This window comes from Podarcis raffonei, chromosome 13 (genome assembly GCF_027172205.1).
Source record: "Podarcis raffonei isolate rPodRaf1 chromosome 13, rPodRaf1.pri, whole genome shotgun sequence".
In the NCBI taxonomy this organism is placed as follows: Eukaryota; Metazoa; Chordata; class Lepidosauria; order Squamata; family Lacertidae; genus Podarcis; species Podarcis raffonei.
Genome location: NC_070614.1, coordinates 42,556,383 through 42,670,775, shown reverse-complemented (window position 1 = coordinate 42,670,775; position 114,393 = coordinate 42,556,383). Strand labels below are relative to the sequence as shown.

Genomic DNA, 114,393 nt, shown 5'->3' with positions numbered 1-114,393 from the left:
GCAGCATTCATGTATCCTGGGTGGAATACAAACCCACCCCCCACCCCACAAAAAACTTCACATAGAAATACTGTTACATTTTTAAATAGTATTATTTCAAGGGAAGGTTGCAGATTGTCTTCCATATCTGATTCTACATATATTTGTAAAGAGAAAACTTTGATGCTAGTATGTCACAGCCTAGATTCCTGATGATGAGAGGATGGCACAAGGCACATTTGCAGACTTCCATACCGTTCTTGGTTTTGTCACAATGAATAGGCACCAGAACATCAGTAGAAAGGATGGCCAGAATAGAAGCACTTGGCAATTTTCTCCTTATGCCTATCAGCCTGTTGAGCTTTATCACAAATTTCCAACAAGTGACCCACAATGTTGAGTATGCTTAATGCATTGTCTCCTGCTTCTAAGGCATATTTTCTAAGCCTGTGACACACTTGCAAATTCAAATGTGGAGTGGCTATAAGTTTATGTTCAGATATAATCACATTTTTCCAAATCTAACCCAAATCTCTTTTACACCTATTATTTTAACATTTTCGAAATATTATTTAGCTCATATATGGCTCTGCTCCGGTCATGAATAAAAAAACTGAAGGGATTTTCTTCTACCAAATGTTCCCAAATGTGAACCACCTATACAAAGGGATTCTCCAATTACTCTTGCATTTTGCATGGACATGGATTGGGATGCTTTCTCAGGATGATGACAATATAGAGAAGTTTAAAGAGGACATGTTCCCAGTGTTTTCCAAAAGGGGCATCTGCTTTGACTTCATAGAGAAATTCCCCAAACAAACTTCTTCCAGTGATTTTGGTGACATGGTGGAGGAGTGCTTTAAATTGATCAAAGTTGTTATGGAAAGCACTGCCAAAGTTGTGGTTGTATATGGAGAAATTCAGAGTATAATGGTAATGAGAGCAATGGACCAGCTTTTATGCTTTGCAAATATATCAATGAATATCCAGACAAAAGTCTGGATTATGACAGCTCAGATGGATTTCACATCATTTCCATTCCAAAGAAGTTCAGACATAAATTTCCTCCATGGTGCTATATCTCTTGCAATTCACTCAAAGGAGGTGTCAGGATTCCATAAATTTATTCAGCATAGGAACCCTTACTCAGAAAACAATGATGGTTTCATAAAGGACTTCTGGGAAGAATCATTCAGCTGTACATACCCCAATTCTTTTGTAGACAAGATGAACAAGATAGTCTGCACTGGGGAGGAGAAGCTAGAGACCCTTCCCGCATCTGTTTTTGAAATGTCTATGACAGGAAATAGCTACAGCATCTACAATGCAGTCTATGCAGTGGCACATGCATTCAGTACAAGGCATTCATCCCAGGTCAAACACAGAGCAATGGCAGATGGAGTAAGATTGGACCAACAACCATGGCAGGTAATGTCCTGCTCATGATTTTAAAGATTGAGTTATACTGCCATATTTGTAGATGCAAAAACTTCCCATTGCATGCATCTCCATCCAAGACCTCTAGCAATTATTTGCTGATTTTATGGCAAGCAGAGATAGGTGAGACTTAGAAAGCTCTTTTCAGTTTAACTCAAAATTTCTCTGTGGTAGAACAAGGGAGGAAAGACCTGCTGTATGAGCTAGGGAAAAGTATCATTTCCTTTGAGTGAGTTGAGTGAACACAATGAGGGGGCAAACACAGAAGGTTGAACAAGAATGCCACATCTTATGAAGAACCAGCTTCTTGCCCCTCCTTTGATGATTTTATTTTATTTTATTATTTTGCACCATTGCCTTCTGTGCCACCTAACATTTCCCTTCCACCAACCATGCTTTAGCAGATTATTGATCTTCCCATCAGCTGTTTGTGACATCAGCAGCAGGTTCTTTTGCTACAGCCATTCCAGATTAACCTAGCAATGGTATCTATGTGCATGTGTTTAAACTATCTCTTCAAGTCTAAAAACCAGGAGGAAAACTCAGTTTAGTGAGACCCTTTTCATTTTGGTGATTATGGGGTAAGTGGGTAGGTGTGGATTCTTCAATTTTTTTCTAGGGAAGGAATTACTGGAAACACAGAGGAGAAAACACATTTTCATAGGTGCCACAGCATGCCTCCTGCACTGTGCTGTATTTGGAACAAGGGAGCGGGTGGCACTGTGGTCTAAACCACTAAGCCTCTTGGGTTTGCCAATTGTAAGGTTGACAGTTCGAATTCATGCAACGTTTGAGTTCCCATTGTTCGGTCCCAGCTTCTGCCAGCCTAGCAGTTCAAAAGCATACCAATGCAAGTATGTAAATAGGTACTGCTGTGGCAGGAAGGTAAACAGCCTTTCCATGTGCTGTAGGACGGTGTCCCGATGCACCAGAAGTGGTTTAGTCATGTGCCCACATGACCCAAAAAGCTGTGTGTGGACAAATCCTGTCTCCCTCAGCCTGAAGCGAGATGAGTGTCGCACCCCATAGTCCCCTTTAACTGGACTTAACCATCCAGGGGTCCTTTACCTTTACTTGGAACAAGCATATGTCATAATCAAGCACTATCTGAGGGGCATTGTGGGAAATAAATACATCTCCTGGCATTTTAGTTCGTTTACTATCATTTTTATCAGGATTAGCCAACATACATCCTTTCAAGACAACATAATCCAAAATCTTCATGTCTGATAGATTATAACCTTGATGTGTATTTGCATCCTTTGCACCTTTTAAGTACAGCCTCCTATTTTTTCATCCTTATAAATTAGCTCCATCATGTTCTCAGAAGTATTTCTTTTAACAACAGTGTGGAGGAAACAGTTTCCTTTGATCAAAATGGAGAATTGCTTGCTGGATTTGACATTATAAACTGGATCACATTTCCAAACCACTCCTTCCTCAGGGTCAAAGTTGGAAAGATTGAGCCCATGGTTCATCAGGACAATGTCTTCATCATTGATGAGGATGTCATCGTATGGCCCGACCAGTTTAAACAGGTAGTGACTGTGGACATTTTGGGATCTATTGAATAATTTCCTCAATGTTCAAAATGTCACATTGTCTCCAGATTTTGTAGTGGATGTTAGAATGCTGAAGACAAATGTACAGAAATCAAGCAACACTGTCGTAATGCGTATTTTGTCTCATGTTTTCTTAATGTGGGCAAAGGACTCCATTTATAGGGAAGTTTCCCACATAAACACGACATGCACTCAAGAATTCATTATATTTCCTTATGACAGTATCAGCCCATTCCTTCACTGCAGAGAAATAATAATGAAATAAAAGCTCCACAACTTATTTTTGGATTTTTAAAAAAACTACTTTATCATTTACTAACAGATGTGCCCCATTTCCTTATGCAATGATCACTGCAGTTCAGGTTATAGAAGAGCTAAAAAAGAAGGGAAGGCATTTTGCTGCTATGATTGCTTTCCATGTCCAGAAGGGAAGATTTCAAACCAGAAAGGTAAGAAATGTCATATTTAGATGTATTCTATTTAACAGTTGCCACCTATTTAACAGATGGATAATATTTATTTTATAAATAGATTGGCTACGTAAAATTATTGAGTGTTAAAATGTCATGGGTAAAGAACAGCAGATTTGCAGCGATATGATTGGAAAAGTGGAAGATAAGGGTTATAGAAAGGAATTTATAAGTAATTCAGACCAGGGGTTGCTGAAAAAAGTTTAAAACAGGGATGCAGAAAAGGGAGGCATGGGGAAGTCGCTGAAATTGGGTATATGAAAAAAATTAGGAAATTATACATGTTTATATGTTTGTTTTTTAGTGTTTGTTGTTTGTACTGTCTTATATTATATGTTGAAAAACCAATAAAAAAAATTATAAAAATATATATATATATAAATAGATCGGCTACAATCCAGCCTGCTTCCACCAGCGTTTTAAATGCTTAAACTAATTGCTCTAACATTCAAAATGGTGAAATGTTAGCATCCACAAAGCATATGTAAAGGGTTAATGGCAAGGACTGTTGAAATCTGTGATGCCATACACTCTGTGGCAGTTATGGCAGTTAGCTGAATGGTCTTAACAGTTAGAGCTGCTGCTGTCTGCCTAAGAGTTAGTCAGTCTGTAACAGTTTAATTTATTTAAAAGCTGCTAGTAATTTAACTATCACCTACCTGCATCAAATATGATAATCTGCAACAGCATGTATACTAAATCAAATTATTCTTTAAACTTCAAACAGAGAGTATCCTGTGTAGTTTATATAGGAGGGAAAAGAGAGCTAATAAAAGGGTCAAACGATCCAGGGCTGTCTTCCACATACTTCACATGGGGTAACTTGGGTGGCTGAACAGAATATCAGACAAATTCATAGGGCCTAAGAATATTAGTGGGTTGGATCAGTTGAAACAAAAAGTCTATGCAAGCCCCAGCCCCAAACGCACAAATCAATAGACACAGAGGCCTCTGACACCTTCAGCCACTAGCAGGATGGTTTTGATTTGTTTATATTTCTGGATTTGTTTGGAACCCATGAGAAAGCAGGCCCTTGAGGCCTTGAACTCAGATTATGCAGGAAGTAGAATTTCTTATTATCCTTACTGCAAAATTAACTTTTAATATTTCAAGTTCACTACCCTCATTCAGGAACAGAATGCCATACTTAAATATCATATTATATCTATTTTCCATATATGATTTCAGACATGGATGATTGCTTTCAATGCTCAGAAGATCATTATCCAAACATTGACCAGGATGGATGCCTCCCAAAATACATAAGCTTCCCTACATACAATGAGCCTCTGGGGGTTATTTTGACCACATTTGCAGTTTTATTTTCTTTAATCACAACTTTGGTTCTTGGAATATTCCTCAAGCACCAGGACACTCCCATAGTCAAAGCCAATAATCGGAACCTCACCTATGTTCTCCTGTCCTCTCTCCTCCTCTCCTTTCTTTGTGTTTTGCTATTCATTGGCAAACCAGATGAAGTGACATGTCTCCTACGACAAACTACTTTTGGTGCAATCTTCTCAGTGGCAGTTTCCTGTGTATTAGCCAAAACCACAATAGTAGTTCTAGCTTTCATGGCTATCAAGCCAGGCTCTAGGATGAGGAGATGGGTGGGAAAACAACTGGCAACCTTTATTGTTCTTTCCAGCTTCCTTCTTCAGACTGTTTTTATTACTGTGTGGCTGGCAACCTGTCCTCCATTCCCAGATGTTGACATGCACTCAATCAATGAAGAAATTGTACTAGAATGCAATGAAGGGTCAAATACCATGTTTTACTCTGTTTTGAGCTTCATGGGTTTCCTGGCCTTTGCCAGCTTAACTTTGGCTTTCCTAGCTAGGAAGTTGCCCGATAGTTTTAATGAAGCCAAGTTTATCACTTTCAGCATGTTGGTCTTTTGCAGTGTGTGGTTGTCTTTTGTCCCAACTTACTTGAGCACAAAAGGGAAACACATGGTGGCTGTGGAGATCTTCTCCATCTTGGCCTCTAGTGGTGGCTTACTGTCCTGCATCTTTTTCCCAAAATGCTTTGTCATTTTGCTGAGGCCAGAATTGAACAGCAGGGGACAACTAATACTAAGAAATAAAGAATAATCAAGTACCTCATCAAGTCAATCCTCACAGATCTGTAATTAAATCATATTAATTTCAATTGCATCAAAATAATTGATGATTGACAGATACATTACAATTCACAAATGTTGTGTTTTGAGTTGCAACAAGAGTGATATAAATATGGAGTTCTCAACACACTGGGTGATAACCATTGTTATTCATACGCATTGTACATCCATATAAATATAGTCCATAACTCATTGATTTTAATGGAAAGAAAATTAAAAAAATTATTCCAGAGACTTAGAGACCAACTAAGTTTGTTGTTGGTATGAGCTTTTGTGTGCATGCACACTTCTTCAGATACATGCACACGAAAGCTAATACCAATAATAAACTTAGTTGATCTCTAAGCTGGTACTGGAAGGAATTGTTTTATTTTGTTTCGACTACGGCAGACGAACACGGCTACCTACCTGTAACTGATTTTATTGGGCTTGCTCTGAGTATGACCTGGATTAGACATCACCCTTTAAGAATAATATGAGAGTAATTTATAATTATTATTGCTTTGAAGTTTTCTAAAATTTTCTAAAATTCAATAGTACACTAAAAAGAAGAAAAGAAGAGGCCTAGCATCTATCGCTCCCACTTAAGAAATGGCTTTGGCTGAGATATGATAAACATGTTTTCTTTAAAATATTGCACAGCATCTTTGATTCAAAGCAAGTGATTACCTCACATGTAATTACCAGATTATTCAGAATTACATCTTCTCCACTTCCCCAGGGACCTCCTCTGCCCACATGCAGAATGATGAAACTAAGACTGGAGGCTCTTATTAATAACTATGAACTACACTTGGTTGGGTCAATATACATACAGAGACTCATCTGTCTGGCTTTGAATCAGCTTATTGAGTCACCATTCAAGTTAGGCTTTCCTGCTTAGTATTGCTGGAAAGCGATACTAAGCAGAAGCGATAACAGAAGAGATGAACTTGTGCCTAAATGACCAATCACTTGCAAGATGGTAGTGTTTAGGTTGCTGGTGCTCTTACTGCCACTGCAGGGGATGTGCAAGTTTCTTCCTCTTCCTCAATGTTCCCTCAGGGAACCTGCCCCTATTCTTCACAAATATTATCAGTCAGGAGACCTCATCATTGCTGGCATTATTTCTCAGATCTACATATTTTCAGATACCCTATCCTTTGAGAAACACCCATCTCAGGAATTTTCAGATTACCATATGTAAGTAGTTGCATGTTTCTTTAGAAACATATTAGATGCTGATGAACTTCACAGCGAACCCAGCCCTGGGTGTTGGACTTAACTGCAGTGGACTGACAAATAATTGGAACTTCATTTCTTTACATCTACCCCATTTGACCTTGTGTTTACACAGGTAGTGATCTGATATCTAAACCCATATTCTGCAGGATATGTAGACTCAAAACTGCAGTATACAGTGTATCCATTTCGCTTTAGGAGATTTGGCAGAATTCCTGGAACAGATTAAAATAGGGATATTGTAAACACTTCATTGAATTTCAAGACAATGTTCACACCCACATATAGAAGTTGGTATTTATTTATTTTTTCATGTCCTATTTCTTTGTTGTGAATGCAGTGAGAAATATTGCAAAGTACTTTTATTTGCTGCAAAATCAAGGAATGCACTGACTAAATGGCATTGCTTAATCAAATCTTTGGGGGGAAAGTGGGGGAATAAATCCAATTGCATCTTGTTTGATTTACTGCATTAAACAGGACAGAGGAGCCAAAACTTTTAAGTTGTTTCTGTTAGAGAATGTGAGTAACCTGCTAAACCATGGGCCAAGTTCAACCATTATTTTCTTACCTGTCCCCCTTCACTAAAGCGTAATTAGTTGTAGCAGTGGATAAAAAGGCACATTCACTGCGGGGTAGAGTAATCCGTTGAAGATTGAACAAATATCATTTTTTTTCTTCTCGAGACAATGCAGGCTTGGTCACACTATACAGGTCAGTTGAAGAATGGGGAGAGGGTCTGTGCACATCTGCATGTGTGTGCATGATGTTTATGGTGTGTGTGCATGTGCACACCTGCATGTGTAGGGTGCCCACATGTTCTTTATTAATGAGCCACATACTGTTTTATGGCAAAACACACTGCTGATGCACAATGGAGTGATGCAGCCCTAAGTCTGAAAAGGGGTTAGCCACCCCTGTATCTGGTCTGCTCACTTTTGCATGCGTTCACTCCTAAATCTCTTTTCTCCTGTTTTGGCATTAATCTGCTCCTTTGTTTTTCAAAAACAACAAACATCCCACAAAGAAAAATAAATTTAAGATTCTTTTGATTTACCCACTTCAAATATTGGTTTTCTTTTTAAACTTTATTGAAGAATTTTAAAACATTTACCAAGCCTAAAATATTGGCTTCCAGGACTAATGCTTGTACAGATGTCGAGTAATGCATGCAGAGATCCACATGGCATCAAAACAGGCTTGAAACTTATTTTACATTACAAATTAAGACCACATCTTGAAACTAAAGATACTTAAAACTAGAGCTTGAAGATAATTTCTCCATCTTGGCTGCTATGAAACTAGGTATTTTTTATCCATTGGAAGAAAAACTCAAAGAAAAATGCTACATTGGTATTTCCTTATTAGGGTGTGTATTCTGTGTGAATGAAGAACATGCAGACTACAAATAACTTTTGACCAGCAAATATTAAACATACAAAACACCTCATCCAGATTTCCTAGAGGTCAGAATAAATGAAAACCCCTTATTGAATTATGTCTTTTCTACATGTATTAAAACTACTGATTCACATACTGTTTCATGATCTAGTCTTTTACACCTGGGAAATGTGAGATTACAAACTATTTTTGAATTGGATAATGAACTGAAAAGAAGTCAATGTTATGATCTGAAGCAGATGAACTGTAATGTGGCATGTAACTCTCAATACAGGGTGCTGACTCACGTTTACCAACACATCCTGGCCTTGGCATTTGCTGTAAAGGAGATCAATGAAACTCCCCACATCTTGCCCAACATCACCCTGGGCTTCCAAATTTATAACAGTCATTTCAGTGCAAGCTGGACCTATGAAGCCTCAATGGAGCTTCTCTCAAGAAGGGCCAAGGCCATCCCTAACTATAAATGGGATGCTGAGAGCACTCCAATAGCAGTCATTGGGGGACCTAATTCTAATGTCTGTCTTCATATGACGATCATCCTGTGTACCTACAAGATACCACAAGTAAGATGCAAATTCATTCACATCTGAATTTCAACTAATTCACACAATACATGAAATGCAGCCATTCTTTGAAATTCCCCCTTCTCCAGATTTTGCAAAGCAGTTCTCCAATAAAATAATGTGTCCAAAAATGCACAGATTACGGTAAAGTGCATTTAAAAAATGCACATTAGTAAAAATATCCTTAAAATCCATTGTATTAGTGATAATGCTTTGCAAAAATGTGCATATTGGGCAAAATTTGCACACATGTTTTGTGTTTTAGGAGAAATTTTCATGAGGCTTAAAAAGAAATCTAATTGATGTGGTTAAATAAGAAACTTAAGAGAAATATTGACAGATCCTCCCATTCCTAACACACTGATGGGTCAGATTTAGCCAAAGCCCAAATCCTGAATTGGACAAATTTGGGTGGAACTAGATGACTTAGGTAGAAACAGTCCCAGATTGGGTCTGGCCTGCTGGAGTGATCTGGGGCTGTTGGGGCACGGTCTTGGTAGGAAGAATGAGATTTGTCTTCACATGGCTGTAGCAAGCAGTGCATTGAAGCACACAGTAAAACTGAGCAATTATATACCCTAGGCTGAGCATCTGGTGAGTTGAGGTTTCAATCCTGCTAGTTGCAGGGACCTGCTTCCTCAGCGTGTTCTTTGCATGAAACGCACAGGGAAAGTAGACTCCAGTAGTTGAACACATAATTCAATCCTGCAGGATCTACTTAACCATTATGCTCCCAGCCAGAAACGAACAGAAGAAAGAAAACAAAACTACACACAAGTAATTGTTTTATATTGAAAACCATTCTTCTCTTCTCATCTTTTTATATATATAAAAAAACCTTAGCTCATATATGGCTCTTCCCCAGTCATGAATAAAGAGTCTCAAGGAGTTTTCTTCTACCAAATGTTCCCAAATGGGGACCATCAATATAGAGGAATTATCCAGTTACTGCTGCATTTCCAGTGGACATGGATTGGAGTGGTTTCTCAAGATGGGGATAATACAGAAGGTTTTATAGACAATGTACTTCCAATGTTTTCCCAGAGTGGCATCTGCTTTGACTTCATAGAAACATTCCCAAAGCTAACATCTTCCAGTGGTACCACTGACATGGTGCAGGAGGGCTTTCACTGTGTTAGTGTTATTATGGGAAGCACTACGAATGTTGTGGTTGTACATGGAGAAATTCAGACAATGATAGTATTGAAAATGGTGCCCCAGATTGTAAAATTTGAGCATATACCAATGAGGACCAAGGGTAAAGTCTGGTTCATGACAGCCCAGATGGATATCACATCATTTCCATTCCAAAGAAATTGGGACATAAGTTTCCTTCATGGTTCTCTCTCCCTTGGAATTCACTCAGTGGATCTGTTAGCTTTCCAGAAGTTCCTTCAGATCAAGAACCCAAGCACAGAAAAAGAAGATGGTTTTATCAAGGACTTCTGGGAAGAGTCATTTAACTGTTCATTCCCCAGTTCAGTGGCAGATAATATAGGTGGGCAAACTTGCACTGGAGAGGAGAAGATGGAGGCACTTCCCATGTCTGTTTTTGAAATGAGAATGACTGCCCACAGCTATACCATCTACAATGCAGTCTATGCGGTGGCACATGCTTTGCACATCAGACATTCGTCCCAATTCAAGCACAGGGGAATGGCAGAGGGTGTAAGAAGGGAGCTTGCAAATCCACAACCTTGGCAGGTAATGTCCTGAAGATACCTCCATATGTTTTGGTGGGGAAATCTGGGCGAGCTTTCTCAACCTTCCATGAGATTAACAAGAAATTTCTTTTTGGAGAAAAGCTTTACAATACATCTAGCATTTGTCCCCCCCCCCTGCAGTACCCCATCCCAGAGACTGACAAATCTCCCCATAGTTTATTAAAGAACTTCTTACCATCCCTTCACCTGTGTACCTGTGCACTTTTGGGGGGATGGAGTTTCATAACTTGGTGCTGCTCTGATATTTTGTCCAGTATTTAATTCAACCATTCGTTGAGGGGAAGGGGAGAGGCGAATGGCACCATTTATTTCATCAAGACATTGATTTGTTTTAAATTAATCTGTTCTTTGTTTGAGAAGGGCATGCCTGACACATTAGCTCGCCCAAAGCTTTCAAGAGATCATAATCCCGTCCCTTGAATGTATTTTCACTATGTTGTGTGATAACATAGTTTGAGCATTTATATGTATCTTCCATCCTATTTTCATTATTTAGCTCCATCAGATTCTCAGAAGTATTTTATTTAACAACAGTGCAGGAGAAAATGTGCGTTTTGACACAAATGGTGAATTAATTGCTGGCTTTGACATTATAAACTGGCTCATGTTTCCAAATCAGTCCTTTCGTAGAGTCAAAATTGGGAAGATAGACTCTCTGGGTATCCAGGAAAAACCGTTCACCATTCATGAGGATGCCATTGTATGGCCCAACCAATTTAACCAGGTGGGTTCTCTGAATCTTTCAGGGTTCATTCCATCACTTGTCCCATGGTTGTTTCTCAGTATTCTGTAAATTTATTTAGCCCAATTCAAACTATGGCTTTCAATCTGAACATTTATGTTGTAGTTCCATAATAATGTGCCACTTAATGTTCATTCTTGGGGTGGCAGGGAAGACCTTGGCAATTCCACCCACCATTCAATTACATGCATTCTAACGATAGGCAATTTTGGCTTCACACACTAACCCCAAAATGTAACCCTCTCATAATTTGAGTGTGGACTTCATACATATCAATGAAACAGGTGAAGACACATTTCTTCCAGGACGCTTTGACTTTTGTAATGAATTTGAGTCGCACAGTTTTGTGTTATTTATAAGATTATTTAGGTTCAACATATCTTGCCTCTTTCCATACATAACCTTTTGAGTATTAAGATTCCCTCTTGGTACTTCTGCCACCCTCAGAAACATGAGGGATGGCAGTCTGGGAAAGGGAATTATCTGTGGCAGTTCCCAAAACATGTCCCTTTCCCCAAAGTGTCACGTCAAACATCCTCATTTATAGTTAGTATGGATTGGTGAAGATGCACCTCTTTACCCTGCGCACAGTTAACAATTTTGGGGTCAGACCACCTCTATTGTTTGATGCACATTCCTTTGGTTTGTTTTAAAATATGTCATTGATTTTAATGCTCACTGTTTTGGCGGCATTTGCTCTAAAAAGTGTTATATAAATAAATAATAGCATACCATAATATGAACCAAGGACTCAAGTTCTAAAAGCCCACTGCATTTGCAATACTTTCTAGTGTTCGTGATATTACCTAAAACATTATATTTTAATATTTATGGACAGACTCGGCCCATTTCTATATGTAATGATCATTGCGGTTCAGGTTATAGTCGGACCAAGAAGGAAGGGAAGCCATTTTGTTGCTATGACTGCATTCCATGTCCAGAAGGAAAGATTTCCAACCAGGAAGGTAAGAAAGGTTAAAAAATGTTTTCTATAGATGTATGTATACCACCTATTTCATAGATAATTTTGACCTGGTTATGTATATCAGTAGGTTTGTTTTTTAACAGTGATTTCCTTGATGTTTAAAATATTGCCCCAATTCATGGGCAATTGATTTGAAATCCATTATAAGTGAACTACAAGCCTATTTTTAATACAGTGTTGCATCACTATTTAGCTATGTTTAGAGAGAACCATTTGAATAAATGGGAAATCACATAAACAAGTACCACTGATTTCAGTGGATCTTCAGTAAGCATTTCTAAATCTGAATCAGATCCATTGGCACTTGAAGCTGATCAGCTTCACCATGCACATAGATTCACCTTTAAAATGAGCTGAGTAACAGCTGCAGAATCAGAAAGTGTGGAACCACCCGTTCTGGTCAGCTGATATTCTATTGAATTATCAAAATGAACTATTGAATAATCAAAATACTGAAGTAGTTTACAAAGTGCACAACTATTTGCATTATTCCAAAGAAATGACATTGAGTCAGAAGTGATCAAATGTGGGTGGGCGGAGAGAGGTGTGGCCTTGTCTTTGTGAGCCAACAGAGCCCACCACCTCTGACTCTCTTAAGAGTGTGTAATTAATATCTTTCTTTCTTTCTTTCTTTCTTTCTTGCTTTCTTGCTTTCTTGCTTTCTTGCTTGCTTTCTTGCTTCTTTCTTTCTTCAGACATGGATGACTGTTTTCAATGCACAGAAGATCAGTATCCAAACATTGGACAGGATATATGTCTTCCAAAAGATATAAGCTTCCTGTCTTACGATGAACCTCTGGGGATCAGTTTGGTCACGTTAGCTCTTTTATTGACTTTCACTACAACTTTGGTGCTTAGGATCTTCATCAAGCACAAAGAGACTCCCATAGTCAAAGCCAACAATCAGACCCTCACCTATGTTCTCCTTATAGCCCTCTTTCTCTCCTTCCTTTGTCCTTTGCTATTCATTGGCCAGCCCACAAAAATAACCTGTCTCCTTCGACAAACTGCTTTTGGAGTCATCTTCTCAGTAGCAGTGTCTTGCATATTAGCAAAAACAACTATAGTGGTTCTAGCTTTCATGGCTACCAAGCCAGACTCCAGAATGAGGAGATGGGTGGGGGAAAATCTGGCCATCTCCATTGTTCTTTTCAGTTTCCTCATTCAAATGATGATTTGTAGTGCCTGGATGATAGTCGCTCCCCCACTCCCTGATTTAGACAAGCACTCAGTGACTAAAGAAATTGTACTGCAATGTAATGAAGGATCAGTCACCATGTTCTACTGTGTCCTAGGCTTCATGGGAATGCTAGCCATTGTCAGTTTCACTGTGGCTTTCCTAGCTAGGAAGTTACCAGACAGTTTTAATGAAGCCAAGTTTATCACTTTCAGCATGTTGGTCTTTTGCAGTGTGTGGCTGTCCTTTGTTCCTACCTACCTGAGTACCAAGGGAAAGTACATGGTGGCCGTGGAGATCTTTTCTATTTTGGCCTCTAGTTTTGGATTACTTGGCTGCATCTTTTCCCCCAAATGTTATATCATTTTGGTGAGGCCAGAGTTAAACAGCAGGGGACAGCTTAGCATAAGAAAGAATTAAAGCATGAACAAGTCTATTAGATGTAGCAAATCATAACTGGACTACATCTCCTTGTATTCATTTTGCTTCTTCTCAGAATGCCTCAACCCAACAAAGCAAACAGAGAAGCCCATGTAGCTGTTCTCCCTGGACTTTCCCCTGACAAAGTACTCTGATTAAGGGAAGCAGTGGATCATGTATCCTAGATTCATAGACTGGGGAGGGACCGTAATTCCACGATGCTGACTACACATTTTGGAAACTACATTGGTTACAAGGTCTTCTATAATGAGCTTCTAATTTCTTCCTTCCCCAATACAACAGTGGTCCCTTATTATCAAGTCAAAGGGTAATAAAAAAAACAGTTCTGAATATGTGACAAACACATTTTCTTCAACAATTCCAGAGGGAATTCTTAGCACTTTATGAGTAATTACATTGCTTCTTGATTATTAACAGGGCTATAATTTGAGCTGCTGCTTCTCAAAAAACAATGGGGACTTACAGTGACCACTGACTTGTGATCCACAAGTCTGGTTTTGGATACTCCAACATTGCATCATCTCGGGAAAATAAACTACCATTTAAACAAGACATTTTTTATCTTGGAGAAGATAAAACATAGTTTTTGCATAGAACAACCAGTTGCCTTTGTATTGAGCATGGTGGTTTTAGTGTTCTTGCTGCTGGAACTGATTTCTTACATTGTATGTCAGGCTCAAATAGCAAAATGCAAGCTCCAAAGTCCACACCGTCCACTTCACATGTATCATCAGCCAGGAGAGTTCCTCATTGGTGGCATAGTTTCCCATGGTGGCTTCATCTCCTCTCCAGCAACATTCACTGAGGAACCCCCACCAGCGCTGCCTGAAGAACTTGTGTAAGAACTAAGCCACTTATTTATTATAGCACAGGAATGATCAAACTTAGTTTCAGCCTCAGAATAATGACTGAGGCTGCAAACTTATACCCATTTACCTAGGGATAACCACTTTTGATTTCAGTGGGACATATGCTGGTGTATAATCCATAAGAATCTTGTGTGAATTAAAAGAATACTGTAGAAGCTCCCATTTCTCAATAGGGAAATAAATATAAATGTATTGAAATGTGTATATATTTGTATGTCTGAGATAGCCCTTTTGAACAGCCGTTTTCGATAGACTTTATCTGAACAGGAGTGTAAGTGAGAATCAATTAAAAAAAACTGTTCTGAACCAAAATGCCCATATCATTTCATTTTCTGATCTTAGTCTAATATTTGTTTCACAATGATAGTATATATTATGAAGTATAGAAATCTGTGAATTACAACCACTCTCACTGCCTCATGAACAAGGAAGCTGTCATTGCATGACAGAACTGAGAAAAACTGTAAATGTCAGCGAAAGACTTCAGATGTTTCAGGGAAAGACCCCAGGGGTTCCAATGTTCCAATGGGCACCACATTAGCAACCCCTGGTCTAGATACCATTGGCCTTTACAGATTGGAGAACTGGGGCAAAACTAACAAAATGAATTTCAGTCGGGACAAATGGCGGGTTCTGCACTTAGGCAGGAAATATCAGCTGCACAAATCTAAGATATGGAAAACCTGGCATGCCAGTAGCACATGTAAAAAGGATCAAAGAGTCTGCATCAACAGAAGTATAGTGAGCCAATCAAAAGAAGTAATAGAGGAGTGCTATTCTGCCATGCTCAGACCACACCTGGTGTACTTTGTTCAGTTGTGTTCAGCACTACTTAAGAAGGATATTGACAAGCTTCAACGTGTGCTGAGGAAGGTGACACATATGATTAGGTGTCTGGAAACCAAACCTTGTGAGGGAACGTTGAGGGGGTTGGGTATTTTTAGCTATGAAAATAGAAGACTGAGGGGAAGTAGGATAGCTATTCTCAAGTATCTCAAAGCCTGTCACCAGGAAAATGGAGCAAGCTTGTTTCCTAAAAATCTAGAAGAACTTGCTGATTATAATAACTGTTCAGCAATGGGATTGACTGATAGTTAACTCCACTGAACGGAAAATGATTAACTACTGTGTTGATATGTAAAAGGATATATCAGTTCCTTCTATTGCCATTTGCAACTCTCATTCTAGGGTGGTGCCTAAGGTTTACCAGCACATCATGGCCTTGGCATTTGCAGTCAAGGAGATCAACAAAGACCCTCACATCTTACCCAATATCACCTTGGGTTTCCACTTGTATGACAGCAATAACAATGCAAGAAACACATATTTTGCCACACTGCTGCTTTTATCCAGGGTGGAGAAATTTCTTCCTAACTATATATGTGATGTTGAAAGTAATCTGGCAGGGGTCATTGGGGGACTTGATTCTGAAATCTCCTTTTATGTGGCAACTGTTTTGGATATCTATAAGATTCCACAGGTAGGACACCTGAGTACAATACCTCTATTAGCTTGTATAGAGAAAGAGGCTGAATTCACAGCACCTGTTCAGGGTGTATTACTAGTTCAGAGTGAGGATGGAATTTGGAGCAGAACCAGTTCCTTGGAAAATACAGAAGGTACAGAATTAAAATAAAATAAAATTACCTGAATAAGGGGAAAGAAACACTGCGATACAAGAAAAAATATGTCACACCCCCAATCTCTTACACACACCTCAAGCACACTGATATCCCAAAGGCCACTGAATGTTTAGGGGGAAAGGGCTTTCAAATTAAACATACTCTGGAGGTATGGCAAATTGCAGATACAGTCCAATTCTGCAGAAGAACAGTAATAGTACTAAGCAGCTGGTTCCAATGTGAAATAAATGTTCATAAGTGAAGTCTGAGAAGCCTTGGGGGGGGGGAGGCAGAAATGGAAGTTGTGGCAGTTGGCAGTTGGCAGTTGGCAGATGCACGATGTGCATCATGAAGACAAAAGAAGCTTCAGAGAAGGAATGTGTATCCGACCCATGTTGCAATTCTGACATGGCTACGGTAAATAATGCCTCAAGTAGGAGTGGAGAATCCTCTATTAGGGAGGTGTGTCCCTCCAATCAGTTTTATACATTGTACAAGACCCTGCAAGTATGCATAAGTTTTTGTTTTGTTTGTTTTTTAAAAAAAATAGGAACAATGCCCCCCTCATCAGCAGAACAAATATTTAACAAGCAGGAATGGGAGATGATCCCATTTTTAGGCCATTTGCATGTGTACCTTTGTATAAATGAGAGAGGGCAGGCAACCCCTGATGGGTGGCAAAATGCAAAGGGCATGTCTGACTAACAGGATTCATAACATGATGTATATTAATATTTTGAAAGAACAATGCAAATATTACTTTGTCTCTTCTCTTCCTCCATTTACTTTTTAGCTCATTTATGGCTCTGCTCCGGTGATGAATGATAAAAGCCCAGGGCTTCCCTTCTACCAGATGGCACCCTCGGAAGCCCTTCAGTATGAGGGAATTCTCTCTTTGCTTCTGCATTTCAGGTGGATGTGGATTGGAGTCATTGCAACAGACAATGACAATGGAGAAAGATTTGTGCAAACCATTTCCCCAATGTTTACCAAGAATGGCATCTGCTTTGCATTCCTAGAAAGAATCCCCAATTTTAGTTTTATTTCTGAAATTACTGACATGCTACAACAGGGTGCAACAATAAGCCAGAAAATTTTTATCAGCAAAGCTAACGTAGTGCTTGCCTCTGGAGAATCTTACTCCATGGCAACTTTTAGATGGCTTCCAAACCTATCAGAACACGATGACATAAAAAATAATGTAAAAAGTAAAGTATGGATAATATCAGCCCAGGTTGAGTTTGCTTCATTTGTCTTTCAAAGGAACTGGGATTCAAGAGTATTCAATGGTGCTATATCCTTTGAAATTCACTTCAGAAACCCACCAGGATTTCATCAGTATGTTGTGCACAGAAACCCTTCCAGCACAGATGGAGACGGCTTTATCAGGGAATTCTGGCAACAGGCCTTTGAATGTGTACTCCCAGATATCACTGCAGACAAGACAGAGGGGAATATTTGCTCCGGAGAAGAGAAACTGGGGGACCTTCCTGGATCACTTTTTGAAGTGAGCATGACAGGCCACAGTTATAGCATCCACAGTGCTGCCTACTCCGTGGCCCATGCTTTACATGCCATGTCTTCCAGACTCAGGCACAGAGGAATAGCATTCAGAGTGAGAGGGAAGAATCTGAATCAACAGTCTTGGCAGGTAAAGGCTGAACATTCTCAATTGGCAAAGCCCTGTTACTTCCTGACACTTTTTGCGTTCCCAAAATGCTATCAGCTTGATCTTTCCTCTCAGAGTTCAAACATTTGTGGTAGTGTATTAGGAAGAAGACAGCATCTTAAAAAGTAGAGACATCACCTTGCCAACAAAGGTCCGTATAGTAAAAGCTATGGTTTTCCCAGTAGTGATGTATGGAAGTGAAAGCTGGACCATAAAAAAGGCTGATCACCGAAGAATTGATGCTTTTGAAGTATGGTGAATTTGAATTATGGTGAATTTGAATTATGGTGAATTATGGTGCTGGAGGAGACTCTTGAGAGTCCCATGGACTGCAAGAAGATCAAACGTATCCATTCTGAAGGAAATCAGCCCTGAGTTCTCACTGGAAGGACAGATCGTGAAGCTGAGGCTCCAGTACTTTGGCCACCTCATGAGAAGAGAAGACTCCCTGGAAAAGACCCTGATGTTCGGAAAGATGGAGGGCACAAGGAGAAGGGGACGACAGAGGACGAGATGGTTGGTTGGTGTTTACGAAGCTACCAGCATGAGTGTGACCAAACTGCGGGAGGCAGTGGAAGACAGAAGTGCCTGGCGTGCTCTGGTCCATGGGGTCACGAAGAGTCAGACACGACTAAACGACTAAACAACAACAAATTAGGAAGAAGAACCCAGAACTGAATTTATAACTCTGCAGGCAGAACAGGAGGTGGCACGAATATGATATCCTACATGATTCCCCACATATTGTGCTGCTTGCAAATGGCGGTAGATCCTATAGGAAAGGGAAGTGATGGCTGTGTCCTTCTCTGAGCAGCTATTGCCCTGCATTTGAGGAGAAAACATTTTTATGAGGGAAGCTTTGCAGCCTACTGAGATGCCACTGCATTCACAGATAGGAAGCAGTGGAATGGTTTAGAGAGATGTTCAGCATTCCCTCTATCCCATATTAACCAAATCTTTCCTTAGAGCAGGGGGTCGCACACTACTGGCGTGTCTTCTGAGATGTTCAGGGAGAAAGGGAGGGAGGGAGGGAAACCTCTCTACTCATACATATTTAACTCATGGGCTAAATGAAGGGTTGTAAGAATGAGAAAGAGGCATGTGTGTGAAAGAAAACCGATTGGCTCTCTCCTTACTTGCTGTAGGTTCTACTTGCTGTAGGTTCTGCCCACGGGGGGGGGGGGGATGCTCCACCCTGCATTAGACTGCAGTCTTTTCCAAACCCCTGTCTTTTCTGTTTTCAATCTAGCTCCATAACTTTCTGAGAAATATCTCATTTAACAATACTGCAGGAGATGTGGTCTTCATCAACCAGAATGGAGAGGCAACATCTAGCTTGGATATTGTCAATTGGATCATATGCACCAACCAAAGTTTGCACCGAGTGAGAGTTGGGAGGATAGATCCACAGGCTCCTCCTGGCCAATCATTTCTCCTTGATGAAGATGCCATCACATGGCACAGTTGGTTTAACCAGGTAGGGTTGCATTGTTTGCTAATTCAAAATAGATTCAGTATTGAATAAGCAATCATTATCCACCTGCAGGTGTACTCACTGTTCTTTGAGCCGCAAGTTGAGGAGTGGTGTATGACTAAACTATTGAGGTACCAGACTAAGAGCCAGAGATTTACTGCTAGAAGCCACATAAGGATTAAAGGCAAATATTTTATTAAGGAGGTTACAAAACAGAAGATACAATGTAAATATGCCTTAGGGGGGTCCAAATTCAGACAAAAATAACAACAGCTAAATTGTGTCAGCCTAATCCCAACCATTCACAGACCACACTACAAGCTGCATCCACGCAAATGTGGTTATTGCACCACAGAATCCTCCATCTGAATGTGGGTCATTAGGTCCAGATCAAATATCAGTTTTTCTATGGAAAGGCCTGGAGACAGGAGGGCAGGTTTTCTTTCAGTCAAATAGAGCCTCTGGGTACATTTCCCCAGCACAAGAGGGGATACATGCTTAGAGACCATGAAGCTACAAAGTGGATTTCTTCACAGTCATTGTGTTCTTGAAGCAACCTTACATCTAACATTGCAGACAAGTGGTGAGTTGGACTGATGAAATGGATTATTATTTTCCGTTGGAAGACTTCAACCACAATCCTAAGTAAAAAAGGAAACTATTGTAAATTAAACAAAAGCAATTGGGATTTCTTTACACTTATTAAATACTGATTTAATAAGTATTGAAAGATGATGTAAGAATTGAATCGCCCCAGAGTTTTGTCTTTCTTGCTAGAAAGGTGGGGAAATGAGGTGGTTGGGGAAAGGAGGCATAATAATACTAAAGGAAGAAATCAAGGACAGCAGCAGATGCAGGAGACCACTAGTCAGTGGAAGAGATGGAAGCAGGAGAAGTGGTGAAGATTGAGAGAGTGAAGGAAGGACAGAAGAAGAAAGGTGTGAAGAGCAAGAGACAGAGCATTAGGAATGTATGCATCAAACTTTTAAAAAGAGTGATCTCAAAATATTTTTTTGAGGTATATTTTGTTTATAGCATGCTGAGAAAAGTTTTGCAGCATTCCAGGGAGTGTCATAGGTCTTGGATAGCTTCATTCTAATTCATGTATTTGTCCAGAATATTTTTGTATTGGAATTCACAAAGATTGCATAATCATCATCATCATCATCATCCACAACCTGAGTAGGTTTTCCCAGCCACTCTGGATGTCTTATTCTGAACTCTTCCCTAGGCAGCATCTGATGGGTCCAAGTATAGGTGTATCCACCGGCACCAAAATCAGTTCTAGAGCTGTCTACCTAGTGGACAGCATACTCAACATTAACAAAATTAACAGGGAAACTAGAGTAATTTCAAAGTGTACTTTAATGGACAGGGCAATCTTTGCAGAACAGATGGGGTACTGCACATACCAGAGCAATATCAAGGGCATATCACAAAACTTCAAACATTACTACTACTAATACAAAAAGAAGCAATTGCTCTCTGTATAGTGGTTACATATTACTGAAGTGCTGTGTCAGATTAGTAACAGAGAAAGGCCTGAGAACATAAAGGATTCCAAACTCATTAGACTCTTTATGAACCTTCTGTTCTTTCATTTATGGATTAGACTCAGCCTCTTTCAGTCTGTACTGAGCGTTGTCTTCCAGGATCCAGCAAGAAAGTGAAGGAGGGACAGCCACCTTGCTGCTACGATTGCATCCCATGTGCAGAGGGGAAGATTGCAAACCAGGATGGTAGGAGAAATAAATAGATTAAATAGATCCAAACTTAGTACTCAGATTAAATAGAACAATAAACATTTCAGTAAGCTGATATGATATGAGCTAAAGGTCTTTTCCTTAATATTATTTCCCCAGATATGAATGACTGTAATAAATGCCCAGACAAAGACTATCCAAGCAAGAACCAAGATGCATGTCTACCCAAGGATATCAGCTTTTTGTCTTATGAAGAACCTTTGGGCATCAGTTTAGCCTGCTGCTCTCTTTCCCTTTCCTTGATCACAGCTCTGGTACTAGGTATATTTATGAAACACCATGACACACCCATTGTCATTGCAAACAACCGAAACCTCACCTACACTCTCCTCATCTCTCTCCTGCTCTGCTTCCTGTGTGCATTGCTCTTCATTGGCCAACCTGAGAAGGTGACGTGCCTCCTCCGACAAACAGCTTTTGGCATCATCTTCTCAACTGCTGTTTCTTGTGTCCTGGCAAAAACCTTCACTGTGGTTTTGGCCTTCATGGCTACAAAACCAGAATCCAGGATGAGGAAATGGGTAGGGAAAGGACTAGGCCACTCCATTCTCCTTTCCTGCTCCATAGTCCAAGCAGGAATATGTACTGTGTGGCTGGCAACCTCTCCCCCATACCCAGATGTGGACATGCACTCAATGACAGAAGAAATTATACTAGAATGTAATGAAGGGTCTGTAACAATGTTTTATTGTGTCCTCATGTATATGAGCTGCCTGGCAACTGTAAGTTTTGTTGTGGCTTTCCTCGCCAGGAAGTTACCGGACAGTTTCAACGAAGCCAAGTTTATCACCTTCAGCATGTTGGTCTTCTGCAGTGTTTGGCTGTCCTTTATTCCCTCCTACCTGAGCACCAAGGGGAAATATACTGTAGCTGTGGAGATCTTCTCCATCTTAGGCTCCGGTGTTGGGTTGCTGGTTTGCATCTTCTTCCCCAAATGTTACATAATCATTCTGAGGCCAGAGCTGAACAATAGGGAACAGCTAATAAGGAAGAAAAATTAAAGAAATAATACACCTGTCCTTTTCTGTATTTTGTGCTTTTCTCTGTGTGTACAGTAGAATATTTGCAAACACGTTTTTGACTGCTGTCCCATTTCCATATGTAATGATCACTGCAGTTCAGGTTATAGAAGATTTAAAAAAAGAAGGGAAGGCATTTTGCTGCTATGGTTGCTTTCCATGTCCACAAGGGAAGATCTCAAACACGAAAGGTGAGGAATGTCATATGTAGATGTGTTCTATTTAACAGTTGCTGCCTATTTAATAGATGGATACCATTTATTTTATAAATAGATCGACTGCGATCCAACTGGCTCCCATCAGTGTTTTAAATGCTTAAACTAATTGCTCTAACATTCAAAATGGTGAAATGTTAGCATCCACAAAGCATATTGTCAGGGAATCAGGAGCAGGAGCACTGGGGAGAGAGGATTGGGAGAGCGAAGGGGAAGAATCCGAGGGCAGCGTAGGGGAGTATGACAGTGGCCCGAGAGATTCCATGAGTTTCTCCAGCGAATCAGAAGATTCCCAGAAGGGGGCGCCGATGGTCAGGGCAAGGGGGGTCCCAGGGGGGACGCACCAGAAACAAGGAGCCAGAGGGGAACCCCAAAGCAGCAGTGGAGGATCGGGACCAGTTTCCCCACCAGAGCATAGTGGGGGGGAGGAGTCACATGTGTCAGGGCCAGCGTCTCCTCCAGAGAGGGAGTCAGGGCTGACCACGCCTCCATCGGAGAGTGGGGGAACGGAAGGGAGGTCAGTTGCAGCTAGCCCCCCCGAAGGGGGAAGCAGTGGCAGCAGCAGTGAAACGGTCAGGAGGAAAGCTGCTGGCTGGGCGCGCGCGCCAAGTTCAAATGTGCAGGCGCGCGGAACAGCAGGAGACCCGGATGGGGAACCAGCTCCTAAAGCCCGCCGGAGGGAGGGAGAAGGCTCAGGGGAATCAGCGGGAGAAGAGGCTAGAAAGGGCGGAACCCCGGCGGGCAGGCGGACCCAGAGGAGGAAGGAGCAGCGGAGAAGGTGGAGCAAGGCTAGGATCTTAAATTGGTGTCAGGGGGGAGGAGACTCAGACGGAGCATCAGTGGTCTGACACTTTAGACGTGGGGCTGCGCGCTGCGGCTCTGGAAGTGAAACTGAACTTCAATAAAGACTTTTATACTTAACAACGAAGCAGCGTTGGTCCTTTGTGAGCTGGGACCTAGGGCAGCCCTGACACATATGTAAAGTGTTAATGGCAAGAACTGTAGAACTCTGTGATGTCATACACTCTGTGGCAGTTATGGCAGTTAGCTGAATGGTCTTAACAGTTAGAGCAGCAGTTTTGTTGTGTGCTGCTGCTGTCTGCCTAAGCGTTAGTCAGTCTGTAACAGTTTAATCTATGTAAGACGTACAGTGGAACTTCGGGTTGCAAATGTTATCTGTGCCGGAGGCACGTTCACAACGCACAGCATTCACAACCTGCAGCGCTGCGTCTGTGCACGCGTAGGTCATGATTCGACACTTCTGCACATGCGCAAGTGCCGAAACCCAGAAGTAACCCATTCCGGTACTTCTAGGTTCTGTATGGTGCGCAACTCAAAAACGCATAACCTGAAGCGTGTGTAACCCAAGTTACCACTGTATTAGCAATTTAAGTATCACCTACCTGCATTGAACATAATAATCTCCAAATTCAAGAATACTGAATCAAAGTAATTGGTTCTTTAAAGTTCAAGCAGAGAGTGTCTTATGGAGTTTTTATAGGAGGGAAAAGAGAACTAATAAAAAGGTCAAATGATCCAAGGCTGTCTTCCACATACTTCACATGAGGTAACTTGGGTGGCTGAACAGAATATCAGACAAATTCATAGAGGATAAGAATATTAGTTGGTTGGATCAGCTGAAACACAAAGACTGTGCAGGCCCACCCCCGAACACACAAATCAATAGACACATAGGCCTCTGACACCTTCAGCTGCTAGCAGGATGGTTTTGATTTGTTTATATTTCTGGATTTGCTTGGAACCCATGAGAAAGCAGGCCCTTGATGCTATTGAGCTCAGATTATGCAGGAGGTAGAATTTCCTATTATTTTTCAAGCAAAATTAACATTCAATATTTCAAGTTCACTAGCCTGATTCAAGAACAGAATGCCATACTTAAGTAACATTTTATGTTTATTTTTCATATTTGATTTCAGACATGGATGACTGTTTTAAATGTTCAGAAGATCATTATCCAAACATTGGCCAAGATAGAGGCCTCCATAAATACATAAACTTCCTGTCTTATGATGAGCCTCTGGGGATTATTTTGACCACATTTGCAGTTTTTTCTCTCTTTAATTACAACTTTGGTTCCTGGAATATTCCTCAAGCACCAGGACACTCCTATAGTCAAAGCCAATCATCGGAACCTCACCTATGTTCTCCTGTCCTCTCTCCTCCTCTCCTTTCTTTGTGCTTTGCTATTCATTGGCAAACCAGACGAAGTGACATGTCTCCTACGACAAACTACTTTTGGTGCAATCTTCTCAGTGGCAGTTTCCTCTGTATTAGCCAAAACCACAATAGTAGTTCTAGCTTTCATGGCTATCAAGCCAGGCTCTAGGATGAGGAGATGGGTGGGAAAACAACTGGCAACCTTTATTGTTCTTTCCAGCTTCCTTCTTCAGACTGTTTTTATTACTGTGTGGCTGGCAACCTGTCCTCCATTCCCAGATGTTGACATGCACTCGATCACTGAAGAAATTGTGCTAGAATGCAATGAAATATCATGTTTTGCTCTGTTTTGAGCTTCGTGGGTTTCCTGTCCATTGCCAGCTTAACTTTGGCTTTCCTAGCTAGGAAGTTGCCTGATACTTTGGATGAGATATGATAATCATGTTTTCCTTAAAATATTACACAGAATCTGTAATTCAAAGCAAGTGATTACCTCACCTGTAATTACAAGATTATTCAGAATTACATCTTCTCCCCTTCCCTCGGGACCTCCTCTGCCCACATGCAGAATGATGAAACTAAGACTGGAGGCTCTTATTAATAAGTATGAAGTGAACATGGTTGGGTCTATACATATACAGAGGCTCGTCAATATGGCTTTGAATCAGCTAAGTGGGTCACCATTCAAGTTAGTCTCTACTGCTCACAGTCACTTGAATGACAGTAACAGAAGAGGTGAAGTTGTGCATAAATGAATAATTTCTTGCAAGATGGTAGTGTTTAGGTTGCTGGTGCTCTTACTGCCACTGCAGGGGATGTGCAAGTATCTTTCTCTTCCTCAGTGTTCCATTAGAGAACCTGTCTCTATTCTTCACAAATATTATCAGTCAGGAGACCTCATCATTGCTGGCATTATTTCTCAGATCTACATATTTTCAGATACCTTATCCTTTGAAAAACACCCATCTCAGGAATTTTCAGATGACCATATGTAAGTAGGTGAACGTTTCATCCAAATTTACTAGAAGTCAGAATAAATAAAAGCACCTTATTGAATTTTGTCTTCTGTAGTTGTATTTAAAAAATTGATTTACCCATTTCAAACACTCATTTCTTTTATTCCAAATTTTATTGAAGAATTTTAAAACATTTACCAAGCATAAAATATTGGCTTCCAGGACAACTGCTTGTACAGATGTCAAGTCTTGCCTGTAGAGATCCACATGGCATCAAAACAGGCTTGAAACATATTTTACATTATAAATTAAGCTCACATCCACGGGGTATAGATAAAATTGGAGCATTAAGATATTTTCTCCATAGTGGCTGCTGTGACCCTATGTATTTTTTTAATCCTTCTAAGAAAAACCCAAACAAAAGTGCTACATTGGTATTTGCTTATTAGGCTGTGTATCCTGTGTGAATGAAGAACATGCAAACTACAAGTAACTTTTGACCAGCAGATATTAAACATACAAACCCTCATCCAGATTCCCTAGAGGCCAAAATAAATAAAAACACCTTATTGAATTATGTATTCTGTAGATATACCAAGAGACTCTCTAAGAAGTCCTGGAATTTGAGATGCTTTTAAGAGACGTCATAGATTTGTGAGCCAGTTTACTTTTACAAGTCTGTGAGATGTGAGCTTACAACCTGTTTTTGTACAATATCTGAACTGATACTGAACTAAAAAGCAGTCTATGTTATGATCTGAAGCAGATGAACCTTGATGCAGCATGTAACTCTCAATACAGGGTGCTGACTCACCTCTACCAGCACATCCTGGCCTTGGCATTTGCTGTAAAGGAGATCAATGAAACTCCCCAGATCTTGCCCAACGTCACCCTGGGCTTCCACATTTATAACAGCCATTTCAGTGCAAGCTGGACCTATGAAGCCTCAATGGAGCTTCTCTCAAGAAGGGCCAAGGCCATCCCTAACTATAAATGTGATGCTGAGAGCACTCCAATAGCAGTCATTGGGGGACCTAACTCTAATGTCTGTCTTCACATGACACCCATCCTGTCTACCTACAAGATACCGCAAGTAAGATCTAAATACATTCACACCTCAATTTCACTGAATTCACACTTTCAGAACCAATACATGAAATGCAGCCATTCTTTGAAATTCCCCCTTTTCCAGATTTTGCAAAGCAGTTCTCCAGTCAAATAATGTGTCCAAAAATGCATAGATTAAGGTAAAGTGTGCATTAAAAATGTATGTTAGTAAAAATATACTTAAAATGCATTATATCAGCAAATATTGCTTTGCAAAGATGTGCATATTAGGCAAAATTTGCATAAAGTTTTGTATTTTAGGAGAAAATTTCATGAGGCTTAAAAAGAAATCTAATTGATGTGGTTAAATAAGAAACTTAAGAGAAATATTGACAGATCCTCCCATTCCTAACACACTGATGGGTCAGATTTAGCCAAAGCCCAAATCCTGAATTGGACAAATTTGGGTGGAACTAGATGACTTAGGTAGAAACAGTCCCAGATTGGGTCTGGCCTGCTGGAGTGATCTGGGGCTGTTGGGGCGCGGTAGGAAGAATGAGATTTGTCTTCACATGGCTGTAGCAAGCAGTGCATTGAAGCACACAGTAAAACTGAGATACGCTAGACTGAGCATCTGGTGAGTTGAGGTTTCAGTCCTGCTAGCTGCAGGGGCCTACTTCCTCAGCATGTTCTTTGCATGAAATGCACAGGGAAAGTAGACTCCAGTAGTTGAACACATAATTCAATCCTGCAATCTGCACGATCTACTTAACCGTTATGGTCCCGGCCAGAAATGAACAGAAGAAAGAAAACAAAACTACACACAAGTAATTGTTTTATATTGAAAACCATTCTTCTCTTCTCATCTTTTTTTATATATAAAAAAACCTTAGCTCATATATGGCTCTTCCCCAGTCATGAATAAAGAGTCTCAAGGAGTTTTCTTCTACCAAATGTTCCCAAATGGGGACCGTCAATATAGAGGAATTATCCAGTTACTGCTGCATTTCCAGTGGACATGGATTGGAGTGGTTTCTCAAGTTAGGGAAAATACAGAAGGTTTTATAGAGAATGTACTTCCAGTGTTTTCCCAGAGTGGCATCTGCTTTGACTTCATAGAAACATTCCCAAAGCTAACATCTTCCAGTGGAATCACTGACATGGTGGGGGAGGGCTTTCACGCTATCAGTGTTATTATGGGGAGCACTACGAATGTTGTGGTTGTACATGGAGAAATTCATTCCATGATGGCATTGAAAATGGTGCCCCAGGTTTTAAACTTTGAGCATATACCAATGAGGACCAAGAGTAAAATCTGGTTCCTGACAGCCCAGATGGATATCACATCATTTCCATTTCAAAGATATTGGGACATAAGTTTCCTTCATGGTTCTCTTTCCCTTGCCATTCACTCAGTGGATCTGTTAGCTTTCCAGAAGTTCCTTCAGATCAAGAACCCAAGCACAGAAAAAGAAGATGGTTTTATCAAGGACTTCTGGGAAGAGTCATTTAACTGTTCATTCCCCAGTTCAGTGGCAGATAATATAGGTGGGCAAATTTGCACAGGGGAGGAGAAGATGGAGACACTCCCCGTGTCTGTTTTTGAAATGAGAATGACTGCCCATAGCTACACCATCTACAATGCAGTCTATGCGGTGGCACATGCTTTGCACATCAGACATTCATCCCAATTCAAGCACAGAGGAATGGCAGAGGGTTTAAGATGGGAGCTTCCAAATCCACAACCATGGCAGGTAATGTCTTGGTCAGATGAAAGCTGAAGGTACCTACGTATCTTTTGGTGCAAAAATGATGGTCGAGCTTTATCAGCCTTCCATGAAATTAACAAGAAAGTTAATCTCATAGAATAACTTTACCATACTTCAAGCCTTTTATTTTGCCTCCACAGCAGAGATTAACAGAACTCTCAGTTTGTAAAATAATTTCTTTCCATCCCTTCACAATCAAGGTAGCAGGTGCAGCGTTTTTAAAGGAAAACAAAATAAATGACCAAGTTGGGGCTAGGGTATCAAAGATTTCTTCAGAGTGTCTCACATTGCATAGAATGCTGCTTTATACCATGTAGAGAACACTGGCAGCAACTCCCCAGTGTTTCAGGCAAAAGCCTTTCCCAGCCCTACATGGAGCTGTTGGGGATTGAACCTGGAACCTTCTGCATTTAAAGCATGAGTCACCATTGAGCCAAAGCCCTTCCCCAGGTGCCTTACTGGAGAAGCAGAAGAGGATATCACTGCCACTTTCCTTGCAGTTTTGAAAATATCAGAAGCAGCAACAGGGCTGCCAACCATATTGTTGGCAGTCGTGATATCTCACTCCGCAGTAGATACATCCATACCACAGACTTAAACCATGGGGATTGTGGTCTTTTAAAGATAGTAGAGGTCTCTTGATGGAAAAGTCTTAACCTCTCTTGATAAGCCTACAATGTGGAAAGTTCTTTAGTGTAACACAAAACAGTGAAAGTTAAAGTAGTGGTGCAGATGTGGCCAATATTCCATGGTGTGGGATTTTAAGTGACCTTTAGCTGTTTCTAACAGTAGCTTGCACAAAGATTTCATGGGATCATAATCCTGAGCCTTGGATGTATTTTCACCGTGTTGTATGATAACATAATAAGAGCATTTATATAAACCTTTCTTATTTTTATTATTTAGCTCCATCACATTCTCAGAAGTATTTCGTTTAACAACAGTGCAGGAGAAAAGGTGCGTTTTGACGCAAATGGTGAATTAATTGCTGGCTTTGACATTATAAACTGGCTCATGTTTCCAAATCAGACCTTTCTTAGAGTCAAAATTGGGAAGATAGACTCTCTGGGTACCCAGGAAAAATTGTTCACCATTCATGAGGATGCCATTGTATGGCCCAACCAATTTAACCAGGTGGGTTCTCTGCACTTTTCAGGGTTTATTCCATCACCTGCCCAATGGTCAGGAAGAAGATAGTTACTCAAATGGCTGTTTCTCAGTATTCTGTAAATATAGTGAGACTTGTTCAATCTGAACTTTCATGTGCCACTTAATGTTCCTTCTACAATTACAAGGAATCATTCATTCAGAGCGGTAGCACCAACACTCTAGAACCCACTCCTGATTAATATTAAGCATGCTCCTTCACCTTTTTTTTGTTTTTTGCTAAAACCCCTTTTCATTCGTTAAGCATGTGGTAGCAGGATAGGTAAGTATCAATATCTCTCCACATTGAACACTACTGTCAGCTGATTGAAGCGGGTGGTGCTGTGGTCTAAACCACTGAAACTCTTGGGCTTGCCGATCAAAACATCAGCGGTTCAAATCTGTGCAACGGGTGAGCTCCCATTGCTCTGTCCCAGCTTCTGCCAACCTAGCAGTTTGAAAGCATACCAGTGCAAGTAGATAAATAGTTACCACTGTGGTGGGAAGGTAAACAGCATTTTTGTGCGTTCTGGCTTCCGTCACGGTGTTACGTTGCACCAGAAGCGGTTTAGTCATGTAGGCCACATAATAATAATAATAATAATAATAATAATAATAATAATAATACGTTAAATACATACACATTGCCCGGAAAGCTGTCTGTGGACAAGCGGCGGCTCCCTCGGCCTGAAGAGAGATGAGCACCACACCCCATAGTCACCTTTGACTGGATTTAACCATCCAGAGGTCATTTACCTTTACCTTTTTATCTACACAGATACATACAGAGAGGGGGAGAGAGAGGTGGAGGGGGAGAGAGAGGCGGGGGGGGAGAGAGAGAGAACTCGCTACTTACATTCAACTTGTGGGTACAGTGGTACCTTGGCTTACAGACGCTTCAAGTTACAGACGCTTCAGTTTACAGACTCCGCTAACCCAGAAATAGTAACTCGGGTTAAGAACTTTGCTTCAGGATGAGAACAGAAATCGTGCTCCGGTGGTGCAGCGGCAGCAGGAGGCCCCATTAGCTAAAGTGGTACCTCAGCTTAAGAACAGTTTCAGGTTAAAAACGGACATCCAGAACGAATTAAGTTCTTAACCTGAGGTACCACTGTACTGCATTCGTAATACTCTCTAGTGTTCATGATATTACCTAAAACATTCTATTCTGATATTTATGGACAGACCCGGCCCATTTCTATATGCAATGATCATTGCAGTTCAGGTTACAGTCGAACCAAGAAGGAAGGGAAGCCATTTTGTTGCTATGATTGCTTTACATGTCCAGAAGGAAAGATTTCCAACCAGGAAGGTAAGAAAGGTTTTAAAATGTTATATATAGATTTATGTATACCACCTATTTCAAAGATGATTTTGACCCTCCCTAGGGTATATAAATGTTCAAGAGGGCCACTCTGGGCTACTAATGAATTTTGTGTTTTATTTAATCTGTATATGCTCTCAGCTCAGCTAAAGCCTTACCAAGCAAACAGAGCCCTTTCTGTCATCGAAACACGCTTTCCGATCTGCTTAAACCATGAGCCAGAACTTTCTTGTCAAAATCTCTCCTCTATTTCACTGATCACCTTCATCACAACAGCTGCAGTAACAGCTGCAGTTCAGAAAGTGTAGAAACACCAATTCTAGTCTCATACCCTCCAACATTTCTCTGATCAAAATAGGGATGTCCTATACCATAACAGTAATAATAATAACTTTACTATTTATACCCCATCCATCTGACTGGGTTGCCACCCTGGGTGGCTTCTAATATATATAAAGCATGATAAAACATTAGACATTAAAAAAAACCCTTCCCTATACAGAAGGCTTGGGGGGGGTCAGATAAATCCACACCCTACAACATTTCTCTGATGAAAATAGGGACATCCCACCATACCCTCCAACATTTCTCCTATGAAAATCGGGACATCCTAAGGGAAAGTGGGGATCAAATCAGAAACCAGGATGGTGTTAGGGATGTGTAAATTGATCTCTCTACACACAGAGAAGCCTTGACACTGCGATGGTTTTATGGTCCTTATTTATTGCTGTTTATACAACCCGGGTGGGAGCCCGCGTAAATCAGTCTTCCTTGGAGCTGTCAGTTGGGAGCACTGACTTCCTCTTCCGTCTAAAACACAGAAGGCGTGGGATCTTTATGACATTTTCCCTGCGTTCCCAAAGTCTCCCAAGATGCCTTGAGCGCAGAGATTCATGCATCTGCTCCGCCTCTGACCCTGAACTTAACCCTTGCAACGCCTGTAAATCTGCCTGTTCTCTCTCCTGTGTCTCTTCTTCCTGCTTTCCCTCCCAGACCAAGTCCTCCTCCCCCTGCGTGGGCTGGGAATACCAATAACCCCTGCTCACTCCATTGCCTCCTTCTGCTTCAGAAACTCCATCTTCAATCCCATCCTCCTGCCTCTCATACAGCTCAGTCTCACGGGTGTAGCTTGTGTCAGAGTGCTCTGAGGGCACCCTGACAGATGGCTTCTGTAAAGCGGGGACATCCATGGAAAATAGGAACACTTGGAGGGACTGTAGCCTGCTGAAATTTAGTTGTATTCCACCAAAATACTGAAGTAGTTTATGAAGTGTGCAGCTATTTGCATTATTTCCACAAATATGACACTGAATCAGAGATGGTCAGATGTGAGGGGAGCAATGTGGCCTAGTCTACATGAGCCAACAGACACTTGCCTTTTGGGAAGAAAGGACAGAACAAGAGAGGCAATCAAAGACCACATCAGGGCCTAGTTCAGTTGGCTAAAGACAGGGCTAACTGAAGAAACAAACATCTGGTGCCTGCTGCTGGCTGGTTCAAGAGGCTGGTTGTTTTGCTTTGTGATCTGCTGTGTTTTCTAAATGTTGTTGACTGCTTTGAAGAGTTGAGTAAAGAAGTGGGATATAAAACAAAAGGCTGTGGAAGCCTTTCCCCCTAACACCAATGAACTCCAAAAGTCTGCAGTAAACATATTCTTTGTTGTTGTTTTATTTTTAGACATGGATGACTGTTTTCAATGTCCAGAAGATCAGTACCCAAACCTTGGCCAGGTTATATGTCTTCCAAAAGACATAAGCTTCCTGTTTTACGATGAACCTCTGGGGATCAGTTTGGTCACGCTTGCTCTTTTATTGACTTTCACTACAGCTTTGGTGCTTAGGATCTTCATCAAGCACAAAGAGACTACCCTAGTCAAAGCCAACAATCGGACCCTCACCTATGTTCTCCTCCTAGCCCTCATTCTCTCCTTCCTTTGTCCTTTGCTATTCATTGGCCAGCCCACAAAAATAACCTGTCTCCTTCGACAAACTGCTTTTGGAGTCATCTTCTCAGTAGCAGTGTCTTGCATCTTAGCAAAAACAACTATAGTGGTTCTAGCTTTCATGGCTACCAAGCCAGGCTCCAGAATGAGGAGATGGGTGGGGAAACAACAGGCTACCTCCATTGTTCTTTTCTGCTCCCTGATTCAAGCCATTATTTGTAGTGTGTGGCTGGCAACGTCTCCCCCATTCCCAGATTTGGATATGCACTCTGTGACTAAAGAAATTGTTCTGGAATGTAATGAAGGGTCAGTCACCATGTTCTACAGTGTCTTGGGCTTCATGGGCTTGCTAGCCATTGTCAGCTTCAGTGTAGCCTTCCTAGCCAGGAAGTTACCAGACAGTTTTAATGAAGCCAAGTTCATCACCTTCAGCATGTTGGTTTTTTGCATTGTGTGGCTGTCCTTTGTTCCAACCTACCTGAGTACCAAGGGAAAGTACATGGTGGCTGTGGAGATCTTTTCTATTTTGGCCTCTAGTTTTGGGTTACTGGGCTGCATCTTCTTCCCCAAATGTTATATCATTTTGCTGAGGCCAGAGTTAAACAGCAGGGGACAGCTTATTATAAGAAAGAGTTAAAGCATAAATAAGTCTATTTGATGTAGCAAATCATAACTGGACTAAATCTCCTTGAGTTCATTTTTCTTCATCTCAGATGATGCCTCAAGCCAACAAAACTGTTCTCCAAAGCCAGCAGAACAGCCCTGACAAATTACAGTGGTACCTCGGTTGTCGAATGTAATCCGTTCTGGAAGACCTTTGACTTCCAATACACTAGACAACCGAGGTGCGGCTTCCAATTGCTTACAAGAGCTTCTAGCACTCAGCGGAAGCCACATCAGACGTTAGACTTCTGAGGTACATTCAATAATGGAAAAAATTACTTCTGGGTTTTCGGCATTCGAGAACTGAAACAGTCAACAACAGAGGCATTTGGGAACCAAGGTACCACAGTACCTCATGTATCCTAGACTGAGAGAGCTGACTACATATTTTGGAAACTCCATTATTTACAAGGTCTTCTATTTCTTACTTCTAACTTCACCAATACACTACTGGTCCATTTTTATCTAATGAAAGGAAATTTAAAATTGCACTTCTGAGTATGTGACAAATACATTTTCTTCAGCAATTCCAGAGGGAATTCTTAGCACTGGATGAATAATTACATTGCTCCTTGATGATTAACAGGGCTATAATTTGAGTCTGATTTTGGATACTCCCAGATTGCGTCATTTTGGGAAAATAAACTACCATTTAAACAAGACAATTTTAACTAAGAAAAGAGAAAATGTGGTTTCTGCATAGAACAGTTGCCTTTGTATTGAGAATGGTGGTTTTAGTGGTCTTGCTTCTGGAACTGTTTTCATACAAAGTATGTCAGGCTCACATAGCAAAATGCAGGCTTCAAGATCCACACCGTCCACTTCACATGTATCATCAGCCAGGAGATTTCCTCATTGGTGGCATTGTTTCCCATGGTGGTTTCATCTCCTCTCCAGCAAAATTCACTGAGGAACCCCCACCAGCACTGCCTGAAGAGCTTGTGTGAGAACTAAGTCAGTCATTCATTGCAGGACAGGAATGATCAAACCAAGAGCTTCAGCCTCAGAATAATGACTGAGGCTGCAAACTTCAACCCATTTACCTTGAGATAACCACTTTTGATTTCAGTGGGACATATGCTGATGCAAAAATCCATAGGAATCTCTTGTGAATTAAGAGAATCCTGTTGAAGCTCCCATTTCTCAATAGGGAAATGAATATAAATGTATTGAAATGTATACGTGTGTGTGTGTGTGTGTGTGTGTGTGTGTGAGAGAGAGAGAGAGAGAGAGAGAGAGAGAGAGAGAGAGAGAGAGAACCCTTTTGAAAAGCCAGTTTTGATAGACATTATCTGAACAGGAGTGTTAGTGAGAATGAATTAAAAGAACCTGTTCTGAACCTGAATGCTCATATCATTTCATTTTCTGATCTTAGGCTAAAGTTTGTTTCACAATGCTTCCCTTCAATGGTATATATTATGAAGCATAGAATTCTGTGAATTACTACAACCATCACTGCTTCATGAATAGGAAAGGGGTCATTGCAGGAGAGAGCCGTGGCGGCAGTGGGAGGCCCCATTAGCTAAAGTGGTACCTCAGATTAAGAACAGTTTCAGGTTAAGAACAGACCTCCAGGACAAATTAAGTTATTAACCTGAGGTACCACTGTATCTCAAGGGCTGTCACCAGGAAGATTAACTATTGTGCTGATATGTAAAATTATATATCAGTTCCTTCTGATATTGTTTACAACTCTCATTCTAGGGTGGTGCCTAAGGTATGTAAAATGATATACCAGTATATGTTCCTTCTGATGCCATTTGCAACTCTCATTCTAGGGTGGTGCCTAAGATTTACCAGCACATTGTGGCCTTGGCATTTGCAGTCAAGGAGATCAATGAAGACCCTCACATCCTACCCAATATCACCTTGGGCTTTCACTTATATGACAGCTATAACAATGCAAGGAGCACATATCTCGCCACATTGCTGCTTTTATCCAGGGTGGAGAAATTTGTTCCTAACTATATATGTGATGTTGAAAATAATCTGGCTGGGGTCATTGGAGGACTGGATTCTGAAATCTCTTTTTATGTGGCAACTGTTTTGGATATCTATAAGAGCCCGCAGGTAGGACACCCGTGTACAATACCTCTATTAGCTTGCATAGAGATAGAGCCTGAATTAACAGCACAAGTTCAGGGAGCATCACGAGTTCAGGCTGAGGATGAAATTGGGGCAGAACCATGTACACCACTTTGAAATCCTTGAAAAATAAAGGTGGAACAGAATTAAAATAAAATAAAATAAAATGACCTTAATAAGGGGAAAGAAAGGCTGCAATACCAAAAAAAACTGTCACACCCCCAATCTCTTAAACACACCTCAAGGACACTGATATCCCAAAGGCCAGTGAATGTTTAAGGGGAAAGGGTTTTCAAATTAAACATACTCTGGAGGTATGACAAATTGCAAATACAGTTCAATTCTGCAGGAGAACAGTAATAGTACTGAGCAGCTGGTTCCAATGTGAAATAAATGTTCATAAGTGAAGTCTGAAAAGCCTTGAAAAGGAAAAGGCAGAAATGGAAGTTGTGGCAGTTGGGGTATGTGCATCGTGAAGACAAAAGCAGCTTCAGAGAAGGAATGTGTATCCGACCCATGTTGCAATTCTGACATGGCTCCATAAATAATGCCTCAAGTAGGGGTGGAGAATCCTCTATTTAGGGCATGGTGTGTCCCTCCAATTAGTTTTATACATCGTACAAGAACCTGCAAGTATGCATAAATTTTTGTTGTTGTTTTTTAAAATAGCAACAATGCCCCCCCCTGTCAACAGAACAAATATTTAACAAGGAGGAATGGGAGATGGTCCCAGTTTAGGCCATTTGCATGTGTGTCTTTAGTATAAATGAGAAAGGAATGCAACACCTGGTGGGTGGCAAAAGGCATATCTGACTAACAGGATATTACTTTGCCTCTTCTCTTCCTCCATTCCCTCTTCAGCTCATTTATGGCTCTGCTCCAGTGATGAATGATAAAAGCCCAGGGCTACCCTTCTACCAGATGGCAGCCCCAGAAGCCCTTCAGTATGAGGGAATTCTCTCTTTGCTTCTGCATTTCAGGTGGACGTGGATTGGAGTCATTGCAATAGACAATAACGATGGAGAAAGATTTGTGCAAACCATCTCTCCAATGTTTACCAAGAGTGGTGTCTGTTTTGCATTCATAGAAAGAATCCCCAATTTTAGTTTTATTTCTGAAATGTATGGCATGCTACAACAAGCAGCCCATATACAAGATCAAATTTTTAGCAGCAAAGCTAACGTAGTGGTTGCCTCTGGAGAATCTTATTCCATGGCAACTTTTAGATGGCTTTCATACCTATCAGAACATGATGACATGACAAAGAAAGTAAAAAGTAAAGTATGGATAACAACAGCCCAGGTTGAGTTTGCTTCATTTGTCTTTCAAAGGAACTGGGATTCAAGAGTATTCAATGGTGCTATAGCCTTTGAAATTCACTTCCGAAACCCACCAGGATTTCATCAGTATGTTGTGCACAGAAACCCTTCCAGCACAGATGGGGATGGTTTTATCAGGGACTTCTGGCAACAAGCCTTTGAATGTGTACTCCCAGATATCACTGCAGACAAGGCAGAGGGGAATATTTGCACAGGAGAAGAGAAGCTGGAGATCCTTCCTGGATCATTTTTTGAAGTGAGCATGACAGGCCACAGTTATAGCATCCACAGCGCTGTGTACGCCATGGCCCATGCTTTACATGCCATGTCCACTTCCAGATTCAGACACAGAGGAATGGCGTACAGAGGGAGAGGGAAGAATCTGAATCAACAGTCTTGGCAGGTAAAGGCTGAATATTCTCAACTGGCAAAGCCCTGTTACTTCCTGACACTTTTTGCGTTCCCAAAAGCCTATCAACTTCTTCTTTCCTCTCAGAGTTCAAACGTTTGAGTGGGTGTATTAGGAAGAAGAACACAGAACTGAATTTATAATTCTGCAGACAGAGTAGGAGATGGCACTGATATGATAGTATCCTAGATAGTTCCCCACATATTGTGCTGCTGCAAATGACAGTAGGCCCTATAGAAAAGGGAAATGATAGTGGTGTCCTTCCTTGAGTAGGTACTGCCCTGTGTTTGAGCAGAAAGCATTTGTATGAGGGAAGCTTTGCAGTCCAATGATATCCCATTCCATTCAAAGATTAGTTTCAGATCATCTCCGTTGCCAAATGTTTCAGCTCCGAAACGTCGAAAACCCAGAAATAAGTGTTCCAGTTTTCAAACTGGTATTGAAAGAGGCAATCGGAAGCCACGCCTTGGAAATCGAATGTTTTAGAAGTCAAAAGTCCTTCCAGAATAGATTAAATTTGAATTCCAAGGTTTGACTGTACTGTCCTATGTTTGAAGAAAAAGCATTTGTATGAGGGAAGCTTTACAGCCCAGTGAGGTGCCGCTGCATTCATGTATAGGAAACTATGGTAACGGTTGAGAGAGATGATCAGCATTCCCTCTATCCCATATCAACCAAATCCTTCCTTAGAACAGGTGTTCGCACGCCACTGCCGTGTCTTCTGAGATGTTCAGGGAGACAAGGGAGGGGAGGGGAGGGGAGAGACAGAGAGAGAGACCTCACTACATACACATATTAGACTTATGGGCTAAATAAAGGGTTGTTAGAAAGATTGAGAGAGAGGCATGTGTGTGAAAGAAAACTGATAGGCTCTCTCCATGCTTGGACCTGAATCCACTGACAGTTCATTGAATCATCCCCCACCACTTGCTGTAGGTTCTGCTCCTAGGGAAAAAATGCTGCAGTCTTTTCCAAAACCCCTGTCTTTTCTGTTTTCAATCTAGCTCCATCACTTTCTGAGAAGCATCTCATTTAACAATACAGCAGGAGATGTGGTCTTCATCAACCAGAATGGAGAGGCAGCATCTAGCTTGGATATTGTCAATTGGATTATATTCTCCAACCAAAGTTTGCACCGAGTGAGAGTTGGGAGGATAGATCCACAGGCTCCTTCAGACCAATCATTATTCCTTGATGAAGATGCCATCACATGGCACAGTTGGTTTAACCAGGTAGGGTTTCATTGTTTGCTAATTCAAAAGAGATTCAGTATTGAATAAGCAATCATTATCCACCTGCAAGTCTACTCACTGTCTTTTGAGTCGTAAATTGATGAGTGGTGTATGACCAAAGCATCCCAGGTACCAGATTAAGAGCCAAAAGTTTGCTGCTAGAAGACCAATATTTTATTAAGGAGGTTACAAAACAGAACCCTTTTACTAAAAAGTAAAGTTAAGCATGGCTAACAGCGTAAATATGCCTTAGGGGGTTGCTAGTTCAGATGAAAATAACAAAAGCTAGGTTGTCTCAGCCTAATCCCAACCATTCACAGACCACACTACAAGCTGCATCCATGCAAATGTGGGTTTTGCATCACGCAATCCTTCATCTGAATGTGCGTCATTAGGTCCAGATCAAATATCAGTTTTTCTATGAAAGGGCCTGGAGACAGGAGGGCAGGTTTTCTTTCAGTCAAATGGAGCCTCTGGGTACATTTCCCCAGCACAAGAGGGGATGCATGCTCAGAGACCACGAAGCTACAAAGTGGATTTCTTCACGATCATTGTGACCTTGAAGCAACAATATATCAAACAATGTAGACAAGTGTTATGTTGGACTAATCAAATGGATTATTTTTTCCACTGGAAAACTTCAACCAGAATCCTAAGTAGAAAAAGAAACTATTGTAAAATAAACCAAAGAATTGGGATTTCTTTACACTTATTAAATACTGATTTCTGACAGAGTGAAACATGATGTATAATTTGATAAGCTCCAGGATTTGGTCTTTCTTGCTAGAAAGGTGGGGAAAGGAGGCATAATAATACCAGAGGAAGAAACAGCAACAGGTGCAGGAGAACACTCAGGGTGTTCTCCAGCACCTCAGGGTGCAGGTGGAAGAGTGAAGGACTGACATGAGAAGAAAGGTATGAAGAGCAAGGGAGCATTAGGAATGGAAGCAGCAATCTTTAAAAAGGAGTGATCTCAAAATTAGTTTTAAAATGTATTATCAGGGACTGGTTAGAGGAGGAATGGTGGAGACCACTTCCCCAGCCTGACCTTCCAGAGAAGAAGAAGACAGTTCAGAATTACAACAGGGGTTTAATGGAGGTCACAGCTCAGAGGAAGATGGGGGGTGGAGTTGGGAAATATTGGGGGAAGAGGAGGAGGCAGAGCTGGAGCAGCTGGCTGACACTTTATCACTAGAAAGCATTCCAGACCCACCATCTCCCAGATCCTGGCAAGCCTTAAGAGAGTGAGAGCAAAGGTCTTGAAGACAGATGCCACTAAGTGGCAACCATAGGCAGGATGCTGTTGACGAATGAGGATGTGGGAGGGAAGGGGGCTGGAGATTTACTGAGGACAATGACATTATTCCAAGAGGCTTCATTCCCAAGCCTCTCTCTGTAAATATTGAATAGCAATATTCAATATTCTCATCCAATCCTGGCAACCTGCAGTGGGAGTTGGTTCCCCTGCTGCCTGCCAGGTATATTTTGTTCTTAACATACTGAGAATTGTTTTGCAACATTCCAGGGAGTGTCATAGGTTTTGGATAGCTTCATTCCAATTCACGCAATTGTCCAGAATATTTTTGTATTGGAATTCACAAAGATTGCGTTCCTCAAAAATAATTTATTTATTCATTCATTCCCCGCCCATCTGTCTGGGTTTCCCCAGCCACTTTGGGCGGCTTCCAACAAAATCTTAAAAGATAATAGTCTGTTAAACATTAAAAGCATTCAATAACAACAACAACAACCCCCAATCTGGGTGGGTTTCCCCAGCCATTCTGCTTTCCTCAAAAAAAAAAATAATGATAATAATAATAATAATAATATCCCCTATCTGGGTAGGTTTTCCCAACCACTCAGGGTGGAATATTCAGAACTTTTCCCCAGGCAGCATCTGATGGGTCCAAGTATAGGTGTAGCCACAGGCACAAAAATCAGTTGTATACCTGTATATAGAGCTGTATACCTAGTGGACAGCATACTCAAAAGTAAGAATTATAACAAAATTAACAGGGAAACTAGAGTGACTTCAAAGTGTACTTTAATGGACAGGGCAATCTTTGCAGAACAAATGGGCTACTGCACATCCCAGAACAATATTAAGGAAATATCACATAACTCCAAACATTACTACTACTACGAATATGAAAAAAAGTAGTTGCTCTCTGAATGGCCATTACATATTACTGAAATTCTGTGTCAGTTTAGTAACATAGGGAAAGGCCACAAAACATAAAGGATTCCAGAGTCATTAGTCTCTTGATGAACCTTCTGCTCTTTCATTTATGGATTAGATTCAGCCTCTTTCTGTCTGTACTGAGAGTTGTCTTCCAGGATCCAGCAAGAAAGTGAAGGAGGGAAAGCCCCCTTGCTGCTACAATTGCATCCCATGTCCAGAGGGGAAGATTGCAAACCAGGATGGTAGGAGAAATAAATAGATTCAATAGATCCAGACTCAGTATTTAGGATTGAATGGTGCTGTAAGGAAGGCTGAGTTTAAGTTTCAAAAGAGGAGATGATCTGCTGTGTGTGTGATCCTACCTCTTTGTAATCATAGCCCTTCAGATAGTCTAAATATGCTAATCAAATGAGCATGACTATGCATTGAGAGTAGTTGCGTGGTATGTGCTTCGAATCATATCTAGAGAGGGCCTTGCCACTCCTTCATAGCTGTCAACCGTCCCTTATTTGGCGGGAAACTCCCTTATCCCAGTGCCGTGTCCCGCTGCTGTCCCGGATTGATAATGTCCCTTAAATTTCCTGGGTTTCAAGGGAAGCAGCTCCTCTCCCTCCCTCCCTCCCTCCCTGCCAGTCAGGGAGGAGGGAGGCTCCAGCTGTGTTGTTTGGCTGCATTGCTCACCTCAACTCGACTCGCCTGAATTACCCAGAAGAGGTTGTTGGCCTCCGCTCCGGGCACCAGCTCAGAGGAGAAGGAGCGAGGCTGGCGCCACAACTGCTTGGGCCCCGAAGGGCTGTGCCAGCCCACCAGCACAGCAGCTAGGGCGGCTGCCAAGAGCCCGGCAGCTAAGCGCAGCATTTTCCACCAGCTCGCTGTCATCCATGCGAGCACAAACCTCCGCCAGTCCCTGCTGAGGCAAAGCGCGGCTGGGAAAGCCGTCCGCTTCCGCCTCAGCCCACTTGAAGGGTAGGGCGGCTGCCCACCCCCCGCCATGTTTGGTTAGGCCCTCCCTTCCTCGGCTCCATTGGAGAACCGCCTCCACCATCAGAGCTCGCGAGGTGAAGCAACAAGCGCCCAGCCAGGCCGTGCAGAAGCTGCTTAGGCTGCGCTTTGCCTGCAAGCCATAGTGGACCGGTCCAAAGGGCTGCGTGCGGCATGAATGGATGGGCGTGCCTCCCTCACAGGTGCCATCTTTCCCAAGCCAAGTGTCTCCCGTACCTGACATCAGGAGTCAACCCTCGCTTGGGGGACCTGCTGCTGCTGCTTAAGCAGCAACATACAGCAGGGGCGTAGCGAGGATTTGGGGAGGGGGCAGGACACCCACCTGCCATCATTCTGTGAAATGCCTCAGCAACAGTTGTTTAAAATTACTTCCTTTTGACCCTCAGTGCTCAGACAAATCTGTCAAAATCTTTCTACAATTTCTTTTAGTTAAATATTTGTATCTATTTACTTGATTTAGGGTTAGGCAGCTGCGAAGCCCCTGAGCTATAGCATACCTCTGAAAAACAAGCAAAAAAAAACACATTTTCCGTTGTAGAAACAGTTTGCTTGCTTTTTTTATTATCTCGCTGTACACTGCTTTGATGGCTTCAGGCTGTGAATCAGTTTAAATTAAAGGAATAGCAGTAAATGTTGCAAGAGGAGAAGGCTTGAGGATATGGTGCTGTCAGAGGCTCAGGAGCAGAAGAGCAGGGGAGAGAGCAAATAGAGAGCGGAGGAGAGGAATCAGAGGGGAGCGTAGGGGAATATGACAGTGGCCCGAGAGATTCCATGAGCTTCTCCAGCGAATCAGAAGATTCCCAGGAGGGGGCGCCTATGGTAAGGGCGAGGCGAGTCCCAGGGGGGACGATCCATAAACAAGGAACCAGAGGGGAGTCCCAAAGGAGTAGCGGAGGATTAGGACCAGTTCCCCCACCAGAGCACAGTGGGGGGGAAGAGTCACATGAGTCAGGACCAGCTTCTCCTCCATCGGGGAGTGGGGAAACGGAGGGAAGGCCAGGTCCAGCTAGCCTCCCCGAAAGAGGGAGCAGTGACACAAGTGTAACGGTCAGAAGGAAAGTGGGAGGCTGCGCGCGCGCGCCAAGTTCAAATGTGGAGGAGCGCGGGACAGCAGAAAACCCGGATTGGGAGCCAGGTCCTAAAGCCCGAAGGAGGGGGGGAGAAGAGTCGGCGGACTCAGCATCAGAAGAATCTAGGAGGGCTGAGACTCCGACTAGCAGGAGGACCCAGAGAAAGAAGGAACAGAGGAAGAGGTGGAGTAAGGCTAGAATCTTAAGCTGGTGTCAGGGGGGAGGAGATTCAGATGGGACTTCTACGGTCTAAGGCATAGACGTAGCGTTGCGCGCTGCGCGTCTGGAAATGGAACTGAACTTCAATAAAGACTTTTTAACTTGAGGAAGAAGCAGCGTTGGTCTTGTGTGAGCTGGGACCTTGGGCAGCGCTGACAGGTGCCAAAGCGGCTGGAATCTGGAAAGCTTCTTGAAGGGTACCTGGTATTTTAATTTGAATAGCAGACTTCATCACAAACTAGTTTTGAAATCTCTGTGAGCTTCAAGACCAGGGAGGTGGGCGAAGTTCTCATTGCTCCTAGATTGTAGCTGGTAACTTCAATTTGAGTTGCTGGATAGACCAGTCACAAAACTCTTGACAGCACAATCTGGTCTATCACAAGTCCATCATAGTTAAGATTTATTTGGCAGAAAGACTCAATAAGCTCAATAAAGCCTACTTCCATGTAACTGGGTATAGGATTGCAGCTTCTAAGTTGAAGCCTCCAGAAGGGTACCATTGAGGTTCCCAGCCTGTGTGTGAGCAGGCGCACAAATGTGAATAATAATAATAATAATAATAATAATAATAATAATAATAATTTATTTATTTATACCCTACTCATCTGGCTGGGTTTCCCCAGCCACTCTGGGCAGCTCCCAACAGAATATTAAAACATGATAAAACATCAGACATTAAAAACTTCCCTAAACAGGGTTGCCTTCAGATCTCTTCTAAAAGTCAGGTAGTTGTTTATTTCTTTGACATCTGATGGGAGGGCATTCTACAGAGTGAGCGCCACTACCAAGAAGGCCCTCTGCCTGGTTCCCTGTAACCTCACTTTAATAATAATCATCATCATAATAATAATAAATAGTTTATTATTTATACCACACCCATCTGACTGGGTTTCCCCAGCCACTCTGGGTGGCTTCCAACTGAATATTAAAAACACAATACAGCATTAAACATTAAAAACTTCCCTAAACAGGGCTGTCTTTTAAAAGTAAGACTTGGGGGGCAGGGGGCCAAACTGGGTCTTTGCCCCAGGTGAAAAAAAGGCTAGTTTCACTCCTGGGTTGGAGTAGGTGGCCCTTGAGGTCACTTCCCAACGCTGCAAATTCTATGATTCTAAGTTCAGTTGACCTTTTCCCTTCCAACATAGGCAACTCCTAGGGACACTGGCCCCCTTCCAGGGCCGGATTCAGGTTTGATGAGGCCCTAAGCTACAGAAGGTAATGGGGCCCTTTCTATGTCCAGCTGTCCTTTGTCAACAACAAATTGTTGCTGTTTTTTTGTGTTGAATATATGCTATATGGTAATTTATGGACCTAATAGGTATCTAAAGATATTTGCACACAACAAAATATGTTTTTTATCAAAGTAATTGTTGCTCCCTTATTTTGGCTGTTGATCCCTTATTTTCGAGACTGCTGGTCCCTTATTTTCAAATCTGTAAGTTAACAGCTATGCACTCCTTCTGACTTGCACAGGCTGCACCCAGGCTAGTGTGAATAAACATTCAGATGTCAATGGCTCTGGCTGACCACATAGCTCTGAACCACATAGCTCTTCAACAATACCACATTACAGAGTATCAGGCAGTATTCCACATATGTTTTAATATGAGCAGAGCTCTTTTCTTCTCAGACAGAAAGTCAACATCAGACCCAACAAGGTGATATGAGCTAAAGGTCATTTCCTTATTTTTTCCAGATATGAATGACTGTAATAAATGCCCCGACAAAGACTATCCAAGCAAGAACCGGGATGCATGTCTACCCAAGGATATAAGCTTCTTGTCTTACGAAGAACCTTTGGGCATCAGTTTAGCCTGCTGCTCTCTTTCCCTTTCCTTGATCACAGCTCTGGTACTAGGTACATTTATAAAACACCATGACACACCCATTGTCATTGCAAACAACCGAAACCTCACCTACACTCTCCTCATCTCTCTCCTGCTCTGTTTCCTGTGTGCATTGCTCTTCATTGGCCGACCTGAGAAGGTGACCTGCCTCCTCCGACAAACAGCTTTTGGCATCATCTTCTCAACTGCTGTTTCTTGTGTCCTGGCAAAAACCTTCACGGTGGTTTTGGCCTTCATGGCTACAAAACCAGAGTCCAGGATGAGGAAATGGGTGGGGAAAGGACTAGGCCACTCCATTCTCCTTTCCTGCTCCATTGTTCAAGCAGGAATATGTACTGTGTGGCTGGCAACCTCTCCCCCCTACCCAGATGTGGACATGCACTCAATGACAGAAGAAATTATACTAGAATGTAATGAAGGGTCTGTGACCATGTTTTACTGTGTTCTCATCTACATGAGTTGCCTGGCAACTGTCAGTTTTGCTGTGGCTTTCCTTGCCAGGAAGTTACCGGACAGTTTCAATGAAGCCAAGTTTATCACTTTCAGCATGTTGGTCTTCTGCAGTGTTTGGCTGTCCTTTATTCCCTCCTACCTGAGCACCAAGGGGAAATATATGGTGGCAGTGGAGGTCTTCTCTATCTTAGCCTCCGGTATTGGGCTTCTGGTTTGCATCTTTTCCCCAAAATGTTATATAATCATTCTGAGACCTGAGCTGAACAATAGGGAACAGCTAATAAGGAAGAAAAATTAAAGAAATAATAACTGTCCTTTGCTATATCCTGTGCTTTTTTCTTTGTGAGCAGTAGAATATTTGCAAACATGTGTTCAGCAGCTGCCTTATATATTTTTTTTCTAGACCTGGTGATTCATGATAGTCTTGTGTAGTTTTTTATAGGAGGGAAAATAGATAAGGTTACCAGATATCCCCGTTTCCCAGGGACAGTCCCCGGATTTACAAATCAGTCCCCATACAAAATCCATTGAAGTTGAAAAGTGTCCCCGGATTAATCTGGAAAAAATCTGGTAACCTTAAAGAAATAATAAAAGGGTCAAACGATCCAGGGCTCTCTTCTACATACTTCACATGAGGTAACTTGGGTGGCTGAACAGAATATCAAATAAATTAATAGGGGATGTGAATATCAGTAGTTTGGATCAGCTGAAACAAAAAAACTGTGCAAGCTCCAACCCCAAAAAAAGAAATGAATAGACACAGAGGCCTCTGACACCTTCAGCCACTAGCAGGCTGGTTTCAATTTGTTTATTTTTCTGGATTTGCTTGGAACCCATGAGTAAGCAGGCTCTTGATGCCATTGAGCTCAGATTATGCAAGAGCTTGTATTTCCTATTATTCTTACTGCAAAATCCACTTTTGATATTTCAAGTTCACTACCCTCATTCAGGAACAGAAAGCCATACTTAAATACCATTTTATCTTTATTTTGCATATTTGATTTCAGACATGGATGATTGTTTTCAATGTTCAGAAGATCAGTATCCAAACATTGGCCAGGATATATGTCTTCCAAAAGAAATAAGCTTCCTGACTTACAATGAGCCTCTGGGGATCAGTTTGGTCACACTTGCTCTTTTATTGACCTTCACTACAACTTTGGTGCTTAGAATCTTCATCAAGCACAAAGAAACTCCCATACTCAAAGCCAACAATCGGACCCTCACCTATGTTCTCCTCCTAGCCCTCATTCTCTCCTTCCTCTGTCCTTTGCTATTCATTGGCCAGCCCACAAAAATAACCTGTCTCCTTCGACAAACTGCTTTTGGAATGATATTCTCAGAGGCAGTGTCTTGCATCTTAGCAAAAACAACTATAGTGGTTCTAGCTTTCATGGCTACCAAGCCAGGCTCCAGAATGAGGAGATGGGTGGTGAAACATGTAGCCATCTCCATTGTTCTTTTCAGTTTCCTCATTCAAATGATGATTTGTAGTGCCTTGCTGATAGTTGCTCCCCCACTCCCTGATTTAGACAAGCACTCAATGACTAAAGAAATTGTACTGGAATGTAACGAAGGATCAGTCACCATGTTCTACTGTGTCCTAGGCTTCATGGGAATGCTGGCCATGGTCAGTTTCACTGTGGCTTTCCTAGCTATGAAGTTACCAGACAGTTTTTAATGAAGCCAAGTTCATCACCTTCAGCAGGTTGGTCTTTTGCAGTGTGTGGCTGTCCTTTGTTCCTACCTACCTGAGTACCAAGGGAGAGTACATGGTGGCTGCGGAGATCTTTTCTATTGTGGCCTTTAGTTTTGGGTTACTAGGCTGTATCTTCTTCCCCAAATGTTATATCATTTTGGTGAGGCCAGAGTTAAACAGCAGGGGACAGCTTATCATAAGAAAGAAAGAAAGCATGACCAAGTGTATTTGATGTGGCATATAATAGATGGACTAAATCTCCTTATATTCATTTTGCCACAACCCAACAAAACAGTCCCCCATAGCTCATAGAGCAGACCATGTAGCTCTTCTCCCTGGACTTCCCTCTTACACAGTACTGTTATTAAGGGAAGCAGTGGCTCATGTAACCTAGACTCATAGAGCTGGAAGGGACCCCAATTCCAAGATGCGGACTACATATTTTGGAAACCCAATTGGTTACAAGGTCTTCTTTAATGAGCTTCTAACTTCTAACTTCATCAATACACCACTGGTCTTTTATTATCTAATGAAAGGGTAATAAAAATAACAGTTCTGAATAGGTGACAAACACATTTTCTTCAGCAATTCCAGAGGGAATTCTTAGCATTGGGTGAATAACTACATTCCTGCTTGATAATTAAGAGGGCTATAATTTGAGTCTGATTTTGGATACTCCCAGATTGTGTCGTTTTGGGAAAATAAACTACCATTTAAACAAGACAATTTTAACTCAGAAAAGAGAAAACGTAGTTTCTGCATACAGCAAACAGTTGCCTTTGTGTTCAGAATGGAGGTTTTAATGTTCTTGTTGCTGGAACTGATTTCTTACATTGTATGTCAGGCTCACATAGCAAAATGCAGGCTCCAAGGTCCACACCATCCACTTCACATGTATCATCAGCCAGGAGACTTCCTCATTGGTGGCATTGTTTTCCATAGTGGCTTCATCTCGTCTGCAGCAACATTCACTGAGGAACCCCCACCAGCGCTGCCTGAAGAGCTTGTGTAAGAACTAAGCCACTCATTTATTACAGAACAGGAATGATCAAACCTACAGATGCAGCCTCAGAATAATGATGGTATATATTATGAAACATAGAATTTTGTGAATTACAAAATGAATTTCAGTAGGGGCAAGTGTCAGGTTCTGCACTTAGGCAGAAATTACCTGCTACACAAATCTATGATAGGGAACATCAGCTTGCCAGTAGCACACTTGAAAATGATCAAGGAGTCTGAATCCACAGAAGTATAGTGCCCCAATCAAAAGAAGTAATAGAGCAGCTCTATTCTGCCATGCTCAGACCACACCTAGAATACTGTGTTCAGTTGTGTACAGCACTATTTAAGGAGGATATTGACAAGCTGCAACATGTGCAGAAGAGGGTGACACATATGATCAAGGGTCTGGAAGTCAAACTTTATGAGGTAAAGTTGAGGGGGTTGAGTATGTTTAGCTATGAAAATAGAAGACTGAGTGGATGTAGGATAGCCATTTTTAAATATCTCAACAGCTGTCACCAGGAAGATGGAGCAAGCTTGTTTTCTCTTGCTCCAGAGGTAAGGACCCGAACCAATGGATTCAAGTTGCAAGAGAGGAGATTGTGTCTAAACATCAGGAAGAACTTGCTAATTATAAGTACTGTTCACCAATGGAATAGACAGGGAGTTAACTCCACTGAAGTCTATATGATTAACTACTTTGTTGATATGTAAAACGATATACCGGTATATGTTCCTTCTGAAACTGTTTGCAACTCTCATTCTAGGGTGGTGCCTAAGCTTTACCAGCACATTGTGGCCTTGGCATTTGCAGTCAAGGAGATCAATGAAGACCCTCACATCTTACCCAATATCACCTTGGGCTTTCACTTATATGACAGCTATAAGAATGCAAGGAGCACATATCTCGCCACACTGCTGCTTTTATCCAGGGTGGAGAAATTTGTTCCTAACTATATATGTGATGTTGAAAATAATCTGGCAGGGGTCATTGGGGGACTTGATTCTGAAATCTCCTTTTATGTGGCAACTGTTTTGGATATCTATAAGATTCCGCAGGTAGGACACCTATGTACTATACCTCTGTTAGCTTGAGTTTTAGGTAGGTAGCCGTGTTGCTCTGATGCAGTAGAAATATATAAAATAAAAAAATTGTCCACTAGCACCTTAGAGACCAACTAAGTTTGTTCTTGGTATGAGCTTTCATGTGCATGCACACTTTCACAGCACCTGTTCAGGATGTATTACCAGTTCTGGGTTGGGATGAAATTGGAGCAGAACCAGTTCTTTGGAATGTAAAGGTGGTACAGAATTAAAATAAAATAAAATTACCTGAATTAGGGGGAAGAAAGCCTGCAATACCAGAAAAAATATGTCACACACCCAATCTCTTACACACACATTAAGTATCTGAAGAAGTGTACATGCACACAAAAGCTCATGCCAATAACAAACTTAGTTGGTCTCTAAGGTGCTACTGGAAGGCATTTTTTTATTTTGTTTCGACTATGGTAGAACAGCACGGCTACCTGCCTGTAACACATATTAAGGAGATCCCAAAGGAAATTTGTGGGAGAGTGGGCTTCTCCCTCACCAGCCATGGCGCCACACACAATATGTGTATGTTTAGAGGGAAAGCACTTTCAAATTAAACACACTTTGAAGGTATGACAAATTGCAGATATAATCCAGTTATGCAGGAAAACAGTAATAGTACTGAGCAGCTGGTTTCAAAGTGAAATAAATGTTCATAAATGATGTCTGAGAAGTCTTGAAAAAGAAGAGGGAGAAATGGCAGTTCTGCTGTATCTTGGGGTATATGCATCATGAATACGAAAGAAGTTCCAGAGAAGGAATGTGTATGCGAGCCAAGTTGCAATTCTGACATGGCTACAGTAAATAATGTCTTACGCACTGTTAGGCAATCCTCTGTTTAGGGCATTATGTGTCCCTCCAATCAGTTTCATCCATCGTACAAGACCCTGCCAAATTTTGCAAGTATGCGTAAGTTAAAAAAATATAAGATAATATAAGAACAATGCCCCTGTCTGGTCAACATACCAAATGTGTAACAAGCAGGAATAGGAGATGATCACAATTTCCATACCATCTGCATGTGTGTCTTTAGTATAAGTGAGAAAGGAATGCAACACCTGGTGGGTGGCAAAAGGCATATCTGACTAACAGGATTCACCACATAATGTATTTTAATAGTTTGAAAGAACTCTGCAAATATTACTTTGTCTCTTCTCTTCCTCCATTTACTTTTTAGCTCATTTATGGCTCTGCTCCAGTGATGAATGATAAAAGCCCAGGGCTTCTCTTCTACCAGATGGCAGCTACAGAAGCCCTTCAGTATGAGGGAATTCTCTCTTTGCTTCTGCATTTCAGGTGGACGTGGATTGGAATTATTGCAACAGACAATGACAATGGAGAAAGATTTGTGCAAACCATTTCCCCAATGTTTACCAAGAGTGGTGTCTGCTTTGCATTCCTAGAAAGAATCCCCAGTTTTAGTTTTATTTCTGAAATTCCTGGAATGCTAACACAGGGGGCAACAATAAACGAGAAAATTTTTAGCAGCAAAGCTAACGTAGTGGTTGCCTCTGGAGAATCTTACTCCATGACAACTTTTAGGTTGCTTTCATACTTTTCAGAAAATGATGACATGACAAAGAAAGTAAAAAGTAAAGTATGGATAATAACAGCCCAGGTTGAGTTTGCTTCATTTGTCTTTCAAAGGTATTGGGATGCAGGAATATTCAATGGTGCTATATCCTTTGAAATTCACTTCAGAAACCCACCAGGATTTCATCAGTATGTTGTGCACAGAAACCCTTCCAGCACAGATGGGGACAGTTTTATCAGGGACTTCTGGCAACAGGCCTTTGAATGTGTACTCCCAGATATCACTTCAGACAAGGTGGAGGGGAATATTTGCACCAGAGAAGAGAAGCTGGAAAGCCTTCCCGGATCACTTTTTGAAATGAGCATGACAGGTCACAGTTATAGCATCCACAGTGCTGTCTACGCCATGGCCCATGCCTTACATGCCATGTCCACTCTCAGATTCAGACATAGAAGAATGCCATACAAAGAGAGAGGGAAGAATCTGAATCAACAGATTTGGCAGGTAAAGGCTGAACATCCTCAACTGTGAAAGTCCTCTTCCTTCCTGACACTTTTTGGGTTCCCAAAAGCCTATTGACTTGTTCTTTCCTCTCAGAGTTCAAACATTTGAGCGGGTGTGTTAGGAAGAAGAACAAAGAACTGAATTTATAATTCTACAGACAGAGTAGGAGGTGGCACTGATATGATGGTATCCAAGATGATTCGCCACCTATTGTGCTGCTTGCAAATGACAGTAGGCCCTATAGGAAAGGGAAATGATGGTCGTGTTCATCCTTGAGCAGGTACTGCCTTGTGTTTGAAGAGAAAGCATTTGTATGAGGGAAGCTTTACAGCCCAGTGAAGTGCCACTGCATTCATATATAGGAAGCTGTGGTAATGGTTGAGAGATGTTCAGCATTCCCTCTATCCCATATCAACCAAATCCTTCCTTAGAGCACATGTTCGCACACCACTGCTGTGTCTTCCAAGATGTTCAGTGACAGTGAGGAGTAAGAGAGAGAGAGAAACCTCGCTACTCACATATTTAACTTGCGGGCATTCAGAGAGAGACGGGTTGTAAGGAGGTTTCAGAGAGAGGCATGCGTGTGAAAGAAAACTGGTTGACTCTCTCCATGCTTGGGCCTGAATCCACTGACAGTTGCTGTCACTGACCATTTGCTGTAGGTTCTGCTCATAGGGAAAAAATACTCCTCCCTGCCTTAGACTGATGTCTTTTCCAAACCCCTGTCTTTTCTGTTTTCAATCTAGCTCCATCACTTTCTGAGAAGCATCTCATTTAACAATACTGCAGGAGATGTGGTCTTCATCAACCAGAATGGAGAGGCAGCATCTAGCTTGGATATTGTCAATTGGATTATATTCGCCAACCAAAGTTTGCACAGAGTGAGAGTTGGGAGGATAGATCCGCAGGCTCCTTCAGACCAATCATTACTCCTTGATGAAGATGCCATCACATGGCACAGTTGGTTTAACCAGGTAGGGTTGCATTGTTTGCTAATTCAAAAGAGATTCAGTATTGAATAAGCAATCATTATCCACCTGCAGGTCTACTCACTGTCTTTTGAGTTGTAAATTGATGAGTGGTGTATAACCAAAGCTTCCAGGTACCAAAAGGTCCCTGCTAGAAGACCAATATTTTATTAAGGAGGTTACAAAACAGAAGAACCCTTTTACTACAAAATAACGTTAAGCATGGCTAACAGTGTAAATATGACTTAGGGGGATCCTAGCTCAGACGAAAATAACAAAAGCTAGGTTGCCTCAGCCTGATCCCAACCATTCACAGACCCACTACAAGCTGCATCCATGCAAATGTGGGTTTTGCATCACGCAATCCTTCATCTGAATGTGGTCATTAGGTCCAGATCAAATATCAGTTTTTGTTTGAAAGGGCCTGGAGACAGTAGGGCAGGTTTTCTTTCAGTCAAATGGAGCCTCTGGGTACATTCCCCCAGCACAAGAGGGGATACATGCTCAGAGACCACGAAGCTACAAAGTGGATTTCTTCATGATCATTGTGACCTTGAAGCAACAATATATCAAACAATGCATACAAGTAGTAAGTTTGACTAATTAAATGGATTATTTTTTCCACTGGGGGACTTCAACTAGAATCCTAAGTAGAAAAGAAGAAAACTATTGTAAAATAAACCAAAGCAATTTGGATTTCTTTACACTTATTAAATACTGATTTCTGACAGAGTGAAGGATGAGGTATGAATTGATAGGCCCCAGGACATTGTCTTTCTTGCTAGAAAGGTGGGGAAAGGAGGCATAATAATACCAGAGGAAGAAACTGAAAACAGACAGCAGCAGGTGCAGGAGAACACACAACTTCTCAGGGTGCTTGTGAAAGAGATGAAAGAAGGAGACATGAGTGAAGGAGGGACATGAGAAGAAAGGTGTGAAGAGCAAGAGACCATTAGGAATGCAAGCATCAATCTTTAAAAAGGATTGACCTCAAAATTAGTTTTAAAATCAGGGACTGGGTAGAGGAGGAATGGTGGAGACCACTTCCCCAGCCTGACCCTTCCAGAGAAGAAGACAGTTCAGAATTACAACAGGGGTTTAATGGAGGTCACAGCTCAGAGGAAGATGGGGGGTGGAGTTGGGAAATATTGGGGGAAGAGGAGGAGGCAGAGCTGGAGCCGCTGGCTGACACTTTATCACTAGAAAGCATTCCAGACCCACCATCTCCCAGATCCCGGCAAGCCTTAAAAGTATGAGAGCAAAGGGCTTGAAGACAGATGGCCCTAAGCGGCAACCATAGTCGGGGTGCTGTTGACAAAGGAGGATGTGGGAGAGAAGCGGCTGGAGATTTACTGAGGACAACGCCATTATCCCAAGAGGCTGCATTCCCAAGCCTCTCTCTGTAAATATTGAATAAAAAGTAGGTGGTAGGGACTTTTCCTTTTCTTATCCATTGCTGGCAACCTGCAGTGGGAGTTGGTTCCTCTGCCACCTGACAGGTATATTTTGTTCTTAACATGCTGAGAATTGTGTTGTAGCAGGGGTCGCAGTAGGCCGGAATGAATATAAGGTTAAAGCCTTTGCCGATGATCTGGTTTTAACGGTGGAAGAACCTTTGGAAAGTGTTAAAAACATACTTATAGAGGTGGAAAGATTTGGTCAAGTGGCAGGATTTATATTGAATAAGAAAAAGACTAAAATAATTGCTAAGAACATGGATCAAGATACGATAGGAACAATGCAACAACAAATAGGTATAGAAGTGATGAAGAAGGTGAAGTATTTGGGTATTTGGATAACCCCTAAGAATATTGATTTGTATCAGAATAATTATATACCAGTGTGGAATGGAATAAAGAAAGATCTGGAGGTGTGGGGACGAATGAAGTTATCGCTGTGGGGAAGGATCTCAACGATAAAGATGAGCGTACTGCCAAAATTCCAATAATCAAAGGGACTGTGACTTTTAAAGAATGGCAAAGAGTAATTTCAAGGTATATCTGGCAGGGTAAGAAGCCAAGAATTCAATTTAAGTTATTAACAGATGCTAAAGAAAGAGGAGGCTTCGCCCTGCCAGACCTGAAATTATATTATGAAGCTTCATGTCTCTGTTGGTTAAAGGAATGGGTAAAATTAGAAAATACAGAGTTGTTAGATATAGAAGGATTTGACAACAGATTTGGGTGGCACGCATATTTATGGTCTGAAAAGAAGAAAATCCACAAAGGTTTTGAGAACCACATTTTCCGAAGATCGTTGATAGAAATATGGGATAGGTATAAAAGCCTACTTGAACCAAAAAATCCGCACTGGTTGTCTCCATTAGAGGTTATGAGTGTTAAAAAAATCAATATGAGAAGGAATTGGATTACATATGGAAATTTGATTGTTAAGCAAGGGGGGAAATGGAAAATGAAACCCTATGAAGAAGTAAAAGAGTATGTATATGATTGGTTGCATTACTTTCAAATAAATGAAATGTTTAAAAAGGACCTTAAGGAATATGGATTTGTAGAGAAAGATTCAAAATTTCAAATAGAAATAATAAATAATGAATATAAAATTTTATCTAAAATGTATAAGATATTGTTGGAATGGCATACAAAGGATGAAGAAGTTAAATCTGTTATGATACAATGGGCCAGAGATTTTGGATATAATATACAATTTAATGATTGGATCAAACTATGGAACGAAAATATTAAATCTACTGCATGTACTGCATTAAAGGAAAATGTTATGAAAATGATTTACAGATGGTATATTACACCGGTAAAACTTGCAAAAATGTATAAAACATGCAAGAAATGTTGGAAATGTAAAGAAAGGGGTGGTACTTTTTATCATATGTGGTGGGAATGTAAGAAAGTGAAGAGCTTCTGGGAATTGATATATAATGAACTGAAAAAAAATGTTGAAATATACATTTGTTAAGAAACCAGAGGCCTTTCTCTTAGGAATTATAGGAAATGAAATAAATAGAAAGGATTGTAAACTTTTCCAATATGCAGTAACAGCGGCAAGAATACTACTGGCCCAGAAATGGAAACAGGAACAAGTACCAACATTGGAGGAGTGGAGAATGAAGCTGATGGACTATGCAGAACTTGATAAAATGACAGGGAAGATCAGATATCTACGAGATCAAAAGTTTATCGAGGACTGGAGGAAGCTAGTGGAGTATTGGGAATGTATAAGTGATAATGAAATAACGTTAGTGGCATTTAAAGAAGCTCTGTAAAAACCTAAGAAGTACTGCAAAAAAAGAAAAACAGATGTGGAAGGGTATGTCAAAAGGCAATAGCAAATTTAGGAAATGTATAACTAAAAAGTTTAATTCGGATGATTGTCAGAGAGGCTGAAGGAAGTCCAAAAATGAGAAAATTTGTTAAAGTTGTAATGTGGTGCGCTATGTATTTTTCTTGATGAAAATCAATAAAAAATATTTTTAAAAAAGAGAGAATTGTGTTGTAGCTTGCCAAGGAGTGTCATAGGTTTTGGATAGCTTGATTCCAATTCACGAATTTGTCCAGAATATTTTTGTATTGGAATTCGCAAAGATTGTGTTCCTCAAAAATAATAATAATAATAATAATAATAATAATTATTATTATTATTATTATTATTATTATTATTATTATTATTATATCCCCAATCTTGTCTACCTAGTGGACAGCATACTCAAAAGTAAGAATTATAACAAAATTAACAGGGAAACTAGAGTAACTTCAAAGTGTACTTTAATGGAAAGGGCAATCTTTGCAGAACAGATGGGGCACTGCACATCCCAGAACAATTTTTTTTCCCATTTTTATTGCCTTAAAAAAGGAAAAAAATTATACAGACAGCAAAACAAAGAAGTCTAAATTTACATTGCCTTCTATCAATAAGAAATAATAATAACAATTACAATGATGAAAATACTAAAAATACCTATACTTCGCCTTTTAAACTTCTATTCTGGTTACAATGTATTACTATTCTATAAGAATCTATTATATCCTTTGCTGTCCCATATATTATTTTATTTCCCAAATTCAACCTAACCCTCCCCTCCTCCCCACTGCTTCCCTTAACCTGTGTGAGATCTTCCCATCATAATATATATATTTTCTAGTTGCTTTGATAAAACAGAGTAACTTGAAAACTGTTAAATTATAATTACTTCTTTTGTCCTTACACGCTTAACAATTGCCTATTAAAAGTTCTGCTTTAACACCATATTTTTTCATTTATTCCCCTATGCATTCCCATTCTGTATAGAATTTTTGATTGGAGCAGCCCCTGATAGCTGCAGTCATTTTTGCCATCTCGGCTAACTCACAAATCTTAACTTGCCATCCCAGAACAATATTGAGGGAATATCACATAATTTCAAACATTACTACTACTACGAATATGAAAAACCAAATGCTCTCTGTATGGCCATTACATACAACTGAAATTCTGTGTCAGCTTACTAACATAGAGAGGGGTCCGAAAACATAAAGGATTCCAAAGTCATTAGTCCCTTGATGAACCTTCTGCTCTTTCATTTATGGATTAGATTCAGCCTCTTTCTGTCTGTACTGAGAGCTGTCTTCCAGGATCCAGCAAGAAAGTGGAGGAGGGACAGCCACCTTGCTGCTACAATTGCATCCCATGTCCAGAGGGGAAGATTGCAAACCAGGAGGGTAAGAGAAATAAACAGATTCAATAGATCCAGACTCAGTACTTAGGATTGAATGGTGCTGTAAGGAACGCTGAGTTTAAGTTTCAAAAGAGGAGATGATCTGCTGTGTGTGTGATCCTGCCTCTTTGTAATCATTGCCCTTCAGATAGTCTCAAATGAGAATGACCATGCACTGAGAGTAGTTGGGTGGTATGTGGTTCAAATCATATCTAGAGGGGGCCTTGCCACTTCTTCTGACTTACACAGCCTGCACCCAGACTAGTGAGAATAAACATTCAGTTGTCATTGGCTCTGGCTGTGGCACCACATAGCTCTGAACCAATTAAATTCAACAATACCACATTGCAGCACATTAGACAGTATTCAAAATGTGTTTTAATTTGAGTAGAGCTCTTTTCTTCTCAGACAGAAAGTCGACATCGGAACCAACAAGGTGATATGAGCTCAAGGTCATTTCCTTATTTTTTCCAGATATGAATGACTGTGATAAATGCCCAGACAAAGACTATCCGAGCAAGAACCGGGATGCATGTCTACCCAAGGATATCAGCTTCTTGTCTTACGAAGAACCTTTGGGCATCAGTTTAGCCTGCTGCTCTCTTTCCCTTTCCCTGATCACAGCTCTGGTACTAGGTACATTTATGAAACACCATGACACACCCATTGTCATTGCAAACAACCGAAACCTCACCTACACTCTCCTCATCTCTCTCCTGCTCTGCGTCCTGTGTGCATTGCTCTTCATTGGCCGACCTGAGAAGGTGACATGCCTCCTCCGACAAACAGCTTTTGGCATCATCTTCTCAACTGCTGTTTCTTGTGTCCTGGCAAAAACCTTCACAGTGGTTTTGGCCTTCATGGCAACAAAACCAGAGTCCAGGATGAGGAAATGGGTGGGGAAAGGACTAGGCCATTCCATTCTCCTTTCCTGCTCCATAGTCCAAGTAGGAATATGTACTGTGTGGCTGGCAACCTCTCCCCCATACCCAGATGTGGACATGCACTCAATGACTGAAGAAATTATACTAGAATGTAATGAAGGGTCTGTGACCATGTTTTACTGTGTCCTCATCTACATGAGTTGCCTGGCAACTGTCAGTTTTGCTGTGGCTTTCCTCGCCAGGAAGTTACCAGACAGTTTCAATGAAGCCAAGTTTATCACTTTCAGCATGTTGGTCTTCTGCAGTGTTTGGCTGTCCTTTATTCCCTCCTACCTGAGCACCAAGGGAAAATATATGGTGGCAGTGGAGATCTTTTCTATCTTAGCCTCCGGTATTGGGCTGCTGGGCTGCATCTTTTCCCCCAAATGTTACATAATCATTCTGAGGCCTGAGCTGAACAACAGGGAACAGCTAATAAGGAAGAAACATTAAAGACTTAAGAAACCTGTCCTTTCTGCATTTTTGTACTTTTCTCTGTGTGTACAATAGAATATTTGCAAAGACGTGTTCAGCAGCTGCCTTATATAATTTTTTCTAGACCTGGTGATTCATGATAGTTAGTCATAAATATTGACTATTGAATTCACTCCGGAGAAAAGAGTGAATAGGTGATTAACCTCTGTTGTTCTGAAAAAGCCATTTTTTATGTGTTGGGGAACCAAGATGCTGTCAGTTCCTAGGAATCCTGGCAAAGTTAAGAGACTTATCAGAAGAAGAATCAGCATCTTGCCCCAAAACCACGTGAAAGTCCACAGTTTCCCACAGATTTCGGTTTCACTTTGCAGCCAGCACGTCCAAAAAAAGGACCAAGAGTTAAAAGTAATATAAAATGAAAATTCTTAACAATCAAAACACCCTTCCCTGTTTATAATCTTTCTTACCTGGAAACAATAAAAAAGGCTTTTTGTTTTGTTTTGCTAAAAATGGTGTCTTCTTATGCCAGCTGTCAGCTCACATTCCAAGTGAAATTTTCCATTAGCAGACAGATAACACCTCTTGTAATTTATCAGAGTTTCAAAAGTAATTTAAATAACGGATATTTAGCTGACCTAATGCTCTGTTTGTTTATCTTTGGGGCTATTATGTGGTGTTTGGGCCTTTCTCTACATCACTCACCCCATCTGAAAATTTATTGGTCTTCCCTTTGTGAAGCAGCTTTTTTTTAGAGCACCATATCATTAACCAACACATAATTGTATCTGTTAATGGAGTGTCAGCAGTAGATGACAAGTGAACCATCTTTGCTCCCAGAAGCCTTCACTCTCTTGGTCTCCCGTTCAGGATGACTCCGAGAAGACTTTGGCTGAAAAGCGATAAACATGTTTTCTTTAGTCATATTGCAGAGACTCGACAACCCATATCAAGTGATTACCTCACCTGTAATTATCCCATTATTCCTAATAGCATCCTTCCCACACCCTCAGGACTTATTCTGGCCACATGCAAAATGCTAAAATTAAGACTATTAATAAGGAAGGTCTTGTTAATAACTATGAACTATTCAGAGCTGGTTATATAGAAACACAGATAATCATCATTGTGGTGACCCTTTTTTATATATTGTACTATTCTGGCTTTGCATCATCTGAAGTAATGACCATTCAAGTTAGGCTTTGCTATTCAGGATCATTTGAATAGCAATGGCAAAATAGTTAAATTTGTGCCAAAAATAAATAATCCCTTGCAAGATGGTAGGGTTTTTATTGCAGGTGATATTACTGCCGATACAGAGCTTGTGCAAGTTTCTTCCTCTTCCTCTGTGTTCCGTCAGAGAACCTGTCCGTATTCTTCACAAATATTATCAGTCAGGAGATCTCATCATTGCTGGCATTATTTCTCAGATCTACATATTTTCAGATACCCTATCCTTTGAAAAACACCCATCTCAGGAATTTTCAGATGACCATATGTAAGTTGGAATTTTTAAAACCCATATTATAAAATGATGTTATTCACAACTAACCTAGTCCTTGGTGTTGGACTTCCACTGGATATAGCCAGTAGGCTAGCAAATTATAGGAGCTTCAGTTGTTCTACCAATTCATTAAGTCTTTCCCCCATTTGATCTTGTGTTTATATACGTAGTTCTAATGATTGTCTTCACATGGCCATCCTGTGTCCCTATGGGATAGCATGAGTAAATTATAAATACATGCAGCATGGGAGTTAAACAAGCTATTTTTATTTCTCTTCCATTTTTGATGAGGCTGGCAGATTTAAAGTGGTTGGACTGCGATATAGAGTCACATTTTGAATGTCAGATTCACTTGGGGTTTTGAAAAATAATAATATTCCTATATTGATTAAACCTCTAAACAAAGGAATAAGAATTCAGAACAAAATATGTATATGTATTCAAGAAATCTGTGATTTCAATGCTAAGGGCACTGCATACATCCAGTACATGAAGCCATAAGGATGTTCCTTGTTCATCCGCCTCTAGTCTACAGGATTATTCTCTAGTCTACAGGATTATTCCCCCTCTAGTCTACAGGAATATTCTACAGGACAGTTTCACCCTAGTATTCTGCCTAACAAGATAGCTTTTCTAAAGATATGTATATCACTGCTGAATTTTCATGATGCTTTTTTTAATATAAATGCAACATGATGTGATCATGCAGAAAATTAAATTAGGAAAAAAGAAATGACAGATTCCTTCATCACTAACACACAAATACACACAAAGAGCAACCATGAAGGAGTTGCTAGGGCTGTGCAGCAGATTCAGACAATGCTTGAATCTTGAAATGAATCAGGCAAATTTGGGTGGACCTGGACTTTGACTGAGTTAGGTGGAAGCAGCCCCAGACTGCCCCAGGTTGGGTCTGGCCTCTAGGAAGCCTCTGGGATAGTCAGAGTCGAGGTGACAGGTGTCTTGCCCAACAAACCCTATCATAGAATATGATTTTGAGAACAGCAGCAGTAGCTGGGAAGAGAGGAGTTCAGGGATATTTTAAAAAAATAGTTTCATAAGTTGTGTGTCTTTGTTTCTCAATTTGATCCTTTTTCATGGTTTGTATGTTTTGCGATATTTTATACATTGTGATTTGCTGTTAATTATATTGATTATAGATTGATAAGTGTGAACTGTTTAATTATTACTCGCTGGTGTTTAATTTTACTGTTTACTATTAGATTATGACGGATTGTTGCTTTGCTTGATGTAAATGGTTTATTTTAATGTTATTGTGACTTTTATATTGGATTAGATTGTTACTATTAATGTTTGATGTTTTATTATGTTTTCGTGTGTTGGGAGCCAACCAGAGTGGCTGTGGCAACCAAGCCAGATGTGCGGAGTATAAATAAAAAATATTATTATTATTATTATTATTATTATTATTATTATTATTATTATGCACCCCAAGTCTACTCCTATGACAATATATTGTGGTGCACCCTTCAACTCTCAATACAGGATGATGACTCAGCTCTACCAGCAAATCCTGGCCTTGGCATTTGCTGTAAAGGAGATCAATGGAAATCCCTGTGTCTTGCCCAATGCTACTCTCGGATTCCACATGTATAACAGCCATTTTAGTGAAAAGTGGACCTTTCAAGCTTCAATAGAGCTTCTCTCAAGAAGGGCCAAATTCATCCCTAACTACAAGTGCGATGCTGAAAATACTCCAGTTGCAGTCATTGGAGGACCAAACTCTTATATTGGTCCAAACATAGCACCTATCCTGTGTACCTACAAGATACCACAAGTAAGATTTATATATGGAACAAAAATACGCAAGTTTAATAAGCCATTTGAACTTCTCTTGCATTTCAGACATTATGCTATTGTGCTACATTTTGTCTTCTAATATTCCTGTTTAATACGTAAAGCTGAAGACACAAGATTGTAGAGCGGATCTATGTATTATCAGGACACCAGAAGGCTGCTTTCAATTCCATGGACAGTTTTAAAGATTCATCCTTCTCCCAGCCATTATGTGTTTTACAAGAAGGTGTTTGGATGTGTCTCTTTCCCAACATTTTGAACATAGTAAAGTGCTCTTCGTACAATCACTCTAGCATTCTCTCTGACAAACTGATTGTCCATGCAATCTACAGTAACTTCAATAGGTTCACATGTGTGCTAATGATACTTTCACAATTTTGTGTATGCATCACAAATACATAGTGGGGATAGAGAAGAGGATCTAGCTGGTGGGTTACACCTTGAGTTACCCCATTCCATACACCACCCTCATAGGGACAGAGGTGCCCATATGTCGGTCATCTGATACTTACCTTGTGGTTTCAAGCAGTTTCTTGAACTTTCCCATCCCTGATATAGTCTATAACATGAAACCTTGGAAATATGCTTATGGCTTGTCCAAGATGGCATGTTGGGCCAATCTCCAAGGCCTGGTAGAACAGAGGTTTCCCACTACAGATATGTAGTATGCAAAGTGAGAGTTTAACACAATTTAATGTATTGAAACCCATAGCTATACTCCATTCCAAGATATGTACCAAGATCATTTGAATCTAAAGAGAATTCCCAACATAGGAAATTCCCCTCACATAAAATGTGTGTACTTTTAGCTTGGCGAGGTAAGAATAAGTAGATGTGCATTCAATGCATTCAATACAAGCTGTTCAACTAATGTAAAGCAGCATTCATGTATCCTGGGTAGAATACAAAGAAAAATGCATAACTTCACTTATAGAAATACTGTCGCATTTTTGAATATTATTTCAAGGAAAGGTTGGAGATTGTCTTCCACAGCTGATTCTACATATATTTGCACAGTGACATGAACTTAATCTCACTGGGTAAACTTTGAGGCAAGTATGTCATAGGCCAGATTCCTGATGATGAGAGGATGGCACAAGGCACATATGCAGAATTCCATACCGTTCTTGATTTTGTCACAATGAATAAGCACCAGAACATCAGTAGAAAGCAGGGCCAGAAAAGAAGCACTCAGCTCTTTTCTTGACATCATACGCCTCCTGCCTACTTCTGTGTGTGCAGTACACTCTGCTAATTGCATGCCCTGGCTTCTGAAGTCCGGGCCACTGATTTATGTCAGAGCATGGGCTGATGGAAGGAGACGTCCAAGCTGGGCTTGCCAGCTGGCCTCCTGGCCCCTCTACATGTCGACAGGTATGTGATGCTCTTTGTAAGTCTGTGTTTCTCCTTGTAGTAAGGTTGATACCACTAATTCTATTTGTCTTGAAGATGCAAAAGAACAAAAGTGGGGAGGAAAGAGTGGTAGCAAGACTGCCATGACTGAGGTGTGTTTTGAGTAAACAACCACAGCTGGCTGCACCTTGTTATCATGCTTATAAGACATATTTTCTAAGCCTGTATCACATTTGCAAACTCAAATTAGGAGTGGATATAAATTGATGTTCAGATGTAATCACATTTTTCCAAATCTAACCCAAATCTCTTTTACACCTATTATTTTAACATTTTTGAAATATTATTTAGCTCATATATGGCTCTGCTCCAGTCATTAATAAAAAAACTGAAGGGAATTTCTTCTACCAAATATTCCCAAATGTGAACCACCTATATAAAGGGATTCTCCACTTACTGTTGCATTTTGCATGGACATGGATTGGGATGCTTTCTCAGGATGATGACACTATAGAGAAGTTTAAAGAGGACATGTTCCCATTGTTTTCCAAAAGGGGCATCTGCTTTGACTTCATAGAGAAATTCCCCAAACAAACTTCTTCTAGTGATTTTGGTGACATGGTAGAAGAAGGCTTGAAATCTATCAAAGTTGTTATGGAAAGCACTGCCAAAGTTGTGGTTGTATATGGAGAAATTCAGAGTATAATGGCAATGAGAACAATGCACCAGCTTTTACACTTTGCAAATATATCAATGAACATCCAGACAAAAGTTTGGATTATGACAGCTCAGATGGATTTCACATCATTTCCGTTCCAAAGAAGTTCAGACATAAATTTCCTCCATGGTGCTGTATCTCTTGCAATTCACTCAAAGGAGGTGTCAGGATTCCATAAATTTATTCAGCATAGGAACCCTTACTCAGAAAACAATGATGGTTTCATAAAGGACTTCTGGGAGGAATCATTCAGCTGTACATACCCCAATTCTTTTGTAGACAAGATGAACAAGAAAGTCTGCACTGGGGAGGAGAAGATAGAGACCCTTCCCGCATCTGTTTTTGAAATGTCTATGACAGGAAATAGCTACAGCATCTACAATGCGGTCTATGCAGTGGCACATGCATTCAGTACAAGGCATTCATCCCAGATCAAACACAGAGCAATGGAAGATGGAGTAAGATTGGACCAACAACCATGGCAGGTAATGTCCTGCTCATGATTTTAAAGATTGAGGTATACTCCCATATTTGTAGGTGCAAAAACTTCCCACTGCATGCATCTCCATCCAAGACCTTTAGCAACTATTCACTGATTTTATGGCAATTTCTACTCTATGGTAGAAAAAGAGAGGAAAGACCTGATGTGACAGATAGGAAAAAGTATCATTTCCTTTCTCCAGTTCATTTTGGGTTTTATTTTTTAAAAAAATAATGTGGGGGGGGGGGCAGTTCTGGTTTAGGGCGACCTAAGCTTAAGCTTGAGCTCTGGCTCTGCCTCTGGAGTGGTTGGCTATCGGACGATGTAGGGGCTATTGGGCAATTGCCCTAAAAAAGTTCAACAACTCTTTCGTCCAGATTTTTACCTCTTGAAATGTGGCATAAGCCTAGAATGGTGGTTGTGCTGGGGGTGGATGTGTTTAAACTGTCTCTTCAAGCCTAAAAGCCAGGACAAACTCAAAGCTTCCTCTCCTCATTTTAGTCAGCCCCCTTTTATTTCAGTGATTATGGGGTAAGTGGGTAGGTGTGGATTCTTCCATTTTTTTCTAGAGGAGGAATTACTGGAAACAAAAAGGCGAAAGCACGTTTTCATAGATGCCAAAGTTTCTTCACTGTGCTGTATTTGGAACAAGGGAGCAGGTGGGCCTGTCGTCTAAACCACGGGTTTTCTTGGGTTTGCCAATTGTAAGGACAGCAGTTTGAATCCATGTAATGGGTGAGCTCCTGTTCCTCAGTCCCAGCTCCTGCCAACCTAGCAGTTCAAAAGCATACCAGTGCAAGTAAATAAATAAATAGGTACTGCTGTGGCAGGAAGGTAAACAGTGTTTCCATGTGTCCTATCACTCATCACTGTGTCCTGTTGTGCCAGAAGCACTTTAATCATGCTGGCCACGACCCAAAAAGCTGTTTGTGGACAAAGACCGGCTCCCTCGGCCTGAAGCGAGATGAGCGCCGCACCACATAGTCAAGTTTTACTTAACCATCCAGTTGTCCTTTACCTTTACCTTTACTTAGAAGGGTATATGTCAAGCACTATCTCAGGGGCATTGTGGGGGGGGGCACATCTGACATTTTAGGTCATTTACTATCATTTCTACTACGATTCCTTTCAAGGAAACATAATCCAAAATCTTCATGTCTGATAGATTATATATATATATATATATATATATATATATATATATATATATTAAATATTTATTAAGATTTTCCATTTTATACAAACAAAAAAAGAGAAAAAAAGCACAAAGAAAAAAGACAATATTAAAAACACATAATTTTCAAAACCTAATTTCCAAACCATCGTCCTTTGACTTCCTCGAACCTCCCCTTCTTGTTTTCTAGATCAAATTATTTATCCAGCAAATCCTAATCTCCTCACTTCACAATTAATTAACCCTTTATTTTCTATTCAGCTTCTTAAATTATTGTAACTTAAACCTTATTAAAACAAGAAAAAAAGAAAAAATATTTCTTCCATATTCTTTTACCATAACAGCTAGAAACCATTAATTTCAATCCAACTCCCTTCAAAATTCAGTAATATTACAGTATTTCTTTAAATAGTCCTTAAATTTCTTCCAATCTTCTTCTGCCGACTCTTCTCCCTGGTCGCGGATTCTGCCACTCATTTCTGCCAATCCCATACAGTCAATCAGCTTCGTCTGCCATTCTTCCAGAGTGGGTAGATCTTGCGTCTTCCAGTGCTTTGCTATAAGTATTCTTGCTGCTGTTGTTGCATACATAAAAAAAGTTCTATCCTTCTTTGGCACCAATTGGCCGACTATGCCCAGAAGAAAGGCCTCTGGTTTCTTCGGGAAGGTATATTTAAATACCTTTTTCATTTCATTATAAATCATCTCCCAGAAGGCCTTAATCCTTGGGCACGTCCACCAAAGGTGAAAGAATGTACCTTCCTTACACTTCCAACATTTATTATCGGGCAAATGATAGATTTTTGCAAGCTTGACTGGTGTCATGTACCACCTGTATATCATTTTCATAATATTCTCTCTTAAGGCATTGCATGCCGTAAATTTCATACCGGTGGTCCACAACTGTTCCCAGTCAGCAAACATAATGTTATGACCAATATCTTGTGCCCATTTGATCATTGCAGATTTAACCGTTTCATCCTGCGTATTCCACTGCAACAGCAAGTTGTACATTTTTGACAAAATCTTAGTTTTAGGTTCTAGCACTTCTGTTTCTAATTTAGATTTTTCCACCTGGAAGCCAATTTTCTTGTCTAGATTGTACGCCTCCATTATCTGATAATAATGTAGCCAGTCCTGCACTTTATTTTTTAGCTTCTCAAAACTCTGTAATTTCAATCTGTCCCATATCTGATAGATTATAACCTTGATGTGCATTTGCATCCTTTGCAACTTTTAAGTACAGCCTTCTATTTTCCCCCCTCATAAATTAGCTGCATCATGTTCTCAGAAGTATTTCTTTTAACAATAGTGTGGAGGAAACAGTTTCCTTTGATCAACATGGGGAAATAATTGCTGGATTTGATATTATAAACTGGATCACATTTCCAAACCACTCCTTCCTCAGGGTCAGAGTTGGAAAGATTGACCCAATGGTTTACCAGGACAATGTCTTCATCATTAATGAGGATGTCATCGTATGGCCCAACCAGTTTAAACAGGTAGTGACTGTGCACATTTTGGGATCTATTGAATAATTTCCTCAATGTTTAAAAAGTCACATTGCCTCCAGATTTTGAAGTGGATGTTAGAATGCTAAAGACAAATGTATGGAGTTCAAACAAAACTGTCATAATGTGTATTTTGTCTCATGTTTTCTTAATGTGGGTAAAGGACTCCAGTTATAGGGACGTTCACCACATAAATATGATGCACACTCAAGAATTCATTATATTTCCTTATGACAGTATCAGCCCATGCCTTCACTGCAGAGAAATAATAATGAAATAAAAGCCCCACAACTTATTTTTGGATTTTTTTAAAAACTATTTTATCATTTAATAACAGATGTGTCCCATTTCCATATGCAATGATCACTGCAGTTCAGGTTATAGAAGAGCTAAGAAAGAAGGGAAGGCATTTTGCTGCTATGATTGCTTTCCATGTCCAGAAGGGAAGATTTCAAACCAGAAAGGTAAGGAATGTCGTATGTAGATGTGTTCTGTTTAACAGTTACCATCTATTTAACAGATGGATACCATTTATTTTATAAATAGATCGGCTACAATCCAGCTTGCTCCCATCAGCCTTTTAAATGCTTAAACTAATTGCTCTAACGTTCAAAATTGTGAAATGTTAGCATCCACAAAGCGTATGTAAAGGGTTAATGGCAAGAACTGTTGAACTCTGTGATGTCATACACTCTGTGGCAGTTATGGCAGTTAGTTGAACAGTTAGAACAGGAGGTTTGTTGTGTGCTGCTTTTGTCTGCCTAAGAGATATCTGAAGAAGTGTGCATGCACACAAAAGCTTATACCCTGAACTAACTTAGTTGGTTTCTAAGCTGCTACTGGACAATTTTCTTATTATCTTATTTTACATAGATCAAACTGTTACAGTCTGTAACAGTTTAATCTATGTAAAAGCTATTAGCAATTTAAGTAGTTCCTACCTGCATTGAACATAATAATCTGCAACTGCAAGAATACTAAGTCAAAGTTATTTGTTCTTTAAACTTTAAACAGAGAGTGTCTTGTGTAGTTACTATAGGAGGGAAAATAGAAATAATAAAAGGGTCAAACAATCCAGGGCTGTCTTCCACATATTTCACATGAGGTAACTTGGGTGGCTGAACAAAATACAGTCATACCTTGAGTTGAATGTGCTTCAGGTTGAGCGCATTCTAGTTGCGCTCCACTGCAACCCGGAAGTAATGGATCGCGTTACTTTCGGGTTTCGCTGCTCGCGCTTGCGCAGACGCTCAAAATTACGTCACGTGCATGCACGGAAGTAGCGAAATGCGACCCATGCACACACAGATGCGCCGTCGCGTCTCGCGTTCTATTTGGGATGCGAATGGGGCTCCGGAACGGATCCCGTTCACATTACGAGGTACCACTGTATAGGAAAAATTCATAGGGCATAAGAATATTAGTGGGTTGGAATAGCTGAAACAAAAAGACTGTGTAAGCCCCAGCCCCAAACACACAAATCAATAGACACAGAGGCCTCTGATATCTTCAGCCGCTAGCAGGATGGCTGAGATTTGTTTATATTTCTGGATTTGCTTGGAACACATGAGAAAGCAGGCCGCTAATGCCACTGAACTCAGATTATGCAGGAGGTAGAACTTCCTATTATTCTTACTGCAAAATCAACTTTTGATATTTCAAGTTCACTACCCTCATTCAGGAACAGAAAGCCATATTTAGATAGCCTTTTATGTTTATTTTTCATATTTGATTTCAGACATGGATGATTGTTTTCAATGTTCAGAAGATCAGTATCCAAACATTGGCCAAGATATATGTCTTCCAAAAGAAATAAGCTTCCTGACTTACAATGAGCCTCTGGGGATCAGTTTCGTCACACTTGCTCTTTTATTGACCTTCACTACAACTTTGGTGCTTAGGATCTTCATCAAGCACAAAGAAACTCCCATAGTCAAAGCCAACAATCGGACCCTCACCTATGTTCTCCTCATAGCCCTCGTTCTCTCCTTCCTCTGTCCTTTACTTTTCATTGGCCAGCCCATAAGAATAACCTGTCTCCTTCGACAAACTGCTTTTGCAGTGATCTTCTCAGTAGCAGTGTCTTGCATCTTAGCAAAAACAACTATCGTGGTTCTAGCTTTTATGGCTACCAAGCCAGGCTCCAAAATGAGGAGATGGGTGGGGGAAAATCTGGCCATCTCCATTGTTCTTTTCAGTTCCCTCATTCAAATGATGATGTGTAGTGCCTGGCTGATAGTTGCTCCCCCACTCCCTGATTTAGACAAGCACTCAGTGACTAAAGAAATTGTACTGCAATGTAATGAAGGATCAGTCACCATGTTCTACTGTGTCCTAGGCTTCATGGGAATGCTGGCCATGGTCAGTTTCACTGTGGCTTTCCTAGCTAGGAAGTTACCAGACAGTTTTAATGAAGCCAAGTTCATCACCTTCAGCATGTTGGTCTTTTGCAGTGTGTGGCTGTCCTTTGTTCCTACCTACCTGAGTACCAAAGGAAAGTACATGGTGGCTGTGGAAATCTTTTCTATTTTGGCCTCTAGTTTTGGGTTACTGGGCTGCATCTTCTTCCCCAAATGTTATATCATTTTGGTGAGGCCAGAGTTAAACAGCAGGGGACAGCTTACAATAAGAAAGAAATAAAGCATGAACAAGTGTATTTAATGTAGCATATAATAGCTGGACTGAATCCCCTTGTATTCATTTTGCCTCAACCCAACAAAACTCTCCCCAAAATCCCATAGAGCAGACCATGTATCTGTTCTCCCTGGACTTTCCTCTTACACAGTACTGTTATTAAGGGAAGCAGTGGCTCATGTAACCTAGACTCATAGAGCTGGAAGGGACCCTAATTCCAAGATGATGATTACATATTTTGAAAATTCAGTTGGTTACAAGGTCTTCTATAATGTGCTTCTAACTTCTAACTTCATCAATACACCACTGGTCTTTTATTATCTAATGAAAGGGTAATAAAAATAACAGTTCTGAATATGTGACAAACACATTTTCTTCAGCAGTTCCAGAGGGAATCCTTAGCATTGGATGAATAACTACATTGCTGCTTGATGGCTAACAGGGTATAATTTGAGCTGCTGCTACTAAAAATGCTTTAAAAAACAACAACCTGTGGACTTCCAGTGGCCACTGGGAAACCTAATGCAAAGTATACTAAAACTGATCAGAATTAATCAGACTTGTGATCAACAAGTCAGATTTTGTATACTCCCAGATTGCGTCATTTTGGGAAAATAAACTACCATTTAAATGAGACATTTTTTATCTTGGAGAAGAGAAAACATGGTTTCTGCATAGAACAAACAGTTGCCGTCATACTGAGCATGGTGGTCTTAATGTTATTGTTGCTGGAACTGCTTTCTTACAATGTATGTCAGGCTCACATAGCAAAATGTATGCTCCAAGGTCCACACCGTCCACTTCACATGTATCATCAGCCAGGAGAGTTCCTCATTGGTGGCATTGTTTTCCATGGTGGCTTCATCTCCTCTCCAGCAACATTCACTGAGGAACCCCCACCAGTACTGCCTGAAGAACTTGTGTAAGAACTAAGCCACTCATTTATTACAGCACATGAATGATCAAACCAAGAGCTTCAGCCTCAGAATAATGACTGAGGCTGCAAACTTATCCCCATTTACCCTGGGATAACCACTTTTGATTTCAGTGGTACATATGCTGATGTAAAAATCCATAGGAAGCTCTTGTGCATTAAGAGAATAGTGTAGAATCTTCCATTTCTTGATAGGGAAATGAATATAAATGCATTGAAACGTGTATATATTTGTAATTCTGAAGTAGCCCTTTTGAAAAGACGTTTTTGATAGACTTTATCTGAACAGGAGTGTTAGTGAGAATGAATAAAAAAAACACCCTGTTCTGAACCTGAATGCTCATATTGTTTCATTTTCTGATCTTAGGCTAATGTTTGTTTCACAATGATGGTATATATTATGAAGCATAGAATTCTGTGAATCACAAATGAGTTTCAGCAGGGACAAATGTCAGGTTCTGCAGTTAGGCAGGAATTACCAGCTGCACAAATCTAAGACAGGGAACACCTGGCATGCCAGTAGTACATGTGAAAAGGAGTCTGCATCAACAGAGGTATAGTGCCCCAATCAAAAGAAGTAATAGAGCAGCTCTATTCTTCCATGCTCAGACCACACCCGGTGTACTGTGTTCAGTTATGTCCGGCACTATTTAAGAAGGAAATTGACAAGCTGCAACATGCTCAGAGAAGGATGACACATATGGTCAAGGGTCTGGAAGCCAAAATTATGAGGGGGTTGGGTATGTTTAGCTATGAAAATAGAAGACTGATGGGATGTAGGATAGCTATTTTCAATTATCTCAAGGGCTGTCACCAGGAAGATGGTGCAAGCTTGTTTTCTCTTGCTCCAGAGGGAAGGACCCAAACCAATGGATTCAAGTTGCAAGAGAGGAGATTCTGTCTAAACAACAGGAAGAACTGGCTGATTATACAGTAAGAACTGTTCAGCAGTGGAATGGACAGGGAGTTAACTCCACTGAATTTGATATGAATAACTACAGTGTTGATATGTAAAAAGATATATCTGTTCCTTCTATTGCCATTTGCAACTATCATTCTAGGGTGGTGCCTAAGCTTTACCAGCACATTGCCGCCTTGGTGTTTGCTGTAAAGGAGATCAATGAAGACCCTCACATCCTACCCAATATCACCTTGGGCTTTCACTTATATGACAGCTATAACAATGCAAGGAGCACATATCTCGCCACACTGCTGCTTTTATCCAGGGTGGAGAAATTTGTTCCTAACTATATATGTGATGTTGAAAATAATCTGGCAGGGGTCATTGGAGGACTTGATTCTGAAATCTCCTTTTATGTGGCAACTGTTTTGGATATCTATAAGATTCCACAGGTAGGACACCTATGTACAATACCTAAATTAGCTTGCATAGATAAAGAGGCTGATTTCACAGCACCTGTTCAGGGTGTATTACCAGTTCAGGGCAAGGATGAAATTGGAGCAGAATCAGTTCTTTGGAAAGTAAAGGTGGTACAGAATTAAAATAAAATAAAATTACCTGAATAAGGGGAAAGAAAGGCTGCAATACCAGAAAAAATATGTGGTACCCCCAATCTCTTACACACACATCAAGGACATCCCAGAGGCCACTGGTGGGAGAGTGGGCTTGTCCCTCACCAGCCATGACTCCACACACAATATGTGTATGTTTAGGGGAAAAGCACTTTCAAATTAAACACACTCTGAAGGTATGACAAATTGCAGATATAATCCAGTTATGCAAGAAAACAATAATAGTGCTGAGCTGCTGGTTCCAAAGTGAAATAAATGTTCATAAATGATGTCTGAGAAGTCTTGAAAAAGAAGAGGGAGAAATGGCAGTTCTGCTGCGTCTTGGGGTATGTACATCATGAATACGAAAGAAGTTCCAGAGAAGGAATGTGTATGCGACCCAAGTTGCAATTCTGGCATGGCTACAGTAAATAATGTCTTACGCACTGTTAGGCAATCCTCTGTTTAGGGCATGGTGCGTCCCTCCAATCATTTTTGTCCATCATACAAGATGCTGCCAAATTTTGCAAGTATGCATAAGTTTACAAAAATAAAAAGAAAAGCAAAGAAATGTTTAACAAACAGAAATGGGAGATGTCCCCAATTTTCAGGCCATCTGTGTGTGTATTTTTGCATGAATGAGAGAGGGCGTGCAACCCCTGGTGGGTGGCAAAGGGCATATCTGACTAACAGGATTCCCCACATAATGTATATGAATAGTTTGAAAGAACTCTACAAATATTACTTGGTCTCTTCTCTTCCTCCATTTACTTTTTAGCTCATTTATGGCTCTGCTCCGGTGATGAATGATAAAAGCCCAGGGCTTCCCTTCTACCAGATGGCAGCCTCAGAAGCCCTTCAGTATGAGGGAATTCTCTCTTTGCTTCTGCATTTCAGGTGGACGTGGATTGGAGTCATTGCAACAGACAATGGCAATGGAGAAAGATTTGTGCAAACCATTTCCCCAATGTTTACCAAGAGTGGTGTCTGCTTTGCATTCCTAGAAAGAATCCCCAGTTTTAGTTTTATTTCTGAAGTTGCTGACATGCTACGTCAGGGGGCAATGATAAACGAGAAAATTTTTAGCAGCAAAGCTAACGTAGTGATTGCCTCTGGAGAATCTTATTCCATGACATCTTTAAGATTGCTTTCATACTTTTCAGATCATGATGACATGACAAAGAATGTAGAAAGTAAAGTATGGATAATAACAGCACAGGTTGAGTTCGCTTCATTTGTCTTTCAAAGGAACTGGAATTCAGGAGTGTTCAGTGGTGCTATATCCTTTGAAATTCACTTCAGAAACCCACCAGGATTTCATCAGTATGTTGTGTACAGAAACCCTTCCAGCACAGATGGGGACGGTTTTATTAGGGACTTCTGACAACAGGCCTTTGAATGTGTATTCCCAGATATCGCTGCAGGAAAGGTGGAGGGGAATATTTGCACCGGAGAAGAGAAGCTGGAAAGCCTTCCTGGATCACTTTTTGAAATGAGCATGACAGGCCACAGCTACGGCATCCACAGTGCTGTCTACGCCATGGCCCATGCTTTACATGCCATGTCCACATCCAGACTCAGACATAGAAGAATGGCGTACAGAGGGAGAGGGAAGAATCTGAATCAACAGTTTTGGCAGGTAATGGCTGAACATCCTCAACTGGCAAAGCCCTGTTACTTTCTGACACAGTATGGGTTCAAACATTTGCACAGGTGTATTAGGAAGAAAACCCAGAACTGAATTTATAATTCTGCAGACAGAGTAGGAGGTGGCACTGATATGATAGTATCCTAGATGATTCCCCACATATTCTGCTGCTTGCAAATGACAGTAGGCCCTATACGAAAGGGAAATGATGGTCGTGTCCTTACTTGAGCAGGTAGGTAAAGGTACCCCTGCCCGTACGGGCCAGTTGTGTCCGACTCTAGGGTTGTGCACCCATCTCACTTAAGAGGCCGGGGGCCAGCGCTGTCCAGAGACACTTCCGGGTCACGTGGCCTGCATGACGAAGCTGCTCTGGCGAACCGGCACCAGCGCAGCGCACGGAACGCCGTTTACCTTCCTGCTATAAAGTGGTACCTATTTATCTACTTGCACTTAGAGGTGCTTTCAAACTGCTAGGTGGGCAGGAGCTGGGACCGAAGGACAGGAGCTCACCCCGCCACGGGGATTCGAAGCGCCAACCATACGATCAGCAAGTCCTAGGCTCTGAGGTTTTACCCACAGCGCCACCCGCATCCCCATATTGAGGTACTGCCCCATATTTGAGCAGAAAGCATTTGTATGAGGGAAGCTTTGCAGACCAATGATATCCCATTCCATTCAAAGATCGGTTTCAGATCATCTCCGTTGCCGAACGTTTCAGCTCTGAAACATCGAAAACCGGGAAGTAAGTGTTCCGGTTTTCAAACCCAAATTGAAAGAGCCAATATGAAGCAACGCCTTGGAAATCAAATGTTTTGGAAGTTGAAAGTCCTTCCAGAATGGATTCATTCGAATTCCAAGGTTTGACTGTACTGTCCTGTGTTTGAAGAGAAAGCATTTGTATGAGGGAAGCCTTACAGCCCAGTGAGGTGCCGCTGCATTCTTTTATAGGAAGCTGTGGTAACGGTTAAGAGAGATGATCAGCATTCCCTCTATACCATCCCAACCAAATTCTTCCTTAGAGCAGGTGGTCGCACACCACTGCCATGTCTTCCGAGATGTTCAGCGATGGGGAAGAGGAGGAGGAGAGAGAGAAACCTCGCTACTCACACATATTTAACTTTTCCAAACAATTGTCTTTTCTGCTTTCAATCTAGCTCCATCACTTTCTGAGAAGCATCTCATTTAACAATACTGCAGGAGATGTGGTCTTCATCAACCAGAATGGAGAGGCAGCATCTAGCTTGGATATTGTCAATTGGATTATATTCGCCAACCAAAGTTTGCACAGAGTGAGAGTTGGGAGGATAGATCCACAGGCTCCTCCAAACCAATCATTACTCCTTGATGAAGATGCCATCACATGGCACAGTTGGTTTAACCAGGTAGGGTTGCATTGTTTGCTAATTCAAAAGAGATTCAGTATTGAATAAGCAATCATTATCCACCTGCAGGTCTACTCACTGTCTTTTGAGCTGCAAGTTGATGAGTGGTGTATGGCCAGGTACTAGATTGTGAACCAAAAGCTTACTGGAAGAACTCACACATGGATTAAAGGCAAATCTTTTATTAAGGGGATTACAAAACAATATCCCAGCCATTCAGATACCCCACTACAAGATACATCTTCATCTGAATGTGGGTAATTAGGTTCAGGTCAAATATTAGTTTTCATATGAAAAGGCCTGGATACAGGAGGGAAGGTTTTATTTCAGTCAAATAGAGTCTCTGAGTACATTTCCCCAGTGCTAAAGGGTTTGTGTGCTGAAAGACCATGAAGCTATGAAGTGGATTTCTGCAAGACCATTATGCTCTTGAAGCAACCTTACATCAAACAGTGCAGAAAAGTGGTAACTCGGACTGATTAAATGGATTATTATTTTCCAGTGGAAGACTTCAACCAGAATCCTAAGTAGAAAAAGAAAACTATTGTAAAATAAACCAAAGAAATTGGGATTTCTTTAAACTTATTAAATACTGGTTTTTAACTGAGTGAAATATGATGTACAAATTGATAAGCCCCAGGATTTTGTCTTTCTTGCAAGAAAGGTGAGGAGATGAAGTGGTTGGGGAAAGGAGGCATAATAATACCAGAGAAAGAAAGCGAGGACAGCAGCAGATGCAGCAGACTTCTTCTAAGGGGGGCAGTGGAAGAGGTGGAAGCAGAAGTGGTGAAGATTGAGAAGGAGGGAAAGAAGAAGAAAGGTGTGAAGAGCAAGAGACAGAGCATTAGGAATGGATGCATCAATCTTTTAAAAAGAGTGATCTCAAAACATGTTTTCAAAGGTATATATTGTTCTTACCATGCTGAGAATTGTGTTGCAGCATTCCAAGGAGTGTCATGGGCACTAGATAGCTGCATTCCAATTCATGTATTTGTCCAGAATATTTTTGTATTGGAATTCACAAATACAGCATTTCTCAAAATAATAATAGCCACCAATCTGGATGGGTTTTCCCAGCCGCTCTGGATGTCTTATTCGGAACTCTTCCCCAGGCAGCATCTGATGGGTCCAAGTATAGGTATAGCCACCGGCACCAAAATCAGTTCTAGAGCTGTCTACCTAGTGGACAGCATACTCAACATTAACAATTCTAACAAAATTAAGAGGGAAACCAGAGTAACTTCAAACTGTACCTTAATGGATAAAGCAATCTTTGCAGAACAGATGGGGCACTGCACATCCCAGAGCAATATAGATGGAATATCACATAATTTCAAACATTGCTAGTAATAATAATAAGAATAATAAGAAAAGGAGCAATGGCTCTCTGTATAGCCATTACATATTGCTGATATGCTGTGTCAGTTTAGTAACATAGAGAAAGAACCGAGAACATAAAGAATTCCAAACCCATTAGTCTCTTGATGAACCTTCTGCTGTTTCATTTATGGATTAGATTCAGCCTCTTTCAGTCTGTACTGAGCGTTGTCTTCCAGGATCCAGCAAGAAAGTGAAGGAAGGACAGCCACCTTGCTGCTACGATTGCATCCCATGTCCAGAGGGGAAGATTGCAAACCAGGATGGTAAGAGAAATAAATAGTTTCAATAGATCCAGACTCAGTACTTCAGATTGAAAGGTGTTGTAATGATGGCTGAGTTTAAGGTTCAAAAGAGGTGTTGATTCTGCCTTTTTGTGATCACTGCCCTTCAGATAGTCTAAATATGCTAATCAAATGAGAATGACTATGCATTGAGAGTAGTTGGGTGGTATGTGGTTCAACTCATATCAAGAGGGGGCTTGTCACTGTACCAAGGCTACTGGAATGATACATTCCAATTTCATGAGCAGCAATAGCCCTGGCTGTGCCATTTACATACCACATAGCTCTGAACTGATTGAATTCAACAATACCACATTACAGACAGAATTCAACATGTGTTTTGATCTAAACAGAGCTTCGTTTCTTCTCAGACAGAAAGTAAATATTTCAGCAAGCTGATATGATATGAGCTAATTTCTTTATTTTCCCCCAGATATGAATGACTGTAACAAATGCCCAGACAAAGACTATCCAAGCAAATACCGGGATGCATGTCTACCCAAGGATATCAGCTTCTTGTCTTATGAAGAACCTTTGGGCATCAGTTTAGCCTGCTTCTCTCTTTTCCTTTCCCTGATCACAGTTCTGGTACTAGGTACATTTATAAAACACCATGACACACCCATTGTCATTGCAAACAACCGAAACCTCACCTACACTCTCCTCATCTCTCTCCTGCTCTGTTTCCTTTGTGCTTTGCTATTCATTGGCCGACCTGAGAAGGTCACGTGCCTCCTCCGACAAACAGCTTTTGGCATCATCTTCTCAACTGCTGTTTCTTGTGTCCTGGCAAAAACCTTCACTGTGGTTTTGGCCTTCATGGCTACAAAACCAGAGTCCAGGATGAGGAAATGGGTGGGGAAAGGACTAGGCCACTCCATTGTCTTTTCCTGCTCCATTGTTCAAGCAGGGATATGTACTCTGTGGCTGGCAACCTCTCCCCCATACCCAGATGTGGACAGGCACTCAATGACAGAAGAAATTATACTAGAATGTAATGAAGGGTCTGTGACCATGTTTTACTGTGTCCTCATCTACATGAGCTGCCTGGCCACTGTAAGTTTTGCTGTGGCTTTCCTCGCCAGGAAGTTACCAGACAGTTTCAACGAAGCCAAGTTCATCACTTTCAGCATGTTGGTCTTCTGCAGTGTTTGGCTGTCCTTTATTCCCTCCTACCTGAGCACCAAGGGAAAATATATGGTGGCAGTGGAGATCTTCTCTATCTTAGCCTCCGGTGGTGGGTTGCTGGGCTGCATCTTTTCCCCAAAATGTTACATAATTATTCTGAGGCCTGAACTGAACAATAGGGAACAGCTAATAAGGAAGAAAAATTAAAGAAATAAGAAACCTGTCCTTTGCTTTAATTTGTGCTTTTCTTTTGTGTACAGTAGAATATTTCTTCTTCTTCTTCTTCTTCTTCTTCTTCTTCTTCTTCTTCTTCTTCTTCTTCTTCTTCTTCTTCTGTGAAAGTGTTGCCAATAAATTGAAAGTAACTTTTCCACTTCATGATTCCACTGTGTGAAATAGATGTGTTTAATTTTGTTAAGAGTTAACGCTGTGAAAATCTTAAGTTGGAGAAGGGAGATTTAATCAATTTTTATTCACCATTTTATACATCTCAGCACTGATGTCGGCAGACAAATGGGGGGTAGGGTCTGACTACGAGAATGAGAGAACACAGGCACAGCCAGAGTGGGCGAATTTAGACCCCCCCGCCCCCGTTGCACTGTTAAAGCAACAGACACAGGAAACGAGCAATCTGGGAACGAAGGAGGAGATTACCTTGAGGGAAGGCAACGAACAGCGTATACTTCGTTAGATAGTGCAGATGAAGTCTGTCCTATTTCTCTTTGAAGCAGACAAGAGGAAAGGGTTAAGAGTCATCAGAAGGACAGGCGGGGAAGGACTGGATATTGCCGGGCTCCGTGTTGCTTGTGAGGCGGGGACTCAGATTGAGCACCTCGTAGCCAAGAAATGGCAGGCTTTTGCCGCTCTCTGAATATTAATTGTAAATAAACATACCATAAATCTGCAGAGTCTAATTACTTCTTATTGGAGCTTGTTGCCTGCCTGAGATCATTACATCTGAGCTCTTTCTGTTGCTCATCCAGTAATTGCTGCATGATACCAACACTCAATGGAGTGTTCAACAACATTTTTGCCACCCTAACAGTCTCTGCCTTGAACACTTGTGTCTCTCTTCTTAGGGAGGAGCACATTCGCCCTGTGGAATGCTCTACCATCAGATGTCAAAGAAATAAACAACTATCTGACTTTTAGAAGACACCTGAAGGCAGCCCTGTTTAGGGAATCTTTTAATATTTGATGAATTATTGTATTTTGCTGGAAGGCTCCCAAAGTGGCTGGGGCAACCCAGTCAGAGGGGTGGAGTATTTTGAATTATTTTGAGTTTTGTGTAAGGAATTAAGTGGTGGAATGGGAAAGGGAAAGAGAAAAGAGAGAAAGGAAATGGGCAGCTTCTGACTAGGCACTGGGCCTTGATGTTTGAAGAAGCCATCCACATTAACCTAGAATAGTGGTTGTGCTGTGGGTGGATGTGTTTAAACTATCTCTTCAAGCCTAAAAACCAGGACAAACTCAAAGCTTCCTCTCCTCATTTTAGTGAACCCCCTTTTATTTCAGTGATTATGGGGTAAGTGGGTAGGTGGAGTCTTCAATTTTTTTCTAGGGCAGAAATTACTGGAAATACAGAGGCAAAAGCACATTTTCATAGATGTCACATTATCTCCACTGTGCTGTACTTGGAACAAGGGAGTGGGTGGGGCTGTCGTCTAAACCACCGGTTCTCTTGGGTTTGCCAATTGTAAGGACAGCAGTTTGAATCCGTGTAATGGGTGAGCTCCTGTTCCTCAGTCCCAGCTCCTGCCAACCTAGCAGTTCAAAAGCATACCAGCGCAAGTAGAACAGCATTTCCATGAGCCCTATCACTCATCCCGGCATCCAGATGTGCCAGAAGCACTTTAGTCATGCTGGCCACAACCCAAAAAGCTGTCTGTGGACAAACACCGGCTTCCTCGGCCTGAAGCAAGATGAGCCACATAGTCAAGTTTTACTTAACCATTCAGGTGTCCTTTACCTTTGCCTTTACTTGGAAGGGCATATGTCAAAATCAAGCACTATCTCAGGGGCATTGTGGGAAAGGATAGGTGAGGTATAAATAAGTTGTTGTTGTTTCCCACAGTTTCCCACGGATTTTGGTTTCATTTTGCAGCCAGCACTTCCACAAAAGGGACAAAGAGTTAAAAGTAATATAAAATGAAAATTCTTAACAATCTAATTTCCAATTAGCAGACAAATCACATCAGTTGTAATTTGTCACAGTCTCAAAAGAAATTTAAAGAATGCAGATTTAGCTGACCAATGCTCTGTTAATCTTTGGGGCTATTACATGGCGTTTGGGCACAATGGAGGTTCCACGCACTACATCATTCACCCCATTTGAAAATCCATAACTCCCTTGACTTTAATGGGCCTTCTCTGGTTATGACTTGGATTAGACATCACCGTTTCAGAAACATGTGAGTATAATTAATCATTTTTATTGATTTAAAGTCCTTCTGTTTCCTATTTTCTTTCTAAAATCCAGTGGTACATGAAAGACAAGAAAAGAAGAAGGGACTTAGAAAAGGCTTTGGCTGAGATAAACATGTTTGCCTTAAAATATTACACAGAATCTGTAATTCAAAGCAAGTGATTACGTCTCCTGTAATTATTCAGAATTACATCTTCTCCCCTTCCCTAGGGACCTCCTCTGCCCACATGAAAAACAATGAAACTAAGACTGGAAGGTCTTATTAATAACTATCAACTATACAGAGTTGGGTCTATAGACATACGGAGATTGATCAGTCTGACTTTAAAACAGCTGTGTGAGTGACCATTCGAGTTAGCCTTTGCTGCTCAGGATATCAGGAATGGCAGTAGCAGAAAATGTGAACTTGTGCATAAATGAAGAACCCCTTTCAAGATGGTAGTGTTTCAGTTGCTAGTGCTCTTACTGTTGGTGCAGGGGATGTGCACGTTTCTGCATATTTCTCAATGTTCCATCAGAGAACCTGTCCCTGTTCTTCACAAATATTATCAGTCAGGAGACCTCATCATTGCCGGCATTATTTCTCAGATCTACATATTTTCAGATACCTTAACCTTTGAAAAACACCCATCTCAGGAATTTTCAGATGACCATATGTAAGTAGCTGGATTTGGAGGGAGGCGGGGACATAGCATATCATAAATAAATTTACAGCCAACCCAGCCTGCCTGTTGGGATTTGCCTTCACCTGGATTTGCCTCCAATGGAATGAGAAATAGTTGGACCTCATTTCTTAACATCCACCACATTTGATCTTACATTTATACAGGCAGGAATCTGATATCTAAACCCATTCTCTGGAGGTTATGTAAACACAAAATGGCAATAAACAGTGTATTGGGAAAGACAATATTTGTGCTCTCTCTCCATTTCACTTTGTAAAATACATTTATTTGCTGTGAAATGAAGGTATATCCTAACTAATTGGCATTGCTTACTCAAATTCGTGAAGGAATAAATCAGATTTTATCTTGCAAGATTTACTGTATTTCACAGAACACAGCAGTCAAAACTGCTAAACCATTGGCCAAGTTCAACCATTACTATTTTTTAGCCTTCCCCCTTTACTAAAGCCTAAGCAGTTGATTAAGAAAGCACGTTCACTGCTGGGGATAATAATCATTTGAAGAATAGACAGGGAGTGATTTTCCTACTCATAGCAATGCTGGCTTGGTTACACATTAGTCTATACAGGTCAGTCGAAGAATTTAAATTCATATTTTGATTTACCCATTTCAAATACTCATTTTTCTATTACAAGCTTTATTTTTAAATTTTTTAAAACATTTACCAAGGATAAATATTGGCTTCCAGAACAAATGCTTATACAGATGTCGAGTCTTGCACGCAGACATCCACATGGCATCAAAACAGGCTTGAAACATAATTTACATTAGAAAGTAAACACACCCACAGGGTATACTTAAAACTAGAGCATGAAGATAATTTCTCCATAGTGGCTGCTGTGAGCCTACATAATTTTTAACCCATTCTTAGAAAAAACCCAAACAAAAATGCTACATTGGTATTTGCTTATTAGGCTGTGTATTCTGTGTGAATGAAGAACATGCAGACTACAAGTAACTTTTGACAGGCAGATATTAAACAAACAAAACACCTCATCCAGATTCCCTAGAGGCCAGAATAAATAAAAACACCTTATTGAATTATGTCTTCTATAGAAATACTAAGAGACTCTCTAAGAAGTCCTGGAAGTTGAGATGGTTTTAAGAGACATCATAGATTCATGAGCCAGTTTACTTTTACATGCCTGTGAAATGTTAGATTACAACCTGTTTTTGTACAATATCTGAACTGGATACTGAACTGAAAAGTAATCAATGTTACGATCTGAAGCAGATGAACCTTGATGCAGCATGTAACTCTCAATACAGGGTGCTGACTCACCTCTACCAGCACATCCTGGCCTTGGCATTTGCTGTAAAGGAGATCAATGAAACTCCCCAGATCTTGCCCAACGTCACCCTGGGCTTCCACATTTATAACAGCCATTTCAGTGCAAGCTGGACCTATGAAGCCTCAATGGAGCTTCTCTCAAGAAGGGCCAAGGCCATCCCTAACTATAAATGTGATGCTGAGAGCACTCCAGCAGCAGTCATTGGGGGACCTAACTCTAATGTCTGTCTTCACATGACACCCATCCTGTCTACCTACAAGATACCGCAAGTAAGATCTAAATACAGTCACACCTCAATTTCACTGAATTCACACTTTCAGAAGCAATACATGCAATGCAGCCATTCTTTGAAATTCCCACTTCTCTTGATTTTGCAAAGCAGTTCTCCAGTCAAATAACGTGTCCAAAAAAGCACAGATTATGGTAAATTGTGCATAAAAAATTTCACATTTGTAAAAATATCCTTCAAATGCATTGTATTCATGAAATTGCTTTGCAGAAATGTGCATGTTAGGTAAAATTTACATCCAGGTTTTGTATTTTAGGAGAAATTTAATCCTGCAGTCTGTAGGGTCTACTTAACCAGCATGGTCCCTGTCAGAAATGAACAGAATAGGGAGACTAGCATGATGGTATCATGGTATCATCTACTCATCACTGGAGAATTCACTCCTGCAGAGTTCAGGGGTCTGCTAAGCAACTAGTTCTGAGATTTTGAATCACTTGAGTTTGCACTGAAATAGTGATTGCAATATTTTTTAAAAAAAATAATGCTGTCATTATTGTGAGCAGTTTTGAGGTCAGTTTTGTTGTTGTTTGTTGGAAAGCAAATAATAATAATAATAATAATTTATTATTTATACCCCGCCCATCTGGCTGAGTTTCCCCAGCCACTCTGGGCGGCTCCCAATCAGTGTTAAAAACAGTACAGTGTTACATATTAAAAACTTCCCTGAACAGGGCTGCCTTAAGATGTCTTCTGAATGTCAGGTAATTATTTATCTCTTTGACATCTGATGGGAGGGCGTTCCACAGGGCGGGCGCCACTACCGAGAAGGCCCTCTGTCTGGTTCCCTGTAGCCTCACTTCTCGCAATGAGGGAACCGCCAGAAGGCCCTCGGCGCTGGATCTCAGTGTCCGGGCTGAACGATGGGGGTGGAGACGCTCCTTCAGGTATACAGGACCGAGGCCGTTTAGGGCTTTAAAGGTCAGCACCAACACTTTGAATCGTGCTCGGAAACGTACTGGGAGCCAATGCAGATCTCTCAGAACCGGTGTTATGTGGTCCCGGCGGCCACTCCCAGTCACCAGTCTAGCTGCCGCATTCAATGTAAATATTACTTAGAAATCACAACTCAAATAAAATATGTTCCCTCCAGGGAATGTACTGGCAAAAAAGTATCCTACAGGATTGAATCTACTCATCTCTGCAGTATTATGGTAGTGGTTCAGCCATACGTTTATGTTATATTGCCTCCCACTGATAGAAGCGATTGGCCTTCATTCATATTAATGCCTCCTAATATAAACATTGAAGGATGGATTGGGTTTCTGATGATGTTTGAGTATAATCACCACAATATGGCAAGCCTCTCACTAAAAATTCACAGAGAACACAAATACACACAAGCAAATGTTTTATATTGATAATAACTTTTCCTCTCCCACTTCTTTTTTAAAACCTTTAGGTCATATATGGTTCTTCACCAGTCATGAATAAACAATCTCAAGGAGTTTTCTTCCACCAGATGTTTCCAAATGGGGACCATCAATATAGAGGAATCATCAAGTTACTGCTGCATTTCCAGTGGACGTGGATTGGAGTGGTTTCTGAGGCTGATGAAAATACAGAAGGTTTTATAGAGAATGTACTTCCACTGTTTTCCCAGAGTGGCATCTGCTTTGACTTCATAGAAACTTTACCTAAGCTAACATCTTCCAGTGGTGTCACGGACATGGTGGGGGAGGGCTTTCACGGTGTCAGTGTTATTATGGGAAGCACTACGAATGTTGTGGTTGTACATGGAGAAATTCAGACAATGGTGGTAATGAAAATGATGCCCCAGGTTGTAAAATTTGAGCATATACCAATAAGAAACAAGGGTAAAGTCTGGTTCCTGACAGCCCAGATGGATACCACATCATTTCCATTCCAAAGAAATTGGGACATAAGTTTCCTTCATGGTTCTCTCTCCCTTGGAATTCACTCAGTGGATCTGTTAGCTTTCCAGAAATTCCTTCAGATCAAGAACCCAAGCACAGAAAAAGAAAATGGTTTTATCAAGGACTTCTGGGAAGAGTCATTTAACTGTTCATTCCCCAGTTCTGTGACAGATAATATAGGTAGGCAAATTTGCACTGGGGAGGAGAAGATGGAGGCACTTCCTGTGTCTGTTTTTGAAATGAAAATGACTGCCCATAGCTACAACATCTACAATGCAGTCTATGCAGTGGCACATGCTTTGCACATCAGACATTCATCCCAAGTCAAGAAAAGGGGAATGGCAAAGGGAGTGAGATGGCAGCTTGCAAATCAACAACCGTGGCAGGTAATGTCCTAAAGATACCTCCATATATATATTTTGGGGGGGATGGGCAAGCTCTCTCAACCTTCTATGAGATTAACAAGTTGTTGGACTTTTATTGTTTTATTCAGCTATATAATTTAGGTCTGATTGTGTATTGCAATTCACTCTAAGATTTATTAGCGTAGAGTAAGTTTTTTTTTAAAAAGATTTTGTTTTTTAAAAAACAACCACATTGGGGTTAGGATATCAAAAATTTCTTAAGCATTTCTGTCATTGCATAGAAACCTCTTATATTAAGTACAGACCACTGGCCCATGTAGATCAGTATTGTCTACAATGACTGACAGAAACCCCCAGGATTTCAGGCAAAAACCTTTCCCAGGCCTACTTGGAGAAGCCTGGGATTGAACCTGGAACCTTCTGCATTCAAGCATGTACTCTACCGCTTCCCCAGGTGCCTTACCAAAGCCCTTCCCCAGGTGCCTTACTGGAAAAAGCAGAGGAGGGTATAACTCCTCATTTTCTTGCTAGTTTTGCCCATACTGGAAACAGCAACAGGACTGCCATCAGTAGCATTGCCAGCCATGATATCTCACCCCATAATAGTTGCATCCATACCACAGACTTAAATCATGGACACTGCAGTCTAAAGGTAGTAGAGGTATTTTGATAGAAAGACCTAAAACTCTCTTGATAAGCCTACAGTGTGCAAGGTTCTTTAGTGTAAGCTAAAACAGTGGAAGTTAAAGTAGTGGTGCAGTTGTGGCCAATATTCCATGATGTAGGATTTTATGTGACCTTTTCCTATTTCTAACATTAGCTTGCACAAAGCTTTCAAGAGATCGTAATCCCAAGCCTTCCTGTTGCATGTATTTTTACCACATTTTATGATATCATAGTTTGAACTTTTATATGTATCTTCCTTCTTCTTTTCATTATTTAGCTCCATCACATTCTCAGAAGTATTTCATTTAACAACAGTGCAGGAGAAAATGTGCATTTTGACCCAAATGGTGAATTAATTGCTGGCTTTGACATTATAAACTGGCTCACGTTTCCAAATCAGTCCTTTCTTAGAGTCAAAATTGGGAAGATAGACTCCCTGGGTACCCAGGAGAAATCATTCACCATTCATGAGGATGCCATTGTATGGCCCAACCAATTTAACCAGGTGGGTTCTCTGCACTATTCAGGGTTCATTCCATCACTTGACCAATGATCTGGAAGAAGATAGTTCCCTATGTGGCTATTTCTCAATATTCTGTAAATATAGTGAGCCCTATTCAAACTACAGCTTTCAATCTGAACATTCATGTTGTAGTTACATATTAATGTGCCACATAATGTTCATTCTGCACTTACAAGGAATCATTCATTCAGAGTGGTAGCACTCTGAAACTCCTTTACCATTATATCAGGCATCTTCTTTCACTGTTATTTGTGGGTTGGTTGGTTGGTTGGTTGGTTGGCTGGTTTGCTAAAACCCATTTTTCATTTGTGAAACCTACTCAGCAGTGCCACTGATGGCAGGACAAGTAAGTACCATTATCTCTCCACATCAACCATTACCACCATTTGGTTCGAGAATTGATGTGATGATAGATAGATAGATAGATAGATAGATAGATAGATAGATAGATGATAGATAGATAGATAGATGATAGATAGATAGATGATAGATAGATAGATAGATAGATAGATGATAGATAGATAGATAGATAGATGATAGATAGATAGATAGATAGATATAGATGATAGATAGATAGATGATGATAGATGATAGATAGATTGATAGATAGATGATAGATAGATAGATAGATAGATAGATGATAGATAGATAGATAGATGATAGATAGAGATAGATGATACATAGATAGATGATAGATAGATAGATAGATGATAGATATAGATAGATGATAGATAGATAGATGATAGATAGATGATAGATAGATGATAGATAGATAGATAGATAGATAGATAGATAGATAGATAGATAGATATAGATAGATGATGATAGATAGATTAGATAGATAGATAGATAGATAGATAGATAGATAGATAGATGATGGATGATAGATAGATAGATGATAGATAGATAGATAGATGATAGATAGATAGATAGATAGATAGATAGATAGATAGATAGATGGTAGATAGATGATAGATAGATGATAGATATAGATAGATGATAGATAGATAGATAGATGATAGATAGATTAGATAGATAGATAGATAGATAGATGATAGATATATGTTATGGTGGAGGATCTAAAAGCCCACTGCATTCACAATACTATCTAGTGTTCATGATATTACCTAAAACATTATATTCTGCCATTTATGAACAGACCCAGCCCATTTCTATATGTAATGATCCTTGCCGTTCAGGCTACAGTCGGACAAAGAAGGAAGGGAAGCCATTTTGTTGCTATGATTGCTTCCTATGTCCAGAAGGAAAGATTTCCAACCAGGAAGGTAAGAAAGGTTAAAACATGTGATATATTGACATATGTATGCCACCTATTTCATAATTGATTTTGATCTGGTTATGTATATCAATGTGTCTGTTTTTTTACATTGATTTCCTTGATGTTCAAAACATTGCCCCAATTCACTGGTAATTGATTAGAAATACGTTATAATTTAACTACAAACCTGTTTTTTTATACACTGCTGTATCACTATTTAGTTATGTTTTGAGAGATCCATTTGAATACATAGGAATTCACATAAACAATGGATCTTCACTTCATCTAAATCTGATCCATTGGCAATTGACTGAAACAAATACTACAGCCTCAGTGGAGAGAAGGGACGCAATGTTAAGTGACATTGTGTAATATCTAGGAAGAAAAGACAACTTCACAATGTGGCTATCTTTACCCACAGAAAATGGCACAAGACCTAGATTTTTTGCGAAACTACAGTTATTAGCTACATGGTGAGGCTGTTGAAAATGAGTTTCTTAATTTGCCTGTATGGGTGAGGTGGTAGTGACCAAACAGGGGCGGTGAGATTAAAATGTGTTTGGAAAAGTGTACTTTAAAACATCAGCAGAACAATGATTATATTTCAGCTTATTAAAGTGTGGACATTTTAATAACAAAAAGAAGTCAACAACATTAGGTCTGTAGTAATAAATTATGGGTTAAGCACCTGTAGAAAATGTTTTCCATTGTTTTGGAGGTTAATGTGATCCCAAGTTCCTAGGGTATAGGGAGATACAAGAAAGTCACTCAGAGCTGCTAATGAGTCTTGAATTCTTTTATCTGTACATGCTCTCATCTCAGCTAAAGCACCAAGCACCAGCCCCAGGAAACAGAGCCTTTCTATCATTAAAACAAATGTTTCGGCCTGCTTAAACCATGAGCCAGAACTTTCTTGTCAAAATCTTTCTTCTTCTTGAGAGCCAGTGTGGTGTAGTGGTTAAGAGCGGTAGTCACGTAATCCAGGGAACCGGGTTCGTGTCTCCGCTCCTCCACATGCAGCTGCTGGGTGACCTTGGGCCAGTCACATTTCTTTGAAGTCTCTCAGCCCCACTTACCTCACAGAGTGTTTGTTGTGGGGGAGGAAGGGAAAGGAGATTGTTAGCCGCTTTGAGACTCCTGAAGGGGAGTGAAAGGCGGGATATCAAATCCAAACTCTTCTTCTTCTTCCTCTTCTTTTCCACTCCAGAGCTGATCACCTTTACCATGCACGTAGATTCACCATTAAAATGAGCTGAGTAACAGCTGCAGATTCAGAAAGTTTGGAACCACCAATTCTAGTCTGCTGAGATTTAATTTGATTCCAACTACTGAAATAGTCTGCAAAGTACACAGTTATTTCCATTATTTCCACAGATAAGACATTGAGTCAGGAATGGTCAGGTGTGGGGGATGCAGGGTGGGGCAGTGGGGCCTAGTCTGTGTGGGCCAACAGACACTTTGATGAGTCAAGTAGAAAAGTAGGATATAAAGCAAAAGGACTGTGGAAACCTTTCCTCCTACCACCACTAACTCTTAGGAGTGTACAATGAATATGTTTTCTTTATTTCTCTTTCCAGACATGGATGACTGTGTTCAATGTCCTGAAGATCAGTACCCAAACATTGGCCAGGATATATGTCTTCCAAAAGATATTAGCTTCCTGTCTCACGGTGAACCTCTGGGGATCAGTTTAGTCACGTTTGCTCTTTTATTGACTTTCATTACAGCTTTGGTGCTTAGGATCTTCATCAAGCACAGAGAGACTCCTATTGTGAAAGCCAACAATCGGACCCTCACCTATGTTCTCCTCATAGCCCTCATTCTCTCCTTCCTTTGTCCTTTGCTATTCATTGGCCAGCCCATAAGAATAACCTGCCTCCTTCGACAAACTGCTTTTGGAGTCATCTTCTCAGTAGCAGTGTCTTGCATCTTAGCAAAAACAACTATAGTGGTTCTAGCTTTCATGGCTACCAAGCCAGGCTCCAGAATGAGGAGATGGGTGGGGAAACATCTGGCCATCTCCATTGTTCTTTTCAGTTTCCTCATTCAAATGATGATGTGTAGTGCCTGGCTGATAGTTGCTCCCCCACTCCCTGATTTAGACAAGCACTCAATGACTAAAGAAATTGTACTGCAATGTAATGAAGGATCAGTCACCATGTTCTACTGTGTCCTAGGCTTCATGGGAATGCTGGCCCTTATCAGTTTCACTGTGGCTTTCCTAGCTAGGAAGTTACCAGACAGTTTTAATGAAGCCAAGTTCATCACCTTCAGCATGTTGGTCTTTTGCAGTGTGTGGCTGTCCTTTGTTCCTACCTACCTGAGTACCAAAGGAAAGTACATGGTGGCTGTGGAAATCTTTTCTATTTTGGCCTCTAGTTTTGGGTTACTGGGCTGCATCTTCTTCCCCAAATGTTATATCATTTTGCTGAGGCCAGAGTTAAACAGCAGGGGACAGCTTATTATAAGAAAGAATTAAAGAATGAACAAGACTATTTGATGCAGCAAATCATAGCTGGACTAAATCTCCTTGTATTCATTTCATCTTCTTCTCAGAATGCCTGAACTCAATAAAACTGTTCCCCAAAGCCAATACAGCAGCCCATGTAGCTGGTCTGCTCAAAAAGTACTCTGATAAAGGAAAACAGTATCATAAGAGTTTTGGCCCGGTGGTTGCCAAGATGTGTTTAGTCGTCTTATGCTATGGTCACTTCCAGATTATTCTGAGAATGACCAAAAGGGTCAATTTCTTATTTGGGAGCCTGTTATTCCGTTAGTTCATAGATGAGGTCCCTGTTGCTGCTGGAATCCTCCACCCTATCTATCACACAAAACACTGAGCAATGAATGGTCAATCAGAAGGTCACCTGTGCTTGAAAAAATTCCAGGATGTTTTCAATAATAAAATCTCAGAAAGTATTTGCAGCGATTCCCCAAGAGTGTCATTCCATCAGCATGGGCTAGTGGAATGACGAGCTTGATCCTAGGCCCAGTACAATGCCAACCCTACCTTTCACAGTAGTCAATAAAGAGTTGGACTGATTTCACCCAACCCCAGTATCTGTCTTATTTTCACCACTGTCACTGCACCAGAGAATGTGTCTGCCTGGGCAATTTTATTTGATTCATTAATCAGGTACAAATTTCATTTCTTTGGCCGCATTGACTGTAATGGGGAATCTAAAAATAAAAATTCATTTCTGCATAATTGGATGGAATTTGCAGGGAAACAAGCTTTCAGTCAGGCTAAGCCCTAACCTGAGTTTTGGTGTGCTATAGCTAGCCCTCCATCCCAATCCCCTTATAGCCCCACTTTAATGCTTATCTTGCCCAATGCCATTTCCGGGGAAACCAATTCAATAACTAATTGAGGTTTTGTCAGAGACTAGACTGAAGAGGAATGGTGGAGACCATCCCCCCCTCCTCCTGAATCTTCCTGAGAAGAGGAGGACAGTATAGATTTACAACAGTAGTTTGCAGAAGGTCATAGTTCAGAGGCTGCAGAGGGGAGAAGCTGGGAAATATTGGGAGAGCAGCAGGAGGAAGCCGAAGCACCAGTGGAGAGACAGCTGACAGATTCACTGTCTTTAGAAAGCATTCCTGACCCCCCCTCCAGGACCCAGCAGGCATTGAGAGTAGGAGAACAGAAAGCTCAGAGGCAGAAAGCACAGGGATGACATATAATACGAGAGAAGGAGGGTGTGGGACTTTACTCAGAGCAACACCATTACTGAAATAGGGGCACCTTTACTAAGCCTTCCGCTGTGAATATTGAATAAAAGACTTGTTAAGAGCTCTTCTTGTTTATCTGCTTCTTGGCTGCCACCATGGGAAGGATCGGATTCCCTGAAGCTTGACAGGTTTGGAGGGAGGGAATCCTTTGTGGCCCTGTTAATCAGAAATCAAGTATCTCAGTGAGACTTTAACATGGAGACTGGGTGGGCTGCTAACCAGGGGCAAAAAGTAAACTGTATACATTCGTTCCCCTTCCTTAATTTATTTCCTGCCTGAAATGAAGGTGCTGGTTCTGACCTTCAAAGGGACAAGGTTCAAATGCATATGTGGAAGGTCATTCTTGTTCAATTGAAGCACCTTGTCAACATCATGCCTCCACAACTGGAACTAATCTACCCAATGGTGCTCTTGATTCTTCCATGAATCAGATGTGTTACCCCCAAATGATGTATTATTTCATTGAAACCCAAGTTAATGAGCAAAGTGCCAACTATTACTACTACTACTACTACTACTACTACTACTACTAAAATATGATACAATACTAACCACACATACCTGGGAGTCACCCCCACGTAATTCAGTAGCACTTATTTCTAAGTAGACATGGTTTGGATTCGCAGTTAATATCACAAACCATACAACAGCACATACAATGCAGCACTCTCTGTTATAGATCGTGCAGGCTCTATTCCTGTCTCTATTCCCCTATCAAATGAGGGATCCTGGATGGAGCACTGTTGTGAAAAATCCCACCAACAGTTTCATAGGTTTCATTCATAAGACCTCACCACTGTTTGATTGTTTTGAACACAGTTAGAACTGTCCATTTTTTTCTTTGAGGCTTTTTGAAGACAATGCCTCTTGAACTGCTGAAGTTCTATAACCTTCCCTGATATCACCTTATCCACTAGGATTGGAACAGCAACTGGGCAGCTTCCAACCATTATCAGAGGGGAGAAGTGAAAAGTGAAACTGGGAGATGATTTTTTGAAAATTTGGAAAGAGGGAAGGCTTGTACAGTGGTACCTCAAGTTACAAATGCTTCAGGTTACAAACTCTGCTAACCTGGAAGAGTTACCTCGAGTTGAGAACTTTGCCCCAGGATGAGAGCAGAAATCAGGGGCTGGCGACACAGCAGCAGCAAGAGGCCCCCTTAGTGAATGCATGCCTCTAGTTAAGAACAGCTTCAGGTTAAGAATGGACCTCCAGAACGAATTAAGTTCGTAACTAGAGATACCACTGTACTTTACCAGGAAAGCAATCATGAATAGTCTCTCCCCCACCTCCCTTTTCAATAGTTCCATTTATGTAAAATCGGTGACCAATGAAGTTTTCCATCTGGGTTCCTTCGGAGATTTCTTTTTTATTATTTATTAAAGATTTCTTAGTTTACAAAAATACATGCATTGTCTCTTTTTTCAAGTTGTGTTTTCTACAGATCAGTTTCATTTGTTGTGAGACATTAATGTGGCTTTCTGAGTTCCTTTCAGCCACATCCTTCTTCCCATTCCAGATTATTATACAAACAATGCTGTGTAAAAATAAATATTCATGATATTACATATACTTTGATCTTTCCTCTAAGAGATTTCACATTCTTGCTCTTCATCTGAGTAGGACAAGAAAAGGCTTTGGCTGAGATGTGATAAACTTGTTTTCTTTTGCAGTATTCCAGAGAATCTGCAAGCCACAACAGGAGATTACCTCTCGTATAATTATCAAATTAGTCATTATATTTCTTTGCCCCACCCCTAAGGAGTTCCAGTGGCCATATGCAAAACTATGAATCATGTTATTAATAACCCTTGAGCCATTCAGAACTGGTCCTATAGGAACAGAGAGCTCTGTCAGTCTGATCACTGATTCTTTGCAATGCACTGTTCCAGATTTGCATCAGCTGAGCAAAGCTTGAATGATGGTGCTTGAAAGATGAACTGTTGTGTGCTATGATTTGCTTGCAAGATGATATTATCTATGGTGCTGGTGCTAGTGTTGCTGCCCCAGCTGTCATGCAAGGTTTCTATTGTTCAGTGTTCACTCAGGGACCCCCTTCCAATTCTTCACCAATATTATCAGTCTGGAGACTATATAATTGCTGCCATTATGTCACAGATCTATATATTTCCAAATACCATAAACTTCAATATGCATCCATCCCAAGACATCTCTGATGCTGACTTTATGTATGTAAGCAGTTTTGTGTTTCTTTAACCATATCATACACATGTAAGGAATATATTCCCCTTTGGCCTCCTCTCTCATACGTTTTGGGGCAGATATCAGTGCTATTTTTTTCTAGAAAAAAAGGGGTGCTGGAACTCACCATGAACACTCCCTTGTTCTCGTATAATGGCAATGGCACCCACCTGAGAGGTGCCGGAACTGAGTTCTGGTGAGTTTCGGCTGAAAAAAAAGCCCTGGCAGATCTGATATCTCAGCACTGCTTTTGCAGGGTAGTCTAGGTGTGTATTCTTTCGTTTCCACAAACTTCCCTGGGCAGTGGCCATATGATCTATTTTTGCACAATTTCATACATAGATATAGAAAATTAGATATCCTGATCTGTAGAAGATGTCCTTTGATGCAGTTTGTAGCTCTCATTGCAGGCTAATGACACAGCTCTATCAACACATCCTGGCCTTGGTATTTGCTATAAAGGAGATAAACGAAAATCCCCAAATCTTACCTAATGCCACATTGGGATTCCACATCTATAATAGCCATTTCAGAGCATGCCGGACCTATCAAGCCTCATTGGAACTACTCTCCAGAAGGGGCAGATTCATCCCGAACTACAAGTGTGATGTTGAGAACATTCCAGTAGCAGTCATTGGGGGACCTAACTATGAATTCTCTTTCCACATGGCAAATATACTGTGCATGTACAAGATGCCACAAGTAAGATGCTTGCATGGAGCATGGATTATTGTTCTCCTGGACTTTGTATCTTTTGGCTTCAAGGTGGTGTTTGAACACATGTGTGATCCAAAATTCATTTCATAAAATGAAAATAAATCAATCTCCCTGAACATAATACACTAAAATGTCACTTCATTTTTTTATCCAGCCTGACACGTTTTCTTTGTAGCCACAAATTTGATCTCTAAGGTGCTACTGGAAGGAATTTTTTTATTTTGTTTTGACTACGGAAAACCAACACAGCTACCTACCTGTAACTAGATCTTTGTAGCCACAGTTCCATATAGGTCTTTGCACAGACCAAAAAATTGCCTTGTATCTGCACATTATATTTTATTTTTTAAAGCTGATCTATTTCTGAGTCACTCTATGCTCTCGTTTCCGAGTTGCTCTCTGTAAAGAAAAGCTGTAGTTATTCTATTAATTATAATAGGGAATCTAAAAATGGCTAAAAAAATTGTTTTCCACTTTTAGTGAAAGTGGATGAAATTTGCATGTACAGGAGCCCTTTTAGAGTGGATTAAGCCTGACACATTATAGGCAGGGTAATCTGAGATGAGAGTGAGGTGATGCAGGACACCTTTAAATCATGTTTTTTTTAAGAACAAATGAAAAGTCTGTGGCTTTTGATTTTTCTGCCAGAATTTGATGCAATGTCAGAGTGGCCATTCAGAGGAGATGGAGCCTGCCCGGTTTCATAGTAATAGCTGCAGTGTGGCAACCATCCCTGAATCACCCTATTTCATCCCACAAGTTGGGATATCAACAAAGCCGATGTACATTCCTAGCTCCAAATATCCTTAAAAGGTCTCCTGGTCTGTATTTTGGCATTTAAAAAGAGGAGAAATCTTTCATTGGGTTTTACACTTTAAATTAATATAGATTATTCAAAGATTCCATAAACTAAAATATGCCAGTCTTGAAATGAAGTTGCAACTTTTCCTTTTCAGCCCTTCCTAAATTTAAATTCACCTACTCAATGCCACATGGGAAAATGCTGAACCTGGTGCCAATTTTAAATTTAAATCTATTGCTACCTAATACAAAATGTATTTAAGTTACTTTCAAGCACAGTTCAAATAAGAAACTATTAAGTTTAACAGAAAGAAAGAAAGAAGAAAGAAAGATCCCCTGACTATATGTAATACAGAAACAACAGTAAGCAAGAGAACTATATTTCCTCAAATGTCTTGGAGAAGACAAATGCATTAAATTGAGACCAAAAGGATCCTAATGTTGGTGCCAGGTAGGCATCTCTATGGAAAAGGGACTACAACCAAAACAACCTTTCTCTTGTCAGCACCCTCTAAACCTCCAGGACACCTGGATAAGGTCATCAGGAGATGACTATAGGGGACAAGTAAGCTAAAATCAGGAGAAGTGTATCATTAGGTTCTGAGGATATAGCTGTATGCCTTTCATATGTGTAATATTTTTAAAAAATGCCAAGACCATATAACACCAGTCTTGAAAGACCTACACTGGCTCCCAGTACGTTTCTGAGCACAATTCAAAGTGTTGGTGCTGACCTTTAAAGCCCTAAACGGCCTTGGTCCAGTATACCTGAAGGAGCATCTCCATTTCCACCATTCTGCCCGGACACTGAGGTCCATCGCTGAGGGCCTTCTGGTGGTTCCCTCTCTGCGAGAAGCCAAGTTACAGGGAACCAGGCAGAGGGCCTTCTCAGTAGTGGCACCCGCCCTGTGGAAGGCCCTCTCACCAGATGTCAAAGAGAAAAATAACTACCAAACTTTTAGAAGACATCTAAAGGCAGCCCTGTTTAGGGAAGCTTTTAATGTTTAATAGGTTATTTTATTTTAGTGTTTTGTTGGAAGCCACCCAGAGTGGCTGGGGAAACCCAGCCAGATGGGTGGGGTATAAATAAATTATTATTATTATTATTATTATTATTATTATTATTATTATTATTTATAAATAATTGTTTAATCCCGTTGGTTAACAAGAATCGAAGCTAATTGAAATCTGGATTCAATTTTATTTAGTGTTTGCTTCACATCAACTCTTCCTTCCTTCCTTCCTTCCTTCCTTCCTTCCTTCCTTCCTTCCTTTTTTCAAAAAAAACTGCACCTTAAGCTCCTCTATGGCTCTTCTCCTGTGATGAATAACAAAGCTCAAAACATCTTCTTCCATCGAATGTTTCCTGTTGTGGCTCTTCAGTATCAGGGTATTCTCCAGTTACTGCTACATTTCAGCTGGATGTGGATTGGGCTGATTTCGCAAGACGACGACAGCTCAGAGAGATTTGTCCAAAACATTCTCCCCATGTTTGCCGAAAGAGGTATCTGCTTTGACTTTATAGAAAGATTCCCCAAACTTACATTTTCTGCTCACTTCTCTGAGATGGTGGATGAGGGTTCTGAAGTTATCAGTGTTGTTCTGGGGAGCACTGTGAATGTTGTGGTTGTAGATGGTGAAGTTCATGCCATTATGGCAATGAGAATGATGCCTGCGCTTGCAGAAATCGAGGGCATACAAGTGCAATTCAAGGCAAAAGTCTGGATTATGACAGCCCAGATGGATTTCACTTCGTTCTCTTTCCAAAGGGATCGGGACATAAATTTACTACATGGTGCTCTGTCCTTTGCAATTCACTCAAGGGATCTTCTAGCATTCCAGAAATTTCTTCAGAGGAGAAACCCCATTACAGAAAAAGAAGATGGCTTTATCAGGGTCTTCTGGGAAGAGGCATTTTTCTGTTCTTTTCCCCAGAGATATTTAGATGAGGAACATGGGGAAACCTGCACTGGCAAAGAGAAGCTGGAGACTCTTCCTGGATCTGTTTTTGAAATGAGCATGACTGCCCATAGTTACAGCATCTACAATGCTCTATATGCAGTCGCACATGCTTTGCATTCCACCCATTCATCCAAACACAGAGCAATGATCGGTGATGAGAAATGGGAGATTCTATATCAAGAGCCATGGCAGGTAATCTCTCCCTCATTATTAACATTCAGGGCAAATTAAAAGAAAAATCCTGCTCACCCAGGCATTTGATGGCTGAAATTTACTGTTCACAGCAGCCTTGATATTATTAGCTGTGAGGATATGTGGCTGGTTTTGTTTATAAATAGATGTTATTATTATTTTAAATCTGAATTGTTTTAAAATATTTTAAATATGACTTTATTTTCTTTTTAATTGTATTTTTTCTTACCTCTTTGGTTTTTCCCCTACCCTGGTTTCTTTTGAGAGCAAGGATTTGTAAAACTTTTAATTTTAAGAAGAAGAAGAATGATTTGTTACTGTATGGCATGATCCATCTAGAATATTCTTTTATGCCTTATGCTTATGTGTTCCATACTGGGTTTCCTATTTTGGGGTGCAATTCTTTCATCTCTGGTGGTTGTTGTTATAGATTTATTTTACGTCGGTTCGTTTTATGACTTTGTATTATGTAATCTGCATTGGGTGTCCTGCACTGACTGGCTAGGTTGAAATCAAAAATAGTATGCAACAAACAAACAAACAAACAAACATGACTATTTTTACATTTACTAAGATTCTTCTCCATGAATAAATTTAAAGGGACAATTACTCAGTGTGAAACATATCACCCGACTGTTTATTTATGTATGTTCATGCATCCTCATGAATTCCGTCTTTCAATTTAGCTCCACCACTTACTGAGAGGTGCCTCATTTAACAATGGTGCTGGGGAAGAGTTTTCCTTTGACCAAAATGGTGAACTAGCAGATGGCTTTGATATTATCAACTGGGTCACATTCCCAAATCAATCATTTCTTAGAGTCAAAGTTGGTACAATGCACCCACAGATTACCCCAGACAACAGGTTCAACATTCATGATTATGTCATTGTATGGCCCAGCATGTTCAACCAGGTAAGGTCAATTTCTGGTTGTCTCCAGACTTTTCCTCCATGCTGAAAAATTGATTCACTGTGATACGTTGAAATACATTCCTCTAGGTAAAACTAGATGTGACAGGGAAGGTATGATATTATTGCACTGATCTAAATAATATATTTAAGGAGCTATAACCAGAAGCAGCTCTCCAGGTGGGACCAAGCTGCTATCCTAGCTTCTCAGAAGGTGGTTTGCTGTTCCTTATCTGGATGGAGAGAGGCAGGGTCAGCTGCATTATCAAAAGCACTGGATTGGCTCCACTGCTATATTTGCACCGCTCACGTCACTCCACGGTTTTGTCTGGAGTGAACTGTAGTTTAGCAGTAGAGCATTTGCTACACATGCAGAAGGACCCAGGTTCAATCCGCAGCATATCCAGGTCAAGTACAGAAGGAACTCTACCTGAAATTTTGCAGAGTTGTTGCCATAAGTGCAGACAATACAGATCTAGATGTCTTCATCTTCTTCTTCTTCTTTGGCGATCACTCATAGCCAACTAAGATTGTCTTCCATAAACACAGTTTTAACAGTGAGTCCAGAAGTGACTGTGGAGGCCAATTCTGGATCCTCACGCCCTTCCACAGTGGGGACATAGATTTCCACGTGGGAGTTGATCACGGTGAGGGTTTCCCAAGCATGCCTTCCTCTTAGCACATTTCTCCCTTTTGTCCAGAGTTCAAGCATCTTCCCATGACACCTTTGGTAAAGGCTGTTCTCCAGTTGGAGCACTCGCAGGCCAGTGTTTCCCAGTTGTTGGTGTTTATGCTACATTTTTAAAGATTGGCCTTGAGAGAGTCTTTAAACCTCTTTTGTTGACCATCAGCATTACACTTACCATTTTTAAGTTCAGAATAGAGTAGTTGCTTTGGAAGATGATAATCAGGCATCCACACATGACCAGTCCAACAAAACTGATGTTGAAGAATCATTGCTTTGACACTGGTGATCTTTGCTTCTTCCAGTACACTGGTATTAGTTTGCCTGTCTTCCCAAGTAAATTGTACCAATCTAGATGTACCAATGATCTGACTCAGTATAAGGCAACATTCTCAAATTGAATGTTCCTCCACCTCCTGGTAAGCAACAGTGACCCACCCACTGGGAAGTTAGCATCGTGGCTCTGACTCGCCCAACAAGTCATTTGGCTATAACTTCTGGGAAGCATAAGAGAACTGACACTGGACTAAAAACACCTTATGTGTGTGAGAGAGAGGACTAAACTAGAAAAGATGCCCATTGTGAAGTATAACAATAGTGATCTAGACCATGGTATAAGGGGGTAGAGTCTTTAATCCTTCAGTCATCTAATCCTTTAAACCCTCCTGCAGTATCAATAATCCATCTTTATGTCCAATGTGGGAACTTGATCTGAATTGCCACTGCAGTCCAGGGGAAAGAATTAAATTGTCATAGTCCCAGTCCAGAACATCCCCCCCATGCAACTTCAATTGACTTTAAAAAGTCAGTCATAAAATTGATAAAATTGGAGGGCACAAGGAGAAGGGGACGACAGAGGACGAGATGGTTGGACAGTGTTCTCAAAGCTACCAGCATGAGTTTGACCAAACTGCGGGAGGCAATGGAAGACAGAAATGCCTGGTGTCCTCTGGTCCATGGGGTCACGAAGAGTTGGACATGACTAAATGACTAAACAACAACAAAAAATGATAATGTTTTCTGTGGCTGGCACCCTGTTAAGTGCACAGTCTGATGAGACCACACACTTCCCTTATATTCAATGAAGCCAAACAGATTTGCTTTTTTTATATATAAAAAAGAGAGAGATAATGTTTACTGATTCCCCATCTTGTAGAACCTCAGTTATCCAGGTTCTATGTGCATTGCAGGAAAAAAAGCTACATTTTAAGACAAAAAGAAGCAAAATAGGAAATAACACTGTCAGATTTCAAAATTATGTCAAACAACACTTGAATGTGTTTAAAATTGATAATCAACTGGATTAAGTTTTGAAGCAGTCGATATATTTTTCGGCATCTTTATCATGAAGAAGTAGTAGTTGTAAAATGGGGGAGGAGGTTGTAGCCAATTAAGTTCTATTCAAAGTAGACCCATGAAAATTAACTAAATTAAGTTAGTCATGTCCACTAACTCGATGTGTCTACTCTAAGGATGACAAGCATTGGACACAACCCAACACATTCTCTGTAAAGAATGTCATTGAGTCACACTAGCATTAAACTATTTCTTGAATATCAATTTTTTAGATGGCCCAGTGACATAAAACTCCCAAACGGTTCTCTTCTCTTATTTATGGACAGGCACAACCCCTCTCTGTGTGTAATGAGAATTGCCATGTAGGCTATAGAAGGGCTAAAAAGGAAGGAAAGCCATTTTGCTGCTATGATTGCCTCCCATGCACAGAAGGGAAGATATCAAACAAGAAGGGTAAGAAGTGTTGCATACCTTATTCACAAACTATAACAGGCAACATGCATTGTATATTAGGGCAGTGCTGTCAAAAGACTTTAGTCAGGTCACAAGGAGAGTGGGGAAGCCCCCAACTGCTTATTTAATCCAGGTTTTAAACCCTAATTCCGACCTACCTAACACATGCTTAATCAGGGTTTAAAACCCTGATTAAGCATAAGGTAAAGGTAAAGGGACCCCTGGCCATTAGGTCCAGTCGTGGCCGACTCTGGGGTTGCGACGCTCATCTTGCTTTATTGGCCGAGGGAGCCGGCGTACAGCTTCCGGGTCATGTGGCCAGCATGACTAAGCCGCTTCTAGCGAACCAGAGCAGCGCACAGAAACGCTGTTTACCTTCCCACCAGAGCGGTACCTATTTATCTTGTTGCACTTTGACGTGCTTTCAAACTCCTAGGTTGGCAGGAGCAGGGACCGAGCAACGGGAGCTCACCCCGTCGCGGAGATTCGAACCGCCAACCTTCTGATCGGCAAGCCCTAGGCTCTGTGGTTTAACCCACAGCGCCACCCACGTCCCTTTCTGATTAAGCATAGTGCAAAGCTATTGATTTGGTTCAGGACCTGGCTGCAGCTCAGGATGGCCTTGCATCATCCCTGGATGGATCAGTACCACTCCAAAGCACCACTCTTTTTTCTCCCTTTGGCAATCATTCGGAGCTGAGTAAGAGTGTCTTCCATGAATACAGTCTTAACAGTGTATCCATAAGTGACTGTGGAGGCCAACTCTGGATTTGCACATCCTTCCACAGTGGGGACATAGGTTGATCACGGTGAGGATTTGCCAAATGTGCCTTCCCCTTAGCTTGTTTCTCCCTTTTGCCCTGAGTTTGTGCTTCTTCAAAGTCCATGGCACCTTTGGTAGAGGCTATTCTCCAACTGGAACGCTCACCAGATTGGTATGCACAGCAGAAGAGCATAACAACATTCTATTGGGAGGTGTGGCATCATACCCAGGCACATTGAACTAATAGGGTCTTTTAACAAACTGTAAAAGTCTGGTGACCAGCCAGCCCAATCACAAGCTTACACACAACGAACCTCATTAAAAGTGCCTGGGTTTGCTAGTTAATCAAATCAGCACAAGTCGACTGGCACCTCAACACTACTGAGACATATGTGTTCTTGAGCATAGCACCTAATTTCAAGTTGTAGCAGAACAGGGCTTTGAGGAGGAATTTTAGCAAATACAGACATTGTGGAGGATGCGAGAACTCCTGCTTGGTGGCATCCAGGGACAGAAAATGTCTTCATTGCTAGACATAGGTTTCTTCATATTGGGTCCAATACCTACATTACTTAGCTGGCCATATATGGTTTCTTGTGCAAGTAATTACTGATCAGTCTTTCTGACATTGGCAGGAGATACATATTTAAAGTTCCTTTTATAAATATAGTCCTGTTTGATTACAGAGTACACAGCATAGTACACAGTGTTCATGCTACCTTTTATTTTTCAGACATGGATGACTGTTTTGAATGCCCAGGAGATCAGTATCCAAACAATGAACAGGATGGATGCCTTCCGAAGCAAATAACTTTCTTGTCCTATGGAGACTATTTGGGGGTCATTTTGGCCACTTTTGCTCTATTATTTGCTTTTATCACAGCTTTTGTGTTTTGCATCTTTGTGAAGAACAAGGAGACTCCCGTAGTTAAAGCCAACAACAGGAGCCTATCCTATGCTCTCCTCATCTCCCTCATTCTCTCTTTCCTCTGTGCTCTGCTATTCATTGGCAAACCTCATAAAGTGACATGCCTCCTTCGACAAACCACTTTTGGCATGATCTTCTCAGTGGCAGTTTCTTGCATATTAGCCAAAACCACCACTGTGGTTCTAGCTTTCATGGCCACCAAGCCAGGGTCAAGGATAAGGAAATGGGTAGGGAAAAGGTTGTCAAATTCTATTGTGTTTTCCTGCTCCCTTATCCAAGCCACAATTTGTACTGGGTGGGTGGCAACTTCTCCTCCATTCCTGCACTTTGACATCCATTCAATGGCTGAAGAAATTGTATTGGAATGTAATGAAGGATCAGTCACCATGTTCTACTGTGTCCTAGGCTTCATGGGAATGCTGGCCCTTGTCAGCTTCACTGTGGCTTTCCTAGCTAGGAAATTGCCAGACAGTTTCAATGAAGCCAAGTTTATCACCTTCAGCATGTTGGTCTTTTGCAGTGTGTGGTTGTCCTTTGTTCCAACCTACATGAGCACCAAGGGGAAATACATGGTGGCTGTGGAGATTTTCTCTATCTTGTCCTCCAGTTTTGGGTTACTTGGCTGCATCTTTTTGCCAAAATGTTATGCTATTTTGCTGAGACCTGACTTGAACAGCAGGGTGCAGCTAATAAGAAGAAAGTACTAAAGAACTGGTGTCCACCTAGTCTAGTTAAATTTACCACTGATTAAACCTCCTCATTTTCCAGTGTATCCAGTTAGCAATTAGATAGGATCCCTTCCAGAATATCATCAAGGTGAACTTAATTAGTTGAGATGGTGGGGTAACCTGGAACCTGTCTAGAATCATAAATTCTCCCATCTCTGAAAACAGCAAGTCATTAGAAGCTGAGTCCCAAGTTTTCTAAAGTTTGTTCCCAGCTTGTAATATCTCCACCTACACGCCTAATATAGACCTCATTGTTGATGAGCCCTAAACTGATGAGCCCTAAACTAAACTACTCTGACAAAGGAAGAATGTGATTGAATATGGTATGGAAGATGTTATTAGTGTTGTCATCATTAAGACCTGGTTATATATTTAAATTTGTCTTTATGTGAACCAGCAGTTATGTTTCACTTAGTATCAAGGTTACATTGAATTTACTGTTCTGTTGTCTTTTACTAGTTTTTCATAGTGTATTTGTTAATGAAGAAAAGTGCTTAGTTGTGAACCCAGTCCCTTCTCTGTGTATGCATGTAGAGTTATTATTAGCAACAACAACAAAAATTGCACTGGTCACTTCTGAATCATTCTGAGCTTCAGCTAAAGTGTCCATTTCATGTTGGAGTGTGTGTGAATACGTGAGTGATCAGTCTTTAAACATGTCATTGACCACATGCGCATATCCTGGATATCCAGACAAGGAATGCCTTTGGAGGGGCTTCTCCCAAGCAGTGTGGGCGAAGGTGTCTGTGGAGGCATGCCCAAGGAGGTGGTGGTGCAGCTGGGTGAAATTGCCCGAAGGCCCCGGCTGAGAATGTGATCCTGCATGCAGGAGGACTATGAAGAGTTGAAGGCAGCTCTTTCTGGACTCAAAATTGGGTCACTGGTGGCAATGACATGTGTGGTGAGGTAGCCAATGCCCAGCTGCCAACGATAGGGCCCAGATGAGCGCCCAGAGCATGGTGGCCAAGAAGGTTCTGGCCTTGGGCAGGGACGGTGAGCCGTCACCCAGGCATTATCTTCCGTGATGCATCCCTTTACAGGCTTGATGGAGTTTATCTGTCTGTTGGGGAATGATTTATGACTGACTTCCATGTCAGCGGGGTTAAGGGATTGGTTACAGGTGTGAGTGGTTGGTGGCGAGTGTGGTGCTCGTGTGGCGGATAGGCTCTGGTTCAGGTGATAGGGATGGGGGAGCGCTCTCACCATCCCTATGTGAGGGGTATTCCATTAAAGGAATCCAGGGACTCAATGGTTTGGTCAACCGTGTGAGGGGATTGTTCCTGTGCCAGAGTCGAGGGGGACATCTGGGTGGTGGACATAGCCTGTTCCTGGCTTTCCACCTATCCAGGTGTTTACCCTAGGCTGACCTATGCTGGTGCCCTGGGTTAGCGCTACCTGCAACGGTGCAGGGAGCTAGTCGAACCAGAGCCTATGCACTTCCTGTAATCAATAAAGTTGTGGCTTAAATTCTGCCAAAAACAAAACCAAATTTTGAGGGGGAGGTTTAAAGGTCTAATCACGCAACTAGTTCTCACACCAAACTCTTCTGAGCTTCTGAGCTCCCTTATTGAGCTGCTTTTCATCTGATGCCCACTGCAATCTTGGGAGGCCACTATAACAAGGTATCATTTGCAGACAGACTTTGTATTTGTGGTTAACCTTTGGGGGAAGACATCACTCATTATCTGTTAGCCTATCTCTTAAATAGAGAACAAAGATTGCACTTTCTGAAACCTTTGTTCACTCAAGCAAGCAGGTATACCCCATCAGACGTGGTCTGGTTTCTTTATTTAGAGTGACAACAATAGCTTTGTAACATGGAAGATGGCAAGGAAGGAAGGAAGGAAGGAAGGAAGGAAGGAAGGAAGGAAGGAAGGAATTAGATAAGAGCTCTATAAATTATGGTGGTGAACTGGAGGTTTAATTTTGTGTCAATGTTGTGTCCGTTTGTCAGCCAAATAGACAAAATGTGTCCTACAATCTCCAAACATCCAAGAGGCTGAAACTTTCCAGAAGTCCACAATGACACTTCTGTTCATATTGGGGAGTTTCCTTTTTTGAGGGCCTTACTGTAGACATCTGTACCTGAAAATGAATATTGGAAAACTTTGATTAATCCCCAAAAATGGATTCCTATCTTAAATAAAGCTATATCTGAATTTAAGTTGTGCAAAGATTATTCCACATATAAGAACAATTGCCTACAAAATAGTTACAAAATATATAGCGATATATTTTCTTTTTATGAACTCAGATTTTAGATTGACTTCATTTTTCTACTTTCCCCCGCCTTTGCAAAGACCCATTATAACTCTCCCTACTAAGCAAAACCAGCTGAGACTTTGGCTCATCATTATCTCTGTTGACAGACTGTTAGCAGGAGATGTTTAGTCCACCCTCTTCTTCCTTGGAACTCCTGCTAAGACCCAGTATAACCTTTCTTCCCTACTAACTAAGACCAGGTGAGACTTTGGCTATGATAAGGTAAACATGATTTTCCATTGCAATCTGGTAGTAAACCTGCAACTCAGAACTGATAATTATCTCTCATCTTATTAATAGTCACTTCTGCTGCTTCTCCTCATCCCAGGGGAGTTTCAGAATCCACATGCACACTATGAACTAAGACTGGAGGACACAGTGAATAGCCCATTCTCTTTTTCCCCAGGGAGAATGTGATAACCAAGATGGCTTGGCTACCACATCATTATCTCTGTTGACAGACTGTTGACAGGAGATGTTTAGTCCACCCTCTTCTTCCTTGGAAATCCTGCTAAGACCCAGTATAACTTTTCCTCCCTACTGAGTAAGACCAGCTGAGACTTTGGCTATGATAAGGTAAAAATGATTTTCTTTTGAAATCGGATAGAAAACCTACAATTCAGAACTGATCATTATCTCCCATTTGATTATCAAATTAATCATAATCACTGCTGCTGCTTCTCCTCATCCCAGTGGTGTTTCAGAAGCCACATAAACACTATGAACTAAAGGTGGAGGACACAATGAATAGCCCCGGTGCCCTTCAGAGCTCATGCTAGATCCAAGGCTCTCTCAGACTGGTTGCAGATTTCCTTACCCTGAGAAGATCAATTTTTGGCAAGGGGCATTCCAGTGAGAGCTTTTGAAGCAAAAACATTTGAATGATAATGTGCAGGGTTCCTATTGCTCTATGTTCTATTAGAGATCCACTTCCAATTCTTCACCAGTACTATCTATCTGGGGATTTTATCATTGGTGGCATTATGTCTCAAATCTATATAGCTTCAAGTATCTTAACCTTCCACAAACCTCCCTCTCCTGAATTATTTGATGACATGTTGTAAGGAATTGTGGGTTTTTAAAAATTTACATATACATATGTATTTCAAATGGTTTTTTTAAATCCTTCATGAGTATATGTCTGCATTTGATATGTGTTGATCTAAGAAGATGGTGATGATTCCCACTTCTCCTTCTCTATACTTCAGATGTTTATGATGGGCTGGGGAAGTTCTCAAAATGCTTTGTGCAAGATCTGCTAACCTTACATTCATAATTTCAATATATAAGACAGGTCTAAAACTAGCATTTATCCATTATAAGATTACAAGAGAGTATAAACAGGATTGTTCACTTTCATTTCATTTAGGTTTTCAGGCTATTTCCCATGGAATACTTTGGACATAGAAAATCCATTTTTGGCTTTTCTCAAACCTGCCACAAATGGTTAATCACTCATATTTGGAAGTGATCTTCTTATACATTTTGGACAGTACTTGTATGATTGGGTGATCAGACACTGTCAATTCATTTAAGCAGACTACTATTATCACCATCATCGTCATCGTCATCATCAGTTGCAGTATGGTTGGCAGGAATACCTGCTTACTTTCTGCAAACAAAAGTACATTCCTACTTGAAATATGGCCCTAGGTCACATTCTGTTGTCGTATATGCACCAAAGGTCCACATACCAGTATGACATTGCACTGGTAGATTTGTTTTCTCATTTCCAAACGATTAGAGTATCAGAGTCATAATAGAGTCATAAAACAGTATCAAAAAACCTTAGGTGTTCGAGATTTTTCTCATGCGTTCTAAATATTTCAATGGATTAAATCCATATTCATTCAGTGGAGTTTGAATCCACATTCATTCATTCATGCAAGTTTTGTGTGAATGTTGACATGCACATAATATGAACACTTTTACCTTCTGAGATTTTCAGAAAACAATAGCAAGGGGAATGGTGAGTGTTTTGCAAGCATCTGCTCATAGAGGATGTAAATTAACAGCATTCAAAGCCATGCCAAGAGTTGACTGTAGAGGGTATCATGTCCCTACCTACCTGCCTACCTATCTAGAAAAATTTTCTTGAACTGTGGGCATGCCATCGATTTTTGTAAACATACACTGTTATACAATATGTAACTCTCCTCACAGGCCAATGACACAACTCTACCTACCTGCCTACCTATCTGAAAAAATTTCCTTGGACTGTCGGCATATAATCTATTTCTATAAACATGTTATACAATATGTTACTCTGCTTACAGGCCAATGACACAACTCTACCAGCATATTCTGGCCTTGGCATTTGCTGTGAGGGAGATCAATGAAAACCCACATATCCTACCCAATGACACACTGGGCTTCCACATCTATAATAGCCATTTCATTGCCAGATGGATCTATCAAGCCTCACTAGCAGTTCTCTCCAGGAAAGGAAGATTCATCCCTAATTACAAGTGTGATGTTGAGGACACTCCCATAGCTGTAATTGGGGGATCGAACTCAGATTCATGTCTCCAGATGGCCACCATCCTTCATTTGTACAAGATGCCCCAGGTAAGATGTGTGCATGGAGCACGGGCAGAGATGAAAACATGTACACTTGGATTTGATGATATGCGTTCAGCTTGAACGTTGTTAATTGATCAGTTGAGGACTTAGCCATCTTTAAAAATTGGAGGTGCATCATAGACCTCAAGGACAAAAGAATTATGGCCTCAAGAAAATAGAGATTTTTGATACTGCCTGAAGCAGTTTTTTAAGATGTGGTGATAGGTCATAACACAATTCGTTACCACTTTTCTTTTCCCATTTGTCCTTACTTTTAGCTCATCTACGGCTCTTCTCCCATGATGGAAAACAATGTACAAACTCTTTTCTCCCACTGGATGTTCCCAGATGGGACTCATCAGTACAATGGGATACTCCAACTTCTCCTGCATTTCAGCTGGTTGTGGATTGGGGTGGTTTCACAGAATGATGATACTGGAGAGCAATTTGTACAAAATATTCTTCCCATGTTTGCTCAGAGGGGTATCTGCTTTGATTTTATAGGAAGATTTCCTAAACTTAAGTTTTCTGGAGAGTTCAATGAAATGGTGGCTGATGGTTCTGAAACAATCCGTGTTATTATGGGAAGCACTGCCAATGCTGTGGTTGTTAATGGTGAGATTGACAGCATTATGGTATTGAGAATGATGCCAATGGTTGCAGTATTACATGATATACCAATGCATGCCGCATCAAAAGTCTGGATAATGACGGCACAGATGGAATTCACTTCCATCCCCTTTCAAAGAGGCTGGGAAATTGATTTTATCCATGGTGCTCTCTCCTTGGCAGTTTCCTCAAAGGAACTTGCAGGATTCCAGAAATTTGTTCAGATGAGAAACCCTGCCTCCAAAAGAGAAGACAGCTTTCTCCGGGTTTTTTGGGAACAGGCATTCATCTGTTCTTTCTCCAGTGCTTCTTTAGATAAGGAACTCAAGGAATCATGCACTGGGGAGGAGAAGGTTGACAGCCTTCCTGGTTCTGTTTTTGAAATGAGCATGACTGCCCAAAGCTACAGTGTCTACAATGCTCTATATACCGTGGCACATGCTTTGCATGCCATGCAATGCTCCACGTTCAAAATTAGAGCAATGACAAATGGAATAACATTGGACTATCTGAAGCAACATCCATGGCAGGTAAAATTTTGATCCTATTAATGCAAATGTTATATATCATATTCTAGCACTAAGCTAAAGGTGGCCTCTAGTTTTGCAGATCTTTTGTTGATGAGAAAATATAATTGCATCCAACTTAATGGATGGAATGTTGTTTTTATTCTGAAGTGTGATACCTACCCTCATTGCCACTTTGTCTGATTAGGTCTTATGAATTCTTCAAGTAATTTTTCACATGCAACCCTTATACCCCTTTCAGGAAGTTTTGCTATTGACCCTAGCTGATTCCAGAATTTGACCCCCCAATATTAAAATTGACAAAGATTTGAATTCCTTAAATTGTATCCTCTGAGGCTGAGCACATTTATTACTACTGAGGGCAATCATCATATATGCAAGGAACAAAAGGTTTGTCTCACTATAAGCATTCCAGAATGACTCTCTTAATTTTTGCACTTTCTGGTTTGACACTGGGTGCCATGTCCAGTTTTCCTTAAAGGGAATTCTACTGATTGTCCCCAGTACCTCCAGTGTGTGTCACTTGTTCCTTCATTTCTCTCCACTGCCTTTCCTCGGTCTCCCTCTCTATGCAACATTCTCAGACTTTACTTATTTCAAGCAATCCTGAAATGGCTATTTGTCCTCTGCTAACTTCTAAGCTTTAGGAATCCAAGCTCATCTCATCCCTATTTAGCAACACAAACTTTTCATGTGAGTTCTGTGCATCCCTACAATGTCTTCCAGACCCAAACCGTGCATCCCCCTGTCAGCTTTCCCGAGACACATTCCTTAAGGAGGAGATTAAGGTAGGTGCCACCATTCCCTGCGCTTCACTCTTCACCTAGCTGAAACAATATCCAACACCACAAACCAGAAGATAAATCAAAAGACACATCAGTACCCGTCCCACAGTGCACATCACATTGGACATCAGGTTTTGGCACATAGGTATTTAGGTTGAACCAATTGGTCAGCTGATATAGTTTAAATAAATTATGAATCAAAGATCTCAGAGGTAAACTATGATCTCATTAAGGAATCATTTTGTAGATCTTCATTATGGTTCCCCATCCGCAATTTAGCTCCAACACTTTCTGAGAAGTGTCTCCTTCAACAATAGTTCCGGAGAAGAAATTTCCTTTGACCAAAAGGGAGCGTTATTAGCTGGCTTTGATATTATCAACTGGGTCACATTCCCAAATGAGTCCTTTCTTAGAGTCAAAGTTGGAAAAGTGGACCCACAGATTCACCAAGAAAAGGGGCTCAGAATTCATGATGATGCCATTATATGGCCCAGCAGCTTCAACCAGGTATATCCCGTTTTATAGTATCTTCCATCCTTTCTTCAATGTTAAAAATGATGTCTCCTCAAGTCTTGTCTAGATTTAGTAGAACATCCATATAGACTTGGTTAGAAGACCCATTGCCATTGCACTTATCTGGAGCCATTTCACCAACCTAAATAACCCTCCAAAGCAGTTATTGCAAAAATGGCAAGGAACATTGGGAGATGAACAAACAGCTGAAAACCTCTGGGAACATGAATTTATGCACTGAAATGCATACTTGAATCAAAATAATTAAGCCAAATACTGACTGAATCATTACTATATTAGTAAAATAATTTTAAAAAGTAATCTTTAAAAAAAGCAGGCATGGAGGATGCCTATAACTGGAGGACCTCCAGTGTTCTGGAAAAAGTTCAAGAAATATTGCTTCATTATTTTAGTCTCTAAAGTAGTGATATTGTAAGATACTGCTCACAGGAACCTAGCATGTAAACTAATAGGTTTAGAACCTGGCCAGTCAAAGGTCACCATCGAAAACAAATATTAAAGCTGAAACATATGGGCGGGGGGAGTCAACACTGGAAGCAAGAAATATTAAAAGATTGTATGAAACACAGAGAATTAGAACAATCAACACCGGACAGTGTTCTAAGATATTTTAGTTACTTCATGTCCAAATTATACAAATTTGTTACTTACCATGTGTGTTATTTATATGTTGTTGCTGCTGCTACTGCTGCTGTTGTTGTTGTTTTCATTGCACATTGTTTACATTAACCTGCTACTGTCTTAATTTGTTTACAATAACTTTGTAAATATACTATAAATGAATTTCATTGTGTCTTAAAAGCTTGATCTTCCCGATTTCTTATTCTTCCCGTGAGTTTTGCCATTTCTGCATAGCCCATTAGTTTCCGTAACCCTTCTTCTTTTATTGGGACATTTCCTTTTTTCCATCTTTGGGCATATAACATTCTGGCAGCAGTGGTCGCATACATCAATACATTAGGTAACTTTAATCCCATTATTCCCAAAAGAAATGTCTCTGGTATCTTAATAAAGGTTAACTTAAACATTTTTTTTCAACTCATTATACAATGGCACCTCCGGTTGCGCATGGGATCTGTGCTGGAGCTCTGGTCGGATCCCAAGGAATTTGCAACCAGAGGTGCCTGTTCTGCACATGTGTGCTGCACGTAGAGTGCTTTTGTGCATGTGCATGGCGTGTTGAGTGCTTCTGCGCATGCACGCATGGCAAAGCCCAGAAAAATATTTCCGGGTCTGCCACGTGCGTAACCCGAAGGATACGCAACCAGAGGTGTGCGTATTCAGAGGTACCACTGTATATCATTTCCCTGTAGGCTTTTGCCTTATTACAAGTCCACCACATATGGAGAAAGGTATCTTCTTGTTCTTTACATTTCCATCAGATACTAAATTCAGATTTGTACATTTTGGCAAACAAATTGAGTCTTAAGTACCATCTATACATCATTTTAATATGATTTCCCCTGTAATTATAAAAAGCTGCAAACTTTATATCATTATTCACAATCGCTCCCAGTTTAGTCATGCTTCCCACACGACCTGGAAAGCTGTATGGGGACAAACGCCGGCTTCCTTGGCCTGAAAATGAGATTAGCGCCACAACCCCATAGTCGCCTTTGACTGGACTTAACCGTCCAGAGGTCCTTTACCTTTTACCTCATTATGACCAATATCCATTGCCCAATGTATCATTGAAGATTTCACTTGTTCATCTTTTGTTTCCCATTCTAATAGCATCTTATACATTTTTGACAAAACATTAACATTACATTCTAGGAGGTTTCTCTCTAATTCTCTCTCCATAAAAGGTGCTCTCTGGGGGGGGGGGAGCATTTTCCTATATTATTGTCGTATTTCTAAACTGTGTATTTCACCACCTTTCCTGTGCCCCGGAGATGCACTCCATGAAACTATTATCTCTTTTATTTATGTACAGACACCACCTCCTTCTGTGTGCAATGAGAATTGTCATTTAGGTTACAGTCGGACCAAGAAGGAAGGGAAGCCTTCTTGCTGCTATGATTGTCTTCCATGTCCAGAAGGGAAGATCACAATCCAGAAGGGTAGGAAATAAACTGTGAACTCTTCAAAAGCTATATCAGGATCTTGCTTGATCTCACCACTGAGATTTGTATTTGGTGTACAAATCTGAATAACATGGGAGAGATGGGATTGGGTAGGAGTTTTATAAGAGCCAGGCATATTATTTATATGTTCATTCATAAAAACCACTTGCATAGTACAATTTCATTAAAAATATCAAAGTAGTTTACAAAAACAACAAAAATTCACAGAGGCAGACAGACATGCACATGTAGACACAAAAAACATGCAAGTATATATACAATGGCACAAATTTCCAATCTTTTAGTTAACAGCCAAATACATTAACCCAGAGGAGGGTTTAAAAAGCAACAAAAGGGCAGATCACCAACTAATTCCTAAAGAATATATTTTCTTAATTTTCTCCATATGCTTGACAGGGGGGAAAAAGTTTTCAGATATCTAAAGTTTACTATACAAGATGCCTTCTGATTCACTATTGAAAGCATGTTCCAAAAGACTGGGTCCTATAACAATAAAGATGTGGTGCCAAAACCTCAAGAAAAGCAATTCTCTTATGGATTACCTCAATCATCAAGCTGGAATAGAAGGGTTCAGGCTGTTCCTTTAATAATCTTGACCTGAGTTGAGTGGTTGTAAATTAGCACAGGGACCTTGAATCTGGCTTGGTAATAGAGGACTAGCCAGTGTTGGCATGCTAACAAAGGTCTCATGTGTTGTCAGCTATGTACCACCATCAAAAGGATTCAAGCTATCACACTGCCTAGGGATGGAAGGAGCTGGCAAACCAGCTAGCCAGATAGTGGATGTTAGGAATAAAACTTCAGACCTGTAGACTGCTACCTTCTTGACATTGACCCAGGATGTAGATTGCTTGGCAATCAAAGCTGAATATTACCTCTAAATATAAGGATGTGTTTTTTACAACTGTTCTACGCATCCTAATTCAAGGCTGTAAAATACATAATTTCCACCAAGCATGGCAGAATGGATTTCCAGGTAGATAACTCTTTCTTTTCTTTTTCAGACATGGATGATTGTTTTGAATGCCCTGGGGACCAGTATCCAAACCATGACCAGGATAGATGCCTTCCAAAACAAATAACTTTCTTGTCTTATGGAGAACCTTTGGGCATAATTTTGTCCTCTTTGGCTCTCTCATTTTCTCTCCTCACTGCTTTGGTTCTTGGAATATTCCTGAAGCACATGGATACTCCCATAGTCAAGGCCAACAACCGGAACCTCACCTACACTCTCCTCATCTCCCTCTTGCTTTCCTTCCTTTGTGTTTTGCTATTCATTGGCCAGCCTGGAGCACTGACATGCCTCCTTCGACAAAGTGCTTTTGGCATGATCTTCTCTGTGGCAGTTTCTTGCATATTGGCCAAAACCATCATTGTGGTTCTGGCTTTCATGGCCACCAAGCCAGGATCCAAGATGAGGAGATGGGTGGGAAAACCATTGTCCAACACCATTGTACTTTCCAGCTTTCTTATTCAAGCCACCATTTGTACTGTGTGGCTGGCAACTTTTCCCCCTTTCCCTGATTTAGACATGAATACAATGATAAAAGAAATGGTTCTGCTCTGTAATGAGGGGTCAGTCCTTATGTTTTACTTTGTGTTGGGCTACATGGGCTTCTTGGCTTCTGTCAGCTTTATTGTGGCTTTTCTTGCTCGGAGGTTGCCTGACAGCTTTAATGAAGCCAAGTTCATTACATTCAGCATGCTGGTCTTCTGCAGTGTTTGGCTGTCCTTTGTCCCAACCTACCTGAGCACAAAAGGAAAATACATGGTGGCTGTGGAGATCTTCTCCATCTTGGCCTCCAGTTTGGGCTTACTGGGGTGCATCTTTTTCCCCAAATGCTATATCATTTTACTGAGGCCTGAACTGAATACCAAGAGACAGTTAATTAGGACAACAAAGAATCAGCCTAGCTGACCTAACTGAAGCCCATTGCATTCAAATATCTTTTATTAGTAATGAGTGACATACCCTCCAAGATCACAGAAAGCTTCTGTCAGAGAATGGGCCTTGATTTCCATGTACTCACTTAGGATGATCCCATTAAAGAATTTCATTTTATTATTACAGCTCTTTATTTAATCTTTATTCCACCCTTCAGCCAAAGTTTACAGGAAAATGCACAACAGAAAAATACAAAATGAGAACACAAAGTATAAAATAAACATCAGTCAATAGCCTGGTTACAGAGAAACATCTTTTTCTCATGCCTAAAAATATGTAACGACGGATTACAAAAAGCCACATGAGCTGCTGTTAAGTGAATGAGCCATGCTTCCATGAAGTCAGCTCTGATGATCCCATGAAGGCAGGAAAATAATGCATCAAAGTGTCCCTTGGAATATTGTAGCCAGCAATATTCTTTACTTCTATTAAACTTGATCCCAATAAGTAATAATAATAATTTATTATTTCTACCCCGCCCATCTGGCTGGGTTTCCCCAGCCACTCTGGGCAACTTTCAACAAACCATTAAATAAAGAATAAAACTCCAAACATTAAAAAACTCTCTAAACAGGGCTGCCTTCAGATGTCTTCTAAAAGTCGGGTTGTTGTTTATTTCCTTGACATCTGATGGGAGGGTGTTCCATGAGGCGGGTGCCACTACCGAGAAGGCCCTTTGGCTGGTTCCCTGTAACCTCACTTCTTGCAGTGATTTGGGATTTTGAA

General features: G+C 40.8%; 9 protein-coding genes across 20 annotated transcripts; all 9 read left to right on the top strand.

Annotated features, from left to right (window-relative positions):
* The first annotated feature begins 4,638 nt into the window (after window positions 1-4,638).
* Window positions 4,639-5,541, top strand: LOC128398931 (vomeronasal type-2 receptor 26-like). The gene has a single exon (XM_053360197.1). The coding sequence runs from the start codon at window positions 4,639-4,641 to the stop codon at window positions 5,539-5,541; it is 903 nt and encodes a 300-aa protein (XP_053216172.1).
* A 5,328-nt stretch (window positions 5,542-10,869) lies between these two features.
* Window positions 10,870-16,585, top strand: LOC128399483 (vomeronasal type-2 receptor 26-like). 2 transcript variants are annotated; one of them, XM_053360989.1, is made up of 4 exons: window positions 10,870-11,206; window positions 12,063-12,189; window positions 12,905-13,604; window positions 14,502-16,585. In XM_053360989.1, the coding sequence occupies exons 1-4, from the start codon at window positions 11,087-11,089 to the stop codon at window positions 14,509-14,511; spliced, it is 957 nt and encodes a 318-aa protein (XP_053216964.1). In that variant the 5' UTR covers window positions 10,870-11,086; the 3' UTR covers window positions 14,512-16,585. The 2 variants fall into 2 exon arrangements, with proteins under 2 accessions (XP_053216964.1, XP_053216963.1); XM_053360988.1 differs by having other exon boundaries at window positions 12,905-16,585.
* LOC128398930 (vomeronasal type-2 receptor 26-like) lies at window positions 14,550-22,243 on the top strand. The gene is made up of 6 exons (XM_053360196.1): window positions 14,550-14,665; window positions 15,885-16,176; window positions 17,112-17,969; window positions 19,237-19,464; window positions 21,074-21,200; window positions 21,324-22,243. Exons 1-6 carry the CDS (start codon window positions 14,550-14,552, stop codon window positions 22,223-22,225), a joined length of 2,523 nt encoding a protein of 840 aa, XP_053216171.1. The 3' UTR covers window positions 22,226-22,243.
* A 1,557-nt stretch (window positions 22,244-23,800) lies between these two features.
* On the top strand, window positions 23,801-45,615 carry LOC128399480 (vomeronasal type-2 receptor 26-like). 5 transcript variants are annotated; one of them, XM_053360974.1, is made up of 6 exons: window positions 23,801-24,270; window positions 29,315-29,365; window positions 30,740-30,866; window positions 38,301-38,528; window positions 40,826-40,952; window positions 44,698-45,615. In XM_053360974.1, the coding sequence occupies exons 1-6, from the start codon at window positions 24,182-24,184 to the stop codon at window positions 45,597-45,599; spliced, it is 1,524 nt and encodes a 507-aa protein (XP_053216949.1). In that variant the 5' UTR covers window positions 23,801-24,181; the 3' UTR covers window positions 45,600-45,615. The 5 variants fall into 5 exon arrangements, with proteins under 5 accessions (XP_053216949.1, XP_053216953.1, XP_053216951.1 ...); XM_053360978.1 differs by having other exon boundaries at window positions 29,315-29,542; XM_053360976.1 differs by lacking the exon at window positions 23,801-24,270 and adding an exon at window positions 27,557-28,393 and having other exon boundaries at window positions 29,315-29,542.
* LOC128399482 (vomeronasal type-2 receptor 26-like) lies at window positions 33,501-77,969 on the top strand. Of its 7 annotated transcripts, XM_053360980.1 has the most exons (8): window positions 66,452-66,680; window positions 67,027-67,153; window positions 71,109-71,190; window positions 72,548-72,752; window positions 73,018-73,408; window positions 74,572-74,799; window positions 76,316-76,442; window positions 76,894-77,969. In XM_053360980.1, exons 5-8 carry the CDS (start codon window positions 73,262-73,264, stop codon window positions 77,793-77,795), a joined length of 1,404 nt encoding a protein of 467 aa, XP_053216955.1. In that variant the 5' UTR covers window positions 66,452-66,680; window positions 67,027-67,153; window positions 71,109-71,190; window positions 72,548-72,752; window positions 73,018-73,261; the 3' UTR covers window positions 77,796-77,969. The 7 variants fall into 7 exon arrangements, with proteins under 7 accessions (XP_053216958.1, XP_053216957.1, XP_053216961.1 ...); XM_053360983.1 differs by lacking the exons at window positions 66,452-66,680; window positions 67,027-67,153 and adding an exon at window positions 33,501-34,426; XM_053360982.1 differs by lacking the exons at window positions 66,452-66,680; window positions 67,027-67,153 and adding an exon at window positions 47,004-48,008.
* Window positions 49,220-58,167, top strand: LOC128399481 (vomeronasal type-2 receptor 26-like). The gene is made up of 4 exons (XM_053360979.1): window positions 49,220-51,138; window positions 51,885-52,112; window positions 56,653-56,779; window positions 57,250-58,167. The coding sequence occupies exons 1-4, from the start codon at window positions 50,302-50,304 to the stop codon at window positions 58,149-58,151; spliced, it is 2,094 nt and encodes a 697-aa protein (XP_053216954.1). The 5' UTR covers window positions 49,220-50,301; the 3' UTR covers window positions 58,152-58,167.
* LOC128399485 (vomeronasal type-2 receptor 26-like) lies at window positions 67,414-71,785 on the top strand. The gene has a single exon (XM_053360991.1). It carries the CDS (start codon window positions 68,430-68,432, stop codon window positions 69,327-69,329), a length of 900 nt encoding a protein of 299 aa, XP_053216966.1. The 5' UTR covers window positions 67,414-68,429; the 3' UTR covers window positions 69,330-71,785.
* Window positions 77,970-79,108: 1,139 nt separating the features above from the next.
* Window positions 79,109-102,335, top strand: LOC128398929 (vomeronasal type-2 receptor 26-like). Its single transcript, XM_053360195.1, has 7 exons — window positions 79,109-79,113; window positions 80,532-80,669; window positions 81,969-82,260; window positions 83,680-84,540; window positions 85,463-85,690; window positions 86,868-86,994; window positions 101,434-102,335. Exons 1-7 carry the CDS (start codon window positions 79,109-79,111, stop codon window positions 102,333-102,335), a joined length of 2,553 nt encoding a protein of 850 aa, XP_053216170.1.
* A 4,563-nt stretch (window positions 102,336-106,898) lies between these two features.
* Window positions 106,899-113,640, top strand: LOC128398928 (vomeronasal type-2 receptor 26-like). The gene is made up of 5 exons (XM_053360194.1): window positions 106,899-107,186; window positions 107,459-108,319; window positions 109,381-109,608; window positions 111,572-111,698; window positions 112,727-113,640. The coding sequence occupies exons 1-5, from the start codon at window positions 106,899-106,901 to the stop codon at window positions 113,638-113,640; spliced, it is 2,418 nt and encodes an 805-aa protein (XP_053216169.1).
* The last annotated feature ends 753 nt before the right edge of the window (window positions 113,641-114,393 follow it).

Excerpts from the sequence above, each read along its gene's own strand:
- LOC128398931 (XM_053360197.1), top strand. The coding sequence starts at position 4,639 with ATGGATGATTGCTTTCAATGCTCAGAAGATCATTATCCAAACATTGAC.
- LOC128399483 (XM_053360988.1), top strand. The coding sequence starts at position 11,087 with ATGTTTCCAAATCAGTCCTTTCGTAGAGTCAAAATTGGGAAGATAGAC. Across the intron at positions 11,207-12,062 it reads GGCCCAACCAATTTAACCAG|ACTCGGCCCATTTCTATATG; the intron begins GTGGGTTCTCTG and ends ATTTATGGACAG. Across the intron at positions 12,190-12,904 it reads AAAGATTTCCAACCAGGAAG|ACATGGATGACTGTTTTCAA; the intron begins GTAAGAAAGGTT and ends TTCTTTCTTCAG.
- LOC128398930 (XM_053360196.1), top strand. The coding sequence starts at position 14,550 with ATGTATCATCAGCCAGGAGAGTTCCTCATTGGTGGCATAGTTTCCCAT. Across the intron at positions 17,970-19,236 it reads TGAATCAACAGTCTTGGCAG|CTCCATAACTTTCTGAGAAA; the intron begins GTAAAGGCTGAA and ends TTTTCAATCTAG. Across the intron at positions 19,465-21,073 it reads GGCACAGTTGGTTTAACCAG|ACTCAGCCTCTTTCAGTCTG; the intron begins GTAGGGTTGCAT and ends TTTATGGATTAG.
- LOC128399480 (XM_053360973.1), top strand. The coding sequence starts at position 36,454 with ATGAATGATAAAAGCCCAGGGCTACCCTTCTACCAGATGGCAGCCCCA. Across the intron at positions 37,291-38,300 it reads TGAATCAACAGTCTTGGCAG|CTCCATCACTTTCTGAGAAG; the intron begins GTAAAGGCTGAA and ends TTTTCAATCTAG. Across the intron at positions 38,529-40,825 it reads GGCACAGTTGGTTTAACCAG|ATTCAGCCTCTTTCTGTCTG; the intron begins GTAGGGTTTCAT and ends TTTATGGATTAG.
- LOC128399481 (XM_053360979.1), top strand. The coding sequence starts at position 50,302 with ATGAATGATAAAAGCCCAGGGCTTCTCTTCTACCAGATGGCAGCTACA. Across the intron at positions 52,113-56,652 it reads GGCACAGTTGGTTTAACCAG|ATTCAGCCTCTTTCTGTCTG; the intron begins GTAGGGTTGCAT and ends TTTATGGATTAG. Across the intron at positions 56,780-57,249 it reads GAAGATTGCAAACCAGGAGG|ATATGAATGACTGTGATAAA; the intron begins GTAAGAGAAATA and ends TATTTTTTCCAG.
- LOC128399485 (XM_053360991.1), top strand. The coding sequence starts at position 68,430 with ATGGATGATTGTTTTCAATGTTCAGAAGATCAGTATCCAAACATTGGC.
- LOC128399482 (XM_053360983.1), top strand. The coding sequence starts at position 73,262 with ATGAGCATGACAGGCCACAGCTACGGCATCCACAGTGCTGTCTACGCC. Across the intron at positions 73,409-74,571 it reads TGAATCAACAGTTTTGGCAG|CTCCATCACTTTCTGAGAAG; the intron begins GTAATGGCTGAA and ends CTTTCAATCTAG. Across the intron at positions 74,800-76,315 it reads GGCACAGTTGGTTTAACCAG|ATTCAGCCTCTTTCAGTCTG; the intron begins GTAGGGTTGCAT and ends TTTATGGATTAG.
- LOC128398929 (XM_053360195.1), top strand. Across the intron at positions 80,670-81,968 it reads GAATTTTCAGATGACCATAT|GGTGCTGACTCACCTCTACC; the intron begins GTAAGTAGCTGG and ends CTCTCAATACAG. Across the intron at positions 86,995-101,433 it reads AAAGATTTCCAACCAGGAAG|ACATGGATGACTGTTTTGAA; the intron begins GTAAGAAAGGTT and ends TTTATTTTTCAG.
- LOC128398928 (XM_053360194.1), top strand. The coding sequence starts at position 106,899 with ATGACACAACTCTACCAGCATATTCTGGCCTTGGCATTTGCTGTGAGG. Across the intron at positions 108,320-109,380 it reads TGAAGCAACATCCATGGCAG|CTCCAACACTTTCTGAGAAG; the intron begins GTAAAATTTTGA and ends TCCGCAATTTAG. Across the intron at positions 111,699-112,726 it reads GAAGATCACAATCCAGAAGG|ACATGGATGATTGTTTTGAA; the intron begins GTAGGAAATAAA and ends TTTCTTTTTCAG.